The 144,017-nt window shown below is 38.8% G+C and overlaps 2 protein-coding genes across 4 annotated transcripts; one reads left to right on the forward strand and one right to left on the reverse strand.

Moving 5' to 3' along the window:
* Positions 1-17,520: 17,520 nt before the first annotated feature.
* On the reverse strand, positions 17,521-19,748 carry TPBG (trophoblast glycoprotein). Its single transcript, XM_019613571.3, has one exon. It carries the CDS (start codon positions 19,365-19,367, stop codon positions 18,228-18,230), a length of 1,140 nt encoding a protein of 379 aa, XP_019469116.2. The 5' UTR covers positions 19,368-19,748; the 3' UTR covers positions 17,521-18,227.
* A 23,710-nt stretch (positions 19,749-43,458) lies between these two features.
* IBTK (inhibitor of Bruton tyrosine kinase) lies at positions 43,459-101,219 on the forward strand. Of its 3 annotated transcripts, XM_010707695.4 has the most exons (30): positions 43,460-43,669; positions 50,542-50,614; positions 50,864-51,212; positions 55,212-55,308; positions 56,684-56,808; positions 57,484-57,594; positions 58,481-58,651; positions 59,899-60,016; positions 61,559-61,739; positions 62,851-62,974; positions 64,748-64,925; positions 66,021-66,198; positions 67,015-67,611; positions 68,448-68,534; positions 69,463-69,545; positions 69,644-69,681; positions 71,416-71,512; positions 71,905-72,006; positions 72,852-72,969; positions 74,477-74,537; positions 75,365-75,492; positions 77,808-77,920; positions 78,510-78,658; positions 79,126-79,301; positions 81,541-81,633; positions 82,902-83,060; positions 87,330-87,482; positions 95,473-95,541; positions 95,639-95,771; positions 98,311-101,219. In XM_010707695.4, exons 3-30 carry the CDS (start codon positions 50,889-50,891, stop codon positions 98,434-98,436), a joined length of 4,089 nt encoding a protein of 1,362 aa, XP_010705997.2. In that variant the 5' UTR covers positions 43,460-43,669; positions 50,542-50,614; positions 50,864-50,888; the 3' UTR covers positions 98,437-101,219. The 3 variants fall into 3 exon arrangements, with proteins under 3 accessions (XP_085073858.1, XP_003204435.2, XP_010705997.2); XM_085217732.1 differs by having other exon boundaries at positions 43,459-43,669; positions 50,542-51,212; positions 82,905-83,060; XM_003204387.5 differs by having other exon boundaries at positions 43,459-43,669; positions 50,542-51,212; positions 66,024-66,198.
* Positions 101,220-144,017: the final 42,798 nt, after the last annotated feature.

Here is a 144,017-nt window from a genome sequence, read left to right on the forward strand (position 1 = left end):
GGTGCGTATGCTCTTTTGATGAATAATTCAGCAGTTACATTCATTACAGAGCACTGGGCTCCCAGGAGTGTTCAGATGTTCTCTCAAATTCCCTGAGCAACCTAAAGAATCCCTTGTGTCTACCCTCCTTTAACTTTACTACTCCAAAATTTAATATATGAATGACTTAAAGACTGCAAAAAGTAATAGCAGACACAATATTTTCAAGCTTAGAAGGATCAAGCTTTTTTAATCCCTACTATTGGAATCCCTAGCAAGGTATTTATTTTACTTTTGCATTTTCCAACTTGTATCAGCTCTATTGGACTTTTTACCCTATGGGTGCTTTGTCTTTCCTTTTGTATCACTTTTGAAGTGGTTGCTCTTTGAATCAACAGTCTGTTCATAAAGCCATAGGAAAAGGGTGGCTAGACCATGATCTTCAGACTCAGTGAGGAGCTGAGACTGCATGCGGGATTCATACATTTCTCATTATTAACCTGAGTTTGTGATTTCTCTCTCCAGCATCAAATAAGTCTAGTTCATTGTCCTTCTGAGGAAGAGAATACCTGATATAAAACAAATTAATAGTGAAGTACATTCAAAATAACTCATGGAAGAGAACACTTCACCCAGCAAAACATGGTGCAATAACTGAGGATCAGGGCTGCCCTAAGCAGCTCTGAATTTTCTCAGCTGACAGACCACTTTTTATTGAAAGGGACTGCAGTATTACATCCAAATTTAGAGACCGGAGAAAAGACATAACATCTCCAAACTCCATTTCTCTAGTCAGAAGCATGGATAAAATCGTGCTTGTTCTTTTCTTTGTGAGATTTGCCCACAGATTTGTCAAGTCTGAGATGGAGCGGAAGCACTGCCTATAATCAAGGTGGCTTAATTGTTTTGTGTACCACATCCTGCTCGGTAACTCCACAGTAAATCTCTTCTTGGGCATTTCTGACACTGCTGGGAAATGAACTTTTCCATCAGGAAAAGTGTCTATCTTATTTTTGAAGACTGTTTTGTTGGCTTGACTGTAAGAGATTATAATAAAACACACATTATGTCCTGGAAATGATAAATTCACTTTTTTTCCCCATTTCTTTTCCTGATAAACGCAAAATTTGGACCTCGTGCTCCAGCAGCAGGCTCATCTCGCCCCTGAAAAGAGTACAGAAAAGTACCAGAGAATGTAAAAGGACACAAGGCTAATTCACTACCGGAAGAGCAAGAGCAATATGGAGCAGGGGCACCAGTTAGCATCATCTGTAGGACAGGTTGTAGGATTCTCGTACACTGGGAAATAAAAGCTGGATTTCTGGGTCTAAAAGGATGCAGAAGAAAGGGATGAATTGTGGGTCTTCAGCCTACATTACAGGGAAAGCAGAATTAAATCTTTGGAACTTCTAGTTGAGATTTTTCTGACTTAAATTGCCTGTGGTACCTACTATTATAATTTGTATTTATGAGTATAAGAAATATACTCTGTGTTATTTTCCACCCCGGAGCAGTTTGCATGCAGCTCACCAGGCAGTGCTGCAGCCTTGTTAGAAATGTGTACGGGGACAGTGACAGGTCACAGTAAATAAAGCCTGGCAGGATTTTGTACCCAGAGTTTGATATGCTCTTAGTTCCCATCATAATCTGCATTAGGAAATGCACAAGTTGCTTCTTTTGTGCAAATTCAAACTAGCCATAATTTTTTGCAGCTGAGTTTACTGGTCTTTCACTTACAAGTAATGCAAACAGCATAACAAAGAGCACAGGTTCCTGTTCCAGAGGTGACTCACGCTCGCTAGCAATTTATCATGGGATCTTCTACAGACCTATTTTTGGTCTGCTCTCCACATACAGCCTTACTGAGGGCTCCCAGGTGTTCTTGCTCAGAGCAATGTGATATTGTGGGGATTGCCCTGAAACAAGGGAACGTGCTCATTAAAAATGATTTCTGGTATGAAACCGAGACAACTGGTGGTGAGAACATCTTGTTGTGACCCCTCTCCTCTTCGTGGAGGTAGGATGCACAAATATGCTGCAGAGTAAGGATAACTTGTTCTAATGAATGCAGGCGGGAGGGAAAGGGAGAATTCTCGGTGTGTTTTGTTCAAGATCTGCATCTACCTATTTGCATAACCAAAATTGCCAGTAAAACTATTTTACTCCTGAGAAATTTGCATTTGTGATTTCACAAGAGTAATAGCCATCGAGTAATCAAATCAATAAAATGCAACATCTCTGTGGGTGGATTAAAATGTAATTAAAATGAGATTTCTCTTTTAAAACTATTCCTTTTAAATATGCATCTCCAGATGGTAAAATTCGGCATAAATTGGGATGGGATATAAAATTCTCTCCTTAGGATACCAGATTAAGAGGTGGACTTAAATGAAAGAATTCCTTTTTCCATTAGGTTTCATTTTGCTTCTGCATTACGTCAAATCAATAGATTTGATTAACTTTTCCTAGAAAAAATCAACAAAGTAGGTGTTCTATCATGTGTCACAGATTTCAGCACTAAATGAGGAAATTCATGTGCTATATATGTTATTTAACCAATAAAACACTAGCCAGATACTACTGCCAAATAAATGAAATCATTTCATAGATACAAAAGTATAATAGATATTCCAGCTGCTTGATTACATGCCATTGGGCCCTGCCTTTGAAACATGAGGCCTGGTTGGTCTGTTCTGTGGCTGGACTACTCAGAGAAAGGTTCTGAGGATGAACTTTTAAAACATTTTCAGCGGTGTGTCTTCCATTCATGTTTTAACTGTGAATTACTGTTTTGTTACGTTTTATTGCTTCAAAATATTTTTGTGTGTACTAAGGAAGTTGCTAACAAACAAAAAAACCCTAATGCAAGCTGTTAGCTGCTATGTCTGCTTTTTCCTTTCTTCATGGAGTATTTTTCCCAGTGAAAAAAGAAAAAAAAAGAAAAGAAAAGAAAAGAAAAGAAAAGAAAAGAAAAGAAAAGAAAAGAAAAGAAAAGAAAAGAAAAGAAAAGAAAAGAAAAGAAAAGAAAAGAAAAGAAAAGAAAAGAAAAGAAAAAGAAAAGAAAAGAAAAGAAAAGGGGAGGGGAGGAGGGGAGGGGAGGGGAGGGGAGGGGAGGGGAGGGGAGGGGAGGGGAGGGGAGGGGAGGGGAGGGGAGGGGAGGGGAGGGGAGGGGAGGGGAGGGGAGGGGAGGGGAGGGGAGGGGAGGGGAGGGGAGGGGAGGGAGGGAAGGGAAGGGAAGGGAAGGGAAGGGAAGGGAAGGGAAGGGAAGGGAAGGGGAAAGGAAGGGAAGGGAAGGGAAGGGAAGGGAAGGGAAGGGAAGGGAAGGGAAGGGAAGGGAAGGGAAGGGAAGGGAAGGGAAGGGAAGGGAAGGGAAGGGAAGGGAAGGGAAGGGAAGGGAAGGGAAGGGAAGGGAAGGGAAGGGAAGGGAAGGGAAGGGAAGGGAAGGGAAGGAAAGGAAGGAAGGAAAGGAAAGGAAAGGAAAGGAAAGGAAAGGAAAGGAAAGGAAAGGAAAGGAAAGGAAAGGAAAGGAAAGGAAAGGAAAGGAAAGGAAGGAAAGGAAAGGAAAGGAAAGGAAAGGAAAGGAAAAGGAGAGAGAGAAAAAGAGAGAAAGGAAGGAAGGAAGGAAGGAAGGAAGGAAGGAAGGAAGGAAGGAAGGAAGGAAGGAAGGAAGGAAGGAAGGAAGGAAGGAAGGAAGGAAGGAAGGAGGAGGGAGGAAGGAAGGAGAGGAGGGAGGGAGGGAGGAGGAGGGAGGGAGGAGGGAGGGAGGGAGGGAGGAGGAAGGAAGGAAGGAAGGAAGGAAGGAAGGAAGGAAGGAAGGAAGGAAGGAAGGAAGGAAGGAAAGAAATGACCTCCCTCTTCCTCCCCAAAAAAACACCAAAAAAAGGAAAAACTGAAACTTCCTTTCTGGAAGTCTTTTAAAAGGGAGGTTATAAATGTTTTATATTGCATCTCAGGGTATTGTGCAGTTTCCCCAGGAGGCCTAACTCAACGCATAACTTTCAGAGTGCTGTAAGTTAGCTGCCTGCTTCCTCGCTTGCTCTCTCTGTGATCATAATGTCCCTACGCTAAGCATGAAGTAATGAGTAGTAAGGAGAGTAATGTCTTCTGCTGTAAGAGCATCTCCCTCAGAGACTATTGTATTTGCAAATGAAATGATCTTTCTGTCACTAGTATTTTTTTTTAAATCTTGTTGCTACTGATCTGCATGAAAAGTCTTTACAGAGAACTCTCATTTTCATCGTAAGGGTTTTCTCGCTGTAGTTACTGTATTTAAAAAGGAAAGAATTTTATTAACTAGTGAACCTCTTCTTGCTCCCTGAAGTTTTGTCGTTCACTCTCTCTCTTTACATATACAAAAATTATAGTGGTTTTACGGCAAAATGGATGGGCACATTATGCGTTGGTCAGAAATATACAGAATTATTTTCTCCACATTTTTTTTTCTTTTTAGCTTTCTGCATTAGGCTACGCTGAGTCTGGCACCACAGTTCTTTATTGAACAAAAGAACTGAACTCTAAGCTTACAGGTGCTGCCCACCTCAGCTCCCAACTCCTCCCCTTGGCAAACAATGGTGGGTGCCCTGGCCTGACTCCATGCAACCCCAACAGTCAGTGCTCTGCACCATGTGGGACCTCACTGTGCAGAACAACCCCTAGATCCCATTCCTTCCCACCTCTGCTGCTTTAGTCTGATATTAACAAAACAGATTATATTGTAGAGAGCTGCCACAGATTTTGGCCATATTTCCTACCTGCATCAGCAGAAAAGCATAAGAACAGAATTATTTTAAATACAATCTGAATACATGTGCTATCACAGAGCAGGCATGGCAAGGAAAGGTGAAAGTTCAAATGTCTGGTGATACTGTTCTGAAGGTGATAGGTAAAAAGTAATTTGATATTCCTGTTCAAATGTTAATAGTCTTTGTTACGCTTCAGAGTTAACATCCTATTAATGAGGACTGCTCCCATCTCTTAGAATTACTGCTAGGAAACTCCAGGCCACCCTGCTGCCTCTACTTGCACTTGAATATGATCTCCGTAACTGTAGAGGAAAGGTATTAATGAAAGCTAATTCATTAACTAATCAATGTAAGCTAATTATGCAGGAGCTTAAAAGGAGTCAAAGGAGTCATGGAGATGCATACTGTGGTAGTATTACTGCACTGAGCATTGAGATCTAACTTGTGCTAATAGTGCTCTAGACAGCTCTGAAGAAGAGGGAAGGAGGAATTTATCCCATTTCACTATTAGATTTTCTTTAATGATAAAGTTTAGCTTATGAAAAAAAGAAATGTATGAAAATACATGTAAATCAGTAATAACAGTCCAGAATGTATATAAATAACAACTCGGCCTTCACAGTTTAATTGAGTAAATACTTCAGAAATGTTACCTGTGAAAAATGCAATGAATATACACTAATGAGACATGAACTGTCCATTGCATGTTTCATCACTTAGGAAAGGTTTTCATATAGTATTTTGGAACTGAAGGTGAAAATTGTTAGAGATTTCTTCTCTGACAGTGCTCCAAGATAACAGTGTATAGCAGTAAAGTATTCATATGGGCCATAGGAATCTGGAAAAACCCACACTGAAGAATTCCCATTTCCCAAACCCATATAGTGTATGATGTGGCAGTCTTGTGGAGCTTTTGAACTAACCCAGATGCTCCCTGCTGTGCATGAGGATGAGGAAGAGGACAAGTTGCAGAAGGACCAAGCCTTGCCTTTCCAAGCCTCGGAGACCACATGGAGCCAGTCTGGGAACAATCACCATCCCATTCCAACCACTTTATGGTTTTAACTGACAGGTCTGCTTACAGACCAAGCAAGGTTGTTTGGCTTCTGGCACTTTGGCAGTTGATATCCTCATGACCTCAACAAACTGTAAGTGGTCCCTCCTCCACCTCTACTCTACATGATCCCAGAGCACTGTCCTTCTGCTTAAGTGTTTAGCCCATTCTTCCTAAAGATTGTCAAAAAGCTGTGTTTGTAGGACTGGGCATGGGCAAGACTCAAGTTCCAGGACTGAATATTCCAGAGAACTTCAAAAGCAGGGGTGTGCAATTGCTTGAATTATGGTTTGCTTATGTCCTGAGCCCACAGGCAAAAATTCCACAAATGGGATTAGATGTTCCTATAAGTCACAACATCCTGAAGTTATTTCAGTCTTTCCTGAAGGTGTAATTTTGTGTGTATACAATTATCTATATATTATATATAAGTTTAAAACATGCATATGGAAAGCAAATCTATGTCATAATTCAGTGAGCAAATCATCCACCTCAGTGATGAAACTTTTAAGGATATTTTGCTGTAGTGCAAGAAGATGCATGTTAGGATTCACTGAGACTCTTGTGTGATATAAATGCATAAAAAATGACAGAAATGGCACCATTAGAGGAGCATACTCTTCTCACTTTACTAAGAAGCTATGAGCAATTGGGCCTAGCGGCTCATTGTATTAAACATTTTCTAGTGATGAGTCAGAAGAATTATGAGACAAATGAAGTTCTGCTCTCACAGAACAGAAAATTACGTGAGTCACCTGTTCTCACCAAGTCTTCCCCACTCCCGAATTAAAAAGGCCCATTGATGTGATGTGATCATGAACAGATCTTACTGAGCTACAGTATCCAAAGAGAGTGTGCCTACCTGTTTTCCTTTGGAACAGATTCAAAATTTACCGAGCATGATTATGAAAAACTTGGGAAAACTAAACTGTCTCCTGATGCTGTAAAGCTTGTTTACGTGTAAGAACAATGCAATGATTGGTGCCTGTGTTGTTCTGATGTCTGGGACAAGCCCTCCTTGCCAGGAGCAAGAATTTTCTCTGGGAAAACTCCTGCTTTAGGAATTGGAGGTGCCTTCCTGAGCTCTGCCTTCATGCCCAACTCCCACTAGAGCTTATTACAGCTCCATAGCAAGAAACGGACCTTGGGAATTTCAGCTCCTTTGAGGAGGGTAATGCGAGGTAGCTGGCTGGAAAAAAGGATGATGAGGAGCAGGTATATAACTGCCTCACTCCAAAGCCTGCTTGCAAGTGCCACTGCATGCTCCAAAGTGCTCAGCTCCTGTACAGAATAAATATCTGCTACAGCTAACAGATGTCTTTTCATAAAATTAGCACATTTGGAAGCATATGAAAGAAAATTAATGAAAGATAAGCAGTTCGCTGTTCGTATTTTTGTTACTTTGATACAAATACATTACAGCAAACTACCTACAGCCCTTGAGATGTACTGCATCATAGCATCCTTCAGAGGTTTCTGCAAGGTCTTCTTGTCTTGATATTTTAATCTATTTATTTATTTTAAAAAAGCTCATTACCCCCTTCACTGCTATCTTCCTCAATGGGGACTTAGGTCTGAGCAGAAGGTAAATTAAGAGACAGCAGAGGGGCTGGGCACATCTGCTCAGGGGTGCAGTCTCTCCTTCCAGAGTGGAGTCTTCTTGGAGATCTTCAGAAGCCACCTGGACACAGGCCTGGGTATCCTGCCCTTGGCGTTCCTGCTTGAGCAGCGACTGGGCCAGCTGGACCTAGAGGTCCATGCCAGCCGCAGCCCTGTTGGGATTCTGGGATTCAGTCTCCAGGAAAGATGGCATGGCTTTCTTGGTCCTTAACAAGAAGCCCTCAACTGAGTACTATTCTCCACCTCCCAGCACCAGGGTAATGCAAGGTAAGAGCAACGCGTCTCGAAATCACATTTGGAGATAGGTACCTTGCTCCTCTGTCACACTTGAAAACTGAAACTCACCTTTTCCAGTTACAAAATGCTATGCCCAAATAAAGCAGTAACCATGCTGATACTTGTCCTCCGAGCATAAATACTCATATCAGGCATACCTGCTCTCCTACTGGCAAATTATATTGTTTCCTGGTAATTATCCTGTCTTTGTTTTGACAAGAAAATGCTAGAATATCCCAATCCCTTGCTCTTTTTCTCTGAAGGCACACAGTCACACAGAGCTACACAGATTTTTAGAAGGAAAAAAATGTCAAAATATTGGCAGCATCTCGGTGCTGAAGAAGCAATAAAAACCAAGAGGAGGCAAGGGAGTGTTTTGTGCTAAACTAGTCACCCAGGATAGGCTTCTCTCTGACTGTTTTACAAGTTACAAATTCTAAAGCTACTCACAAGATATAATGGATGCTAAAAATTGCCATGTGAACCTGCACTACCATTCCCGTTCTCAGAAATGGTTATTACAAAACTTTACTGCAATTATGAGCTCTAAGGCTTAAGATTTATTATTTCTTTTTCCAAAAAAAAAAAAAAAGATCAAAACAAAACAAAAAAAACCACAAAAGCCTGAACGTAAAACTGAAATATTAATTTCTCCCAAGAACTGCATGTCCAGCCTCACCTGAGGACAGGGAGCATGTGTTTTCATTCATATATAAAACCAGTAAAAATTAATACGTTTTAAAATGTGTAATGTAAATGTGTGTGTATATATGTACAATGCATATATACACACACAAGTGTGTTGATACTCTCAGGAACAGTGGTGAGGTAGTGGCACAGGCTGCCTGGGGAGGTGGTGGAGTCACTATCCTGGAGGTATTCAAGAACTGTGTGGATGTGGCACTGAGGGACACAGTTAGTGGGCATGGTAGGTGTTGTGGTTGGATTAGGTGATCTTAGAGATCTTTTCCAATGTTAATGATTCTGTGTAGAATTTGAAAATGTGTAAAATGAGTTTTATTTACTTGTATCTTTACGAGATGAAGATATGAAGAACAAAAGGGTGTGGGATGTGGATATTTTCCCCTTTTATTTTAAAGAAAGTGAAAGAGATGAAACTTGTGTGGCTGGGATACCAACTGGCTCACAGGGTAGGCTCGGGCAGCATGAGCTGCTCTGATAAGCCGCAACCACAGCTGGGAATAAGCCTTCTGTGTGCAATGGCTCTCTGCAGCACCAACACAAGGGGAGAAGCGGCTGGTTGGCAGCTTTGAGTTAGAGACTTCCTGTCTCCTCCAACCTGAGATAAAGGTTTGGCAGGTATGAAGAGTGGTTTTGGTGGGAGGAGAGAGGGACACAGCCAGTAGGAGATGGCAGCTCTAGGTATGGCCCTGCACAATACAAAGCTTAGCGTTCCATATTTTATCACTGTTTCTAAACAACTATTTTCCTATGGGCCTCACCAAATTTATGAGCAACTTATGTTCTATTTTGCAATGCGAAAGAAAACTATATTCCTTTGGAAAGATGAACACATAGGACTAAATTAAAGAGGAGAAGAATGTGTCTCACTGAACTTTTTCTCCTGATAGAGACAAAAGGCTTTTTGCACAGGAGACAAAACATTCTCCAAAAAAGCAGCAGACTTTCCAAAGGAACTTATTCCTCCAGGAATTAGGTAATATTACACAGCTAATCAGCCTTCTGTGATAGGTACAAGGTGCTTGAACTTGCTTACGGCTTCCTTCCAGAACATGCAGCAGAGGCTGTCCCTTGGACAGCACACATTCCTCTTGGGAGGGAAGGAGAGAACAACTACTGCTTGAGGTATGCCTGAGAGGCATGGAGTGCAGCATAATTGTAATGGAAAGAGAATGTATAGCACATCTTGGTACTGATATTTGCCACTGAGCTAGGTTATATGCTGATGTGTGAGCTGGCTACAGCTCCAACAAAATAAAACTCTGAATAAACCTAAATAACTTGAAACTTCTGAAAGAAGGAGTGTCTTCCTCTGCATCAGTATCCTTACTGTTGCCACATCATTTCTCTGTGAGTGTAGAAACAGCTGACATTACATGAGGCTTCTGGCCTTCTGTCTTATGCAATTTGTTCTGTCGAACACCCTCTCTTGCCTGCTGTATCAGCTGCTAGAAGATAGGGTCAGTCTGTAGCAACTAATACTCCCTTTGAAGTCTTTTCTTAGTGCTTAAAAAGACAATTCTAGCTGTTGGATACATCATTTGCTGTAAGTTTGCACACTGCAGCATCATATGTGCTTGTTTGAAATAGGTTAAATCACATTACTCGGTTTCGTTTATCAAATCTATCTGGTATCTGTGTGATTTTGATCAGAAAATTTCTAAAACCACAAAATCTACAGTCTTTATTAAGAACAACAGTAACCCCTACTGGATTGTAACTGTCTCCCTGGAAACCTGCAGTGTGCAACACCTTGTGCTGTTCTGTACAGTGTGCACTCCACAGCCTGCAGAGCTACAGGAGAAACAAGTCATTCCTTTGTTTACAGTACATTTCTGTGTCATTATATCCTGGATTAAATTGGAAATCCTGCTGAATTTACACTCAAGCTTGCAGAAAGACATCTGCTCCTTGTAAATTCAAATTTAGAGCATTTTTTGTTTTTACAGATAAGTTATGAAACCAGGCTTATAATAGCTAGTTTGCTTCTGTGTTAAGACTTACAAGCACTGGAATTTCTTTGTTAATGTGCCTGAAAAATCACCTTTGCACCAATACGGATCACTATGGCCTGCTTATGCCTATTCCAAACCCACCTGAGCCCTTCTTGAGGTTCTTGAGGTGTGTGAAGGCTGTGAGGAGGAGAGCCTGGAGCCACACTTCAGTGAGCTGTTGTGCCAGGTCTCCTCATCCACTTATATAGCACATACATCTGTACTGCAAATTCAGCACTCCTTCTCTTTCTGCATATGTAGGATTTCTGACAAATGAAGGCTACGTTAGCAGAGCTATTTTCAGTGCCATTTTACTATCCTGGGTGTCAGAAAAGTTTGAGCACTGTTTCTGCAAGTTTTTTTTTTCTTCTTTTTTTCTAGATTGTCTTCTCAAACTAAAATGTTCTTTTTCAGTAGGGGAAATTAGAATCAGAGTGCGCCTCTGGGCTGCCATGGGAGCTTCTGGTGTGTTGGAAAACTGAATGGAAAAGGGCAAATAGGACAAGAGAAATCCTGCGTGAAAGCATAACAGACATCACCTATGTTAATTTGATTAGTGAGAAACCTTCAAGATTTGATTTTATTTAACTTCATTCACAGGAATTTTGTCTTTGCTTACCAAGGTGATCAAGTTTGGCACAACACAGATGTGACTGAAAAAACAGTATTTAGCTTACAGATGATTAAGATCTCATGGCGGCCGCAGTTCCTCGCAGGGAGCGGAGGGGCAGTGCTGAGGTCTGCTCTCTGTGACAGCGACGGGGCCCGGGAGAACGGCATGGAGCTGTGTCAGGGGAGGGGCAGCTGGGGGTTCGGGACAGGGTCTGCACCAAAGGGCGATGGGCACAGGCACTGTGTTTGGACAGTGCTCTCAGACACGGATGAATTTTGTGTGGTGCTGTGTGGAGCCAGGTGTTGGACCCAATTCTCTGATCATCAGCTGGATGAGGGGATATTCTGCACAGAAGCATTAAGGAGATCTCACTGAATCAAAAAAACATCAGAGGGCAAAGACTAGGGAATCTTAAAAGCTCTTAGAAGTATTTTCAGTGTCACTCAAGTATATACCAAACACTTGCCTTTAATCCCCTTAAAGTACTTTGAAAGCAGACCCTACTCCTTTTGAAAATGTCAGTCTTTAGAAAGCCTGGTCTGCTCAGCACCAATCTGCACAGCCATCAACACCAGCATGAGATGCACAGCAAGGTGAGGTACGAGACCCAGAGTTCCTCCAAGGCTTCATGTGGGTGCCTGACACCCCTGTGCAGCATGTGGGAAAAGTCAGGCACCTATAACCAGCCAACAGAAAGTGGTCGGTGGCACTCAGACCTTCCTACTCTTCAGTCTCCTACATTTACATTATGTATATGTTTATATACAAAATGAGGTGGATAGAGAGCTGGAACACCTCTCATACAAAGAAAGGCTGAGAGAGTTGGGCTTGTTTAGCTTGGGGAAGAGAAGGCCCTGAGGAGACCTCACTGCAGTATTCCAGTATTGAAGGGAGCGCTTTTTTACAGTCTAGTAGTGATAGGATAAGGGGGAACGACTTTAAACTGAAAGTGGGAAAAATCAGTTTAGATGTGAGAAAGAAGGTCTTTACTCGAGGGCAGTGAGGTGCTGGCACAGCTGCCCAGAGCTGTGGGTGTCCCATCATCCCTGGAGGTACTAAAGGCCAGGTTGGGTGGGCCCTGCACAGCCTAAGCTGATGGAGGACAGCCTTGACCATGGCAGGGGGCTGGGACTGGGTGACCTTTACAGTCTGACCCGAGCCATTCTGTGATTCTGTGAAAACATCTGTGTGATATTTGATAATGCCAATTTGACAAATAGATTCTTTATTATATAAATGCCCATGATTGCAGGCAGATACCATATAATCACATGCAAAGGTACAGGCTACGCCACAGACAAAATTTACACTGGAACAAATGGTGTAGCTAAAGTAGGCTGTGGACTGATACTGAGGCAGATCAGCCATACGAAGATAAAATCTGGGATAGATCAGCCAATTCCCTGTCAAGCTAAACATCCAACCCTGTTAGGTGTCTCTGTCAACATGAAAAAGTAACAGCAAACAGCTTAGATTACAGGCAACCAAGTCACCAGGTATGCTCTTGGGACATCCCCATAAAGTTGCTCTATCCTATTAGAATTTCACAGGTCCGCAATAGCTATCTAAGATAAAAAGAAGCATTCATTCTTTTAAATTTCCATATAGTAACAATCTAAATACTTGCATTAAAAGAAGTTGAAGAAGATAGTTTGCCTCCATACTGCTGTTTTTTATCCTTCAGTTTGTTTCAGCAACGCTTTCCTTTAATAGTTCCATCACACTCATAAAATTCATGCCGTCAATAAGACTGCCTCTGTATTTCACTACATAAATACATATTTGAAGACTTTAAAATACATTTTGATTCAGACATCAAGAAAAATAAAAGTCCATCACTGTTAAATTTAGAATCTGCACCCATCTTGCAAGTCAATATGGCATATTTTAACAAAAAATGCTATTATATTATGTCCAAAATATTAAGTGATTAAACCACAATCCCTTAAATTAGTTGATTAAATTTCTTTCTAAGAAAATAATTGTGCTATCTAGATGGAAGTTGCTTTTCCACTATTGTGTCATGCAAATTCACAGTACAATAATTAGTTTGAGCTATAAAGAAAATGACAGAAAGGATCTCAATATCTACAAGGATTTACAAGAATTAAATTAGCACACTGAACACATATCATTTATAAGTTATCTGGTATACATTTTACTTTTACTGAAGTATCATTTTAATTATGAAATACCGCTTCAATTTGAGAAATTCACTGCAGTATCTTGCATGTCTAAAATTTCGAGAGTAGTGCAATATTCTAGAATGCTAGATAGATTTCTAACATTTTCATCACTCTACACACTGAAACATTTGCTAATTTATTTGGATGCTTTCATGCATAATTACTAGGAAACAAATATGTTCTGTTATTTTGTTATTCTGTCATCAGGAAGGAAAAGCTGTCTAATGAACATTTTGAAAAATGTAAGTAATTGCAAGTAGTAGATTACTGAAATACAAATAGTGCCTAGAGCACCATTTAAATTATTTTAATAGTTCCCTACTTCTACTTAGGATAAGATTGGGAACGCAAGCCTGATTTCAAGCTTTTCCTACTCTACAGATGACTTCTGGCATAGCAAGATTTTCCAAGGATGTAACAACGTGGAAAATTGTAACACTGTTGAGAAAGCAAAATTATTTTTTAAAGATGCACATATACTGCAAACCTGTGTTTGTACTTTGATAAGCCCTATGTTATTGTTTTTTTTTTTTCCAAGCTGGGAGAGGAGTGCTGCTATGTACTGGTAGAAGGCACCACTTTCCTGCTGCTGCTCGATTATCTCAAGAAGTCACCGTAACACACTTACTTCTGCATCAGCAAAGGACCCTTGGCTCCTGCAAGGTTTACGTCTGTTCTCTGAGCATGTATGGAATATCTAATAAATGTCATACTCCCTAAGCAGACTGCCTTCCCCTCTGCCTTGGTGGGCTTTCGCTGTTTGATTTCAAGTCAAGGGCTTTGCAACTAGTAGACAGACGTTTACAAAACCAGAGCATTATGTAGTGGGCCTGATCTAGCCATTATTAAATCAGCAGACACCAAATTGAATTCCACCGTCGATTATATCCCACAAAAAAATGCACACTAGAAATACTTGCATTACAAATATTATAGGATGTGACTTTGCCTGATAGCAAAATTTCTATTTATAGCAACAAGGGAAATTAGAGCCATATCCATAAAATATGACCTCAACATAAAAGACAAAATCAGTCAGTGATTTTGCCTGGCAATGGTGTTGAGATTTTCAGTGCTGTTAACTTTTCGCCTTATAAGCTTCTCCCTTCAACTTTCTCTTAAAAATATAAATGCCATTTGGAAGCTTGAAACTGAAATGTTTTTTTTACCAAATGCTTTTTTCCTTCATCACATGCTCAGAATGAATGGTTCTTCAACATTCAGCTGCTAAAGTTCATATCAGATTTTACTCTATCCACCTTGAAAAAGGCTCTTTTTCATGCTAAGATAAAGGGAAATGAAGATGCTAAATCACAGATACAGATGCAGTCAGAATGATTTCTCTACCCATGCAGATTTATCATGCTCCTTTTAATGGACTTCTTGGGAAAATGAGGCAAAGAAGAAATTACGTAGATGCATAAAGAGCAGAGTATACCATGGGGAAAAATGCAGGTAGAATAATGAGTTGGGATCTTAGTGCAGTTGTACTGTGAATATTTTGTCATGCCTGTCTTTAGCAACATCTCAGTCAACAACCGAACACGAGTCTGAGCAAGCTGCTTCACCAGACAGCGTGTCGCTGGGGAATGCCACCAGTTCCTGAAAGGTAAATCACCCAGAACAAAAAGATTTAAAGTACTTACATATAGCTTCAAATTAATTTTTGCATGTAAAAAAATATTCGGAATATTTTGGCTTGCTGAGAGTAAAATACATCAGGTGAGCTAACATTGAGCTTAAAGGAAGACTTAGAAAATTTTCTTGTGTAATTGGCAACAGTGCTTAGTGAAAATATTTAAACAAAATGCATTAGATCTACTTCAAACCCTTGCACTATTCCTCTGAGGAAGTTTTGGGCTCATTACAACTACAACTAGTTTTAAGAGGGCAGCTGACCCTTGGATAATCCCTCATTTTTGCTTCTTACTTGTGTTGCCTTCCCTGCAGATTTGCGTTATGTTTTCCATGAAACATCAATGACAACTGCACCACGGAGAACTCTGGGGTTTCATGTATACAAAACACATTTTAGAGGCATTTAGTACTGCACGTGTTTTATTGAAGAATGTATGAATAAAACAGCCTGGCTAATTAAGCTGCTCTAGAAATAGTAATCAATTGATGTTTTAAGTGTCAAAGCAGAATAGGATTATAAAATGTGCTTCAGAAGAATCCTTAAATTGATGTTATTTTAAATATATACTTTTAAACCAAGCTCTGAAGCACTTTGGAAGCTATTTTTTAAATGTCTTCCGAGTACCACCATACCTATTTTGTAATAGGAAGGGATAACAGATTTCAAGCACTGTTTATAGAAGGGGTTTAAGAACAAATGCATTGTACAGAACACCAAGGCATTCACTGTCAGCCAAACACTGCAGGAGAATGTTATCCAACACAATATTGACACATGCTTACTGTTACATCTTAATTAAATGTACATGTAAGCAAGCGGGAAAGGAGTATTTTAAAGTAGCCATCACCAAGTCTCTAATAAAACTCTATCACAAAGACATTCTATGATACAAAAATAATAATTATCTTTAGAATAAGAAGTGTGGTACAACAGTTACACTTGCTCACTATACAAATACTCAGTCCATTGGTGACAGACTGCGATTCAAGTCATTGCCTAACCTTACACAGTTCCATAAATGCATGTTTATTACATTAACACACTATAAATAATAGGTTTCTACTGCAGTTACTTGAAAGCATGTTACCAAAACCAGGACACTGCCCAAGAAATGGCATGGTTGTACACATTTTGTCCACAATACTACAGGAGCAAGGATGTCGCTTTTCTCCTCTTGGTACTGTACAGATGAGTGTAAGCTGATAATCTCCAAAATACACGACACACTGCACAGCTACTGTAACCTCTACCTTGTTGCATGGACTATTGTATGTATGCTAAGTATGAACAGTATGCATAGTTGCACAGTAATAATTAACCACACTGGGCTTTTTACACTATCCTTAAATTATGTGCAGCTAACATTCAGGCCAGCAATTTAAGAATCCACAAACTTAAGTTCAGATGCTGTTATTCAGGTATTGCTCATACATTTAAATTACACCAGCAGAAACAGGCTATCGCTAACTCACATCAGTTGTAGAATACATAGATTTATCAAAATATTAATTGTACTTAATATTCTTTATTACTTTTGAGGGCAAGTGTATAAAAGCACATTAAAAAAATAGCTGGTATTGAATAAAGCCTATTTAAAGCAATAGAAAATTAGTCTGAACCAACTTGTGCTACTTGCTCTGACAGTGTCTGAAGCTACAAGGAGAGAAAAACACATTTGAATAATAGTGATGCCCAGATTACATTTCTTCTGATACCTTGAGGACTGTTTTATATTTATGAGCTCTTACCAAAAGGTGAGTATCTATGAGAAATACTGTAACTTTTGAAAATGAAGGAAATTAGCAGCTAACTCGTAATATTTTAGAGATTCTTGAGAGCTTCCAGTAACAGTGACCACGAGAAAAGCTCCACCACTGTACTGAAATGTACCAACTTACATTACACTTTCACACTCGGTGTACATTTTTCGTCAAGAACTTATGAATGTATTAGAAAAAGTGCATTAATTATTGGTGGTGTTTGAAAGGTTCTTGTTAACCTTTTGATAAGCCACCAGAATTACTTATTGATGCATTTTTCAAGTTTTTCTTTGCATGCTTCATATATTTACATGACAAAACATTCCCAAGCAAGTAATAAGCATGAGAAATAATACAATTCTTGAATGTACCTGCTAGAAGTTTAAAGATAAATGTAAGCTCCATCAAGTTACTCAATGTAATCACTAAAGGACTGCATTGAGAGTTTTAAATGAAACAGTAAGCACTTAATTTACCAAGTGCTGCACTGATTTACAAGTCTGAAGCTCACCGACTGAGCTGCGTCCAATTTCAATCAGAATCTGCAAGTGTGTCTTTTATAAAAAAACAATTCCATTCAGGTACAATTTTCTTTAGCTTACCAAACTCCACAATTTAATCTGCATGTTTTTCAATATGGTTGAGAAAACCTAATGTAAATTCAGCTTGTACCTTCCCAGCTAGACAGAACCCTCGCATCCATCCTGACGTTTTGCAGTTGTCTCAAGAGAGCAGACCAGGGCTTTTGTGCCAAGTGGAACCACTCTCGTCGTAATCAGTGTAATTCTTAAAGTGTACATCACAAAACCATCATCAACATTTATATCTCAAAGCTACACATGTACAATATTTTATTCGGAGTACTGCCGAAGGGCTATTACTCCAGAGCCCATAAAGTTATTAACATTCTTAGATGTCCATACATTTCTCATTAAACAGGAAACTTCCACACAAGTTCTTGCAAGAGTGTTTATTGAATTGAACAGTTCAAATGGAGTTTAGATGCAGTTTATGTATAGAAAAAAAATCCATTGTCAGGTAAACTGCAATCAAAAATTACAGTACAAAATAGTAAGTGATTTACTGAGACTATAATGTCCTAACACGTTAAACTATGAAGTATTTGTGCATGCCCACTATTTGATTTCCTTCTTTGTAACAGAGGACTTGTTAAAAGGATTTTTTTTTGTTTTTCTAAATCCCAAGCTAAGTCTATGAAATGGAAACATTGTCATCACAATTCAGATATACAAGGTTTAAAACTGGCACAGAGGATTATAACGTTTTTCTCAAAAAGTTGAGGCAGATTTTGTTGAATGATAATTGTGTGTGTATAGGTATTTGTTATAAACTCCGGTGGCTTTGTAGCACAGTATCCTTTTCTTTTTTTGAGATCTTGAAAAAATTTCCCACCATGAGAACTGGTAAGGAAGAGGAGAAGTAGCAGCTTGTTTCTTGCGTACAGTGCAACACCATGCGCAGCTGCCCGGCGTCTCGGAATAAAGGGAGGATGGCAATGAGCAACGCACAGAGGCATATCCCCCCCCTTCATGCTGCAAGCACGTCCAAGATTTCTCTGGGGAGAGGGAAGCGAGCATGAGGGCGAAGCATCAGTCTATATGTCATGCATAGCTATGGTGCACGGCCACTGCCGCGGCGCTGTCAGACGTCTGAGTTGGAGCTGAGGTTTGTTAACCTGGGGTCGGCGTTGATCTCGTACCTGTAGTGATATCCCTCCATGTGATCCCTGCAGGCATCTCTGATGTTGTGCATCCACTTTTTGATTCCTTTTCGGTTCAAGTACAAAACCAGGAGGAAAATTGCCCCGATGAGAGCCAAGACTATCCCTAAGAAGACGTAGGAAGTCTGTAGCTGGGAGGGCACGTCCACGGGCGTGGAGCAGTTGAGCTCTGACACGTTGAGCTTCAGCAGGGCTCTGCCCGCCATCTTCTCGGGGAAGGCGCAGCTCAGGGCCTCCTTGCTCTCCACCTGGTCGCTCTCCTTCAGCCAGGCCACCATGTCCTCGATGGCACAGTCGCACACCCAGGTGTTGCGGCTGAGGCTGATGCGCCGCAGGGCGGGCAGCTCGCGCCACTGGGCCAGGGTGCCGTTCCGCAGCACTCCCAGCGAGTTGTCACTGAGGTTGAGGCTCTGCAGACGAACCAGCCCCTGGAAGGAGACGTTCCGCAGCCCCACCAGCGAGTTGTTGCTGAGGTCTAGGTGCCGCAGGGCGGGCAGCGCGCCCAGCATGCCGGCGGGCAGCAGCAGCAGCCCGTTGTCGGCCAGCTCCAGGCGGCTGAGGTTGCGCAGGGCCCCGGCCTGCAGCAGGGCGGCCAGGCCAAGGAGTGCGTCCTGCTTCCGCAGGGCCCCGCGCAGGGCCAACTCCTCCAGCGGGCCGGCCCGCCCGAAGGCCAGCGGGCTGAGCTCCGCCAGCGGGTTGCCGCCGAGGTCCAGCTGTCGCAGGGCGGGCAGGGCGGCAAGGGCGCCGGCCTCCACGGCCCGCAGGTGGTTGCCGCTCAGGTTGAGGCTTCCCAGCTCGGCCAGGCGCGGGGCGGACAGCGCGCCGGCGGGCAGGCGGTCCAGGCGGTTGCCGGTGATGAAGAGGTTGCGCACGTAGGGCGGCAGGTCGGGCGGCACCTCCGTCAGGTTCTTGTTCACGCACTTCACCGTCTTAGCCGCCTCCGAACACTCGCAGGGGGCCGGGCAGGCGGCGGGCGGCTGCGCCGAGCCGCAGCCCAGCAGGGCTTGCAAGAGCAGCCCCAGGCACAGCGCGCCGCGCCGCTCGGCCTCGCGCCCCGGCATCGCGCCCGCCCCGCGGGCAGGCGGCGCTTCGGCCCGGGACCAAACTTTCCCCGCCGAGCGCACGCGGCCGCGCTCCGCTTCCCGCGGGGAGAGAGAGCCGCGGCACGGGGGCAAATCGAGAAGGCAGCGCGGCTCCGCGCCTCGCCCCCCGCCCGCCACACGTGGCCCCTCCGACAGAGTTCCTCCCCGATCGCGGCGCGCGGAGCACAAAGAGGAGCGAAAGGCGCCAGCCGCCCACCGCCTCTCCCGTCCCGGGCTGCCCGCTCTGCTCCGCGGAGTGCCGCCCGAGGAGCCGTCCCGCGGCCCCGTCCCGCAGCTCCAGCGCTCACCTCCTGCCGCCGCTCCCGCCCCGCGCCCGCAGCCAACTCCGCGCCGCCGCCGCTAACTCCGCGCCCACCTCCCCGCGCCTGGCCCTGCCTCCGCTGCCAGGAGAAACCAACCGCCGCCACGCCCGGGGGGAGCCGAACCCGCCGCCGTCCGCCCCGCTGCCGCCCGCGTCCCGCCCGCCGTGCCCGCGCCCCGGTGCCGCTGCCGTCACGGGACGGCCGTGCTCGGGAGGTCGGCGGGAGGGCGGGTCTCGCCCGGCGCTGCGCAGCGCTGCTCCCCCCGGGTGCGTTGGTGCGGCCGGAGGTTTACCTTGCCGCCGAGCTGGGCTGCTCCATGCGGGGCTGCCTCGGCTCTTTTGTCGACGGGGCGGCTCCGCGCGGCTTCGATCGGCTCCCGTCCGCTCTCCGAGAGGAGATCCGGCGGCGAAGCCCCCCGGCAGAGCCTTTCCCGCCTCGGACGATTATTTTTTTCTATTGTTTTCAGTGATTTGCCCTGCTGAAGGCACTGCGCACAGCATGGAGTGTTAGAGCAGAGTGGGGAAGGGGAAGCTGAGCGTCTCTCTCAGTCCCATCCCGTCAAGGCAAAACATCCCAGAGGATCTCCTGAACAAAAAGAGAATAAACCTGCCAGGACCTCTAGAGGTCCTAAAACCAGCTAACAGGAGCAGTACCTTGGCGGCTTAATTTTGAGTTTTAAACTTCGCTACGGTGAGGCAAAAACTGAGATGTCTGCTTTCGTAGGTCGCTCCGAGAATTATACCTTCTATTTATTTCCATGGAAACTACAACAGATACAAAGAACATAATAACACTTTTTGGTAGAGCAATTTCTCAGCTACAGAATGCTATGTTTCAATACAGTCACCTTCATTAGCCATGCATTTTCACCAGTGATGAACAAGAGCCTGCATGCCGCACTCGTAAACATCTGCACCAGTGGAGGTGACCCACTGTCACCTGAAACATGCCACATGCTGCCTCTCTGTGCTCGCTCCACTGTTTGGCCTCCAGAAATACTCAGTAAGTGTTGATCTGTGGCACAGCAACAAAATGTAAAGAAATATTGGTGGGAAGGTTCAGCCTCTGCTGCCATACTACCAGCATCTGCCTCTGATGCTGTGGGCCAACTTAGTAAAATAGGAGCTTGCTGAGTGATTCAGGCTGTGTAAATGCTGTAGTGTGGGAGAGTGACTTGCTTTGTGCAGGTTTGCTCCCCACCAGATGAGGCTGGCCAGGACCCCATCCAACCTAGCCTTGAATGCTTCCAGGGATGGGGCATCCACAACTTCTCCAGGCAGCCTGTGCCAGTGCTGTACTACCCTCTGAGTAAAGAATTTCTTCCTAACACCTAACCTCAATCTCCCCTCTTTTTGTTTAAAACCATCCCCCCTTGTCTTATCACTATCAGACTGTGTAAAAAGTCCATTTTGCTTCTGCTTGTAAGGTCCCTTCGTGTACTGAAAGGCCACAGTGAAGTCTCCCTGGAACCTTCTCTTCTCCAAACTAAACAAACCCAACTCCCTCAGTCTGTCTCATAGGAGAGGTGCTTCAGCTCACTGACCATCTTTGTTTCCTCCTCCGGACCCACTCCAACATCTTCACGTTCTTCCTGTGCATGGGGTTCCAGGCCTGGACACTGTACTCCATGTAGGGCCTTACAATCCAAATGCACCCTTACAATCAGCTATAATCAATAGTATAATCTAAGCTGCAATACTGTTGTCTGTAGGGTTTCTCTCCCTGCCCAACATGACAGTGGTGGTACAAACCTAGGGCAACAGACTACTTTTTAGGAGGAGATTATAGGGAAAATAAAATTAAAATATCGAATGGCAGAAGTTACAGTAATACAAGTGAGATCTCAGGGCTGTGAGCAGTTGCAGAGGTTTGGAAAATTACTGCCTCGATGTAGAATTATAAAAGCAGTGGCACTGTGTTGCAGGAGTGTTTGCTTTGTTAAAGAGAATCTGAGTTCCAGATCCAAATGGCTGTTATAATGCTTAGAAAAGGATGTAGGTGAAGATAGCCCACATTTTGTAAGTGAGATACTGCTTTCCAAGTTTATTAGAATTCTTTGGAAGTGTTGAAGAAAGAAATAAAGTTGGCCTGTTAGACAGTGGTGAAATTGAGTGATCAGTAAGAGGGAGCTTCCAAAAGAAGATAGGCTTATAAAATAGGTAACTGAAAATTCTAACAAAAAATCTGAGATCAAGCCTAGAAAACATACTGAATGTACCCACGTCTGTGTTTTGTTTGTTTACTTGTTTCTTAAAATGTTTAGATAGAATTTTAGTAGAATTAAGAACAAAAATGCTGATCTTACTATGCTGACCAAAATTGTCCTCTTGGCACTTAGTGACTCTGTCTATATACATACGCATCTCTTGTCCTATATAGATGGCTGGCTCCCTGTGCAGGGAACTCCTTGCTCCGTATTTGGATGTGCTATAGTAATTCAAATAATAAATGACAAGTATTTTCCTATTTGCCAGGACTGAATTGCACCTGCTAAGCTTGCAAGAAGAAAAACAGTCATTAATCTGCTCTGTTATCTTCCCATTTAAATAAAACAGCTTTTCTCAGATGTGCACTCCAAAATGGAACCACTGCTGTCTGATGAATAAACTGTATTGGGTGGATTTCCTGGACACGTTTGTAATCTGCTAGGAAAGAGAAAAAGCAAGAAAGAATTATGTATTTTCAGGTCAGTTTGGGCTATTATTATTACTGATATGGGAATTTGTATTGGCCAGCCCATAGAATGTCATCTCCTAGCTTTTGAATAAAATTTATGCAAAACTTAATTCTGAGTTAAAATACAATATTTGAAAAGAAATGACGTTGGCTAGAGAACTCAAAGTAGAAGAAAATTTACCATAAGGAAATTATTGCTGTGTCTGACAGCATTCTGGGTTGGCTGAGAAGCTTCTTGAAGGAGGCTTGGGGTTGTCCCCCAGTAGTTCTGGTGCTCCTGGCTATGGCTGGATATTGTATTGGCCATCAGGAGTTATAAAGGAGACCTCTGACCTTTCTACAGAAATCTACAGTTTGCTTTGTGTGACACTGATGAGAACGGCTTGCTTTTAAAAGTTACTACTCCAACATTTCAGCTCCCTCAGTCCAAAAATGCAGTTCCTGACTAAAGGAACAGTTGTAGGGAGAACCAGTGATGACTGATGGGGAAATTTATGTTTCCTCTTTGAAATGTTTCTACATTGCCTCAGTATTGCATGAGGATACTTAGCACCTCATAGGAAGTGGCCTTGGAGAGGTATTTATGATGCACTGAAGACTGTACACCAAGTGAGCAATAGCACAGGGACCAGAACTCTTCTCTTTTACCAAAAATATCTTCCCACAAAAATGGAAGAACAAGCTGCGATTCCATCTGCTTCCTCACATGGAGTGATCCAGCAGGTCCTCCAAAGGACACCTTCTGTTTCCCGCAGGACTCGGCTACATTTGAAGAAACATCATCAGAAAACTTAGAGTGGTGCCATAAAAATACTTAAGCTACCAACTGCTACACTGAATTCTGGTGTGAATGCTTTATTCAATATTCACATGCTCACACACATAAACATTTATGTTCTGTTTGTCTTCTTTTAGGTACACCTACATTTTTTATGGAAGTTATTGATTTTTATATAAATTGAAACAATACAGAATTCAGTCTTCAAATACTTTTTTATTTGGCACTTTGATTCCAGACACAAAACCACCTTGCCCTAATGACCCACTGACCTATTCTGGCTTTTGCTGTCTGTATAATAAATGCAGGATAAATCTTGTGATTATCTATGCATCCTTTTGGAAATCATTCAGCCATTAATTGCTGTGTAACATAAAGCCGTATTCGTATTTTATTACATATTGTTAAGCATTACTCCATCTTTAATCCCAGCAGTGGATTGCTATTAAAACCCTTTTCTCAAATGAGAAGGAATCTAAGGAGACTTGCTGACAGTGAAGCTGGAGCTGGGGTCAGGAATACTCTAGGAAAAGCCTGGCAAGAGAGCTTGCTGAGCTCCAGCTGCTGCTGCTGTGTGTGCATCCCTCTGCCTTTGCTTCAGCTAAGCATGCTCTGATGTGAGGGATGTGAGCGGCCGCTTCCAAGTTCATCCAAATACAGCTGAGAATTCAACATGCTGGAACAGGTCAGGGTGAATTTTCAGTCCCGCTTTATTCTTGCTCAGGAATGCATGTCTTTTACTTTCAAGCTTCCTTTGATAGATTTCTATACGTATGTGAAAATGGTAATTTTTTTTTTCACTAGGTCCTTTTTTTTTTTTTTTTTTTTTCAATTTAAGGTTTTAAGGTCTAGGTGACCTAGACTAAGTTCCTTATAAACTCTATGTAGATCAGACTAAACCATTAGAGTTATCTTTGTGCAAAATAAGCCTTCCTATCTTAGTCCTTTTTGTAAGACTGGAAGGACTGTCTTCTGTTTTCCTCTGGATCTCACTGCAGGAGAGCTTATACAGGCAGGCTTCAGCTGGGAATTTGGTGTATTGGTTATGTCCACTTGGGATGTCCTCTAAAGAAGCAGCAAACAAGCAGTCTGGTTGCAGCCCTGAGAAATCATCAGAGCATACTGTCAGTCTTAGTATGGCTTGGGTTCTAAGGGATCTTAAAGATCATCTAGTTCCAGCTATCTGCTGGATTAGTGCCCCACAGTGACTGCCTTGCTGCACACAATTGCTCCTAACATTCACTGAGATCTAAATCCTATTTCTTGGGCCAATTTGCATTTTTGTTGTAGTCAAAATGTGTGAGGGAGGCACCTGGTTCAGTCAAAATGCTGGACTCCAGCTTTCATCTGCTGCTGATTTCTAGGGGACTAGAAGATGGCATACCTTAGTGAATTTGCAGTCAGAAATGGGAAAGCAGAACTGAATCACAGTCCCTCCCACCTGCAACAAGCAGAGCCCCAGATCTGCTCACAATCAGGGCTGAGGTGTTCCTCACACATCAGGACACAGCTAAGCTGGCTGTGCAGTCCATGTTTTTGCACACTTTGCTCTGCTTCCCTGACAGGAATAAAAATGGCATAGGAAAGGCTCAGCAGGTTTGGGAGCAGATGAAGTTTGATGCTCCGCTGTCTTCTATGTCATATTGCTGCCAGTTTTTTTCAGTCAGTATTTGTGAGGGTAGCACAGTCAGTCAAAAAAGGAGCAAGATGACATTTCCCATTCACTCTAGCACCAGTAATTCCCCCTGAAATACTGTGCTCCATTCTGGCATCCTCCAACTAGAAAAATGTTGAGAAAGAATGAAGAAAGAAAAGAAAGAGCAGTAAAAGTGATTCAGAGGCTAGATCTGTACTAACTTATGTGGAAAGACGAAATTATCTTTAAAAAGGTTTAAAAATCTTGCCCAAGCCAAAGGCCAAGGAAGATGCTGTCTGAAAGCAGACTGTAAACCTGAGTGAAGAAAGGAATTACTTGTAATAATTCATGCTGGTAGAGATAGTGGGATAAAATTCAGGAAAGAGAACTGCATGTTTGTTGTAAAATAAGCTTGCTTACACTAAGGAGCTGTGCTATTTTACCTTAACTAATTAAAGAAAGTAATTGAGAATTAGTAATATGATCTCTGTTGAATAAACCGGTGAAGACATGACTCTAGCACACAAGCGTGCTCCTGCTAATGCTGGAAAAATGTCTTAAAGAGTCTCAAAAACCACATCAGTAGGCAGACGCCTGTCAATCTGGATGTATGAAAGGCAAATTCTGGATTTTTCCTGACCACTTGTTGATCATATCTTTCTGTTAGTTCATGGTTGTCAGCACAAGATTCTGTGCATTTTTTTTTCACTATTTCTTTAAGCCAAGAACCTTTTACTTAGGTCCAATCTTTTTATCCCTTGGAAGTTGACCAACTGTCTTTAAGTCCAATATGGTGAGAGACGGAAAGGCGAAGGTAGTGGAAGTTAATGCAAGAATTGAGTGTTTTGAGAGGAATGAATATCTTTGACTTTCCCTTTGCTGCTGTGAAACTGTGGCCAAGAATCAGAATGTCCTCTGCAATCACACAGATGAAGAGTTTGCTTGGGCATTCTCTGTCTAATAAAATGATTATCAAAATCAAAAAGCATCAGCTTTCTCTGTCCAAATTTGCATGCTTAAAAATACACTATCAGTATTTAATGTTATAATGAAGCATGATGTGTGTCATCACTATCTAGACAGTGAAAATCAATTTTACTGTGCTTACTGAACAATTTTAATATCTTTTATGGGTATCATGTGCATTTTACATTAGAAATTCAGTTATAATTATGAGCCTGCTTTCCTAAATGGTTTGAAGTCTGCTCCATTAAGTTTGTTACTCTTGAATATAGAATGCAAAAAAACCCCAACCAATCAAAAAAAAATCAGTCCTGAATAAAGAGCCAAAATCTTACAGATTTGGAGCAAGAATTCACCTTGTCTAGCATTTTGCCACTTACGGTAGCCAGCACATATTGCTGAGGAAAGACTATAAGTTGCTTGCAAACATGAACTCTTCTCTGGGTGCAGATTACCTCCATAGAAACACAGTATGGACATGGAACACACTGAAGGGTTGTACTAGCATTAGGATGAACCATGTATATGTGCAATTCATTTTGTGGGGATGGAGGAGAGAGGAAATAACTGTGACTACTTTGACCCACATTTGGGGTAGAACAGTCACGGCCTACAGCACAGACTAAACATCATTCTCCATGTTGTTAATCCTACTATTCATACTGGAGAGAGGTAAAAGAGCTGAGAAAACAGCTTCCATCTGCAGCTAATCTCAAGGCAACATTATCATACAAGGAGTCCCCGTAAATGGGAGAAATGTGCTTCTACAAGTCACACCCTTCTCTGAAGTACAGATTTAAAAATATTGTTGTTATGTGATGTTGGAAAGGAAAAAAAGGGTGCATCACTTAAAAGCCAGCAGAGTTGGCATTAAAACAGTGTTGGCTGGGTGAGCCTCATAAGGTGGTGGTGCAAGCAATGTAGCAAAAGAATTCCTGCTTCAGCTTTCCTGACTGGGGAGAATTAATGGCACAAGATTAGATCCACGCTGGCAAAAGTTGTTTCTTTTACAACTAGGTAAAATATTCTAAAGTTCAGAGTGATGATACCAAGTAAATAAAAGGGCCGTTTTAAAATTAATGTGGTGCAAGTTGTTAACATGGTTAAATCTCCTTTAGATCATACTGAGAAAAAGATCACATTGGAGCTTTCAGTGCTGGAAATGTTTTATTGCTTTTAATATAAATAGGCAGATTATAGTTATTACCAGAACTGGGAACTGATCACACTGGGTACGGAGGACTTGGATTTGTTTAAAATGGGGTTGGATACTAGGCTGCCAGTGTTGTCTTGAATGGCAGTTTCAGTATTTGATATTAACTTTTCTGTGAAAAAGCCAATTCTTAGCAAAAATACACGGAGAGAGCTTGTTACATTTATCATAGAAGAGCAGTCTGCTCACTTTTTCACACTTTCAGTATTTCTTCAAACAACTGCTACAAGCCAGGAAACAGAACCAGATGAGGCAGGAAAAAAGGACCAGGTTTGTTCTTCTCTGCGTTTCCAACTGAAACAAGAAAAAAAAATAATAAAAAAAATATTGTCATCTATTGCTTCTACATAAAATAAAGGTAGCTTTTGTATATTCTATGACAGCTGAATCTCCACTAAGTTGGCATTTTCTCCAGCATCCAGTATCAGTGTGGATAATGCCTTTGCTTTGCTAATCTCAAGTTGCCAGGTCACAATTCAGAGTTGCAGGAGAACAAAGGTAAATTAAATTGCTGGAAAAATACAGGGGAAGAAAGACTAGCCTTGGACAAGATTTTATTTAATGCTGCTAGGAGCTCTGGTGTTGTCTAGACCTGTTTCAAAAACCTGTATTCTTTTGCTTTTCCTTCAGGAAATAATACCTTACCCACCTTCAACTGAGTGGAGCCACCCAATGGAAAACTATATAATGCACATACCGCCAGTTGCTGATAAATTTGAGGCTGTGGATAGAGCTACAGTTATCTCAGTTGACCTATTTTGAACTGGTTCAAGTCTCTAGCCTTACCCTGAATTATGCAGTAAAGATACAGGCTGCTTCATTTATGCTTCCAACTTTTGTTTTCAGAAGTGACTGACACCGAGAGACTGACACTGAGATTCTGTTTTCCTCTTTCCAAGTCACAGAATCACAAAACATTCTGAGCTAGAAGGGACCTACAAGAATCATCAAGTCCAACTCCTGTCTCCACACAGCACCTCCCAAAATTCAAACCAAGTGTACCCATACTCTAGCAAAACTACCAAAACCATGCCTGTTAATTGATTTGCCGTCTATACAGAGGGTATTTTGGTAAGTTGAAGAGTAATGCACATTAGTGAACATCCTCAGATGCTCTCTTTACATTTTGAGAGCAGTATGATTGAATGTTAATGGAGAAAATGGTTTTGGAAAATAAAAAGAAGGTGCTTTTTAACTGATCTTTAAGAATATACACAATATGCATGCTTTGGAAAATATTTAAGACACAATCACATGCTGCATTTCCTAAGCAAATCTATCATTATCATGAGACTCATCTTTTCAAAACTGTCTGTACAAACACCTGTATGATTTTGCAGATACTTGCCATCGTTCTGAAATTCCTTTCTCCTAACAAAAGTTAATAAACGCATCAGAAGTAGACAGAGTCCAACTTGGGTCTTCTGGAATCAATAAAAATCTTTAACCTTTGTTAACGTCATTCACAATCAGCTGAGCCAAAAATCTTCCTTTGTTACAGCAAAGAGAAAAAATGTTGGTGATATCATTCTCAGCCTTTCAGGACAAGTCTCATCTATTTTAGTGCATTTGTGATAGTGAACAAATTCAGCCTGCAATCTTTTGTCAGCTTCATTGATCAACAATGAGGTTTCACAGACAGCCTGAGAAGCATGCAGCTCCTTAAGCAATTTGACAGCTATAAGGTGGCATCTATCGCTCATGCCCCCAATACTGCTTGGCTTTGGATGATGTAGCAGTAGCTGCAAGAACCCACTCCAAGAAGGTAACTGTGACTCTTCCATCCACAGTCTGATAAGGGTGATTTCACAGAGGCCATACTTCAGGCTTTCTACTATCTGGCTACATGAGAAGCAGCACATCAGGATTGCTCTGTTAGTACTGTTACTCCTTGAGTTCAAGGCCTTTGGGGCCTGGTAGAAGGAGTTACTGGCCATCAGAGCTTAGTAAGTCTTGAGTGCAATATCTTATTTCCTTCAGGCTCTGGAAGTTCTCTTTGAAATTAAAGACTGTGAGTCCAGCTGTTGGGTTGAATGGGAGTCTCAAGTGCATGTCAGCTTCCTATTAGGATGTTCAATTGTACATTTAGCTCCTTCATGTACAGGGATGTGCATGGCTGACTGCTTAGCTTGTATATTTGCAGGCTGTCCCAGGAGAATATTTCAGATCACAGCTCGACAGTTCCACCTTTTACCCACACATAGATGTGTCTTAATTACTTTTATCTTGTATCTTTTATCTATAGTCTGAACAAAGGGTCTAGCATTTTCAGGGATGCTCTGAAAATCCTACTCCCTTAGAGAGACAGCATGTTGCCACCTTCCAGGAGCACAGTGTGACTGCCAAAATTGTTGGCCACGGTTTCAAGAGCCAAAGACTTCTGTGCATTGGTAAGCAGTAACAGTTCCTAGTAACTGAAGTTTTTGTGCTTTGCCTTAACTCTCAGCATTTCACCTGGGGCTCTTAAATCTCTCTGAAAGACAAATAACCCTGGCTGTGTGGAGCCGAGCAATGAGACATTACTGACTTACGTATTTGTCTAGGATAGGGAGTGATTATTTTTAAAAGGTTTTTGACCAATGTAGAAAATGAGTCTGCATAAGCAGAGAAGGAAGGCATATGTTGAAAATCTTTCAAGGAAGACTTGAAACTAGCATCTTAACCAAATGTGCATAAGACAGACAACACAGAAGTCATGAATGCCACAAGTAATGTGACACTGCAGATGTTTTTAATAGGAGCAGAAGCTCCATGTAAATGTTTTCATCTGATTACACAATTACTTTGCACACTTGGAATTAAATAGTTTTTCAGTTCAGACAAGAAAAAGTAATTCCCACGTTTTATAGTTGCCATTTACACTGGTAAAGATATGGAACATGAAATCTAGGACAATCATGATGTTATTTCCCATTTTTCTGCTTTCTGAAGAAAGGATTTACTCTTCTCATGTTGTATGGTAATTGTTGAGTCACGTCCTGAACAACTGATTGAGCACATGGGGAAAGGACCTGGTCAGCCCTGGGAGCACAGATGAAGGCAATTCAGCTGCGTGACCAGAAGGGGTGGAGCCTGGCTGCATCTCTCTTAGGCCTCACTTAAGGACTGACTGTCACTGGGGAAGGATTTCTGGTTGGAGATTTCTTCCTTGTCGTGTTTTCCCTGTGATCCTAGATCTTTGGAGACAGGTGAGCTCTTTTTCTTTGTTTCTTTGTAGCACTTTTCCATCATGTAAGTCCCTTTCTCATTATGCCTCCTTGTATAACCATTCCACTGTTTTGATCTTTCTGATTGTTACACGTACTTTCTTCTTTAGTTAAGGCCCATTGTTTGCTTCCCTCAGGATAACTGATAATATGCTAATAATTAAGCCCTCATAACATGAATTCAGATAGTTGTTTTGTATGAATATGAATTCACATAGAAAATGGGGGGGGGGGAACCCACCACTTTAATAAACGTTAACTTTGTGGTTCCAGAAGTTTGATTTAACTTTCAAACAAGCATCTAAATTTTTGAATTGGGATACTTTTTAGGACTTCTGACTACTTAGTTACGGAGGTACTTTCATCCCCAGTACTCAGAGTCAGTGCCTCTCTTAGGCAGATACATACTGGCTAGTATAGCTCTACTTAAGAATTGAATATGCTACCTATAATATTAAAATATCTCCCTTGGGAATAGGAAAAAAATGCAATTAGCATTTCTTGTTACTCCCTGAATTTTACTATTCAGCCTTTAATGAAGAAAGAAATAGTTAAGATTGGGCTGCACTTAATAAATCTCATGTGTTACCTTGTGAATGTAGTCTTTAAGAAGGTTTATTTGTTATTCAGGCAATGCTTTTCTTAATGAAACATGAATGGGGAAAATGCATCCTGGAATTACTTTTTAGTAGCAGTTTCATCTTTGGGATGGGAAAAAGAGTGCTTGAATTATTTAATCTGAAAATAAAATGATCTGTAGGGAGTAATGCTGAGTGTGCTAAAAGGTCAAATGTTGTGTTTCAGAATGAAGTGGAGCTAGTTATGTCTAGGTAAATCTTAATAGTGTATGGTATAGGTCTTCAGGTGGGTGGAGAAGACACTTCATCCATATATTTGAAAAAATATAACATTATCTCAAAGTTGTAGATTTGAACAAGCCTTTTTTTGTGTTTGCATTATGTTTGCTAAAGCTAAACTTCTTAAGCAAAGATGTCAGATGGATTTTGAGAGGAATAGTTTTAGTTTAAGTCTACAATTGACTTTCTGTATCTGTTTTAGTTTCAGTTGGGATGGAATAGTTTTCTTCAGAGTATCTAGTATGATGCTATATTTTTTTAATTGGAGAAAACCAATGTTGATAGAACAACCACGTTTACAGTTGCTGCTAAGGAGTATTGTACAGAGCAAAGGCCATTTGCAGTGAAGGGTCCAAGGAGCTGGGAGTGAACAGAATTAGGATTGGCCAAAGGGATACTTCATACCATGTGACATCATGCAGATGGAGTTTTGAGGGGGGTGGGAGCTCATCTGGCTCTCTGCTGCTGCACAGGGGCTAGCTGGGCTTTGGTCAGGGGTGGTGCACAGTTGCTTGTGCATCACTTGTTTTGTACATATATATGTGTGTGTATACATATGGATATGTATAGTAATAAACATCTTCTTTTTCTGTCTTAGTAAATCATTTTATCTCAACCCATGAGTTCTGAATGACCGTGGTGCTCAGCCACCTGCTGGGTAAAACCACAACTGTATCTGAGTGGTTGGCTTTTTTTACCTGCAGTAATAAAACACTTCTGGTTTAGGGAAACTAACCTGTCTTATACTTAGGCTCACTCATATTTTTCGATTGCAACAAAGCTTCTTTCTCATGAATCTATTCCTCCTCTCTTTAAAGGAGAGTGGAATCCATAGGTACATACATCCTGCATGGAAGAAAGGAGATCTGTAACAGAAAGCTTTAGCTTGTGGGTATCTTAACCCATAGCCTTGGCCACTACACAAGTGCCTCTCTGCAGTAAATATTTCCTCACTAATATTCCATAGGTGTATTATGTGGAGCAAAATGGGGAGGGGGCGGGGCGGCGGAAGTATTGTTGCAATGGGAGGAAATTACTTCAGGTACAATGTTAAATGCAAATGATAGAGTATATATTTTGCTTACAAATGTTCTTTGTATAAGCACAACATTTTTGAAAACAAGGAACAGATTTATTTTGAGAGCTTAATGTCTTATTCACCTGCTTCTTATTGAAGTGTTGATACCTTTTCAATACTTTTCACTTCTGATGAGGTGGTTTTTATGTTCTTTTTAGCTACAGTATCATTCCAGTATCAGACTTAGCCCCTATTACAGTTATGATAGACTTAATTACAGAAATGGAAAAACTCTACTAAGTCAAAATGAATTTAAAATTACAAAAGCTGCTTGATTTAGATTTCAAGTATCTCCATATGTTATGTTTCAGTTTCTAGCTATATTCCATGAATGGAAGTGCACACCATACTGGACACTGTCTACACAGAGACAGAAAGTTCAGACCTTTATCTCAACTGAAATGTCTAACTTGTCTGTTACTCAGTGTAAGAGAAACAGATGTCCAAGTCCTTGGGGGAAAGCAGTGCTTACTTCTCACCTCCCAAGAGCAACCTTACTTTAGGAGAAGGGGCAATGAGTAAGAAAGGACTATAGGTGCTGCTTCGAAACTATGCCTTGCATGTTCCTTTGGGAGGTGGGATGCTGATTTCCACACAAGCAGAGCCAGACTGATGCTGAGCTCTTTTAACCATCTGTTTCTTACAAACTTCTCCCTTCCACTTCTGCATTTGGGAGCCTGATTAAAACGGTTCACCAGATAGTACTACTTAGTTCTGAGTATGTCTACAACTTCCATGGCTCTCTGATATATGCCACGCATTTATGAAGAAGCTCTTCAGCTGTTAAAAAGCACTCACAGAATCACAGAATTGTAGGGGTTGGAAGGGACTTGTAGAGATCATCGAGACCAACCCCCCTGCCAAAGCAGGTTCCCTACACCAGGTCGCACAGGTAGGCGTCCAGGCGAGACTTGAATATCTCCAGAGAAGGAGACTCCACAACCTCCCTGGGCAGCCTGTTCCAGTGCTCCGTCACCCTCACCGTGAAGAAGTTCTTACGCACATTCGTGCAAAACTTCCTATGCTGCAGCTTATGTCCGTTTCCCCTCGTCCTGTCTCTACGTACCACTGAAAAGAGACTGGCCTCACCACTATGGCTGCCACACCTCAGATATTTATAAACCTGGATCAGGTCCCCTCTCAGTCGTCTTTTCTCCAGGCTAAACAGACCCAGTTCGCTTAGCCTATATAAGTATTGTGAGGGGAAGGAGCAGACTGAGGGCTCACTGTATCAGGAGCACAGTCTGTCTGTCGATTCCTCTCTGTCACCTGTTTGCAAGGTGACTGGGGGCCACATGCCCCATAGGGAGCCTCAGTTGCATGCTGGGACCTCGGGGCCGATAGGGCCTGGCACCACCAGTCAATTTCCTTTTCACAGTCCTTGATGGTCCTCAGCCTCTCCACCTCTTCCCTCAGGCAGGCCACCAGACTGAGAAGGTCATTTACCTGGTCGCACCTTACACAGGCGTTGCCTCCATCGCCTGGCGCTTCAAGGGCCAGACTCTGGCACTCATTGCAGCCAGCAACCTGAACGCTAGTGTGCTGTTTTGGGACCTCAGTCTGGGTCGCCACACTCTTCTTGGCTACAGCCTTCCTCTTACGTGTGCAGGGGACCTCTGTCTGGATCTCCACATGTTTCCTGGCAGTAGCCTTCTGCCGGGACGCAGCCATGGCAATCCAGACCCACTAGCACCAGCACAATCAGACTAGCGTTACCAAGTGTGACTAACAGCTCTGCCCTGTTACTGAAAGTGCTGGCAACTCACAGCAACGCAGAGAGCATCCTGGAGATGTCCAATGTTTTCTTTCTCTTACCATAAAGAGCAGCCCCTAGACAATATAAGATACGTGAAGTATTAATGTTTCACACCAATCAGTGGATTTGTAAATGCAGTTGATCTTACATTTTGATGTAAGATGAGAGTTAATAAGCTTGTGCAAAAGACCAGTTAGGCTTGCGAGAGAGTCTCAGACCAGAGCTTTTCCCAGCAGCTGCTCTGGTGTCCCTTTTCCTCTCTTTCTGTGCAAGCCCTGTGGGCAGCTGCCTGCAATCCAGCTCCTTGCTCAGAAGCACAAACCTTTTCGGCACTCTTCTTGCAGTGTGAAAGGTGCACTGGGACTGTTCTTTCTTCTGCTTAGAGAAGTATTTAGCTCTTTAGCAGTTTTTCAGGTGTATTAGGTGGATGCCTAATGTTTCAGCTGTATTAGAATAGGCATTGCTGTGCTTCCTGGCCATACATAGAGATTTAGTAATACCATGTGAGCTTGTATGGGATGAATCACTGCTGTCTGTCAAAGTGACCTAGCACTCTGAAGGTAGCAGGATCACAGTGGTTCATAAGCTTTCAGAAAGAAAACTCCTCAGAAGAGTTGAGTGGATTTTCCTTTGTGAAGTACATGTGTTTGGGGATCTTTGAGAACCACTCATAATTGAAGTGTCTGGGTGCATGACAGATTGCTTTTATTTCTGCTTCCTTGACTGATGAAAGAATAATAGTTTTGTTTATCTGCCACACTATTTTAGTTGGCTGGCAATTCCTATTCTCCTTTTCTCTCTAGATTGTTTTCCTCTTTCTTGTACAGGACAGATTGGAATGAAAGATCTAATTTTCTCATACTTCGTTTCTCATGCAGCCACTTATATGGGTGTGTGTATAGTGTCACCTTACCCAAATGGCAATGTTTTACAGAGGTATAAATTAGAAGGTACAAGCAGTACAAGCAATATAAAGAGCAAGAGAGGACATAATCAAATCCCACAGTGGGAGAGGAAACTAAGTCTAAGTCTTATACCATCTGGACATGACTTTTTGTGAATTTAAAATATCAGTAGGTGCTGAGGCATCTGAAGGTTCAGCAGCATATGCCATTTTTATGTGAGGAGCAGCTGAGTCCCAGATCAGAGATTTACTAGCCGCTAAGGGAAGAACTCTGTAAGAGAGTGGAGTGTCTGCTTCGTACTCTTCAGAAGAAGCAACCTTTATAATTTGTTATTTTCCTCTCCTTCAGGCTGTCCTTGCATAAAGTCATGCCTGCTTTGGTATTGGGCTATGTGTGATGACAAAGAAGAATGCAGTTGTGTGAGGATATTGCCTGCGCTGACAATACAGGGCCCTTTGTTGGGAGGAGCTGCAAAAAAAGTTGTCAGTAATCCTCCCAGGCTGGAAAGTCTGAGCACAAAGCTCATGGAAAGTCATGGAAAAGAAAGAAGAGGACCCTGAGGAGAGCTTGTAACAGCAGTATCCTACAAAGTAGCCAGTGAATCATCACACGCTATCTTATTATGAAGCCCCATCTATTTGAGCCTATTTATTACAAAAATCTCATATTATGTCTCATCCATTTCACAGCTCTGCAACACGAGTTACTTGAAAACTTGTTAGTGCAACTCTGAGCTCCAAGTACATCGTTTGTGGATATCTTTTGCCCCAGTCTTATTTCTATGTGCTTTGGTGGAAGGGTAGCATAATGCCACTTAGTATAAAATGTGCATGCACTGGTAAGAGCATAATAAAGGTTTTGTTGTGCTGCTGTGTAGCTGAGCCAGGACATAAGACAATGCTGAGATGAGACATTGCTGGGAACACTTCACTAAAGTAGACAAAAATAATTTCTCACAGGTCAGCTCATTAAGGTGCTACTGAAGTGTGGGGAAAAACTGACTCCCAAGTTACACTTTTCCTTTCCTTTTCTACTTTTTTTTTTTTTTTTTTTTTTTTTTCCTGTGGGGGGGGAGATGAAATGAACCAAATTTACTTAATGAGGTTTGGCATGAAAAATGATACTTATTTCTTCCTTCATATTATTCTCTACAAAAATAGAGCTGAGAGAGCAAGGAAGACTGCCTGGCAAACAAATGAGAATGCTCAGAGAATTGAAAATTAGGAGAGAAAAGAAGGGGCTAAAATAACACTTCCCACTGTCCACAGCCCAGTCCTTGAGATAAAGCAATCATTAGGACACAGTGCGAGCTCCTGCTCCCTGAGGTTTTCTTAACACCATGTGGGTGAATGGACTGATACCCAGCAGTTACAGCTGGGTGTTGCTTCTGGTCTTTTGTTTTAGAAACAAACTTTCATCTGGGAACCTTTCTTTACTAATCATTTCCTATGCTCTTTTGCAGGCTCTTTTGCCTGTATTCTTGGTGGTTTCTATCCTATTGGTACTCTCACTATGCAGACAGGCCAAAATGGAATTAGTATGGGGATTTGACTTGGAGCTCCCTGGCCACCATGGTGACTTTGAAGTATTTTCTCCTGAGGTTACATACCTCTGCTAGAACATCCATTTGTGGTCTGGCTGGCATTACGTTAGTATTCCAGTGTCACTGGCGATAGGAAGAGTGCCAAAAGGTGCTGTGAGCTGTGTAGCAGTCTGCTTTAGCTTACCTTTTCTTTGTTGTCAGAGCTGTCCTACAAAATCCCTGCCTTTCCATCCTATTTTGTGCCCCAGATGGTCATTTCTATGGCCGTGCTGTAGTTTGTGCTGTTGTGCTAATTAAGTTCGAGAGATTTGGTCTGATTGAGGTTAAAATAGGAGAGTTTTTCTGATATTCACATTACTTTGGGATGTAGTGTAAGCACACTACACTCTAGTGAGCAAGTACTTGCTGGTTTGTAAAAATCTGAATTTATCCTGCATGTAATCCCATTCTTAAGGTTTTTAAAAAAGCAGCAAGCTGGCTAAACTGTTTTCCAAGATGTAACAGTCACTTGTTCTGGAAGCAATTTACTGCTGGCCACAGACTTAAGCAGCAACAGTTGGGGAAGGATGCAGTTAGGGAATACACAGATGTATTTAAAAGTCTTCTGAAAAAGCAGGCTTTTAAAAATGATGCTAAAAATGCAGACATTGATTTGTTCTTCTTTTTTTGAAATAACTCACTTTCTATTTCAGTTTTTGAAGTACCGTACATTCACTAAATTGCCACTGAGAGATTCGGAGTACAAGTCCTTTAACTTCTATTCCAAGTGATGCCAAATGAAAACAGGACTATGTTTGCATAGAATGGCATCAGAATTGCAGCACACTGTCCCTGTTTTTTCAACCTGCACTTCAGGTCAGCCTCCCTGCTCTGCCGGACATCCCAAGGCTGGAAATGGTCCTGCTGTCTGCAGTGTACCTCTGCAGGTACCTTGTCGATAGCTGAGTAATAGCACAAGGATAGCTTTTCAGACAACCACTAGACCAAACGAAAGTGGGACTGTGACACATTCTGATTCAGAAGGAAATCTCTGCATGACTAAGGGACATTTTCAATTTCCAGGACCTAGAAATAGAATTGCAAATTTGCTCTAGTCTCCATAAAGTATCTGGATGGCGTTGGTCCTCCTACTCCGCGTGACACCAGCAGGATAATGAGAGAATTATATTTTCTCCTATGTTAGGAAAAGAAGGGGGAAGAATTGTCCACCTGTTGGGCTCCTTTCTTTTTATCCAGGCTGTCAGGTATCAGATCTCCATCATATGAGAAGGCATGGGAGTTTCTCACAAGTGAGAAAAGCATACTTTCCCCAGCAAGTGGACTTTAGCAAAACTGGGGAAGAACTAATATGATGAACATCTTCCTGGCCCATTAAATAGAAATCTTATGTTACTTTCTCTCCCTATCTTTGAATCTGTAATATTTGAATTGGTTGAAACAGGTATAAATAGATGAAACATATTCACTTTGGCTCTAGTTACCACAGCTATTTAAAACAGCTAAATACAAAGTGAACTTGCAGTAGTCAGAAGATAATTTTCCCTGGTTCTGCTTCATGAAACTATACCACGTTCACCAGAAAATTTAGTATACACAATTGCATTTTGAATTATGCCTTAAGAATAAGGCTTTTCAAAAAGGTATTAGTAAAAATATCTTTTTTTTTTTTTTAATTTGGTTTTCCTGAGTAACCAGAGGACGAAAGGAAAGCAAACATATTTCGACAGTGGCATCTAGTGGTCAAACACTTCCTGTGTACTGAAACTATAAAGGGGGACTGCCATTTTTCAAGAAAGAAATTTTCCTTAAGATAGTCTGCTGTGGGAAGTGTAAAAAAATAATTAAAAAAAAAGCATTTGTGTTTTGTTGGAAACTGGTATTTTGCTGGAGAATGTCGTCTGCATTACAGTTGTTGGTAGCAGGGTATTTCAAAAATTGTAAGAAAAAACATCACAAAAAGGGCATTTTTTCTGGTTTCTGTGTAGCCTCACCCTGTTTATGTTTATGCTACCATGTTCTAGTGCATCCACCAGATTGCAAAAATCCATCCTACCAAACATGAATGTATTTATCAACGATGTTTATTCATCATCACAGCATAACTATCCCTTGGTCAGAAGAAAAGTGTTCCTGTAGAGACTACACACATTGGCTGCCCAGCAGCACTGCACAGTTCAGAGTGAATATGACTATAGGAGCTGGCTTGATTCTCAAGGGGAATATATTTATGAAAATGTGATACAACTTGAGTACAGTGAGATATGCAGCAATTGTACTCTTTGGGCTCCCTTTTTTTTTTTATAGGTATTAATCTGAGGCTCAAGAACAATGTTGCTATATTCAAAGAATCATAGAAGGGTTTGGGTTGGAAAGGACCTTTATGATCATCTCGTTCCAAGCCCTTCCTATAAGCAGGGACACCCCCACTCTAGACCAGGTTGCTCAAAGTCACATCCAGCCTGGCCTTGAATGCCTCCATGGAGGCAACTACAACCTCACAGAGAAATCTGTTCCAGTGCCTCAGCTCCTTCACAGTAAAGAATTTCTTCCTAATATCTGGTCTAAGTCTACCCTCTTCCAGTTTAAAACCATTAGGGTTATTCAATCCACGTTTCACAAACATTTACAGTCTTTAGGCTTATAGTTCTACTAAAACACCCTTCCACTGATAGTATGATAACTAGGCATTTACACTGCACCAACCAACGCTAGCAAAGGAGACAGAAATCCAGTCTTTGTACTTGGAAGCAAAATAAATAAATAAATAAATGATCAAAAACAAGTTCATTGACTTGGAATAACTTTATCAAAGCTTACAAATCAGCACAGTATATGAAATTGATCAAAAATTATGCATTGCATTTGTAAACCAGAATAAATTAAGCAAATGATCATTTCCATAATGACTACTAATCAACCACCTGATTTTATTTCCAATGGACTCTAAGTGGTATGTGAAAAAATATACATTTTTTTTAATGGAAAAATACTCATAAACTGTCAGTAACTATGGCTGTGATTCTGTGATCATGCACAGCAACATGGCAGTTCAAAGATAGGCTGCTGCTTGAGTTTTGCAGCTAGAATCCTCAACAGAAAGTCAGACAGATGATTCAAAACTGCTAGAATCAAAGTTAAAGTCCTTAATCAAAACTGCATACAATTTTTTTAATGTTTTATGTATTTCCTGATTATTGTCAAGAATATAATTTAAATATGCACAATCTTTTTGAAGTGGGTTTAGATGATAGCTGTGTATTTTTTTCCTCTTAATTACTTGAGAGGAAAACCAAACCTTTAAATTTTTAAGGTCCCCCTACTGCTTTGGCATAGCTTTGTTTTAAAATTTCTAGAAAAAGTAATTCCACATGTGCCTTTTGTAGTTTCACTTGCATCTTAATTTGTAATTTTATCATTTTTATTTAGGTTTCAACACAATTTAGACAACCAAAATCATAATCCACCCTATTCTGCAGTGAGGTCAATGGTCAGACACAGGCTCATACAAGGGACAATTTAAAGTAGGTAACAAAATCCTGTTTTGAACAGGTCCTATCTGAGGAGGCTACTATCTCTGATTCTGCATGGAGACAGACCGTGCTGGGAGTGACTCACAGCACTTAGTGAGTCACTGGCACGGCTGAAATTAGCTCAAGAAAACTGTCTGAAATCTTTAGACACTCAACAAGCTCTTGAGTTTTTATTGCAAAATTACTCCGCTAATGCTGTGAGCTACTAAGCAAACAGTATCTGTGATGTAATCTGAGTGCCAGAAGAGTTTTCAGACTGTAGATGGCACTGCAAGGTAAGTACGAAGATGCATGCTAGCTGTGGAGATTTTATTGTCTGCACAATCACTGCAATTCTGTACAAAGCTATGGGCAGTGCTCTGTTGTTGCATACAGCTTGTATGGCTTGTAACTAACTCTTATTTCTGGATCTGTTGATTAGCATAGTAAGAGAAAATAGGCTTTGAATATCAGGAATGCTCTCCAAGTTTAATTAGACAAACTGGAGATCTTAACGATGTCAGAGTATCTGATGTGCGATGGCTACATAGAAGTTCCCAGCCTTGCCAGATGAAGAATCTGTTGAGTGAAAGCTCTTGGGTGCTCACTGCATCTTCATTTTCTGCTCTGCTTTCATGGGAACTCTGGAGTAGTCAGACTAGACCTCAGGGAGTGGTCCATATGTTACCATCCTCCTTTCAATTCTATTTTATCCTCAGACTTCTCCACACTTTTCTCAGGTGGAATTATGGAATTTAGTATACCTGTCTCTCAAAGTTTCTTGATAAGGTTTCTTAATGCAAGATATATATATACTTTATAAATTTAGAGATACATTAGTGGTATATTAAAAAAAAAAAAATCTTAAGTGTGTGGCTACCTGATAAATAAGTAGTTTGTTTTTTCGCTTAGCAAAGCAAAAATCTTCCTGCTAAGAGGTCTTATTTTCTACTGTTATCTCTCTCATACAAATTCTCAAATATTTTATACTCTTCTGCTCTTTTTAAGTTCATAAAATGGAAAGATCATGAGGAATTTATTTAGTACAAGAAGAAGATAAGCCTGGAGTTGATTCATTTTTTCTTCAGCAGAGAGTATTACTGCTGCCAATAAGAATTATTGCTAAAGACTCCAGAGGACACTGGTGATAATTAGGCCAGCTGAGGCATAAAAATAGAAACGTGAATGCAGAAATCCATCACTAGCCACTTAACTGTAGCTGAAAAGGAAAAAGAGAAATTATTTCCTTTTTGATATAGACTGAACTTCTAGATTGTTGGCTGATAAAAGTAATTGTCATCTTTTTTCAACATTCAGAATCAATTTTAATAATCTGTTATGAGATTGTTACAATGATAACCCAAAGTACAGGACACATTTTTTCCTTAGAATGACTTATACATTCTCTCTTAACTATTCCATCAGCCTTAAGCTTGGACAGTAGACAAACAACATAAACTTTATGCCAGTATTTCTGACTTCTCTGGAAGAGTGGAAAGGATTTGTAGCTTGCTATAATGATGCTTAATGGGATAATGTCCACCTTGCAGTCTAATCTTCCCTAGCCTTAAGCAAAAAAACTGCTATGAAAAGTCACAGTGATGGTCAAAGACACGTTTTTTCCTATGACAATTACATGTTGATTTGTGGTAATTCAGACCTTTCTGCCACAGACTGGCGAAAAACAAAATAGTTTTGAACAGTCAGGCACATACTACATGCTTCAAGTACTCACAAATCTGGCTGTTGGACCATCCATTTAGAAAAGACACTCTAGTGTCTTGATAAACAAGAAAACCATTAAACAGGTTCTATTTAAGCTGTTTTTTGTTTTATAACTAGTTACCTTATCACCTCAGTATATCTCTGCAAATCAAACTATATCATCCTCAGTCTGTGAACAGCATTCACTAGTTGGCTGCTTTTGAAGAACTGACACAAAATAGCAGAATTTCCATTACTGGCCTATGCACTGGAAACAATGAGAAAAATCTCAACAATAAACAATAAATAAAGTAGTTAACTTACTGTTTTTCTTAAAACAAACAAACAAACTTGCTAAAAGACTGTTGTTTATTGTCAAAGTTTCGTCTGATCCAGCAGATTGTATCAGGTCTTATTCTTGTATTCTTCACAGTTGTACTCTGAGCAGTATGAAAGAAAAAGTGCCCAAAGGGCACTCCAGCGTGTTAAAAATTATTTTTGTCATATAGAATCTATTATTGTTGTCTTGGACCTTGTTCTCCTTTAAGGCTCTTGATCTCTCCACTGTTCTGTTTACCTCTCCAAAGGATGCCTGCCTCAGCTATTAGCTTGGATTCATTATTGTACAACAAAGCACTGTTTATGGCTGACTTCAGCTGTATTTGGACCTCCTTATCTCCCCAGATAGTGATTACTGTTCACAGGCCAGCTGACAGCATACTTGTAGCAAGGCCACCTCTGAAACATGCTCATGATTGAAGCACAAAAAAGCTATCAGTAGGAAAATAACACATCAATAAATTTCACACAGCATGCAAGGTTAGTTACCAAGGGGACTGACTGCTGGAAAAACCGAACCTTTGGTACAGTGAAATACAGAAAACAGACTGCAGAGTTCACATTAACTTGATTAGATGACATGGATAAAAATGCCCGTGATTCACCAACACAAAACTGCTTTTTTTATTTTCCCCAAATTAAATTGCTGCTGCTGATTATGCACATATCTTTTTCAATGTCAAATGTTTTGAGATTAAAAAATAGCTAGGTTGTTTTAAACTCCTTAATGCTTGCACCACTTCTGGGATAAAATTGTGGCTTTGAATAAACACATAAACTGGCAAAAGTATTAATAAAGCCTGTCTTCCCTTTCTATTTTGCAAGTGATCCGTGATTTTTTCTTCTCTTTTTTTACTTTGTGTTTTGCTTTAGATATCGCCTATTTTGGTTCCAAGCTTCCCACCCTAAAATGCTAACCTTGAATTCCGTTTCATAGTAATCTGTAACATGTCCTTCTTATTACATCATCCAATACATGAATTAAACCGTAGTACTGAGTTGAGCCCTTGTGGAGCTTACTTGAGGCACCCGAGGTATGGATAATCTCTTTGGATGAGAATTTTTCAAGCCCTGGTGCACAAACCAAGCTTGTGAGGTGACCTCACAAAAGGCAAACTGTACCACATAGACCACTTGCTGTGTCAGGTCGAAAGTTACACTGACTTAAGGCAATCTGTCTCAATCAAACCCTTTGGTGCTTTCTCCTACTTCGTTGCTTTTTGAAGGTCTGAGGGCTGATTACTGAGTGACTGCTGTTTGAGTCTTGCAGCGAGGTGCTGCCCTGACACTGCAGCCAGCGCTCCCAGCTCTGTGGCCACAGTTTTCCTTTCCTTGCGAAGCCTGACTGGAACTCTGTAGTTTTCCCTCCCACCTGCCCCTTCTCGGCACACCATCTCCTCGCTCACACCCACCCAACGCCAATGGCCGCCATTTTGATTCAACTCCCCCTTCGCCCAGGAGGCCCCGCCCCCTCCCACTCCTCCCGCCCCCCTCCTTGGCGTGTCATTCAATCCCAGCTCCGCCGTGAGGGGCGGAGCCTGGCCGGCGGTCGCAACCAATCAGCACCGGACGTGCGGCGACGCTGCGGCCAATCGGCTGTTCGCTTCTTGGGGGGTGCGGTGTCCCTGTGCCCTGCTCTGCTGGCACAGGCTTGTCGTCGCTGCCGCTGCTTGAGGTGCAGCGGTAGCTGTTGCGGCCTGGCCTCGCTCTTGTTCTGTTTTCACTGAGGATGAGCCCTTGCGGTGCCCAGCGCGCGTCCCGCCCTGTCCGTCCGAGCCCATTCATCTAGCGACTGGTGAGGGGCGGGCCGCGACCTGCTGATGTGTCCGGAGGGAGCCGGGCTGGGGGCAGGGCGGCGCTGAAGGGATAGAGCATAGGGTAACGGGTTGGCAGCCCCGGGCGCCGGCAGCAGCTTCTGGTTTCCCTAGCTGGAGGTTCCCGGGCCGCCTGCTTGCTGCCAGCCCACCCGTGGCGGTGCCGGCAGCGGTTCTGCCTCCGAGCAGCAGCACCGGGGTGCTGGCATCGCGTCGTTGACTAGGCAGGATATTTCCGTGCCGCCCTGCTAGGGCCAGCTGCCCCAGCTTTGGCACCCGGCCCTCCCTTTGCTGACGTGGTCAGTGGAGCTGTCGGTCTGCATGGAGGCTGACAGCAACTTGTGGTTTACAGAAATAAATGCAAAGGCACCCGGATGGGTGCTCTTTAACAACGCTTTACCCAAGGTCTTAAGTTCTTTCAGTAAAGTCAGCTCTTCCGAAGATTTGATGTATTTATCTGACGTAGCTTTAAGTATAGAAAATTCTAGGAAATGTTTTCTCTCCACTGCTCTTTTGTTTTGGGACAGATAAGCTGCACTTCCAGAGCAGGATCCCAGTATGTTGTGGAAATGTCCATAACTGCATGCGCTGTACTTGTCTGTTACTGCTTCCTGTATGTTTTCATTTTTTGATAGTGTTACTAAACATAGGCAGTTTTCAGTATTTGCAGAAAGCCTTTCCACAGCAGGGGGTTGCAGCTGGATGATCTTTAGCGTCACTTCCAGCATAAGCTAGTCTATGACTAGTATTTCAGAGTTTGTTCTATATGTGCTGTTAAGATAGATACCTTGTTCTTTCTGACAAATAAACTTGCTCTGAAGTGTTGTAGCTGTGTTTAGCTACCAGTGATGCCTTGGTGTTTGTTTGACAAATGTGTTTGCCTTCAATTAGTGCTGTAAGGGTTATGCTGTCATCACTCTGAAGATGGAAGTTGCAGAGTCTGAGAACCTCTAAAGGCCACTTGTTGCAGGGCTTCTGGGTGGCGGCACAGAGGCCCCAGCCTGGTAAAGGAAGCACTTTGGGTCTGTCATGGCAGAGGGAACGTAGCAGGTGTAGTGGAACCCATTGCTTTTAAATCAAGGTGGATTTTGTCCGTCATTTTACTTGTAGGCAGGTTGTATCTAAAACTTGCTGTGTTGCTTGTCTAGTCAATTTTGAGAATATCTGTGGGTAGCATTATTTGCATTCAGCTTATCATTTGAAAGTACTTCCTGATGAATAATCTTTCATGAAACTTGAAGGAATGACTGCTTATCCTGCTGTCAGGGGTAATGGATTTTTCTTTATGCAATAACCTTGTTTGAAGACTCCATGTGATCTGTGGAAAACGTGGCTAAGATATAAAATAGATGCAGTTTGCTCAGTCTCTACTCACAGATTGTTTTGTAAACCTTTTGAGTCTTGGTTCCTCTTTTCACAGTTCTCTTCTGTTTCTTTGCTTCTCTGAAAACTTGATATCTGAACTAGAAGCACAATTCTATCTGATGCTTTGTGTATTGAGAACAGAAGATCTCTTAGTTTCTATGACTTGTAAACAGGCATGCAATACCCCTGTAATGTAGTTAAGAAAGTGCAATGTTTTTAGGATTCCAGATCACTCTTTTTTTGCTTGTATTCTCTATCACATTTTCCCCTGTAAAATATATTTGTATTTAGATAATATTGTTCAAGAGTTATAAAATGTGCAGAGGGTTGCTGAATAGGTTAAACACTCTATGAATATGTAATCTCATGAATAGGAATTAATGAAATTGTTATTCTTTAAAGGCTTGGTCATTGTGCTGCTTGTAGCTGAAAGGAGTGTTTGGTGGTATTTGACTAGGAGTTTATCTGTGTTCAGTGGCTTCTCACAATGCATCCTTGAGGCTACGCTGTTTAGTGTCAGTGCTACCACTATTGTATTACCATTTAGCTCCAGTTTGCTAGTCTAAACTACTTTAGCATTTATTAGTGGAAGCTGTCTTCAGTCAACAGAAAACCCTGAAAAGTCAGCAACATGCTAGCAAACAAAATCTATGGCTTATGGAACTAAAGCGATGTTATTTTTAATCTTCATTAGCTTAATAATTAAGTAGTCTGCTTGTAAAGTTTGGTTTGGGTACAAATATTTTCAGGATTACCATGTTGTTATGGTTACACATTTTTTGTGATGTTATGAAACGAGTCTGAATGGACCAACTTGGAGAACATTGTTGAATGTCAGCATGCTTGTTCAAAAATGAAAACAAAAAAAATTCCACAAACACCCAGGATATCTTTAAGAATTCGCAATGCCCTTATAAGGCTGGATTTGCCTCATTGTAGTGTATGACGTTGCTAATCTTCATGTAAGCTTCTAGCAACTTACTGTCAAATGGAAAAGTAAATCGTTTTTGTGTCTTTAAAGCCACATTATTTACACTATTTAAAAAAAAAGATTATTAGGGTTGATGAGAAAACTTTGGGCTTTTTTTTTTTTTAAATGCAAAATAGAAACTCCTACTTTGCCCATAACATGATGTTATGATGTGGAATACTGATAACCAAAAATCATAAAACCATGACAATATTAAAACAGCCAGAAGTGGGGTTTCAAATCAGTGTCGCTAACTTATCAATTGAGTTACTGTAATGCATTGTGCATGGAAGATGCTAAACCAGCAATCTGTCCAAAAAGTAGCAGTGAATTCTCATCACTGCTGCTAGTTTTCTCTTTCATTTCTGTGCCAGGATTGTTGTCTTCTGTGCTCTTAGGACCAGAAAAACACAACTGCAATTACTGTCCGCTGCCTTAGTGTGATGTTCACATCCATATTAGTCAGATTTTGATTGGTACAATACTGGGGGCAGGCTTTTCTCAGGAAGAATCTAAAAGACTATGTGAATTCTAATATTAAATATGTGCCTCCCAAGTTGGCAGCCTCAGTGTCTGTTTCTGGCATTCAGCATATTATAGGATGTTACCCTTCTATCAGCACCCCTGTACTTTTAAGGCAGGAGCAAAGAAACTGTGAAAAAAGAAAGAAATTCAGGAATGTGTTGGTTGAGAATGTGGTCTGGCAGAAGTGGAAGTGAGCAGTCTGGCATTTTCCTTTATCCCTTAGCCTTTATCCATTAGCTTGTGATCTCTCTGTGTTCACTGATGGTGTTCTAGGCATCGCAAATACTTTGCTCTGTATGCTGTGCCATTGATGCATTTGGCATCTGAAAGACAGCAACTGAGAAACACTTGCTCTCTTTACTAGCATTTCTGCTGTTTTTACGTAATTGTTATGAGATTTCTTGTTGCAAGAATGTAATTGATCATATATACTTGTTTATTCTGGGAAGCATCTTGGATAACAAAAGAGCTAAACAGAACCTTTGGACTAAAAGACTGCTGACCTACCAGAAGACCCCTGTAAGCAGCTTTGATACACTGCAAGATTTCTAGATCTCCCAAATGGGAGATTGTTTCTCTCTGCTTTGTTTGTTATTCCTAAAGATTGAACAGAATCTCAAGATTTCATCTAACTGCCCTCTGATGTGTATGATCTTTATTTCATTCTCAAGAGAGGTGACTATGTCTAAGACTATGGTCTTAGACTTCTTAATAAAGTGGCATGTTTTTGGCAATTTGTAGAGATCACATTAAAGAAACAATTTTGAGACGAGCACAGGTGACTGCTACTTTTCCAGCTGTAGTTCTGATTCCTTAAGGTCTGATGGCTCCTCCCTGGCCGGAGACCTTGTATGTAGTGGGAGGTCAGGTAACTGTGTGTCCTTGTTCACTGGGAGGGTAGATAATCTGTTTGAGAGTTCTTCCAGCAATGTGTAAGGATGAACAAGGCTTTCTGAAAATGAGCTGCTAGTGCTTTGGTGTAGAGAAGGAGTTGTAGCAGTAGGTCGTCTCTTTTGAGACCTGTGCTGGAGAAGCTCTGAAGTGGTTGGGTGAAAGTACTGTCCAGGAGGAGGTTTGACAGCTGTGGTGTGGTGCTGCTTAGCCCTCTCTGGGGAAGAGCTGAGTGGGAGAGTTCTACCTACTCACTTCTAGGAGTCCATAAATCGCAAAGACTTTGTTTATTGCTTAGAAACAGCCTCCAGCTTGGTTGTAATCTCTTAAATTTCCTTGGACTATAAGCGTGTACGTTAATTTGAACTCCAACCCATTCCATAACAAAAATGTTTAAAGGCTGATAATGTTATTTACCTTTTTGTCTTTCAGTAATTACAGCATTAGGAAAAGACCAGTGTTATAACATGAGTATAGTTAGTGATGAGAACTCTACAGAAATAGCTGCAAATAAAAAGCAAACACATAACCAAAGGCAACATATATTCTAGCCACTGAAGTTCCAAGTTTAAAAAAATGCTTTGAGCTTCCTTTAGGTGCTGCTGATTCAACTGGGACTTCATGTACTAGAATTAAGCATTTTTAACACCACTTACAGGGTTTTCACATAAATGTGAACATCACAATTTTAAAGTTTTAAGATTTCACTTAAGGACCTACTTCGTATATAAAAATAGTCAGATATGATTATTAACTCGTTTCAGATGTTGTAATAGCGTGACTGTGTTATTGATGTCTCAGTCTTTGTTGAAGAGGGTTGTAAACTTGAACAACAGCTTTCTGTCTCGAAACTTAAGGTGTACATGTCAGTGTCTCAATGTAGTATCTGTTGTTGTATGTTATAGTAAGGAGGGCTGGGTTAGGGTGACGTACAAAGAAATAATTCACATAGTTGCAGTATCATCATAATGGAATTACTGTGTGGTAGTCAGGACTGTATTTTGGTGTTTGGTCTCTTAGGCTAGAGCTCAGGTGCTTTAATGAGGCAGTTTTTCTTATTTGTGTGCTCATTTCTTGTAGTGTTTCTCATGGTGTAGTTTCTTTTTTTTTTTTTTTTTTTTTTTTACAAGTTTGTTCTTCCTTCTGAATCATTTACCCATGCAATTCAGTGTTGTAAACAGATGAGTATCAGCCCAAGGGATGGATGGTATGCCATGGGGCATGGCAGGACTGCTGCCTCGAATGGCAGTGCCACTTCCTGTCAGTTCACATGAGAAATTAGTCCATTTTATTTATGACATCTCTGCATATTTTTCTCTTGCTGTGCTTGTTGATTTTGCTTTTCTTTTTTGTTAGCACTAATAGCAGTGTCTTAAAAATTAATGCTATTAAAGATGTGCTTCACAAAGCATAAAGTAAAATTCATACTACTCCACAATGTGGTTTTATCACTTAGTGGAGTACTGATAGTTTTTCCTATAGATAGCCCAATATATTTTAGAATAGTTACCATTTAGAAGAGTTTGATGCCCTGGGTATCTGGGCTGCCAATAGCAGCTACCTGTCACACCTTGATTCCTTGGAGCAGCGTCAGTCCGTGTACTTAAAACTAAAGCTTCCTTTCAAGTCTGTGACATTGGCTCCCTTCTTAGTATAAGGTTTTAAAGAACGTAGGAGAAGTCCAAAAAGGTATGGGTTAAACTTTGTGTTATTGCAGGGGTTTGTATGCTGGTTGAAAGGCATAAACTCACTATGGCAAATGTAAGCTAAATGGTTGTGATTGTGTTTGGACATATTGCTAATGTTACTCATGGACAGGGATGAGGGACTCAATTCTAGTGAAGAAAAACTATTTTTTCCCTAATCTTTGAAATTGATTTGAAAGTACATAATGAATAATTGTAGTCTGTAGATTTCCATTCCAAGTATTTAATCTTTTCTGAATGAGGGAGAATAACAACTGTCAGAGGTTTTGTCGTAATATGTTTCAATTAATATCTTTGGATTAGAGTTGTGTGTTTGTTTTCTTCCTCTTGAAAGTTTAGATTCCATTACTAGTGTTTGCTCTAAACCTTGAGGCAATTGTTGATAATTCTTGAAATAGGTGGAATGGGATTTCTGTTTTCTTTTCCTACCAAAGTAATTTTGCAGATTGTGACATAGTAAAATATGGTTGTGTATTGGGTACCTGAAAAACGATGGCTGCATGCTTTTAAAAGGGAGAGCAAGGAATTTGGTGTGAGTATGGTTAGGTTTATATTGATTGCTGAACTGGGAAGAGAACAGATTATTTTTTTTGAGAGTTAAGTTTTGTTTATCCATCTTTCATGGTATTGTTGCCTGATTTCTTTTGACATATTTTACTCTGGGTTTGAACAATTATCAACTTCATTTCTTCCTGCTGGTTCCAGGAGCTTTACACCTTTGCCTTGCAGGCAGCCAGCAATCTGAATTCACTTGTGTGTACAGGTTGCTTTTCTTGCCTGTATTGCTGTCCTCCTTCTCACATTTGTCAGCAGCTCTGGAAGTGGTAGAAGAGAACCTTGCTGTTCATTGTGCAGAAGAGACTTAGTAGGGAGATGGTGGGCATTGGGGACAGCAAGAAAACCTGGAGCTTAATCCTTTATTGCAGTGGCAAAGGGAAACTGTGGTGGTCCTCCTCCTCCTGGGCAAGACTGACAGAGCCAAAATGTATTCAACACCTGCTTGGGTTTCTTTTGTTTTGGTTATTTGTTTTCTCAGCAGTCATTCAGGTCAATCCTTGTTTCCTGATAATTAATAAACTGTTGAGGTCCAGGGGTGGCTGGGAAAAGAAGTTGTTCTTTAGATTACTTTTTTTTTCTGGTTCATCATGTAGCCTCAAAGATTTATGTCAAAGAAGGGGAGGCGTTACCTTCCAAGGCTGGGGTGGGGAAGGGATTCATGGCTTTTTAGACTGGTTAAATGCCTGACTGTAAGCTCAAATGGCATTAGACAAGTCAGTTAACCCTTCCTGCTTTGCTCATGCACTTGTAAGTTCTAGTATGATTTAACTTTGTGTAGCTGATGGGAAAAGTTTTTTTTTTTTATTGACTAATCTGTTCTGTTTTCTGCTTTTTTCAGGTCTCCCTTGCAATTATGGAGTTTTAGAAGAATAAAGGAGTGTGGAGGGGGAATCCCCCTCTCCACACATAAGGTAGTCAGTTCACTTCAGAATTTTCTATGGACAGCAGTATTTGTTATATATGATGGTGAAGTAAGACTTCTTAAAATATATATTTTTAAGTATTTATTTGGATCAAGTGCCAAACATAACATTACAAAGATTTCTGATGGCAGCTCAATAAAACTGGATTTGCATCTTCGGAATTACAAATTTTTGAAGGCACTGTGTTGTGTACTGAGTTGGAGTGCCTTGATATTCTTAATGGTTGTTCCCCTTAAGGAGAGAAGCAGCTTCCGAAGTGAAGATGAATTCTCCCATGCCAGACTGCACTTCTAAGTGTCGATCTCTACAGCATGCTTTGGATGTTATTTCTGTAGTAACCAGAGGAAGTGAAGGCCAGATCAAAGCCTTTCTTTCTTCTTACTGCTACAATGCTGCAACTATAAAGGATGCCTTTGGTAGAAATGTTCTACATCTTGCTTCATCCTGTGGCAAAAAAGGTGTGCTGGACTGGTTGGCTGAGACCAAAGGAGTGGATCTCTTGGCAAAAGACAAAGAGTCTGGATGGACAGCTTTGCACAGAAGTATATTTTATGGATACATTGATTGTGTTTTGTCGCTACTGAAGGTGAGTGTTTCCAACTGCAGTTTTTCTTGGTATCTGTAAGTTTTAGTGTTGTATCAGTCACTGGAAAGTGAGTGGTTTTTAAACTTGACTGAAAGCCTCTTGGAGGTTATCTTAGTACTACATTTAGATCATAGAGCACTGATTTACTTGAAATTTGTCTTTGTATTTATAAAAGAAGTCTGTCTTTGCCCACTAAGAAGTCAGCACTGAGTAAGGATCCCCAGTCAGTTGTGGATTTCCCTGAAAGACTGGTTTGTGTGAACGGTATCAGGCTCAGGATCTTAAAAGTACAGAATGAACATGATGTTAGAGAAAAGATACTGCAAAAATAGACTCTTCAGTCTATTATACCAATTAGTACTTTTTAGAGAACACAGAATATAAGATTATGTTTGAGAGAGAAGCAATTCAAGATAATGCAGTGTTTTATTAAACATATTGTCATTTCATTTATATTTTAACCAGGGCTTCCACTCAGTTCCCTTTGTTCCTTCCGTGTTATTGCTGTTTCTTCCCCACCTCTTAGCGAGTTGTTTTTTATTTTTACTTCCTTCTCCCTCTGTCCCTTCAGTCCAAAGTAGAGCAACAGGAAGATCTACATTTGATTGAGATGTTCAGATTCCCTTTAGCCATGTAAGAAAATAAATATTTGTGGTTCAGGGTGACTTAAAGACAGAGACTTTTCCGTTTTGAGTTCAGTCTTCTAATATTGCAGTGACTAGCAATTTGTAGGCATTAAACTCCCTGCTTTCAAGAAGCAGTTTAAACAAAATGGTTGTAGGTCCAGTAGTTCTTAATTTTTGAAAATGTGATAACTGATAAATATATGTTTCACGTGTTGTACCCCTATGTAGTGAGGAGGTTTTCTTTAAGCTTTCTGAAAGTAAATGTTTTTATGGGAACTGTTTTCTATAAAACTGGCAGCTGTATATGTGATGTTTGAAAAGGTATTGAATCCTCTGTATGTATGTCTCTCTGTATCTTTGATATTTGCTTGCAGGAGGCCTTTAGTGTTTTTCCCAAAGGTATTTTGCTTTTTTATCAGTTGCACGACTATGTGAGGTTTTTATGATAGGTGGCTCTGTTGATATGCCTCTTAAAAGAAAAATGAGTCACGGAGAGTGCTCTAACTTCTAGTTTCTTAACTGAAGTCTCTCTGCTATGCAGTGTTATTAAAAGCATGTGTTCTTAAGGTATTACAGCAGTGACAGGAAGGGATTATAGAACATAGTTATGAAATAGCTGAGCTAGAAAGGAACCTTGGAGCAATTGTCTAGTCCAAACATCTGTGTTGCAATGTTTTAACACCAGTTCAAATAAAAATGTTTATATGTTCAAATGGAATTTCTTTTGTTTAAATTTATACCCACTGCTGCTATGCCTGTCACTGGATAACTCCTATTCCACTGCCTCCAACTGTGTATTTTTTTTATACAAGTTGATAAGACCTGCCCCCTGAACTTCCTCTAAGTTGAGCATCCTAGATCTCTTGGCTACTCCTTCTATATGATATCCCAGTCATCATCCACACCTCTCCTAAGTTACTTTCAGGGCTGGGGACTGCACCACTTCCCTGGGCTGCCTGTTTTAATGTTTGACCACCCTCTCAGTGAAGGTACTCTTCTTGATACATGATCTAAGCCTTCTATGACTCAAGTTGAGAGTCTCTCTTTGTGTCTTACCACTTGTCACCTTTCTGCAGCCTTCTTTCAGGTAATTGTAGAAAGCAATGAGGTCTCCCCTCAGATTCCTTCCTCTTCTTCAGACTCTGCAGTGATAGCGGTAGCTTGTTATGCTTATAAATGACTTATGAGGCAGCCAGAAGGAAAAATATTGTGTTATTCTGTTATCATGTCATGACGTTAGGAGTAGGCTCTTTGCCAAGGGAGTGGTCGGACACTGGAGAAGACTCCCCAGGACAGTGATCACAGCCCCAAGCTACTGGAGTTCAAGGAGAGTTCAAACAGTGCTCTCGGATATGGGATTTGAATTTTAGGTGGTCCTGTGCAGAACCAGGGGTTTGACTCAGTGGTTTTTATGGGTCCCCTCTAACTCAGGATGTAAACAGTAATAACTGAACTTCCTTAAAACAAATGTCAGTAGCACCTTTTTTTAATTTTAATTAAGAACACTGTATATATACATGTACATGTATAGAATACACTCATCTACAAGGAAGGTTGGAAGGAAGATTTGGGGAACTACAGGTCTGTCAGCCTAACCTCAGTATTGGGGAAGGTCATGAAGTAGATTGTCTTGACTGTGATTATGTGGCATGTTCAAAACAGCCAGGAAATCAGGCCCAGCCAGTGTGGATTTGTGAAAGGCAGGTCCTGCTTGATCAACTTGATCTCCTATGAGCAGATGATCTGCATAGTGGATGGAGGAAAGGCTGTGAATGTAATCTACCTAGGATTTAGTAAAGTCTTTGACTCTGTCTCCACAGTATTCTCCTGGGGAAACTGGCTGCCCATGGCTTGGACAGATACTCTTCTTGCTGAGTAAAGAACTGGCTGGATGGGCAGGCCCAGAGAATGGTGGTGAATGGAGCTAAATCCAGCTGGTGACTGGTCATGAGTAATTTGGTACTGGGCCCTGTCCTGTTCAATATCTTTATTGATGATCTGGACTAGGAGATTGAGTGCGCTCTTGGTAAATTTGCAGATGACAACTAGCTGAGAGGAAGTATCAATCTGCCTAGGGATCGGATGGCCCTTCAGAGGGATCTGAATAGTCTGGATTGGTAAGCTAAGGCCAGTTGTATGAACTTGAGCAAGACCAAGTGCTGGGTCAAAACAACCCCAAGCATTGCTACGGATTTGGGTTAGAGGGTCCAGCAAGCTGTGTGGAGGAAAAGGGTCTGGGGGTGTTAGTTGCCAGCTGGCTGAACGTGAGCCAGTAGCGTGTCCAGATGGCTGAGAAGGCCAACAGCATCCTTGCATTATCAGAAATAGCGTAGTCAGCAGGAGCAGGGAGGTGATCATCCAACTGTACTAGGCACTGGTGGGGCTGCACCTCAAGTACTTGGTTTGCTTTTGGCCCTCTCGCTACTGGAAAGACATCAGGGCTCTGGAGCATGCCTAAAGAAGAGCCATGAAGCTGGTGAGGGGTCTGGAGCACAAATCTTATGAGGAGCGGCTGAGGGAACTGGGATTGTTTAGACTGGAGAAGAGAAGGCTCAAAAGAGACCTTATCACTCTCTGCAAGGAAGGTTGTGACAAGGTGGGGGGATCTGCCTTCCTCTTCTGTTGTGTAATTAGTGATAGGACAAGAGGTAATTGCATTTGATTGCGCTGGGAAGATTCAGGCGGGATATTAGGAAAAATTTCTTCTCAGAAGTGGTGAGGCATTGGAACAGTCTGCCCAGGGAGGTGGTGGAGTCACTGTCCCTAGAAGTTTTTGAGAAGATGGAAATCGTGACCTATTAATGTTTTTTGCTTTTGAAACTTCCTCAGTACTATTTTGTCTGGCTATTTGTGCCCGCTTGTCTTTTTTTTCCTCAGCATTTGTGATCTACTGTTCCCTGCTTGTTTTCAAAGCCATAGTAGGTGGGTTTTTATTTTTAATCCTACTTCTATAGCTTGTCCAAACTTTTTTTTTTTTTTGAAGATGATGTATTCTTCAAAGCTGGAAAATGCCTTTTTTTTTTTGTTAATACTCACTCTTCCTAGATGACAGTGCTTTACCTTGAAGTAAGTTTAAGTTTCCTCTGCATTTCTGATTACATCTTACTACTCAAACAGAACAATAAAATTCCAGTTAATGAGTTAACTTGAGATATATGTAGTTGAACAAAATTACACTATTAAAGTGATATTCTTTTTTTTCCCCAGATCTATTTCCAACTGACTGGAAAGATTTGGAAGATTTTCTTTTCTCAATTTTAAAGATCAGTTATAGTTGTATGTAGCTTCTTAAATGATTACATGGCTTTTTCAAACAACGGAGCTATTTTTAATTTTTCTTTCCTTCTTTTACCTTTTTTTCCTTCTCTTTCAGCATGGTGTTAGTCTGTACATTCAGGATAAAGAAGGCCTATCAGCCTTGGATCTTGTGATGAAAGACAGACCAGTCCACGTGGTGTTCAAGAAAACTGGTAGGAAATAAATTTAATTGTATTCTACAAGGAGATCTATTTCACCATCTTAATGTATGTAGCAGTGTAGACAGTGTTTTCTGTTTCCAATTAGAAATGTGTAGATTATCAGATTTCTTAGGATGTTGAGTCACTAATGTCCATAAAATAGCAGGTGCAGAATATTGGCAGTAGACACAGGATTTGTGTATGTACCAGAAACGAACAAATAATGACTGGCTTAGCGGTTTGAAGGAAAGAACTAACTAACAAAAAAACATTAAACAAAGGCAAGTGATTTAATAGGTTGCCCAGAGATCTCCAAGGACAGTCTCCACTAAATATTTGAAACCTGAAAAGGACATGGACTCGGGCAACAAGCTCTAACTGATCATTCTTGAGCAGGAGGACTTCAAGTAGGTAGCTTCCAGTGTTCCCTTCCAAATGTTCTGGGATCTTTTTATGAGTTCAAGCTGTCAGAGACACTGTCAAGTTACCAAAGACAATGTCTTTGAATTCAGTAGAGTGATTTATATCATTTCTGTACCTTCTGTGAAAAGTAGGGGAGTATATTCTTTGATTTATACTTTTAAAGTTAGCTACAGTCTCTTTAAATACATTTCCAAATGGGAGACAAGCATGTAGATAAAAAAAGCATGAATAACTGAGCACACAATGTTTTCTTCGACAGAAACAGTTTTTCCAACTTTTTTTTTGTTGTTTTTAATGCTGTTTTATACTTTTCATACTCTTCTTGTCTCCAGAGTTGCACAGTGAAAGTTGTTATTTTCATCTTGTTTCCAGTCAATTTAAGTGGTTTTGGTCATGCAAATCCTGAGGTTCATGTATGAATTTTACATTTTAATACGGTAAACTCCTTTAATCCTTATAATAGTTGGACCAGATGCTCAAATTTACATTTATTGTAGTTTCCTACTCATCAGAAAACAGGTTCAAATATCAGTGTAACTAAAAGGTTAATTAAAAAAAACATGTAAATAAAGAATAGTGAAAGTGCTTATGGCTTCCCTGCATAAGCATATAACTTTTTTTGGGAAAGACTTTTTACTAAATTGAGAACTAAAAACATATAACCTAAAGTAGTAGTAATGTTCTTATGAAAACTGCATTAACTCTGCTGTAAAGTGTTTACATCTTATGCAAAGGGAATGTAAATGTGAGTAATGTTGCTTATCTTGCATACATAGTTGTCAGAGCTTTTTTTATATCATCATACCTTCTCATAGAACGTATGTTTTTCAAGTTCAGTTCAAGGTGGAAAAAAACAACTTCCCCCTTCAAATTTTTAATAGAAACTGTAGGAGTTCCCAAATTTGGTGTGTATGAAACTGCTGTATTTACAAGCTGCAGAGAGAATATTCTTTTTTCATTGCAGATCTCACAGAAGTCTACACGTGGGGAAACAACATAAATTTTACTTTGGGTCATGGAGGTCAACAGAGTAAACATCATCCTGAATTGGTGGACCTCTTTCCTCGTAACAGCGTGTATATCAAACAGGTATTTTGAGAATATTGCATAGGCACCTTTCTTAGTAAATGTGGAAGGATTTGTGGAGGAAAAGACCGGTCAACAGTGTAATCAAGTTTTGCAAATTGACATGGAGAAAAATATTGAGTTTGATTTGTATATTTCTATTTTTTCTTTCCAGTTATTTCTCAGCAAACTGTTTCCACTGATCTGTCAAGCAGCTTAGAATAGCTGAGGAATATTAGACAAGGCCTGCTGTATTATTTTCTTGCTGCTTTACCTCCCAATCACCTGCAATGAAACCACAATTCTGTTTCAGTGGGGAGAACGTTTTTTGATTGCTATTAATGATTAACATTGGTTAAATGACTTGAAGATAATTAAAGAATTCAGAAACATGGTGCCCCTCTAACTGTTATGAGTTTCTAACCTCTTGTGAAACTCCCACAGTGAATGGAAGTAGGACAATGACTTTTTATGATGTTTGTTTCAAATTCTTGCGTTGAAAGCAGCATGTGCTGTTAGAGCACACCTCCCATAAATGGTAAAATTCTGTGTTGCAGCACACACGTTCACAAATTCTGACTGTATTGTAATAAGTTATGTTTACTAAAGCTAAACCACTAGGTGGTTTTAGTAGACATTCTTAGATTATCCAAGAAAATGAAATTGTCCTGTATTCTCTTCCCACCCTCATTCTTTCAGGTGGTACTCTGCAAATTCCACTCGGTGTTCCTTTCCCACAAAGGTCAAATTTATACATGTGGACATGGACAAGGAGGGCGCCTAGGACATGGTGATGAGCAAACATGCCTGGTAACTTAATTATATTTCTTTAATATCAAACAAAATCTGAAAACTGAATTAGAGTTCCTGTGAGTACTCTTAAAACTTATTCAGTCACTTTGGTGTTTATTTTACATAAACGACCTCCCCTTTCCTTGCTAAATAACATCATGAAAGGTGATGGAAGGATTATTGTGTTAGACTTGCACAGCTGTTAAGTGAGTTCATTTGAACAGAACGTTGTTGCAATATACAAAAATGAAATTTGAAAAGACAATGCCATACAGTTCAGACTTAAATATCTTACCTTATGTACTTGGTAGCGTGTACTAAATTTTCAACACAGTATTCAGTTTTGTTAAATATTCGTAGTATTGAGTATCTGGTAGAACTTGATACTGTGTTCTGAATGCTATTATGAAGACCAAAGCTCACTTTTAAGCACTTCTTTTTTTTTTTTGTTTTGTTTTGTTTTTTTAAGATAACACATTTCTAGGAAGTCAGATTTCTCTTGCAAAGGGTATGGAACCTCGTATTTTGAAGTGGGGATGATACTCATATAAAGGAGAATTCCCATAGGGCATAAAGAGTCAAAGATACAAAACTCCTTCCTTATTCTCTGTAACTTTCTTTAGGTTATCCTGTATTTGGATGGATGGGAGTAACTATTATAATTTTAAAAGAAAAACAAAACAGGTAACAGTTAATAGTTGTTTAGTTGTCTTCAAGATACATTTTCCACCCTGATTTTAGAGCAGGTCTGCACCGATAGCAGAGGATGTGTTTTTAATTTCTAGTTGGATTGGATATGGTAAATTTGTTCGTATACATTTTCATCTGTAGTTTCAATATTTTGTTACGAATTTCTGTTATATGTATGGCTGTTGGTTAATACAACACTTTTATTCTTACTTAGGTTCCAAGACTTGTGGAAGGCTTAAGTAGTCACCAGAGCTCCCAGATAGCAGCAGCTAAAGATCATACAGTTGTTTTAACGGAAGATGGGTGTGTTTACACGTTTGGTCTAAATACTTTCCACCAGTTAGGTATTCTTCCGCCTCCTGCTAACTGCAGCGTTCCTAGACAGGTAAGAATAATATCAACTAAAAGCTTGGCTGTGTTTGTTATTTTCATTTTAATTTTTCTTTAAACAGAAAGTGAAATGTGAAGATTGTACAAGTACATTTTAAACTTTTTTGGACATTGAAATGAAATTTGAATTCACATAAGATCTTGACTCGGTGTTATCGTACATCTCAATCTTAAATTCTTATTTGTGTTCTGATTTACATCTCAGTTTGTAACCTGCATTACACAAAAGATTGTAGCAGTAAGTATGATACGAGCTGCAGTTTCCAAAAACTTTTTCCTCCAAACTGTTCTGTAACTGAAATGAAGTAATAATAATAGGAATGTATTACTTGAGACTAATGACCTTGACACATTTTGGTTCATTGGATGATGGATTTAAGAGTGTGATGATTGTATCCTTTGTTGGAAGTGCTATTGCTTTTGGAGTTGTAATGCTTTGGGAAGAATAGAAACGGGGATAAGAAATAATCAGCAAGAACTAGTGAGGCTTCAGGAGAGGGTGTTGGCATCAGCAACTTGAGTGTTTTTCTATGTTCAATTGATAATTTATTCTGAATTTTTTAAAAAGGAAATAAGAACTATTTTATCATTGGAAACAAGTCTGTCATCTGGAGTAAAAAAGAAAAAGAATAAAATTGGTAGAACAAAATTGTACTACCAATGTTATTAAAGTAGGAAAGAATCATTTGCCGAAGTGCAATAGGATAGTGCTTTGAGAAACAACAGGATGCCCTTCATGATAATTGTATATCCAGAGTATTTATTTTTATTTTCTAGATAGTTATTGATGGTCAAGATCAAGTTAAATGTGAAGTCTGGAATTAGTAGTATATTGTTCTACAGAGTGTCTGGATCATTAGAGCATACCAATTGAAACACTTTGAATGACACCTTTGCAGCACTCTAGTCTTCTTTGCATGTATTCACAGGAGCTTTGCAATCCTTGCATCTTACACATGAAGACCATCTAAGGAGATTTGATTCTAGTTCTGATTAAATAGTGCAACAACAACAACAACAACAACAACAAAAAAGACAACCAAAAAAACTTTTTTTATCATAAATGCACAAGTGTCCACTTGACAAACTTCTGAAATAATCCTGATTTAATAGACTGTACGTGGATTGATACCAATACTGTACTCTTAATGACTTTAGAAGTTAAATGTTGTCAGAAGTTTGTACATGTGAAATTCACCCTTTGCTGCTTGATATTAAGATGTACTTTGGATTTGTGCTTAGGTTCAGGCAAAAAACCTGAAAGGTAGAATGGTGATTGGAGTGGCTGCAGGCAGATTCCATACAGTGCTATGGACTAAGGAAGCAGTGTATACCATGGGGCTGAATGGAGGCCAACTAGGTAAGGTAGAAGTGTTCTAAAAGTAAAACACAGCCATTAGAAGGTGTTACACGTACTAAAGGTATCATCTGCTTCCTACAGCAGAAGCCTGGTTAAAACTTTTTCTTTTCTCTTTTTTTGCCAATCTGATGATTTCGTCCCTCCCCACTTTTTTTTTTAAAGAATATTTTTCATAACGTTTACACTTTGAGATGATGGGAGCTAATCTGACTTAATTTCTGTGTTTCTTGTGTGGTTCTGCTATTGAAAACGTTAAGGATACAGAATGTTACTGTTTGTTTTGCAAATTACCCGAAGTCTTGCTTGATAGTGTCTTTAATAAATTATAAACTATCTCGTTTGTCCACTGTAAACAAACTACTGATATTTTTTTTTACTTACTAACTTTTTGAAGTGAAATTCTTTCCTGTAAGTAGATTTTTTTAAAATTACCAGTCTTTACTTAATTCAGTATTATTCTGATGTGAGAGCCTAATAAAAACGTATTACCAATTAATAATCCTAATTAATTATGTGAATGGGATACTTTAGTGGCATTTGTCTTTTTTAATAACCGTATATTGCAGCTGTGATTTGGATTTGTAATTCGGCGGTTCTATATCTTTATGCAGACAAAATATATCTAGCTCTGATACTTACTTACAGTTAGTCTGCATCAGTTCTGAAGTTTGGTTCATACACTTTTGTGTTCTTGTTTAGGAGTGTAAAGGTATGTGAAAAAAATATCTCTGTCAGAGAAGCATCTTACTAATGAATATTTATTGTGTGTATACATCTATCTTACACATTTTTTGTGGTTACTTGTGCTGTTGAGATTCTTCTGATATGCACAAGACCCGATGCAGTACCATATGGAGACAGTAGCTTGGTTTATAAGGTGTTGTTGTGTCAGCTGGGAACTGTGAAAATAAACCTTGTGCCTCTGTAGGAAGTTTGGGCATAGTACTGTGCTGTTAGGACAGCACTGCAGGACTTTGTGTTGCAGATATAAGTGTGCACAAAGCAAGGTTATGCTGTGTACATTTTTACAAATTCTCAGTGCAGCAGAGCAGTTAAGTTTGCTTAGCCCTTACATCTACAACTCCAACTTTCATTTCACCTTAGCTCCCTGCCTTAGTGCTTATGTGCACTTAGAGTGATTTCTATGATTAGCTTGTTTAGTACCTTCCAGTGACTGAAATAGTTGATGCAAGTGTGATAGTACTTCTAGTGTTATGAACTGCAGTCAGATAGAAGTTCTTTCTTTGAGATGAAAGGCAATGCTACTGCATAGTCTAACACTATTAACTAGTTGGCCCTTTAGAATGTGCCTTTTTTCTTATTTTTATGTCAGATCTTGAATATTTTCAGGAGTTCATGGTAAACTAACAAGTATGCGTGGTGCATCTGTTACCTGTCTTAAAGTTTTGAAGTGAATTATCTAACTACCTAAAAAATCTTAAAGAATTTAAAGGTTCTTCAAAGTAGGTTAGCAGTATGTTCTTCAATTGAGTTGTGTGGAATGTTAAATAATACTTGTTTGGGGTGGGTTGTATTTTCTAGGTTATCTGCTGGATCCTAATGGAGAAAAATGTATAACTGCGCCTCGACAAGTTTCTGCTCTGCACCATAAAGACATTTCTGTGTCGCTGGTGTCTGCAAGTGATGGTGCTACAGTATGTGTTACTGAAAGAGGGGATATCTATTTACTTGCAGACTATCAGTGCAAAAAGATTGCTTCAAAGTATGTGTTACTTTTCTAATTTGTTTGAGGTGATGATTTCACTATTGTCTTCTACTTGCAGTATTATTATTATTATACACGGTCTTCTGTATTAGCATTAGTATAGCACTCCTCTGAGTTTTCTTCACTTGCAGTTCCCTTGTATGAACTGCAGCAACCTTTTTGTGTGTTTTTTTTGTTATTAGATGGGACTAAACACCATTCATCATTTACTAAGGATGTTTAAAAAACATATATATTTCATGTAGCAGGCTTAAAAATTTTGAAACTGGTATTTTTTGTTCATTTTCTGATTTCAGTTTGTTTAAACGCATCTTGGTAAAGATGTTGAAGACGTTCTGCTTTGTTCTGTTTTTGAGTCAGTCATTGTGGCTCTGAATTTCATAAAGAACATGTGAATATAGCATGCTGCATGGAGTAATTTAGGTTGGAATAGGGACCTCGTGATACCTCCTGGTCTATGTGCTAAAACCTGAGTGTAAAACTTGTTGAAGAGACTGGGCCTATGGCTCATAAATAATTATTAAATTCATTAATCTCATTCTCTCTGATAGTCTTCATGAACACTTCAGAAGAGGTAATGAACGTTTTTTAACAGCTTCCAGTTAGCTTTTCAGCTACACTTCAAATACTACCAATGTTAATTATCTTAGGGATTATTATTTATACTTCTATTTTCTATCATTAAATAACCTTTCTCACACTAAGAAACTGAAAAGTGTTATCTTGCATGGCTTTAAACAGTTAGATTGGAGGGAGATTGAGAGCCTCCTGGAATAAATGGTCTTTTGCTACAAACTCCTAAACAAAACTGAAACAAAAATTTATGTAATTCTGAAGATTAAAGCAACTTTTTTAATCATGGAAAGGAAATATGAATATGCTGCAACTTTCTAAGAAACAAAATAGATCTATGCGGTCTACTAATCAAATCTGATTAGCAGTTGTGTTAGTTATACCAGCAGAGGATAACTAAATTTAAGTAGCTTTTCAGAGTCACTACTTCAACTATGCTTTCTTTTACTACTGCTTCTAAGATCAAATTATCGTTTAGAGAAATGTTTGTTCATGATGGGAAAAAATGCTACTATAACCTTTTGTGTTCTTTCAGACAGCTGAACCTTAAAAAAGTTTTAGTTAATGGGGGCTATTTGGAATACAAGGTAGACACCCAGAATCTTAAAGAAAATGGCGGTCAGAAGATCTGCATTTTAGCACTGGATGAAGCTGGAAGAGTAAGTTATGTTTCTAAAATCCCAATCTGATAGCAAACTGCTTACTGAATAATAAGAATGAAACCACTTATGCTCTCTTGGCCAACCTCTGGTTAAAGAAATCAAAGTAGGACTTACCTTGGAAAGGAAGGTAAAATGCGTGCTGCAATAATAAATAATTCTATTTTACTGTGAACATAAGTTGGCAGTACAAAATCAGGCCTAGAGAATACAAATTCATTTGCATAGTGCTGCTAGTGATGTGTTCTTTTAAAATAAGTAAAAAAGCTATGGGAAAACTAACAAAGTAATCTACGGTAGTTGATTTTTAAATCTGGGAACATCTAATAGCTTTTCATTGGAGATTGAAACTGCTTTACTTTAGCATACAGAAGTGATTAGAGCATATGTGGTTCTTGTCTTCTATCTTCTCTTACCTCACCTCCCTCGTCACTTTTATGCCCTCCAGAAACAGTCTCAGAAAAGTTGCAGCAAAACTTGGTGAATAACTTAGGATTTGTAGCTGTCTGTAAACAGTGTTGTCTTAGATCTGCAACATTATGGAGAATTTATTAGTTTCTTCCTTTATTCTCTCCTCCTCCTTTCACAGTGGAGCAGTTCACAGGCTCCTGGAGAATACTGTGCCAGCCTTTCGTAGCCTTGGTCTGTTCACTGGGAGACCTTAGCCTTCAGTGCCACCTAGTGGTGCTTACAAAAAGGTTTTGCTATTGAAACGCCATCTTAAAGAATGTTTATAACTGTCTGTGTATCAAAATAGGGATCAGTGTGGGTATTTCCCTTTCTTTCCTTGCATTTGATTGAGAAAATCTTATCTATTTGTTAGGTCATTAGCTGCCTCAAAGGTCATGAACATCCACTTCAATGTTTGTTCATATGAGGTGTATCCTCTAGTGTATGTGGTATTGGTAGTGTCTCTTCAGCATCTTTGGGGTACTACTTTAGCACTAAAAAAACCTACTTATCTTCCTACATTAGTGGAATTCTGTCAATCTACACTGCATATCTTTCCATGCTGGATGCTGGCAAATACTGGGATTTGTGCTTTAGACTCTGTAAATTACTGAGTAAGGAGAGAGATGAGATCTCTGAGAGATGAGATCTGCAACTCCTGGTCTAGCTTGATGGTAGTTTTTTCAGCCAAGAGAACAAAGTACTTAGAGGGAATCTTACTAATGTGTACCATGTATTATGTGTGTGCGTGTATATGTATCTGAAGGCATTGATGATCTGTATGCTTGGGTATATATGTTCACATTTATGTTGTATGTTCTCGTGTTTGTTTGGTCATGGCCTGTATCTACAGAACCTTGGGTGGTACAAAGAAACTGAGTATTTTTGTCGGGTGATCAGCAAGATATAGTTTACGGTTTTTGGTGTGCTAGTTTTGAATTTGACCTAGCTCATAAACCAGGCAGTTGTACAGATTTGTAAATCAACTGGATTAGGCTTGTTGCTTGACTTGTCTTTATCTTTTGCTGTCCTTATTGAAATGTAAGTAAAAACTGCCCTGTAGATGACAGTTACAAAGATATTTGAATATTCAGAGAAGGTTTTCAAATGCTCATCATGGGCGAATGGAATTCAGTATCATGATTTCCCCCACTTTGCACGTGGGTTCTTTTAATAGATGCTTATAATGTTTTAGGATAAGATTTAGAAGAATGTCCTTCTCCTTTTATATGTGACTTTGAAATGGCACGTTCCTGCATTTAAAAATATTATAGTACTGCTTTTATATGATTGCTCTGAAAAATACTTCTACTGATATTACAGATTTTTTGCTGGAAGTCATCTAATAATTCCATGAAGCAGTGTCGTTGGGTGTATGGCCGACAAGTCTTCATGTCAGATGTTGCTTTGAATAGAAACGAAATGATGTTTGTCACACAGGATGGTGAAGCCTTTACTGGCAAGTGGCTAGAAGAAGGAAGAAAAGTGCTAGAGAAGAGAGGTTGGTAGTGACTTCGTAATTTTTTAAGTACTTGAATATAAAAGATTAATTAAACCTGTACAACTTTATTTTTTTTCTGCTTGATCTAACAGTATTATGTAGTAAGTTTTCTCTGTGACTAATGGTTGGTTCGCTGACCAGCAGTGTTTTCTTTCCTTTTCGGTTAACCATCAGAGATTTCCAGGAAGAAAACTACTTCTGAAGAACAATAGTAGCACAAATGTTCAGTATAGCAATTTTGTCACATATTAAATGACTAATCCTAGAAAACTGGTGTTGAACAAAAAGAGAAGTATGTACTCGCTCGTACTGCTTAGTTAGGGGAATCTTACTTTGTTTCCCAGACCTGGGCATAATATGGTTTCCAGACAATTTCTTCCTTATTAACTTGGCTCACATTGCTGATGGATTGTTTTTTGGTGAAGAAAATGCCTCTCTACTATAGGACGGGATTTTAATTTAATGTGTTGGCTCTGTTTATAGAAGTGCCATAAAAATCTATAGACAGAAGTGGATTTGCTACCAATCTGGGCTGTGTTTGTGCTTTACAACTTTATGTTGCAGTTCTGCTTTTGATACCTGTATTACATCTTAATTTTTATGCTGAAACGGACTTAATCTTTGACAGCGAAAAACTTTCCTCTTGATCATTGCAGAATTGCATAGTAGTTTTGCTCTGTCACTACGTGCTTTTATTCTATGTATCGTACAGTAGCTCCTGAGTGCATCTCATTTTCTTGTTCTTTGTCCTGGTGCTGGTATGTATCTATAGGCACAATGTTCTTCCCCCTCATTGTTGTTCTTTTTGCAGCTTTAGTATCTTTTAGGAAACTTCAGAATCCAGATTTGCTGATATGTTGACTAGGTGAATGTTTAATCGACATTCATGAGTGTTTTGGAATGAATGAGAGCTTCTGTGTGTTTTTTTTTTTTCTTTTGAAAGTTTGAGTGGTGCTGAGTGAGCTGAAATCTTCAGCATAATCTAAACTTTATTAGTGACTGCATCAGTGGACTTGAAGTCATAAATCTTTCCATTTTTTTTAATCAGTTGTATTTCAGTTAGCTTGACCTTCTTGTTTTCTTGTCTGTTTTTAGCAGAGCTAGTATCAAGCCTTCCAAATGCTTCCACTGAAATGTCTTGTTCATATGATACAAACAATGTGTATGAAAGAATTCGACTTCAGAAACTTGCTTTTGTTCACCGAGCTGTTAGTATTTCCACAGATCCTAATGGGTGCAATTTTGCTGTTTTACAATCAGACCCTAAAACAAGGTATATCAGTAGCTGTTATTTTTCTTGTGTGTTTGTGCATGTGATAATAAATTATTCTGCTTTCAGAAAAGCTTATTTTTCAACACATATGGAAGTCATAATATATATAGTTATCCATACTGCCAGACAGTAGCACTTGCGTAGAACAGCTAATTACTAACAAATTAATAAGCAGAGGTGTCTTTGAGTAATTAGGATAGGTAGCATTGATATTTTAGATGAAGAGTTTAGGGCAAGCATTTGCAATCCATTTTGTAATATAGTGTGATTGTAAACGCTGTAGAAACTTATTCCCTCAGTAGTCATCAGTAATCAACTTTTAAATGACAGTGTAAAGTGGATCTTTGGGGGAAAAAAATGTTGAGGATAAAATAGAAGACCACTGAACGATATTCTCTTAATAGTTTCCAGTATATCTGATATAGGACTAAGTATCACCTTTTGTTCTTATTGCTTTTAATGGTGATATGAAATATTGCAAACGTTTGTGGTTTTTTTTTTTCTTTTGAAAAATGAGATGAAGATAAGATCTTCATAAAAAAATACATGTTGTGGGCTTAATTATAAAGACAAAAGTGCTGTATTTGATATTCCAATATGTATTTGATATGACAGATCTTACAGATGTGGTTTAATTGTCTAAGTAGCACAATATTAGCTCTTTCTGTAAAAAACAGAACACAAAATTTCGAGTAGTTAAGCAATGAGAAAGTAAAAAGGAGACTGCCTTACCCTTGCCACTAAGCATACTGTTTAAATTTTCATGGAGTTTGTAAATAGAGGATTTTTTTTTTATGGGTGTAATTTTTTTTCTAGTCTCTATGAAATTCCGAGTGTGTCACTATCAAGTTTTGGAGAGGATTTTGGCAAGCTCTTAGATGAAACAGATGAAATGGACAGCATCCATGATGTGACTCTTCAGATTGGCACCAGAACTTACGCTGTGCACAAATACATCTTGGCTGTACGCTCTGACTTCTTCAAGAAGCTGTTTGTTTCCAGTGACAGTCAGCTAGAAACTCCAGATGTCTACCGTAAAGATGAAGATGCTGTTGGATGTGATCTGTATGTAATAGAGAAAGTTCATCCAGATCTGTTTGCATACCTTCTGCAGTTCATATACACTGATACTTGTGATCTTCTGACTCATGGTTACAAACCAAAAATCCTACATAAAGAAAAATCAGAAGAGTATCAAGATACTTTAATTTCTAACCTGAACAAAATGAGTTTTGATGAAGATGTTAATAGGAAGTCTGCATTTGAAATTTACAGAAATAATCAAGTGCAAGTTTTAAATGAAAAACAGAAGCACAAATCTAAAAAAGGCAAAATTATAAGTGAAGAAGCTAATCTCATAAAAATGTTACAGAGTGCTGCAAAAAAATTTGGACTCAGCAATTTAAGTGGAAGGTAGGTGAAAGTAAATGAATTTGTTCTGGCAAGTTCTTCACAGAGTTTTTGTTTGTGCTGTTAGCTTTTTATTAAAAGGGAAGAAAGATCAATTCGGTTTGCTAAATCTGCTTTTTCAAGTATAAATGCTTTAAAAACTTTGTGTTGCTTTATATTGAAGTTTAAATTCCTGTTAAACTGATATGCTCTTAATGTTACGTAGTAAAACTAATGGAAATCAACAAATACTTAGAATATGTAGAATTGTATTAGTCATTTTTTCCCACATTTATCTTTTTGTTTCAGTGAAGATGAACTACTTCAGGGCAGGTGTCTTCAGTGTATTTTTCACAAATACTAAAATTAATCAGAAAAATGTGAATCTACTGCTAAAAATAAACATTCGTGGTAAAGTTGCCATAATAAAGCACTTCCCTGTTGGAAGTACATTGCTCATAATCTGTGAGCAGTGCTCCTATATCTTTACTATTTCAATTCACAAGTCTTCATAACTTAAAAAGCTGAAACGTGCATCTCTTCCACAGCACTGTCTTTGCTCAGATAACTAACTGACTGGTAGTAGAATGTGTAGCTTCTAGATTTTTGATTGTTATGATGGACTTCAGTCTTCAGTACAGCAGTACAACTTTCATAAAAATAAAAATATATGAAAGATGTAGAATTAATTTCAGGCATATTTTGCAACTGGCCTTTTGTAGTTTTCCATGACAGATGGAATTATTTTTCAGTTTTATAGGGTGAATGGACTGAAGTGCTATTACTTATTGAAACTTATTCTTACTGGTTTGAACTTTATACTGATTGTACTATTTATTACTGATGTTAATGATTTGCAGATTGGATGGAGTCAGGTTAGAAAATGGAAAAATTAATGTTGTCAACAAGAAGAATGGGAACAAACTGAAGTTTAATCAGAAAAAATGGTAAACTTTTTCAATTAAGCTTTCCTCACATTTGCTATCTTGTTCTTTCTTTTCTACATCTCATTGTCTGTTAAGTGTCGGCTAAGTTTTATCAGCTGTATTTTAGCTTCTGGTGTATGCTTATTCCTTTCACAGTAACTGATGTTTATTTTCTTTGTAGGCCTTCATGTAGTTATCTATGTATTAGTAGTCTGAGATGTGTTATATATAGTATGTAGTTACTTCTTTTTACTGTACATGAATTTGTTCTGCAGATTAACTTGAATGCTAATGCCAGGGGAAATTCTGAGGGTAGTTCAGTCAAAAGCAGTTAAACCTCTTGCAAGTAGGCTTGCTGTTACATTAGGACTACATTGATTTGAAATAAAATGTGTAATTTTTTTCTAATGGAAAAAAAAATCAGAAATATCTTTCAGTGGAAGAAATTCTTTACACTTTCATCAGAGGCTGTCCTTCCTTTGATCTGATTGGGATTTCTATACGCAAAGGCTTGAATAGTCTGCCTATGTAATCAAAGCTATGATGCATAAAAGTAAATTTTTCACAGGTTTTGAATTTGTTTGCTTAAAATGCTTTGTTGAAGCTTGTAGTAACTATTAATTTAATGGAAATAACGAATAACACAGGTGCCTGTGTTATTGATTGACTAAAATTAGCCATAATTTGGTCACAGCTGTTTGAAACAGCAATTGACGACTTTTTGAAAGAAAAATCTGAGAGTGCCTGCCTTTTGAGAAACTGTACTTTGGACTTCTCTTGAAATTTTCTTGCCTTTTCTATTAGGTTTTTGTTTGTTTGTTTTACATTAAAGTTCAAGTGTGCATATTATGTAAGTCCTCACTTACTGAAGTAAGCATCTATTTGTAGAGTCTACAACTTACAGGTCTGATGAACAGTCACAGTTTTGATCCTATTAAATATCTTCTAGTTCATACCTCTGCGATGTGACGTTGAAGTCTTCAGATGGAAAGGAATTCCCTTGTCATAAGTGTGTACTTTGTGCAAGACTTGGTATGTGTGTGTATATACATTTATATATAATATGTAATATTTGTCTTTTGTTAACTGGATTTTTATTGGATCTTGAACTGAAATGCCTTTCTTTACAGATTATTTTCACAGCATGTTAAGCAGCTCGTGGATTGAGGTAAGCTTACCAATAATCAAAAATGTGTATGGTACATTTTTATGGCAGCAAGTAAGGGACAGCTTTTTAGTTTTTCCTGGTATAACGTACCCTAAATACTGGACAAGAGAGAAAGTTGAATTCATGGATCCTGTTTGTTAGAAAAGAAATATTTTTAGTTATTCTGTAATTGTACTACTGAGATTCTGTATTGTATGAGAATAATAAATCTAAGATTGAATATCAAAGGAGATAAAATTATTATTTCAGCAATTTGTTTTGAGTTAGTTCATGGATTGATGCTGGCCTGTTCTTGGAGGATACTGATGCCTTTGGATGTACTACCATTCATTTTCTATAAAATATCGTAAAATTTAAATAAAATGCTGTACTCATAGGTACTGAGTGAAAAGTACAGTGGAATCAAAAGTTAATGTGTAGTATCTCTATTTGACTTTCACTGTCAAGGCTATTTCAATTAGTCTTCAGCTGCTATTCCAAAAGGCATTGATCTTCAGTTTATCTCGGTTCCTATTTTCTGGCTGTGCACCAACATCTTAATAGTTAGATGATCTGGGAGATCTTTTTCAAGCTTGATGTTTCTATGATTCTATTATTCCATGTTTTTTGACATTGAGAATTCATTTTAGATGCCTCTGTTTCAGTATCTGAATACAATTAATAATGATTATTGAACAAGGGGAAAGGTGTAAATGGCTGAGTATTATTAGGGACTGAAAGCTGAAACGTTGTTTGGGAGTTTTCTCAACTTCACGTAGCTTTTTTTTTTTTTTGGCAAGATGTAAATTGAAGGACTTGGCAAAATACTGGTAGCACTTGTTGCTAAGTAACAAAACTTTTCCAATCCTCTAAGTTACTCTACTGCTTTTTCCTCAGTCATCCACAGGAAAATGTATCTGAAACACAAAGCTGAGTAATTAAAAAAATAAAAATCAAAAATTAAATTGTTGAGTGTTCGATTCATATTAATCATAGCTATATTTGTTATGTGTAGATTGTCAGTCTATTATTTTGTAAGTCAATCCCAATTGTACAATACTCATAAGTAAAACATTCATAAGTAAATATTTTCTGAATCAAGGGCTCAAGATATTATATGAAAATGTCAATTTTCATAAGAAATTTTAAAGCTAAATTGGGTGATACACCAGTACACAGATCAATCTTTTACTATCAAGCTTTGCTGCAGTACCGGCTGAAATAAATAGAAGTTAAGCAGTGACACTGTGTACATTTGACTGATGACAGTTACTTTAGTGGTTGATGCCTGCTTAATGGTTAGGATGATTCTTCAAATATAGGGATTGCTGATGACCCTGTTTTCTGTGGGATTAACAGTAAAGGCTAAATTAACTGTTCAGTTTTATTCTTAAATGGGAATAGACCTAAATTTCACTAGACCTTCTGTACTGAGAGGAAAGGAGTTTAGTGCTCTGCTTTTAAATAATTCTGGGTAAATACTACTTTTAAGGACAGTTTTTAGGGAAGATCATCAAATTGAAGAAATACTGAACTGTTTCATGACTATTTATTCAGAAGTTGGGCAAGACTTTAATTGTTTTGCTGCAGTCATTTCTTAAAATTTGAATGGCTGTTGTCCAAATGCTCAAATAATTTTTTAATGCTAAAAATGTGAACCTCAGCTTGAACGATTTGCTAAATGCAATCACTGTATTAATTATTTATTTTATTCTAAATAGTCAACTTCTTTTTTCCCTTCCTTTTGCGTTTTAGGCTTCCTCCTGTTCTGCTCTGGAAATGCCAATGCATTCTGACATACTGCAGATAATAGTAGATTACCTGTATACAGATGAAGCACTTGCAATAAAAGGTACCAGTAATGTATTTTCAGCTCATTTGTATTTTCAGTAGTTCCTGCAAGTTTTATATATTTTTTAAAAGTAATTCCATAGTTAGCATGCTTGTGTTACGTCTTCATCTAGAAAATCCAAATTGGCGTGACTTCAGATTCTGAGGCTGTTTGCCCCATGCTTTTTTGTACCTCTTTTCTGCTTGTCGAATTCAGTTTTCCTTCTCCTTCTCCTTCTTAAAAATAAATACACAAAATAACTTTCTGTACTCTTCTGTAAGCTATGCCTTGTGCTGTGAAATTCCATCAGAATTTCCAGTACGTTTGTCCCCTGTAAAAATCTTGCTGAAGATCAATTGTAACAATTGCTTATATGTCTTGCCCATGGTGCTTATGTGATGCTTTGTTTCCAGATTCTCAAAATGTGGAATTCATATGCAATGTTCTTGTGGTAGCAGATCAACTTCTTATATCCAGGCTCAAAGAGATATGTGAAGTAGCCATTGCAGAAAAACGTGAGTTCTGCGATTTCTATTACAGTGTTTCAGATATTAAAATATACTTTTTTTTAGATGTTAATGTTATTGCATTTTCTTCTATATCTCTGCACACAGTTACTTGTTTATTCCTTTGCACTGGTTACCTTCTGCTGTTAATTGTACAGCTGTTTACAATTGCTTTTTTTAGTCAGGGTGAGGTTCTAGATTAGCATAATCTTTCTTTCATTATGCTTCCTTTTCTTCATTACCTCCTCTTTAATAAAAAAATAAAAATAAACCAAAATTTCATCAAACCTTTATTTCTACCAATTTTTGTTTTCTGTTGATTAAATTCAAACTTCCTGCCATTAAAATAGGACAAAGTAATTTCCATTTCTGTCCTGAGTACTGAGTTCTACTAGTAATTCTGTTGTTTGTTTGACGTGCTGTTTCTTACATGGATACAAAGGTCTACCTCTTCTAGAAAACACTATATACTGTTGCTCAGCTTCATATGCAAAATCAGCATACACATTCTACTTGTCATTTCTTGATTATTATTACTTTTTTTTCCCCCCCACACTTTTTTTCTTTCTTCTGGCTATAGAAAGATTTGAAGATTTAAGAAGACTTATATGCTGTTTATGAAACTTTCAATTATTAACTTTATTTTTCCTCTTTGTTTTGATCTGCTGAATTTCAGTAAACTGAAATTGAAGTATCTGTAGGTAGGACCTTTCTATTTTTGTGATGGAGCACTTGTGTTCATGCTGTTGTGTAGTTATGTGGAGCTTGCTGTAGTTAATACTATGCAGTAAGTCTTAAAAATTGCTACATGGGATTGCACTGTGTTACTAGTTTGTTGTGTTGTCTCTCCGCAGTTACTTTAAAGAATGCTGCTGAGTTGCTGGAGTTCTCAGCAATGTATAATGCTGATCAGTTAAAACTGTCCTGCATGCAGTTCATAGGACTCAATATGGCAGCTTTGCTTGAAACAAGGTAAGGAGGGATGCAGATGAGCTTAGGTACATGTAAATATTCCAGGAAGGCAAATTTATTGGAAGTAATAGGAGCAGCTAAAGTGCAACTGTGTGCTGCTATCTTAAAGGGAGGATCATTTTTGCCAAACATGGAGAGAGAATGTAGTTGCATATGTGTACGTACTATACAAGTTCCAAGAAACTGTTTTCCAGTCTGGCATGAAAAGCTTGAATTAAGGGTTAAACTTCTCTTGAATTTAATGGGCTTTGACATCAGGCCTGAACTTGTTCAGTGTTTTACATTGTCTTTAAAGATGCATAAAATTGTGTGCGTATTTTTCTGAATTTTTTTTGTTGTTTTGTTTTTTGTATGTGTGATATTTACTGTGCTGTCTGAATTTATGTTGAGTAGGTTAATTATAGCTGGTGTGTCTTACAAGAATGAGTCATAGGATGGCTTGAGTTGGAAAGGACTTCAAAGATTGTCTGTTTCCAACTTCCCTGGCACTCACTAGATCATGTTGGAAAGGATGGGCCTGCCTTCTAGTAGTGTATATGCTTTAATTGTCTGCAGTGAAGGCTGAGCAAATGATTTACTCTCGCTTTCCAGAAAAATTCGGCTAAATTCCTGTGAGGTTAAAGGTGTTCTCTGTCACTGCTTTCATACAGGGCTTTGGGTTACTTCCAGAGTAGGTAACATGTTTTCAGAGCAAGCTCACTGATCTTCTTTCCTAGCAAAGACTTATAAATAAATTAATTTTTATCACCACTCTTACCTGTTTTCCTAGCCTTTTATCAATAGGAGTTTTTGGAGATCTTTGTTAACCAGTTCAGAATGCCAGCACTTCAGTTCTGTGTCAAAAAGATGTATCACAGATACAAGAATTTGTCAATAGTGTCAATTTTCTTCTTCACATCTTCATATCTACATACATTTTAACTTTTTATTTTGCAGAGGAGAGTAAAAATGTATTAATGTTGTGTTCAGCGTTGTTCTTAATTAAGATTTGTTGGATTTTAAGCCCAGAAAGGACATGCAGCATTCTTACTTAGAAATCTCTGTTTTAATGAAAATACTGTCAGTGGGTGGCAAGTCTTCTGATTTGAAAGGCTTGAGACAGATGAAAATGAGCCGTGACAGCATTGTGCAAGGAAAGCTGTTCATGCAGATAAGGCAGAATTTAGTTGGGTAAAATCTTGTATTATTTTTTGGCATAAGTGTCAGAGGTTATCATGGCTGATTTTTACAGAAGAATTTACATGGACTTGGAGTTTAAGTACCTGTCAAGAAAACTTGGAAGTATGCAGAAATAGAGAAGATAAAGCCACAGTCAAGAACTGATTATTAAGTAAAAGTGGTCTATTTAGAAAGTTTATATTTTTAATTCTGCCTTACAATGAATGCATTAACTCAAGTTCATTTTCTTCCTTCTATTTCTGAGACTATATATGCCTCAAAGTGAGATTTGTTTGGAACATTCATTTGGTTTTTTCATTAACATGACTTATATTTTATTTATTTTTAGGACTCTGGATGTCTTAAGTGAAGAAGTTGTAAAGGATCTTTCTGTTTATTACAGGAAAATGGTGAGTCATACAATCTCAGTGTAAGGTTAGGTTTAAAATGAGATCAAGCGAGTAAGATGTATATACCTGCAGGGATTTTAGATGACATGCTGAAAGGAGAACATCTGACTCAAAAAAAACCTATTTCCTGTTATTATGACTTCCATGGAGCTCATATTTTCTTACTTCACTAGCTAATAGTATATTTCTTTAAAGTAGTTAAATTGCACATTTATATATTAAATGTACTTGCTAATTAACAGTTTTTTGTGTGTGGAAAAAATAAAAAACAAGCAAAATATGTGGAAAATATGCACCTGTTACGTAGAAGGAAAAGAAAGCAAAGGAGACTTGCCAGTGAAAAATGAAGTGTTCTCAAGAAATGTTAAAATCAATGAGAAAAATAGTGCAAAAGTTGAAATTCCATGCATAAAGGGAAAACCAAGAAACATTACACTGTTATGTAGTTAAAGAATAAAGGATGTAAGTTTGCGTAACCCTGAAGTATTTTCTGTCAGGAGTTATAAGCAGCTGGGAACATATGTAGGTCACTCTAAAACTAATGCCTCTTTTTTTTTTTTTTGTGGAAACTTTAACAGCCACAATGAATACAATAACACTAGTTGGTAGAGTAGATTCTCAGCTACAAAACACTCTTCTTCAACATAGTTGCCAACATTAGCCTTAGCCTACTTAGAAATGTAACTGAAGTTTATAAGCTGTTTAAATAATTAATTACTTAATCTGTAAAAGTATTTTAAATAACTATCATTTTGACCCTTTCACAAGAGATCAAATATTTGCTAGCAAATGTAAGAGTAATGGTGTAATAACTTTTGCAACTACAGATTCCTGCTATGGTCAGGAGAGTAATTACGCCGTATCCAGATGGACCTGACTTAAGTTGTTTTGAGCCTGAAGAGGGAGAGAACTTTGTTTTTATAAGGGAAGAAATGAATACAGAACAGAATTCTCAGTAAGTATCTGTTTTTCATCAACATTTTTAAGTGAGCTATATGTGGTGTTTATTTGCCTTTGGACGGTACCTGGTTCCCTTCAAGATCAAAATTGAAATATTAGAAAATAAGATAAATGATGATTTCAAGGACTGTTCTCACTTCCCTGAAGTATTGTACACTGCAGTGAAAAACGCCTCCCCTTACCTCCAACTTACTGACAGAGTAATGCTGGATGCACAGAGACAGACTGGAGAGCAGCTCAGCACAGAGGGACTGGGAGGAGTGGTGGTGACAGCAGCTCCTCAGCATGAGCCAGCAGTGTCACCTGGCTGCCAGGGTGGCAAACTGCAATTTAGGGTGCATTAAACGCAGCGCAGTCAGCCAGTCAGAAGAGGTGATTCTCCTGCTACCTTTAGTGTTGATGTAGCCTCAACTTGAATAAGTGCGTGGTTCTGGATTCTACACTATCAAAAAAAAAAAAAAAAAAGGTGAAGGTTCTTGAAAGCACCCGGAGGAAGGCAACAAAGCTGGTAGATTGGGCAGAAAGCATGTGCTATGAGAAGAGGCTAAGGACATTGGGTTGTCCAATATAGAGAAGAAAAGGCTGAGAAACAACCTCACTGTTCTCTGCAGCTATGTGAGGAGGGGAAGCAGGAGGAATGTGCTGGGCTCTGCTCCTGGGAACTGATAACAGAATGAAAACAGCAAAGTGCTATGCCAGAAGAGGGTTAGACCAGGAATCAGGAAGCATTACTTTACCATGTGGGTGATCAAGCACTGAAACAGGGCTCCTAGGGAGGTAATTGATGTCCCACGCTCCTCAGTCTCCATGAGGCATTTGGATAATGCCCTCATTAATGTGTTTTAACTTTGGGTTAGCCCTGAAGAAATCGGACGGTTGGAATGAATATTTATAGGTCTCTTTCAACTATGAACGGAACTATCCCATCCTATTCCTATAAGAATGTGAGCAAAGGTAGCAAAAAGGGCATTGAAAATAACATTTAGGTGTTGTGCATATGTGACAGCACCTCTGTATTTATGCAACCAACTGTGAAGTTCATTGAACTTCATTGAATTAGAAATTGGGAGATAAACTTGCTGTTTTTACTGTACTATAGATCTGTCTGAAAAATACTTTTTATCTGCATTTTTTTAAATCTTATTAGTATGTCATGAGAAACAACAGTCTTTGTAGTGCAGAGAATTTAATCTGTCATGTTATAGTGGACGCTTTCTGGCTGGGGAATAACAAAGCAAATTTCCTATGGTTAAGAACTGTTAGAAAATGTAATCCAAGCAACTGTTGTTCAGGTAATTTGACCTTGGTGGTTTACTGGAGTTCTGTTATTCTTTTTTACAACATTTATCTAATAGGGAAGTGACACCAATAGGGTTTGAGGAGACTTGTCAGGCTAACAACATGCTGCTTTTCTGATGAGGAAGTTTATAACTACTTTGTTTTTTTTCATAGTACAGCTTTTTAACTGGGGAAATTGACTGTAAAATCTGCACAACTGGAAAAAATTAATTTGATATGATGACTTAGTAATATAAAGTTGTATTACTCTCAACTACTTTAGTTAAGAAATAGTAGGCCAAGGGAACTGTGAGACTGTCTTGTATTAGACCTCATGCCATTCAGTGTTCCAGTCTTTGTGTGGACTATGTGATAGGAATGCAAAGCTTTAAAGAAATATATATTTAAGGTTACAATATTGATGCAAGATTGAAGTTGGAGATGTTATTAATTTGATTCTGAATTTCTAATAGTTGTGTTGAAATAAAGATACCTTTTGATTCCATTGTCCCTGTTATCATTGGTAGTAGGAACAAGCGAAGTTCTAGTAACATGACCATATGCCTGCTCTATTGAAGCAGTGATGTTACTTTGGTGTCAGTATCTGTGTGTGGGGAAGAGTTACTTTACTTTCAGACACTTTCTGACTGATACATACTGGAATGTATACATACTGGAATGCAAGTTTAATCTGACCTAGGTGGCAGTGCCAGTCTATGCAGCAACTGTCTTCCACTGTCTAAGCACAAGTGTTTGTGCCATGGAACAGATCAGAAACAAAATCTATGTGAGAATTTTTTTTCCTTTCTCTCTTAATTTCCGCCTCTCCTCCTCCCAGTAATTTAATAAGTATTTTAGGTAAGCAGGGAAGTGTCAGAGAAGAAACAAACAAGCTATTGACAGTTGGTGGGAGTAGTTATTGCTCTTTAAAGTGTAACTACAGCTGCTGGCTGAAAAACTTGACATTGATAGTTCTGAGACTCAATTTTCTTGATGCTTTAGTCTATCTTGTACTGTTTTTGCTTTTAATAGGGAAGCTCTTTTCAAAAGGGCAAAAACTAAAGCAAAAAAGAAGCCACGGAAACGCTCTGACAGCTCTGGTGGATATAATCTTTCAGACATTATTCAGAGTCCAGCCTCTACAGGTCAGTGGGAAAGATGTTCCTTTCAGTTATAAAGACAGAACATAAAAGTTAATTTGAAATACAGTGCAATTTTTATACTTCACTAATTCAAACTTGAAAAGTTTTGCAAGTTGAATTGCTACTGAATTTGAACATTGAATTCTGAAGACTGAGTTGTTTGAAAGAGTGGTTATCACCTTAAGCTTGTGCCCAAAGCTTTCAGTAGAAGCATGTTTTTTTGTAAAAGGCACTTCCCCATATAGTGGAACGTTTCTACTCACATACCTTTCTCTGGAATATCAAATAGTTTACTCACTGTTTGTTGAAAATATTAAGGAAGACTTTTTTTTTTTAACAGAAAATTGTCTATTTTATTTTTCCTGAAAATGTATGTCACAAGACAGAGCGAGAGAACTAGAAGCAATACCAATCCTATTTTTTTAAAGAAAGTCTGCTTGAAGTTATTCTTGTCTAATATACTGGGATAGGTAATCTGGTTATTTTATACCTATAATATGAGGTTAATAATTTTTGCTTTGCTTTTTTTAAAAAAAAAATATTTAGTCCTGCTTTGATGATATAATAGTTTTACTCTGTGCTTATTTTGTAGGCTCCATAAAACTGGATAAAACCAACTCGATAGAATCGCTTCCAGAACTCCTAACATCTGACTCAGAAGGTAGTTACGCAGGAGTGAGTAGCCCTAGAGACTTGCAGTCCCCTGACTTCACAAAAGTTTTTCATCCAGAGAGGACTGAGGTTGGATCTCTTTGTTTCTAGCAACTTTTTTTTGTTATTTATCTAATCCATCAAATGACAGTTTGTATTTTTGGGGTGTTTCTGAGAAACTATTGTCCTTAAAATTGAGAGACTTTGGCATAAGAGGCAAAGAAACGATTTTGAAATAATTCTGCCTGTCTGCCTGTTCATTTCTGCTTTAGAAATGAACATCTTGGAGTAAATTTTCTATTATCAAGTTACATATTTGGACTTAGATCTTTCAGGGTGAAATATGAATTAAAAGAAAAGATAAAAACTGAGCAGAGATTCACTAATATTTTGCCTGTTCTTATGGTATTTTTTAAAAGATTTTTTTCTCATATGCATGTCATCCAAGATGCTTATAGCATTGTATTTTTTTTTTCTGTGGGGAAGAATGTAAGAATATTTATACAGAGTTTTCTGGCTTTGTGTTTTATTTTTATGTATGTATTTATTATTTCCAGGTGAAAGATAAAGCATGCAGTCTGGTTATGAAAGCCTCTCAACAGAACAAGGAGATGAAGTCATACAAGGGATCATCAGCACTGACGCAGTCTGTTCCACAGTCTGTTCCACAGTCCATTCCCAGTACCAAAAACAGCTCTGCAGCCTCTCCCAATTGGGTAGCAAGCAGTTTCAGGTGGAGTAAATATTGTGGTGCCTTACCTAGCTTACAGTCATTATTTCTTCCTCATGTGGTAATGAGTGCTAGTAACATTCTGTTCAGACTACAGAGTTCACTGCTTTTCACATTTGATTCATTAATTAAAAATTTTGTTAGTTTTATTGGTTCTTTTAAAAATTATTCTTTGAGACACTGTTGATAAATGCTTTTTTTTATTTTAAGTGCTATCAGTTTGGACTTCTGCTGCCTTTTTTAGAGGCCTGCTTTTATTGTCCTTTTGTAAAATACTTAGCAGTTTTCTGTGGAATCAGGTGATGCTTGAGGCCATTGGAAACACCATTGTGCGTTGACATTTTTAAGCCGTTCTTTTAGACTACAGTGTATTGTGAAAAATCAGCACTGCAGCTTTAACTGATGCAGTAATAAAATAATTGCCTATTAGTTTTTATCTGTAGCAGTATCTGCATGCGAAAGTGGAACTATAGTTACCGTAATAACCTGAAGATTCGTCTTGACTCATTGCTAGTAAAAGCTGAATAGAGAAGAGATTAAGTACTTAAGGAATCACACAGTGATAATTTTCCAGAGTTGTCTTATCCTCTATGGCTTTGTGGCTGATGTCCTTTGTGAATACAGTTAATCTATAGAAGTCCAACTCTGAAATGTGTAGTTTAGACAGCAGAATCCATTAAGAATGTTTTGTCTTGCCACATATTTATGCAAGCATAGTTTGTGCAGAGACTATTTGGTCTTTAGACGTGGTTGAAGGAAGTTCCACCTTCATCTTACAGAACATTTTTTAGAAGATTACAGTGAAAAGGAACAAACGAAACCATAGGTGTTTATTGTAATATCCCTGTACCTCTATGGATTTTCCTTATACTTTTTCTTTGCTTTTTCTAGTAATGCTGACACGTGATGTCAAAAAACAAAAAAAAGCAGGCAGCACTGTTGTATAGTTTTTTAAGGATTAATGGTACATTTGGTTGAAGTGCTATTGGAAAGCAGTGATGACACGTACTGGTGTGAATTCACACTGATTAATTCACAGAATCACAGAATTGTAGGGGTTGGAAGGGACCTCTAGAGATCATCGAGACCAACCCCCCTGCCAAAGCAGGTTCCCTACACCAGGTCGCACAGGTAGGCGTCCAGGCGAGACTTGAATATCTCCAGAGAAGGAGACTCCACAACCTCCCTGGGCAGCCTGTTCCAGTGCTCCGTCACCCTCACCGTGAAGAAGTTCTTACACACATTCGTGCAAAACTTCCTGTGCTGCAGCTTATGTCCGTTTCCCCTCGTCCTGTCTCCACGTACCACTGAAAAGAGACTGGCCTCACCACTATGGCCGCCACTCCTCAGATATTTATAAACCTGAATCAGGTCCCCTCTCAGTCGTCTTTTCTCCAGGCTAAACAGACCCAGTTCACTTAGCCTTTCTTCATAGGGGAGATGCTCCAGGCTCTTCACCATCTTTGTGGCCCTCCGCTGGACTCTTTCCAAGAGATCCCTGTCTTTTTTGTAGTGGGGAGCCCAGAACTGGACACAGTACTTAGTCTATTACAGTTGGTTTTCTGTAGGGAAAGACAAAGTACTGGTTACGTCTGATTTCAGAGTTTGTCTTTGTAACCTAGTTGTAACACAGCTTTGTTTATATATGTCTTCAAATGCCCAGGTTTTCGTTTATAGCTTTATGTAAATCCAGACATTTCTAAAATTTAATTTGCATTCTTTTCTATGGAAGTTTAAAAAAAGATCATTTACAAAAAGGAAACTGATTTCTACTGTTTGAGAATGTAGCTGGTGTTTGGAGAGAGCTTTCAAATTTCACTGCTGTGTGAACTAGTGTTAAACAGGCTCTTGAAAGAAAGATCAGTTCAGTCTTCATGAAAGAGCTGTGAGCAGTACCTTTCTAATACTTAAAATGGATAGTTGACTACTAAATAAGAATCCTGGATTTAGGTATCTGATTTTTTTTAAAGCAATGGTAGTTCACATTTTTTTCATAGCATTTTGAGTGTTTTTATAGCATGTTCTTAAATAGATATATTCATATATTCAATAGATATTCATAAATATATATTTTTGTCGTAAACATTGTATTTGTTGTTTGCCATAATGGAGCAAACAGACATAAATTATACATCCCATTACTGATCTTACGTATGATCTAGAGAGTTTCAGAGAAGGGTGGAGGTATGGAATGTAAGTGAAAATGAGTGCCTTGGAAGGTAACTTGTTATTTTTTATTTAGCCCTGCTAGCCCCCCTGCTATGGATCTAAGAACTATCATGGAAATAGAAGAAAATATGCAGAAATGTGGAACAATGCCAAAGACAAATTCAAGGTTAGTAAAAACAAACAAACAAACAAAAACAAACAAACAAAAAAACAGCCAAACAAACAAAAAACCAGCAAAAATTCAACAAAACTTATAAAAGAAAAGTGTGATCAGGCCATTATGAATTTATTCAGTGATTCTGGCATTTCATACTTGAAAAGGAACAGGAGAAAAGATGTCATGTTTGTTCTTGAGCAACTTTGTTTACTTCATTATAGTGCTTTTTCTTTAGGAATTCAAAATTTATCCCTTTATTTTACTGTCTTCTTTAGTCAACTACTGCAAAAGCATGTCTAGCACACTAGAAACTAGTGTGTTAAATAATTGGTCTGCTTTCTGAACTGCATTATTTTCAACCAAAAAGAATTAACTCTTTCTTGTCCATAGCTTAAGAAATTACTTCTTGACCATAGTATATTCAATTCTGAAGTTCCTGTCTTATGTTCTCTGACCTCCCCTGTCACCTGATGTGTTGATATTCATAGTTCTTGCTCAGTCAGAAGCAAGGGTGGTTCTTGCTTTGAAAATTACCTCTAAAATATAGTGAAAGAAATAGACATTAAACCAGATGCTTATTAAGTGGTGACATACGGAAGAGAACTGGAGATAAGTTCAGCATAACTTCAGCATCTTTAAAGTGTAATGTTCTTGTAAAATAGAGCCAGGAAAATAGTCCTGGAATGCTTTGATCAATTTCTGTATTTCATAAGAGAGAAATCTAGTCAGTAACAAATGCTTAGGGTAAATTTGAAGAAAAAATTTGGTTTGTTTGTTTTATTTTCCTTGTAAAGGGTTGTTCTCTAGGTAGATTGTAAACCAAATAGCTGAGAATGAAGAATCAAAACAGCTTAAAAAACCAAATCACTAAATAGAAAATGACTATATTCTGTTGTATACATCTTTAGGCAAGAATATTTTTGGCTTCAGGAAGCAAGTTTCAGACAGTCCCTTTAAAAAAAAAAAAAAAAAAGTCAAAACTAAAAAGTAGTCTTCATCTGGTGGTAGAGCTCTCTTAGAGACTTTTTTCTACTCTGCGTATTTTCATTCATAGGAATCAGTAAGGGATAGTTTCATGGTTTCTTTCTGTCACTTGATTCTTTTTGATACTTCTTTTTGCTCCCCAGCCATCCAGCCCACCCCTGGTCCATAGTCACTTCATTTAAAACAGTATTTTAGTCCAGGAAAGGAATATTTCTGAGTAGTGTGCAGGGTTAAAGGCAAGTCATCTGAAAGGGCTCTGATCTCACATGTCTCTTTGCAATATCAATTCACAGCAGAATGGCTTCTCATGGAATTAAGCTTTCTCAGAAGCAAAGGAAAATGATTGCACTGGCAGCAAAAGATAATGGGGCAGTAACTACCAGCACAGAGCCTACTCCACTAATAACCATACCACCCATACCTACAAAAGTTGCGAAGCTAGGAAATGCATGGTATGTTACATTTTAAAAATCACTTCTCAGTTTTGGATGTTTTTTCCTTAAATAATTTCTTAGAAGCAATTTCTTCCATAAGTGACCAGCTTCTGTTCATTAAAAAGAATAAGGATGTTTGTATGTATATTTGGTAGTAAGCCCAAAAGGGGTGGGGGCATGCAGTGGTTGCAGTTTAGCTGTTGTTTAAAGTTCTACTACAGGTAAGTCAGTAGGTACTGTCCCATCTGGCTTTTGCCTGTGTGTGATGTGGTATTTGCAGGTGGTAGCCAAGTGATATATAGAAAAAGAAGGTAGAACACAAGCTTTGGAACAGTCAGAGGAGATTATTGGCAACCTTTAGGAATGCTGCTTTTCTTTGTCAAAAAATTAAAAAAAAAAAAAAAAAAAAAAGTCCTTCCTGGAGGGAAGGGCTAAAATGGTTTTGTTATAGAGTGAGTGATGAATACTAGTGTTAAGGATTCTTTTGGAGTGTAATGTGTTTGAAATGATTTTTAGTGCAGATTTCACACAATTAGAATGTTTAAATAAATATCGCTGTATCAAACAAAACAATTATTTATAATCTGGGTTTACAGCAGTGAAAGATTGCAGCTTGACTCATTTAAATTTCTTTTTCACAATTTGAGTTGGTATGGGATGAAATCTTAGAAGCATAACTGAACAAATAGCAATGAGCCATGTGAATTTAATATATTTATTTACTTAAAGAATAAATATCTATGATGGCTAGGATTCCACCAAGGATTTATGAAAGCAGGAGCAAGAAATCTTTGTAGGCATATGTTTATCATGAGTTGTTATTAGAAAAAAATTATACTCTGTGTACTTCTGGGATCCAACTTGCAGTTACAGGGGTATGTTGCTATAGCAGTATGTTAGCCACAGTTTTAATCTTACTGCTAACATTATAATTATGAGTAAACAATGTATAACCTAACATCTACAGTGACAGTGTACACAGGTCACTCATGCTCATTTACATGCCAGTTCACGTGTCCTTACAAACCCTCTGCCTTTATACCCATCAGTGGTTGGTATGGAAGGAAAGTCTTCCACTTGTGCACCACCTGATGGATGGCACTGGGGACATCCATGCTGATGTATGAGATCAGTGTGGCTGTTAATTATATGGACTGAGATCTGCATGAGTCAGTTCTCCTCCTCATGCATCCAGCAAGGGCAGGGACCTTTCCTCTGTATCAGTGGCTCTTGCCTGAAGTCCTCAAAGGAACTTCACCGAACATCCCTTACCATGGCTTGCTCTAATGTTAGTGATGGCTGCTGTAAGTGTTTCAAGGGCAGTTTCAACGAGGTATCTTAAATGTCATCAGTCACTTTCAATTTTTGTTACATAAACAAAATGAAGCATAAAGCTTTACAATATTTTGGGTGCCAAGGAAAGGGGCTGTGAGATAACACAGGATGGCATCTATTTGGTCGTCTGTATTTCTCTTCTCTCTTTTGTACACAGCTGATAGATAAAACCTGAAGTAGGTTTTGGAGGACATTTTGAGGAGTTTATCTAGTTATCTGAATATCTTCAGAAGTGTTTTTTGTTCCTTGAGTCCTAATTTGTGGTGTAAGGTAGATGACTCATTAGGTGTACTTATCAACTTAATCATGTCTATAGATGCCTCTAGATTATTTTCGTCTGAATACAGAAAATAAGATAGTAAGAGAAACTGATAAAAATATGTAGAAAACTATGGAGTGTAATTTCCTTAGTTGGACATCTTGTTAGCCTGTGCTGACTATTCAGATTATAGATCTATTCTCTTATGGTGGCTAATTTGGCTAATTCTTTACCTACTGGGTGTTGTTTACTTTTAAGCTACCAAATGCCTGTGAACTTTTCCTTACAGTTAAAAAGCAAATATAGACTGATTTTTTTTTTTTTTTTTTGAGTATACTTGGATAGGTCTGTCCAGAAAATATATTATATTCTTGAGCTTTTCATTAAACAGTTCTTGAAAGTGGCTGAGCTTTACTGTGTTACACAATCTTAAGTGGACGTGCCAGAGATTCCATCAGGAGGATGGAATCCAGGCTGTTGCTTGTGTGGTCACCATGCACGATTCTGTATGTTCCTCAGCAATGTTCTGGCTGCTGATCTGGAAACTGCCAGTAGCTCCAGAATTCTAGAAAAGTGGGAGGTAAATAAATATTTTAAATTGTTCCTAGCTTCTGTAAAAGAGCATTTGTTGAAGAGACTTTAAGCTTTAGGAGGCAAGCCATCAGTTGTTAAAAGCAGTTTTTCTATGTAAAATGTAGAAGAGTGTTACTCCTCTAATATCATATTTGCAAAGATCTGGTCTGTACATTCACAAAAGACTGTTAGAGGGCTTCTGGCAATAGATGGAGGTTTCCATGCATGCAATACAGTCAAAGCCATAGAACTTGCGTTCCAATGAAATAAGATATTCATCTTGGATGTGCAGTGAGACCACTCGCCAGAAGGGTGTGGGACCTTTTGACTCTTTCTTGGTTGACTAATGCACAGTATATTGTACACCATGCCCAACTTTTCCACCAAAAGCAACCTCCAGTTTCATAGCTAGGGAGTGGTCTAAAGCTATGCTACCTCCTGTGAAGAATGGTGGAAATAAGGGAGGAAAAAAAACATAAAAATGAGACAAGCAAACAAAAAATAATACTTGGAGAACATGAAATACGAGAAGCTAGCTATTTGGTATGTATTGACTTTATTAGTTCTCCAGACTTTGATCATGAATGGTAGGGCTTTTTGTTTTTGTTGTGTTTTGTTTATTAAACTCCAGAGAGCCTGGCTTTTCAAGAATGGAAGTATAAATTTAAAGCCTTTCTTGAGAATTCATATATATGATGTGTTGGTTTTTTTTTAATGTTTAGGTATTCAGTTTATTTTAGCTCATTGTGATCAACAGCTGTTTTGGAACTTGACACTTGGATATTTGCAGTTACAGATTAGAAAAACTTCCTCCTTTTTCATTTTTTTAATGTATAGTGTTTAAATTATACTTAAATGTTACATATTAAATAGGTATGACTGTATCAGGCAAGCTTAGAGTTGTTACTCTTAGGAAAACTTGTAATGGTTTAAGCTAAACCATTTTATGCTATCCCTGTTGTTTTGAATAGGATCAGAGTCTTTAAGAATGGCACAATTGCATTGTTTTTTTTTTCTTGTTGGTAGTATGCGTTTGTTTTTGTTTTGGTTCTGGGTTGCTGGTGAATCTGATTTCAGTACAGAATTTTCATGAAGACAGGTTATTCAAACTGTTAGCAGCAGGAGGCTTCTGTCATGGCAGATCCCAGAAGAGCTATATTCCTGCTTGGTGTAATAAGCTTGGGGAAGTTCTGGTAAAACACTTTCCATGGTTCTTTTAAGTCAGCTGACAAGTTGGAATGGAGGATGTGTAGAATGACTCCAAGTTCCATCTAGTGGTTTCCATTCTACTTCATATGCCTACAGCGCTGCTCAAGCAGTAAGAAAAACATAAAAAATAAAAAAATAAAAAAAATCCTTAATGCTGGGTATTCTAGTGTATGATTCAGATTATATAGCATTCAGATACTTCTGTAATGTTTTTTTTCCCTGATACTTGTTAATTTTTATACTGCATTGATGCAGTTTGAACATCTTTGACTTCAAATGTACCTCTCCTTGTGGTAGCTGTGCAGTTAGTAAACATTGTATAGGTAGCTTGTTCTACTTCAGTAGTATTTATAATTGATCTGTTACCTTCTGAGTGCATGATGAACAGAACTGTTATTCTAGTACGTATTTCTAGTATTTGGCATAGTGTAAATAGATGGTTAGTAAAGTTAAATGTAGGTAAATTTATGGAGAATTAAATCTGAAGTCATGATGGGCAGGAACATGAGGGGCAATTCCTTTATTTCTGTAAATAAAGGTTTTTGTATCGGAAAATGTTCATACCATTTATTATTCTAAATTGATGTATTTTCATTCTGTTTTGTTTTTGAAAGTTAATATGCAGACTCTAGTTCAGTACCAGTGTACATTATACTTAAGCAAGTAAAAGAAAACTAAGCAGTTTTGTGAATTTCACCGTGATTAGGGGATTATTAGAACCTCAAGTAGCTACAAGTGACTCATTCACTGTTTTGGTTCTGGTTAGCTGCTGTCTGCTAATTTTTGTCAAAGTCTAAAATGTATCTGGTGTTTACCTTTTTGTCCCAAAGTGATGTATTTGAAGGGATGAGGTGTAAAGGGGATTTATATGTGTATATATGTATGTTTTTAATTGCTTATTTATTCAAAAGGTCATCTTCATTGCATTCTACTTTGCCGAAATCATTCCGTGATCTTGTAATGGAGGAAGAAAAATACATGAGTGCAAATAATTTGCCTGGTACTGCTATCAAGAGAGCTGGATGTAAAGGAGCTGAGGATTCACCAGTCCAAAGCACCACAAGGTAGGAGAGCAGTCTTTTCCTAATTGTGAATAACAACTCATATGGCAGAACCTGAAAGGATGAAATTGCCTTTTTTTCCTTTTTAAATCCTTAAAGTATTCTTCTAGTGATGTTTTAATGTTAATAGGATTTCATGAGTGGAATACTGTTGCAAGTAGGAAGTGAAGTAGACTTAAGGAATATAATGCCACTGCTAATATTATGTTTATAGCTTGAAGTATTTGTATATGTGGGCATATATATATATAATATATATTTACACGCACATGAACACACACACTTCTGAGTACTAACAAAATGCTTGTGTATCTATGTGTACATATGTGTGTATAAACATAGAAAACATCTTATTTCTGTGTAAGTTAGAAAAATATATTCTAGGATTCAGATATGGCATACATGAGTTTTGCTTAAGAGTTTTTTTTCTGTAACCAGTGGGTGAATGAAATCCATTTATTCAAACAGAGCAGTCCCTAATCTGAATTGTCTTACAAGCTGATTCGTTCCATGAAAAACTGCACCTAAACAATCTAAAAGGCTTAATGAAATATTGATGAGTCATTTATGTTGTATATTATACAGGTACTATAATTCTAGGGACAAAAATGGCCTGTTTTGAGATCTATGTAAAATGCTGTATAATAACTAGACATACATTGTTCTTCTGTTGAATTATTTTGTCTCTGCATTCTGCTATCTCCAATAAAATCTATGTGTTGGGATTAGAATTACTATCTAAGCTGAGAGGAAATAAATCTCAGCCTAATTTCTGAAAGTATTTATGACCAAGTTGTCATCTATCTTTTTGCTCTATCATCAGGAATTTTAAACACTAGGCATTTAAAATATATTTAAGAGACAGAGGGCTTGAAATTCTTACTGACTTTCTACCTGCCATCTAGAAGCCACAAAGTCTGAATGCTCTATCATACTGGTGGGGTCAGGTGGCAGCAAGGCTGGCAGGGCACACTCCCACTGTGCCAGAGTGAGGCGAGCATAGCAGGCTCTCTGTTGGTGACCAGCATGAGCCACAGTCAGTGACTGCAGACAAATCTGTAAGGGTGAGAGAATGATGAGCTCAGATGCAGCTCAGAAGGCTGACTGTGTTCAGGGCTGCTGTTTAAAAAAAAAAAAAAAAAAAAAAAAAAGGGGTGGCCAGCAGGAGAGGAAGGCGATTGTCCCCCTCTACTTGGGTTTTGTGAGGCCCCATCTGCAGTACTGTGTCCAGGCCTGGGGCCTCCAGTACAGGAAGGACAGGAAGCTCTTGGAGCAGGTCAAGAGGAGTGCCAACTAAGGTGATCAGAGGGCTGGAGCACCTCTCCTATGAAGAAAGGTTGAGGGAACTGGGCTTGTTTAGCTTGGAAAAGAGAAGGCTTTGGGGAGACCTCACTACTGTGGCCTTCCAGTACTTGAAGGGAGCGTATAAACAGGGAAGGAGGGACAGCTGTTTACGAGGTGGATAGTGATAGGACAAGGGGGAATGGTTTTAAACTGAGACAGGGGAGGTTTAGGTTAGGTATTAGGAGGAAGTTTTTCACATAGAGAGAACAAGTTGCCCAAGGAGGTTGTGAATGTCCCATCCCTGGAGGCATTCAAGGCCAAGCTGGATGTGGCTCTGGGCAGCCTGGTCCAGTGGTTGGCAACCCTGCACATAGCAGGGGTATGAAACTAGATGATCATTGTGGTCCTTGTCAACCCAGGCCATTCTATGATTCTATGATCTAAAAGTTAAGATTAGAATCAGTGAGGAGGAGCAGTCCCCCAGCGGTTTCTCATGGCTCTTTCTTACAAATTAACTGTGTCACCAACAACTTGACTAAAGGGAGAAGAGTTTTCAGAGCCTTTTGATGCATGATGATCCCAGATACACATTATAACTCTTTCGTTTTTTTACTTTTTAAATAACCTCTGTTCTGTCCCACTCCAAAAATTGGCTGTGCAAGAAGCAAAAGACAGTTCTGCTGGGCGTCCCTCTTGGTTGCTCAATTGTATAGAAAGTGATGATTCTCTATAATGGAAGTAGTATGTGCCATATTGGTAGTTAAAGAGCAAAAAAGAATGGAGAATTAAAGAAGTATGTGTGGGAAATGATGTTAGAGGAGAGAAGAGGGATTTGGCGAGTGTAACAGAAGGATCCTTCAGCAACAGAAATAAAGCTGAGGAAGCTGTGGTGAGTGGAGATGCACTTACACAAATGTGCAGAAATAATAGGTATTATTAATCTAGTTTCTAGCAAAATAGCAAAACTTTTGATCACATGAGAGAGAGTATGGGCTGGTGATAGAGGAACATGCACTGGATGCTTTTACTAGTTTTGTCACGTGGTCTCTGATCTCCATAAAATCACTTAATTTCCTTTTGCTTTGCTCTGTCTAGTCTGTTCAGTCTGGCCTGTCTGCAGGCTCTAAACTGGATTCTTTGAGCTGATTCCAGGCGTAATATGTTAGCTGCCTGAAAATGATATATTAAACTAGTGGGAGACTACATGACTAGATTGTCTATCATCAGTCAGAAAAAAAGGGCACTTCCAGAGCTATTTCAGGTTGTTTTGAACTGTCTCTAAAGATGCTTATTTCTTTCTGTTAGATATAAAGAATCGAGGTTCATCTATCTGGAGTTAGGATTAAGGTTTCTACTTCGAGATAGTTTTATTCTTTGACTGACAGCTTTTGTCACAGCAAGCTCTGACTTTTGCCAGCGGCCATCAAGAGCTGTTTCAGTGAAGATTCATTATCCACACTCTTTTCTCTTCCTTTTTAAGGAAAGGAAATTGAATGTTTGTAAAGCATAAGCAATCCTTGTCTCTGAATGTCAGCCTACTGATGGGTCACTGACGAAACTTGCACAACTACTGTGTCAGCTTTCTTTTTTTTTCCTTTTGGATAAAATGTGAAATAATTAAACTTTATTTTTTTACATTGGAAGGAGTGTATAAACATGCTTCCATACATTGTCATCTTCCAGTTTCTGCAGATGAAAAATGTTATGAATGTGGAGATGTGAACTGGATTGGATCCAGAGGCACATCAGCTCAAAAACTGGGCCAAGTGGATGTGGCTGCATTGTTTCCAGGGACAACTTAGTCTTGGGAGCTACGCTGCACAGCTGTGTGTGCACAGCTCACAGTTTAAGCTAAAAACATAGGCCTGATGTGACTTGACTCTTTTTGTGGCTGCCCAGATTGTCTTTATTGCATTACTCTAGGGAGCAGTAAAGAGTCTTAGTGGAAACGCATCTCTCTGGCTTTGCATGGGAATGGCCTGGTTTTGGCATGGCTAATATTGAGCTAATAGCTAGTACATGAGTCAAATGGCACAGCAAAACCCAAGAGGTTCTGCAGGAGACTAGCATTTTTTTTGTTAGAGCAGTTATTAGATCTTTGAGGCAGTAGACCTGAACTGACTTCAAGTGAAGAAATTCTCAAGAAACACTGGGAAGTTAAGTGCTAGGACATCAGTGTCTGGGCAGGAGTCATGGCAAGTTCAGCCAACTTTGTTAACCAGGCTAGTTCAGTACTGATTATATTTGGCTTGTTTGTTTCCACGCATTTACTTCTCGGCATCAGTCTTTAATTTTCTAGACTTTTATCTTTCCAAGTTCTGTGTTTTTAGGCTTTTTTTTCCCCCACTTTTCTGTATATCTTTGTTTCTCACTTCCCTTCTGTTCTATTTCTCCTATTTATTTTGATGCCAGCTGAGGAATTAATCTAGCATGTTGAAATATCTGCAATTGATTTAGCATCTGGAATAAATATCTTGCTAGCAAGAAACACAAATGTACATATGCACAAACAGCTTCAAAATATGTGTTGTTTCCTACATTTTAAAGCCTCACTTAAATTGAGGTAGATGACACAGGTACTTAAACTTGTCTTTTAATTGAACGCTAGAGTGTGCTGTGACACTGGAACTGTTCACTGCAGTTAGGGAAAGTCTGTGAGTGTATTGGTTTTTTGTTTTTCCTTCTTGCTCTGGAAAACAATCTTTTTGTCTATACTCAAACAGGTTGATTAAATGCAACAATCTGTTTGTATTAGTTTCTAGTAGTGCTGTGAATTCTTTGGATTATGAGGAGGAGAGAGTTTCTTTCAAATGGCTGGAGGGGTGCAGGTTACTGTCAAATGTTAGGTTTGCAGTTAGGTGAGCATTGCAAGAGGAGATGGAGAAAAAGTAGAGAAGTGACATCAGAATAAAGGCATTCACTAAGATGTACAGACATGCTCTTAGTTAAATGAACAAGCAAGCAGAAAACTGATGCTTTTTCCTATTGTCTGTCCTTCCGTTTCTGATTCTTTGCTGTTTTTTATTCTATTACGGTCTTTACTATCTGAAATAAAAACTGGAAGCTGGTTTATCTAGACTTCAGACATAAGTGATGCCATTGTTGAAACTAGAATAATTTAGATGCTGTCAGCTGGCCTCCTGTTCAACATAGCTCTAGCTAGATTGTGTTGCTCAAGGCCTGGCCCAATTGACTTGTGATATTTCCAGGGGTGTAGATACAGCCTTTCTAGGCAACACGTTCAAGGGTGTGATCATCTTTACGGTAGATTTTTTTTCTATACCTAACTGGGATTTCCCATTTAGCAGTTTGTGCCTATCACTTCTTACTCCATATGCACCACTAAGCAAATGGTTGCCGCATCTTTTTTCAAACTTCCAGTTATAAAGTTGAAGGCAGCAATGAGACTTCCTCTTTGCAAGCATACAGTTGTTTTCAGCTCTTTCTGTCACGTGTCCCTAATTTTGGTGGCCCTATAAAGGATGTTTTCCAGCATGCCAGCATCTTTCTTGTATTGAGGAGCACAAATACGATACTATGTATGTAGTCTCATAAATACAACACAGAAGGGAAGAGTAATTTCTTTTGACTGTATGGCTATGCTTTTGCTAGTACAGACTAGCATGCTTTTGGCTTTTGCTGCAAGGACACATCCTGATTCATCTTAGACTTGCTGCCTACAGGACTACATGAGTTCTTTTCTGCAAGGCTGCCTTCTAGCCAGTTATCCTCTGTGCTTTACTGCTGTCTGGGGATACTCTCTTTCAAATACGTGACTTCACATTTGCCTTCTCCCATTTTTCCAGCTTCTTGAGGTCCTTCTGAATGGCAACCCAGCATCCAGCATGTGCACCCCCAGCCTGTCCCCGTCTATTTGTGACCTTGCTGAGACTACACTCTATCTGACCACCAAATAATTGGTGAAGACATTAAATATTATATCAATTCTTAAGGACCATCACCAGTAGTTGGTTTGCAGTTGAGCTTTATACAGTTCATCCAGAACTATCCATCTTGTAGTCCATATACCTTGTCCATGCTTTTCAGACTGATTATAAGGATACACTGTATGTGCAGGCTGAGTATAAAGACTTGGCTAGCGAAAGGCAAATAAAGTGATTTTCTTTGCTCTCTGTTTGCCTGCAGAGCCAGTCATCTTATTGTAGAAGGTAGTTACGTTGTTCAGACAAAATTTGCCAGTAGTTGATAAATCCAGAAATTAGAGAAGGATTTGTTCCACAACCTTTATAAGGTTTGAAGTGACACTGATCAGACTAGTTCCCCATGTTCTTCCTGAAGATGGGTATAATGTTTAGCTTTCTCTAGTTCTCATGAGAAATTGTTCTTCTCTGCATGCATGATAATTCAGATTCATCTTTCTTGAATTTAAAAGATGAAAATGAAAGGTCTTCCAAATAAGCTTCATCCAGTGTGGTATATGGTGACAGAATTGGTTGTTCCAAATTGAACCAAGTTGCTCAACATTTTTTTTTTTTTCCCAGTGATGTACTTCTGATTCATTGTCATGATCAGTACACCTTGGATTCTACTTTTTCTTTTCAAGCTGAAAAATAATTAGCTTAACTAGTTGCCCTTCAGCCTTTTTCTTTGTACTGAATTTTCTTTCCCTTTGCTTTGTACGACAGTCATGTTGTTTATTCTTTGAGAAGTAAATAGAATTTCCTAATTTTGTTTGTTAGTTTAAATATCACTGCTTACTACATCCGTTAACTTATGATGATATTTCTTTTAGCTAACTTACTCTCTAAAATTGTGAATAACGTGGCTGCAATATGAGTAAGCTAGTAATGAGAGGTATGGGAAATGCATTAAAAAAAAAAAGTTTTGTGGCACTTAACTCCTTACAGAATTTGTATATTTATCATACTTATCTATTATGACCTGATACTTTTGTTCAGTAAAACATGAATTTCTAAGCTGCCATTTGTTGTTTTTTTTTCTGACCAAAGATTAAAAACAAAAAAACAACTTTTTTTTTTTTATCCTTTTTCCCCAAGTATTCTTTGATCCTCATGGAAAAAGCATTGCAAATTAGTAATGTCAAATGAAAGGAAACTGGCAGCTCTATGAATGGATGATCAATGTGGAGAATGGTAAAGCAGATTTGATCACTCTTCTCATGGAGCTATTGATTCATGGGTCAGTTCTGGAATAATAGTTACCCAGAAACAGCCAATTTGGAAAGAACCATACCTCCTTGGCTTTTTCTCCATACGTTGTTGCACTGACTTTCTTGTTAGTGTTTGATATGATCACCATTACTTAAAATGGAGGCAAAGTCTCATCTTGACTCATATGAACTGTATTTTTCCAGTGGAAACAGAAAAGCAATATGAGCTGGCAGAAGGTGGATCTGCTGGGCTTGATTCATGGGAGTGACACTGCAGAGAGCTTATTTTGAAAGTCCACTGTTATGCTTTGGCAGATGTTAACATTTGTTTGTTCTACTCTTTAAGTAGATGGCTGTTTGGTGGACAAGATTATGTTTTGTGACAAAAAGCTGGGCATGGCTCGCTGAAATGTTGTTTTTGGTAATGTGTTCCTTTTCAGGTTTTTTGAGATCTTGCCTTCATTACTTAGCAGTACGAATCATGGTTCTTGTTGTCCTTGGAGTTGCGTAGTGGGGAAAAAATTCCAGGCAGAGAACTTAGTAGTTACTGGAATTCTCTTATTAGATAGCTTTCTGTACATGTTTCCCCCTTTCCAAGAGTTTGTGGCCACTTACAGAGGAATACCAAAGCCATAAAGAAAATTGAGACTGATTTATTGAAATACCAACACCATTAGAATTTTTTCAATGCCATAGAATAATTCAAAAAAGTCTGTTAGCATTTCATAGTATGTTATAAAACTTTTTTAGAGTTATGGAAATTGCAAAAGTTGCCAAAGAGAGAGATTAAATAACAAAAGTAGGTCTCTCTCATCTTATTGATGTAGGATTATTTGTCAAATACACTGTGTCTTATATATACCTATAAGAATATACCTATTCTGACTTATTTCTGTGGACAGGTTAACATCTTAGAATGGAATAAAATCTCTTCCTTCTTGGCAATTCTTTATTGTTATTTCAGGGTTTTTTTCCGATCTGGTTAATTCTAGTTACATGCTGCTTGTATGAAAATGAGGTGGTTGCAGAACGTACACTGGAAGTCCATATTTTCTGGGCTTATACTTGAGGAAAGAATTTGCTAGTGCTATTGTAGTACTGGCTCTTTTACATGAAATATTTAATTGAATGCAAGATTTTTCTGTCTTGAAGCCATGTTCTTTCCATGTGAATTCCAAACAGATTTACAGTGCATGCTGTCAGTGCATAACTTGATTGACTATTTTACAGGTTTAAATATATCTATATCTATCTATATCTATCTATCTATATATGTCATTTTTTAAGTGCTGTTGTTCAAATGCTCAGATGTTAGGAAATGCTGGAGTTAGTGTTCAAACTGAAAATCCAGCAAGTTCTGTCATTCAGAAGGGAGTATCAGTGTCTCCTCATGTCACAGTATCACATTTTAAAGACAAACTCAGCATTACTTTATAATGCCTATCTTCGGAGGGGAGGGGGAAGAAAAAAAAAAAAAGAGTACAAATTTGTAATTAGCTACTTTGAATTTGTAATCAATTATGATTAAGGAAAATCCATTGTAAGTGACTTCCACCCTCCTTTCCTTCCTTTTTCCAGATGTGTGGCTCGAAGTAGCCCAGGTCCAGAAGGTCACGTTTTGGATTCTCCTCAGCCAGAGAGCCATAAGTAAGTTTGACTTATTTAAATTCCAGAATTTATTTTCTCTCTGTCATGCTGACCTTATTTTCGATGTTGCCTCATAATGTCTTCTGCTTTCTTGCAGTCCTTGGTTGGCAACATCACCAAATAACTCTCCTGTCATGGCACCTGTCATGTTTGCATCTATTGTAGAAGAAGAGCGCCAGCAAGAAGCTGCTCTTATTAGGAGCAGAGAAAAACCCTTGGCTTTGATCCAGGTAAAGTGCTAAGTTTCTGTAGCTGGGGCTTAACACCAGGAGTTTCCACTGGCTGTTTTAGAGATCAGTTTTTAGTATTAATTATGTATCATTATACTTAGCATCACTTGTAAAATGGTGTTAAATTTCATTTAATAATAACAACATCTTGCAATTTGATAAGGTAGATCTATATTAGATTGAGTATTGAATCCATGTCTAATAGATTTTCAGAATCACAAAATAGTTGAGGTCGGAGTCTGTAAATAGTCTAGACTAATGGAGGCCTTTTGGAAAGTCTTTTTCAGTGTCCAACCACCCACAGTGAAAAAAAGGTTTTTATGTTGAAATGAAATTTTCTGTATTTCAGTCTCTGTTCATTGCCTCTTGTCCTTTTGCTGGACATCACTCAGACATCTAGCTCAATTTTCTTTACTTTCTCTGATCATGTTTATACACATTGATAAGATATCCCTGAATCTTTTCCTTGCTAAGCAACTGCAGCTCTCTTAGCTTCTCCTTGCACATCAGAGACTCCAGGCTTTTAATCCTTTTTGTGTCTTTTTACTGGACCATCTCTCTTGTAATACTGGGGAGTCCATAACTGGGCCCAAAACTCTAAATGTTTCTCACCAGTAGAGGGGAAGAATCATCTCTCTCAATCTTCTGACAGTGCTGTCCCTAATAGAGGGACTCTTCTTTGATGCAAGAGCACATTGATGACTTAGAGTCAACTTGCCTACCAGGACCCCAAGTCCTTTTCTGCCAAGCTACTTTCCATTCAGTTGGCTGGTGTACGTACTTTTGCTTCACTCTTCTCATAAGCAGGACTTTAAATTTTCCTTTCTTGAACTTGAAGAGATTCCTCTCAGTTAGTGCCCCAGGCATGCTGGGTACCTTCAGAATGGCGGCACAACTCACTAGTAAGCCCAAACACTCACCCTGATTTTGTCATCTACAGCCTTGCCGAGGGTGTGTTATGTCACATTACACAGGTCATTAATGTAGATGCTAAGCAGTACTGACCTTAGTCTTGATCTTGGTATTAATACTAGCAGCTAGTTCGTGGTATTAATACTAGCAGCTGTACACTAACATAGTCTTTGGGGCATAGTTCATAATCCTCTAAGACTACCAATTCAGGTAGTTTTCAGTCCATCTTACTTGAATTCATCAAGTCCATGCTTCAACTTGTCTGTGAGGATGTGGGAGACAATGTTGAAAGGCTTGAAGAAGTAAACAATGTCCACCACTTTCTCTTCATCTATCAAACCACCCTTCTATGATGAGGATGCTGTTGGGTTCATTAGGCATGATTTCCCCTTTGTAATGTGTACGCTACCAGATAGCCTTCCTGTCCTGCATGCATTTAGAAGTAACTTCCAGGAGGATTTGTTTTATCGTGTTTCCAGGAATAAAGGTGAAGGTGACTGGCAATTAGTTTCCAGTTGCTCCTCCTGGCTCCTCTTGAAGATGACATTTTGCTTCCTTCTAGTCCTCAGGAACCTCCTTCTACCACCACGATCTTTCAAAGTAATTTTTACAGTGGCCTTGACTGGCCAGCTGCCATAACACTCTCTTAACAATATGAGTTCATTCCATCGGTGTCATAGGTATATGGATGTCTGCTTTATTAAAATATTTCTTAACTTTGTTATCCTCTGCTGAGAGTAAATCTTTTTTTTTTCTCCCCAGACTTTCCCTCTGGTCTCAGGGGCCAGGGATTACTGAAAGCTGGTCTTACTACTGCAGATCCTTTCAGCTGTGAACTTAACGTTTTCTCTAGTATTCTTTTTGCAACTTTTTTACTGCCTTTCATGTCACTTTCAGGATTCAACTCTGGCTGAGCTCTGACTTTACTGATTCAGTTCCTGCATGCTTAGACAACGGTTATATTTTTCTTCTGGGTCATCTGTCTTGGCTTCCACCTTGTACGCACTTCCTTCTTGTGTTAGAGTTTTGTAAGGAGCTTTTTGTTATCCATGCAGGCCTCCTGCTATATTTGTTAGACTTCCTGGTCATTGGATCGTTATTGAGCTTGGAAACACTGATCTTAGAATCAAGCAAGTCTTCTGGACCCCTTTTCTTTCAAGGACCACGTTCTCTGAGATTTCCAAGCAGATCCCTAAATAAATCATAATCTGTTCTTCTGAAGGTCTAGGGTTGTGATTCTGATATGTCTTGTTCCCCTCTCATGAGATGGTGCAAGATCTCAAGGTCAGAGTAGCCAAGGCTGCCCTTGTCCGTATCATCCTTGACATCTGACTGTGTCTCCCTTTGTCAGTTTCTTGATCACCTGTGTGAGGAAGTCACCAGAGCAAAACTTCTGGAGCACTTGTGCCCTTCTGTGTTGCCTTTCCAGCAGATATCAGGGTCTCTGATGAGGGCCAGAGTCTGCAAGCATAAGGCTTCTTTCAGTGGTTTGAAGGAGACCTCAGGTACTACTACTTCCTGATGAGGTCTATAGCAGACCTACTCAGGGCCACCACAGCCTGTTCATAACTATTAGTGGTATATATGCCAATCTAATACTGAAATACATGTTCTTTTTTTGTTCCAGATTGAGGAGTGTGCTATTCAAGATTTGTTAATCCACTATGAAGCTTTTGACAACCCTGATGAATTTGTGACTGTTGAAAGGGCTCCACAGAGACCTATGGCCACACCTATGTGGAACAAGCACTAATTCGTACTGTTAACAGCGCATATTATACATGCACTTCTGAAATCCTTATTACAAGCAGAATGAGACTGGTAAAACATAAATCATGTAACTTTTAACATCAGCATTAAAAATTGCACATAATCAGTAGGTATTTGGTAGAGATAATGGAAGTAATTTGTTCACTGTGTCTTTCACCCACAACATATATTGTATGTATGGTTTGAGAGAATTTCTTTAACAAGCCCTGTTTAATTAGTAGTGTCACGTGAAGCTGTAGATTGGAAACACATTTGCTAATTTAAATTGTAAAGTTTTTTTGTTGAACTTACAGGTGGCTGAAAAGCGAGTGCTTATTTTGTGATTTAATGTGGGATTGATTGTGCAGAATTATACATCTTTAAAGTTTATTTGGGGGGTTACGTTCTTCAGAGCCTTCTGGCAAATTGGGAGTATAGCAAAAAGTTTGTGCTTGAACTTGATGTAAAAGTACAGTTTGATAATGCAGTTTTCCTTAACTAATGTAAGCATGTGCTGGTTTTCTGACTGCTGTGACCAGTACGTTTTACTGTCATGCTCCACAATGAACCTCTGTGCTGTACCTAAGTGCCCAAACATTGCCTGCTCTCAGTTTGGTTATGCATGTTCTTTTCACTGTTGTGAGACTGGCCTTTGAGCAGTCAGTTCCATTATGAAGTGAAGTACACAGTTGAATACAACGTGGTGGCACTTAATTAGCTCATCTGTATTCTTATTCTGGTAAATATGGTACAGTTTTAGAACCACTGTGTTTAAGGTACGATTCACTTGAAGTGCTGAGGAAATGCAAGATCTGTACGTTCATTGTTAAAGCTGGAGCTACAGGGATGAATGCTTGATTGTGGAATTTGTAAATGCCTAACCTTGCAAAGATTATCATAGGTGGCTTTCAGTATTGTGTTTTCTGAAGTTCTCTGTGCCTGGTTTAAAAAAATTTATATATGTATGTAAAAGAAAAGAAAAAAGGATAGTAGCCTTATCTACAATATTCTGTTTAGTTTGTCTGTTTGCATAGGTGTGTTTGAACTTCTACTTTTTCAATAGTGTCAATACTCACAAACTCTGGAAAACTGGAATTGAGAGAGCTGCAGATGATGAATGTAGAGAACTGATCACTGTGTGATAAGAGTTGAGTCTTGAAAAAACGCTATGTAGATATGTCTAATGGTTTCAGGTTAAGCTATACCAAAAAATCCTCCACAAAAGTTCTAAACAAATGCAATAAACCATAAAACCTTGATTTACCCAAAGTTAGTATACTTCTACATGCTGTTTATATACAATTAATACTTTAGGTAAGTATAGAGTAATACGAAAGTACTCGTCCTATGTATAAAAAAAAAACTGTAGCCATTTTGGAGCTACACAGAAAAAGGAAGATGTGGATTTTAATTATATTTTAAATTCTACTGGTGATTCTTTCAATATACTGATAATTTCATTAAGTGAAATTATCTTTGGAGAAGGCTCCAGGGAGACCTCACTACTGTGGCCTTCCAGTATTTGAAAGGAATGTATAAATAGGAGGAGGAATGACTGTTTACAAGGGTGGAATGGTTTTAAACTGAGACAGGGGAGGTTTAGGTTAGATATTAGGAGGAAGTTTTTCACAGAAGGTGGTGACGCACTGGAACAGGTTGCCCAAGGAGGCTGTGGATGCCCCATCTCTGGAGGTGTTTAAGGCCAGGTTGGATGTGGCTCTGGGCAGCCTGGTCTGGTGGTTGGTGACCCTGCACATAGCAGAGGAGTTGAAACTAGATGATCATTGTGGTCCTTTTCAACCCAGGCCATTCTGTGATTCTGCAAAGTGCTTTGCATGATCCACTGCACAGGGCCTTAGTGTCTGCTGAATCAATCCTTTGAGATTGAAGGAAAGCTTATGTATTTTGATAAACAGCTTTAAAAGCGCTAGGCTTTTCCAAGCCTGAACCCCATTTGTTAAATCATTTGGAAGTTGCTTATATGCACTTCAATTCTTTTTTTCAAAATTGTTTAGGATATGTTGTTTTAAATGTCATTCTTAAGTTGTTATCAGAGAATTCCTGTTCCCATGGCACTGATGAGCTTGACTGCTTTTAAAGTTTGGGTTTATTGCAGTAGTTTGTTTATTCTTTGTCACTGATTCTAAGCTGAGTAAGCTTAGTTTCTATTTTTATTTCCTCAAAACTTTGAATTGAAGAGTGTAAAATGCCTGGAATGTAGTTAAATCTGTCAAAATCTAGTGGAAACAAACGGTATTTTGTAACTCGCTGTATGTGCTTTTGCACACACGAAAGCCCAAACAAAAATCCAGAAGAAGACAGTTGCGTCAACAGATGTAAATATCTTTTCTATGGAAGTGGTAGGACTTGAAATTTTCATCAGTTACATACTTTGCTTTGATCTAAAACAGTATAACTTCCTGAGATTAATGTCATGTCAGTCTTAACTGCGTCATCATTGAGACTGAAATAAACCTCTGAAGATTACCTCGTCCAACCTGTCCAGCCCAAACCGGCTCAACTGAGAAGTATGTCTCTATTCTCTTCCCCTTTGCCACTTTGACTATTTGTACGCTTTATTAACCCTGAACATTCTTTGCTCCTGACTGAACAATCCCCACTCTTTTAATCTTTCCTCATACTGAAATATATTTCAAAATCAAAACTTCACAACAGCTTTTTTGCACATAAACACTTTTTCTTTTCTCCTCCATCATTTATCTCCTAAACATCAGACACTTTTGGAAGACTTGAAAGATAAATAAAACGTCAAAATTTATTTACAAAGGCTTCAGCAAAGTTTTTTTTTGCTACAGGGAAGTTATGTTATGCCTCTAAAGTTCTGAAGTTTAATGGCTGTTTTTTCTCCCTCATTTTAAATAGTTGGAATAGAGAAACTTCATGTTCTCTCGACAGTGCTCAACTGGAAAAGTACACTGTCTGTTCCAGTATTGGAGTAGTGTTCTTCAGCTACTTAACAATCTGAATTTCTTTGTTGCTGAAAGAGATATGCACAATTTAAGTCAGAACAGGTTACTGGATTATTAGATCATCTTCAGAATACGAAGGTAAAAGATTGATTTTAAAATGAAGCAATGTTACCTCTAAGCATTTAACTTTTATGATAACATCAGAGAATGAGCAAGCTTGACGTTCTAGCATTATGATGACCTTTGCGGTATCAGGAAACTGGTTTACAAAGGTATCAAATTGTCTCAGATTGGATACCATGCGTTGTACTCCACCACAAGTCTGTAGAACTCCTTAAAGAGCCTGTTAATTGAATTATTTCATCTACAAAGTACAGCGCCCTTCACCCTGGTGACGTGGATGAAGTACCAAAAGGTGAGTGTCTCCTGTTGAGGTTCTAGCTGTGACAAACCTCAGAAATGCTCAGAGGGAAGGAACCCGGCAGAGCTTGCTTGAATACAGAAATCTTCGTGACCACTGACTAGTACTATGAAACCTGAAACTTCATTAAGATTAGTCATCTCTCTGCTAATTTCTAAACCCAATGAGAGCAATATAGTATTTCTATGAATGTTCTTGAAGGAACATTATGTGCAGGATCTGAAGATACATTCAAGTTTTTAGACTCAAAACTTTTTGTTGTTTTTTTTTTTTCTTTTTTTCTTACTAATTACCTGCTTTCTAGGTTAACGTAGCCTGGAATACTTACACTCCTGGTTTTATTCTTGGAATGTCATTTTAGGTATTTAACTTCGAGAAAGTGCTTAATTGTAGAAGACCAACAAATTTGCATGACCATAATATATGTTCTGTATGAAAATGTTTTTAGTAATAATACAGCAAAGCAGTCCTCTGAGTTCAGGGAGCACCTCAGATGGCTTGTGTGAGATTTTTCTTGTGTAGGAGATAAGCATCAGACAAGCTAACTGAAAAGCTCTTGCTTTCCAAGCAATGGTTTTCTGCACTGTTCTGTATTCTAAGACAAACGCACAAATACAAAAAACAGCTCTTGGATACCTTCAGGAATTTTGTGTTGCTCTACTGTTTCAGCTCCAGGAGCTTCAAAGACCTTGTTTTGGGGTAGGGAGTTAGGTGTGAAAAAGCAAGAATCTCCTGAAGATTAAGCTGTTTCTCAGGTTCACTATCTTCATTCTTCCAGCAAAGACTCCTGATTTTTCTTGTCCTCTCCATCTAGAAGCACATACTGAATGCTATTTTGTTAACATTGCTTGTCTTTTATTTTTTCCTTCTTGTCAGTTGAAAAAAATGAGGAAAGAATTGGAGCAAAATGTTCTGAAGACTTCAGATAAGGGTTAGCTGGAGCTAAAACTTTTGACAGATTGAATGTGGTCATTTGGTCTCCTTTCAAAAATTTACCTAACTTTATTAAGATGTTGCTTACAATGTGTTTTGTTTCCTCTTTGTGTGATAGAAATGCAAACATCTCTGTTTTGTTATAATGTACAAATATCTCTGACCCAGGCCCCAGGGAGGCAGCACACCTCCCTAAGGATAGAGGCAGGCTGACATATTGGGCCCTCAGTTCCTTTTAGAAGGGAATCATGTACGTAGGTTTCAGCTGGAAACTGAAATTAGGGCTTGGAGTAGGTGCTTGTTGGCTGAGCTACTGTTACAGTCAGTGAAGATTAAACAGTGGAGCTAAAGGAGTGTGAAGGTCCTGAAGCAGGTTCCTGATGAGAAGTCAGTTGAATTCTGTCCAGGCTGTGGTGCTGCCGTAGCTGGATCTCCACAGCCCTGGTTGGTTAGAGCTCAGACTCTTTGTATCATAGAATTGTTGAGTTGGAAGGGACCTTTAAAGGTCCTTTAGTCCAACTTCCCCTAAAATGAACAGGGACTAGAGCTAAACCAGGTTGTTCAGAGCCCTGTCCATTCTGACCTTGGATATCTTCAGAGATAGAGCAACTACCACCTCTTGGAGCACCCTGTTCCAGTCCTTTTGTCCCCCAGCTTGCACTGATAGGAATTTGGCATGTGAAGGTGATTTGTTATTTGTGGGTGGTTTTTTATTTTTTTGTTTTTGTTTTTTGTGTCTCAGCCTCAAGAAAGTACGATGAGAATTTCTTGGTTAATGTTTTCATGGTGATACCATCAGATTGTCGAAAGTCTAAGTTTTGTCCCAGAGCATCTCCTTCAGGCAGCTTTGTTAGGAGGACACTGGGGTACCACGACACCCAGGTCCTTCTCTGCAGAGCTCGTTTCCAAGAGGTCAGTCCCTGACCTGCACTGATGTTTGTGGTTATTCTTCCCCAGGGACAGGACTCTACATTTACCCTTGCTGAACCTCATACTCTCCACCCAACTTTCTATGCTTGTTTAATTTTGTTTGCATAAGTTATATTCTATGTATCAAAACCAGATAAACAGGCAAGCAAAAAGAGCTCACTTCAGCAAGTGCACTGAGTTTTCTCTGCAATAATAACATACAAGCAACTGGAGTGCCAAGAGTCAGCTACCTTAGGAGAAAAAAATAACATTTTTTTCATTCTCAAATAATAAAGTAGACAAGAAAAATTGACCCCAAAAGCTTATTTTATGTTTTTCTATACTTCCTGCTGTTTTTTTTTTTTCCCTCTTATTTCTCAAAAGTTTATTCCAGGAAGACATGGAGAATGCAACAATCCAAATGCTCTGGATTCCCAACTAACTTAAATCAATGGTAAATCACTTAAATATCTACATTTCCTCATACTAAAGTGGCTTTAAAGAAATTGAGTCTTAATCTAATTGTTTCACCATCCCATAAGTCTGCAGGAGTATGTCAGTAAACCCTAACTGCAAGGAAAGAGCTGCCTATTTCACAGGTTATGCTCTTGTAGGTGGGAGAATGCCAGGCACCCTTTGTTTCAAGCACAGGAGCTACATCTGCTCCATGAATCTGTCCATAATCTCCGTACACTGAGTGAAGAGGTCGTGAGAATCACCAATGACATGCTCCAGCTTAGCTCTCTCCAGACATAATGATTCATCAGCTATTACTGCCTTGCAAAGTGACCAAGCTTTCAAGATTATTTTCTGTTTGTCAGTTCGTTCTGATGCAGACCCCAACTTAATGGCACCGGTGGCGGCATAGCACTTGAGTATGAGAACTACGCTCATGCCATGTCGTGTCACAATGCTCGGAACAGCAGGTAATAACCTAGCAAAAAAGAAAATGCGAAGACTGCGTTAAGTAAAAAGTGTCTTGTGTTTTGCTTGTTCAAATTCATACATCTGTTCAGCCTGCATTTCAGTGCTGTCTTTATTTCAAAGGAAGGGAAAATATACAGAATCCCAGTCCTTTTCCTAGTGTGTATATTTTAAGATGTTTACAAGACACGCTGCCCACATATAAGCATGCTGTGAAGACAAAAATTAAGCCATCAAGCTGTGACACAGTGGGGCTTCCAGAATCCCATCTTTGTAAATGCATTGTACAAGTGGCTGACAGCATCAGGGCTGATGGAGAATGTGTATGTATGCATGTGTGCATAACCATAACTCTGATTTGTTTACACTTGTAGGATTTAATTATATTGTACCACTTCAGCAAGCAGAGTTGGGATGTTATCTGTCATCTCCATCTTTATGTACTGTGCAATCTCTTTATTTTATAGCATGGATACTATAATAGCGTGCTTTCTTTAATATACATAAATTGGTAGTGAACCTTTTCATCTGAACATTATCCCCATACTCTGCAAATATAATGAGTAAGCCTCACTGTATCTGTGAGGTACAGTAACAGGGAGTTGTTACTCACCTTCCAGAAGGAGGTCATCAATGTGTGAGTTACAAACTGGTGACTCAGATTCAGCACTAAATGTCAGGCTGTGTCCTGAGGGAAAATCTGGGAGTCTCTTCTTCCAACTGTCCATCCCAGTCACACACACAGCTTGTAGCTTTTCTGAGCTCAGCTATACACAAATCATAAAGCCATAGAATCACAGAATGGCTTAGGCTGGAAGGGAACCAACCCCCTGCCATGGACAGGGCTGCCACTTACCAGATGAGGTTGCCTGGGGTCCCATCCAACCTGGCCTTGAGTGCCTCCTGGGATGGGGCATCCACTGCCAATCTAGGCAAATTTCACTGAAGCAGGGCTTGTTCCTCCCTTTCTTGGGCTTTCTGAGGCATGCAGCCTTGTGACCAGAGCTGCCAGTTGGGGGTAAGTTCTGCTGTTTCCTGCCCTGACGGATCTGTGTGCTCTCCACAAGGTGGTTGAGCTGCATCTCTCTTTCAGTTTCATTCTATGTTCACAGGCAATTACTAGTCTTGTAAAATAATATTTCCATCAAATTAGTGCTTGGTTCCAGGAAGTTCTAGTGTGATGTTTGCATCTTAAGCAGGGTGGCTTAACCAAATGCAGTGGCAATGGTTTCCTGGGAGGTAGGCCCAGCAACATCAGGCACGTGCCTGCAGCTTGGAGGAGTGACAGTGGCCTCTGAGATGGCTGAGGGAGAGGTGTAAACTGTGGGCAGTTTCTTGGTGACTGTGTGGAAGTATCTGGTGCAGAAATGTCTTCCAATTCTCTCAGCTTCTGGAAAATCTTCAGGTCTGACCTGAGTTTCCTGGGTTTTGCAGCACCAAATCAAAATGATCCCAAAAATGAAGCTCGGCCTAGGGGTGGGGCACTGTCAGAGAGAAAAAAATGGCAAAACGATGCAAATGAAAAATCAGAAGTTTAATTTTTTAAAAAGATAATAGTATTTTGTTATATTTTGAGGCATGTGATGTCACTGTATCTGTGCAAAGTTTCAGAAGAGCTATGAGGGCTGGGCAGTGGTACAAATGGGCAGAGGTGGGAACTGTACTGCTAGGGCTCTCTTCTTGATGACAACAGAAAGGAAATTCTAGCTGAATTTCTGAAAACTCAATGGAAATTGCAAGCTGTAATTGTCTATGCGTCCCACATTCATTCTCATCTCTCAAATTCCAATCTCCGCATTCCTAGAAGCACCATTTCGAGGATTTATTTGGTGCTTTTCTTCCTCTTCCTTTGCAACTCCATAAGGAGCAGCGATAAATAAAAGCACAATATTGATAAATCATCACAGATTTTTTTCCTCTGAAGCTTTAAGTAACGCTTTGCAGTGCAGACTTTATTCTGTGGGGGCTGCTAGTCATGTTATAAGTGTACCAACTGCTGAAAAGGTTGCAAGGATTTCACTGTAAGCGGCAAAGACAAAACATGTATGTGATTTTATTGTTATGTACTTACTTTCTCTACCTGAAGAGTGGACATAAACAGCACCCAGAAATTCCTAAAGTTTCAGCGTGGAAATCTTACCTGCATACTGTCATTAAACTGCACCTTTTACATTGTTCAGAAACTGAAATTACCACTTTAGTTAGAATCATATCCAAGTGCTTGCAGTTCTGAAGCTGGATTTACTCTTGTGATTGTGCCTTCAGCAGCAAAAACCTGCTGTGTCACAGGCACTGGGAACTACCTTTCAAAGGTGCCTTTCTGCCTGTCATTCCAGAGCTGATAGTCTTGGCACAGTGTCTGCAGTGTTGAGTATTTCGAATTAGCTCTGTCAGTTTGTGACTGTTAATGTTCTTCTGAAAGCTCTGATGCTTTCTATCTGAAATACAGGAGGTGCTTGCTGATTCCTGCTGGACTGAGGCAGGGAAATCAAAAGGCATACTGGTCTATTGAGAGACTCCTATCATGGGTGCAATGGAGTCTGTCTCCATATTGTGTTCCTCTATCTCAGTTGCATTATTTTTGTGTACACAGTACTACATGCAGTAGTGTGCACATAGAAATCTACAATAAAATTTCTAGTTGAAATCTCTGCCTGCTGTAAGTTGAGCAACAACTGGAAATGCCATTGGTATGTAATGAGCATCCTTAGAGCCACTACAGGTAGCTTGCGTTATTTGTGACACACTGCTAGCTGCTAGTTGTCCTCTCACTATAAATGAAATTACTGATGAGAAATGATAGAGAGACACATCCTCTCTGGCTAAGGATTGTGTGCTGCCTAGAAAAAGTCTCTTTCCACTTCAAATGAAGGAAGAATTTGACTATTTTAAGTAGGAGCACAGTTGAGTTATGCTTTGCTTTATTATTTGTATTCATATTTTCAGGAAAGGTGTGAATGGATGTGGCTCTGGGCAGCCTGTGGTTGGTGACCCTGCCTGTAGCACTGGGGGGGTTAAAACTAGATGATCTTTGAGGTCCTTTTCAACTCAGGCCATTCTGTGATTCTTTGATGGAAAGAGGTATAAACCATTGATGATGCCACTATTTCATCAATTGTCAGTTCTGACATCTGGAGCAGAAAGGAACTATTCCATCTTTCTCATTCTGCAAACGTTACCATTAGCTCATAGCAACTAGAGCGGATGCAGCGGGTAGCATGAGGGATTGCAAACTCATTGCAGCTTGAAGATTTATCAAGGATTTATTAAGAGCTAATTAATTGAAGCTCATTCTGGAATGAATGAATAGGTAATTAATATTTCTTTAACTCATTAAAAGCGCTATCAGTGCTAAGTCAGGGTTGGATGTCTGTCTGAAGCAGCATGCTGACATCGAGGAGACTGTAGAATTGGCTTTTTAACTCCTACTTTTGTCTAAATATTTCTAATTTTCAGTAATACCTTTTTAGATTCTATTGCTGGCAGTGTAACAGTGATTAATTTCAGTTGCTGAAATTCCAGCTTTTCAGGAATAGACTTCTTTCTCACCGTGGCTCTTTTCACAATACTTCTGTTCTCAGTGATGCACTCTACCTTTTACATAATGCTTTCAAGTTGGCTCTGTTTGTCTCCATGTTTTGAGGCTTTATGAGGACAGACAATGCTTCCTTCCACCGCCGGGTCAGCCTGTCACAAGTATAAATGCGAATGCGTGGATATGCCTGTTTTATTTTCCTGTTTCCTTCTGGTGCCAGCCTAAAACTTTCATCTAAGTGGAATGGCTGGCACTTTCTGTTTAAGAGTTTAACATTCTTGTTCAGTTGGCCCATTTTCATACAGTCTGAACACTTCATTTCACCAATTAGCTGCCCCTCAGTTCCCTTAGTGAAGTACCTTTACCTTTTATATATATATTTTAAAAAACAGCTGTAAAAGCAGGCATTTCTCCTCATGTGTTCTTTTCAAGTATTCCTGGATCATCTGTTGGTGATGAAGCTGAGGTGCAAGCCAGCAGCTCACTGCCTTTTGCTGGAGTGGTACACCTGCTCTGCCTGCCTGACTTCATATTGAATGCTGTTTGCCTTTTCATTCACCACTTTATTTTTCAGGATGTGGTAGCTGGCTTCCGTCTCCTTTTGACATACAATTTCCAGGGAGCTGAGTTAGTATCCTGTAGAAGCTTAGTCCATTTGTTGTCTCAGGTGGCGAATCCTTAGAGGTCTTTGAGGATGTAATAGCCCCAAACCCTCATATGATTCTGCATTGATAGTGCTCAGGATGAGAACCTGCAGTACTTCAGTACAGGGCTGATGATCAACAAATATTTCATTTCTGAATTAGTGACTGACTCAACACCATCTTGATTTTATCTTATTGTTTTGTGCTAGTTAATTAATATATGCACTTTGTTTTAGTTGGAAGCTGTGACTTCTCCACCCTTTGTGTAATTTCAACCTTTTTTTTACCTTTTCCTGTATCTCATAGTTGTTTATAATGAAGATCCCTTTACCATCTTTTACAATTTTAATTTACACTATTACAAATTTCATTTTTCTCTCTTTGTCTTTTAATTTATTTGCTGCTATCTTCTTTTTTTGTGGGGATGGCTGATGTTTACTTTTTGTTTTTGTATTTCTGAAATATCTTGATGAGAAATCTCTAAGTCACTGATTTTTATTTTTATTTTTATTTTTATTTTTATTTTTATTTTTATTTTTATTTTTATTTTTATTTTTATTTTTATTTTTTTCCTGAAACACTTTACAGAATGACTGTGTAAGACTTATTTCATTGAGGTTTCTACACAACATCACTGGATTTTTCCTTGTGTTCTCTTTGTCTCTTGTACAATTGGTACTGAGTGAGTGCCAATTTATTTTTCCATGCCTGTTTTTTTTTTTTTTTTTTTGCTTGCCACCTCCTCTCCCATGTATTGTCTCTGCCCATTTAATTTGTGACTTGTGTTTGCATGTAAGCTCATTTATCGCATTGGCTTGGGTCTACAGTGTTTGGAAGAGTTTGCATAAACTTCTGTGCTTTCATTTCAGCTACTGCATTTTCCATTTCTGTTACTAATGCCATCTGTTTATCTCTGAAAACTAGGACATTACATGAGTCAGCCATTTTGTGTAGCTTGATGGAATATTACAGTGCGATTTCTTCAACTTCTTGATTAAAATGTTCAAAAAAGTCTTTTATACACGGGATGTTTCTGTGGATTTAAACGGCTTTTGGAGAATTCCCAAGATTTCACTCCCTCGCCCCCTGCTACTTCGTGGTTGATTTAAATACTGCTGTTACACAGCAGCATGTTTAAGATGTTTTTCCTCCTTCCACTGCTACCTCCCTCTCACTTTATCTCCTCTTCTGGCAATTTCATAGTGTCTATATTAGCTGTAGAAAATTCACTTATTAAACATTTCCTCTGTAAAGTTCATCTGCTTGTAAACAGCAACCTGATCTGTTACCAGGTTCTCATTGATTATGTTTTATTTACGTATGCTTTGTAATATTCATGATGCCTGATTTCATGTCTGTCTTTGGGACTTCTGTAGCGTTGCATCTAATGTGTTTCCAGCTTGGAGTCATTGTGAAGCCAGCATCACCGTTCAGTTCTCTTTTTGTAGCATCTTTATGAAATCTCAATGCAAGCAGTTGTTTTTTTCTTTTTTCTTCTCCTCATATTAAGTGTTTGTTTTTACACAATTGCTTCTGCAGAGGTCTGTAAAAATGCAGTTGCACTCATCCTGGGAAGCAATTTGCTTTTCTAACAGTATTGTGCTAATTTCAGAAGTCATTTCAGAAGAAGCCATTTCAGAAGTACACCCACCTGGCATCCCTTTTGCTGGTAGCTTTTACTACACTATCTCACATACACGTTTTCAGCAACTAGTGGTTTAAATAACTTAATTAAATATATGTGAAATCAAATTAAGAGATGTAAATAGCATTTGAATGAGATAATGTGAATCAATAGAGAAATCCTGCAAGCTCAGGGAAATAATCTATCAGCTATCTCTAATAGCAAACCATCAACAGAATGTCTGATTCCTGCATCTTGACTCTTGAGTGAACTGACATAATTTTGGAGAAAGGACATCCAGGTTTTTATGAGCTGATACTAGAGAAGCATATGTCAATATTGTTGTGGGAAGCACAACAGCATATTTCTGTCTTGGAAATGGTGTCTGGCCATGCTTTATGCAGAAAGGAGTAGTTCAGGGGGAGGTCTGTGCTGGATTATATTTTCTTGTGGGCCTGACTGAAAGACTGTTGTACAGGGAGGGGCTTTCTCACATACTGTGGAATACTTCACAGGAGGTCAGAGATGCTGCTGTGAGTGGCACATAGTTCTGGTCCAATAAGAAATTGAGCACAGAAATTTGCAGTGAGGGAATGAAAGGAGCGCAAGTGAAGTTTTATTTGCTGCCAGCAAAGCTCATGTTTAAGTTTTATTTGTGATTTAGATGAAGGTTGGAGTTGGATCCTATTATTCTTTTGTCCATGTTTTATTAATTACTCTCTATCTGTTCAGTGTATTTGCATGTGAAATAGAGACATAGAATATCCATTGTTGGATGAGACCCATAAGGATCACTGAGTCTGACTCCTGGATCCATACTGCTCCAGCCAAATGCAAGCCCTGTGTTTGAGAGTGGTGCCCAATTTCTCCTTGAACTCCAGCAGCTCAAAGGTGTGCCCACTGACCTGGGCAGCCTGTTCTACGCTCTTCACCCTCTGGCGCAGAACCTGTCCCTAACTCCAGCTGCCCCTCCCCTGACAGCTCCATGCCATTCCCTAGGGCCTTGTTACTGTCACAGAGAGCAAAGCTCAGCGCTCTCCTTGAGAGGAGCTGCAGGCCGCCATGAGGCCTCCCGTCAGCTCCTCTGCTCTGGGCTGAGCAAACCCAGTTTGCAAAGTGTCAGCTGCACCTCTTACACTTCATCCTCAGACTCTTCACAATTTTTGTAGCCCTCGTTTGGACACTGTATAATAGTTTTATGTGCTTTTTGTTCTGTGACATCCAGATCTGCACCCAGTGCTCAAAATGAGGCCGCACAGAACAGATCAGGACAGCCCCTGCCCTCACCTGGTGCACCCCAGGGCATGGTTGTCACTTTGGCTGCCAGGGCACATTGCTGGCTCATGTTCAATTTGCTGTCAGCAGAACACCAAATCCCTTTCAGAGGGGCTTCTCTCTCAGCCTCTCATTGCTCAGGGACATGATTTAGCAGAGGGTTGTTAGGGTAGTATGATTAGGTTGTGGTTGGACTCGATGATCTTTAAAGTCTTTTCCAACCTGAGCATTTCTATAATTCTATGATAACTCAGTCTGTACATATATACTTCCCCATTCCAGGTGCATCCTCTTCCACTTTCCTTAAGACTGACAAAGAATCAAATTGACCTTCCAGCTTGGCAGTATGAGTGATTCCTCCAATCTAAGACTTCATTTTATTTTGTCTTTCTTTTTTCTATCTGGATAAACAAAACGCTGTATCTAAAAGCTACAGATCGACAACAACCCAATGAATTAAGAACTTAAAAACACAGCAAGTTTGAAAATTGTCACAATAACTTAATCAAGTCTTGATATAAGTGCAGCTCTTTGACACTTGCTGCTCAAAGTCTATTTTCCGAAAGTCAACTGAATATCTGTGAGTTCTGTGAAATAATCTGAGAAGTCTTGTCTCCTACATTAGTGAATTGAATAGACTTTAAATCTTATTTGCTTAGTTTTAGCTTCCATCATTTGTCTCAATATTGCTTTTTCTGCAAAATTTGAATTTGTTTGGAATCCCAAAGAATAACTGAGTAACTTTCTAAACTAAATATGCTGGATTCCTTTAATTCTTCTCTTTGGGGCCATTTCTTCTTGTTTTAGTTATTTTAGCAGTTCGTTCAAAATACTGCAGGTTTTATTTTTAGTTATCTTTGAAATATGTATATTTGGGTACAGTAGATTGATGCAGCACCCCACTGGGAGTCATAGAACCAAGTGACTGGGGGTGTGCAATGTTTCCTCACTCTTCTTAGCTGACTTGTTGGCATGGACAGAATCTCAGTAACTCTTTAACATGTTTGTATACTAATTCCTAGTGTGCAGCTTGTTATCACTGTTTTTCTTGAGTGAACTCTCCTATTGAAAATATGGCTTCCATTCTTAATTTTGTATGTATGATTTTTCATGAACATACGATGTCTTGCATTATGTGCTTGCACAAGGAATGCCTGTTGCATTCAGAGAGCACATTGGGCTTTTGGAGCACCTCCTGCTATGCCTTTACAGTAAAACGATACCTGTAAAAGTTGTCTGGACTTGCTTTCCTGCACGGTTTCTCTCGCTGAGATGGACAAGTTTGCTGTCAGGAATTGTTTCAAGTGTAGAAGATTTCACAACTGAAGAAAGATAGGAAATATTAAAATAGTTTAACATCAAGAAAAGGAAGGTGAAGGGTACAGGAATAGAAAAGGATGTTCTAAGGCAACAGGAATATACTGAACTGTGTGAAAAGAAACACTTCTTGTTGATGTCTGTGGTGAAAAAGGAAGAGAACTGGAGCATGGGGGACTGAGGTTAAATGGTAAGAAAACCACTATAACAGAAATGATGAAGTCTTAGCATGACTTTGCTTGGCAGTTTTAATCACCAAAGTCTTTAGAAATGTGCTGAATTAAGGCAGGCATAGTTAAGCCCACTTAAAAATTAGCTGGGTACCAGTCCAAATTGTTTCTTCCTTTTTTCATGCAAATATCCGCCTGCTTAGTGGTTTGCCTGAAATCATAACCAGCATGCTAAAAAGGAAGAAATTTCTGCCAGTGCAGACATACGTATGAAACAGACACCTTTGTATAAAGATAGCTATTAAGAAAAAAGCTTCTGCATTAAATGCTGTTATTACTGCAATGAACTTTTAGTACTTTTCTGTAGGAGCTTTAATAAAAGTTGATGTGCATGAATCATGCAGTTAAGCATTTAGACTCACCACTTATCAAGAACAATGAAAAATTTGCAAGGACAGATCATTTTAGAGTAATTGATAACAACCCTAGAGATCTATCAAATCTCCATAAATCAATGCTTGAGGGAAAAACGATTAGAGAACTAATAGGCATCAAAACATAAATCTAATGTGTCATGCTTGAGTAACAAGATTTGACTTGTTACTACCAATTTCTACTACTCTGAAATTGCTTTTCTTTAAGCATAATCAGGAATTAATTTGATTGTTTCAATTCATTTCTACGAGTGCTTTTAATATGCAGCTATGCACTTGAAGTGCCATTCAAAGCAGCTAGATTTTGGTGTTATCTCAATGAAAATAATCTACTAACAGTACTATGCCTGTGTGAATTTATGTAATACACTCACTTTAAAAGCCTATTATGTTCTTAAAAAAGAGCAACTGTGATTTGGAAAATCTGGTGGGTGTAGAGAGAGTCAGGTGCTTTTATCTTGGAAATCTGATGCATGAGTATAGAATGTAAGTACCTGGCTTTTAGTGGAAATGTACAAAAGCAGTATGAATGTGCAAGTGCATATGGAAAAGTAAAGCAGTTTGACGCAAATAGTGTAATGCATCTGCTCTATTTTACGTAGTTAATAGTAACTGCAATCTCTTTAGCCCTGACCTTCTTCATGTGCTGCTCCCAGCTCCCTCAGTTACAGAAAATTAATTGCAGAATATTGATTGCTAGACACTTCCTTAACACCTTGTTGTGTGTCAAATCATCTGCAGAAGTAGAAAATGAGCAATGCTATAAAAGAGCTCTGAACTGCCAAAAACTCTTAATTTGGATTTGTAACTGTATTTCAGATTAAATGTATCTCCCCCAAGAAAAGCAAATGTATAATACTGTTTTGGTAAGAAATTTTGTAGTCTTTCATTGCAGGATATAATAGTTGACTTTCTGGTGACCTTCTCACAAAAACAATGAAAAAGAAAACTTTTTTTTTTTTTTAAACACATTGATTTAGTCCCAATCAAGCTTTATTGTAATGTTTTTATTCTAGCTTCCTTTCTTGTGGTGATGGTTTCCTGAAGTTTTTGTTCTTGCTAGCAGTTATGGTTAGCTTAGTCAATGTCACTATAGCCTGCTTCACTTTCTCCTTTTAAATATCATGAAGAAGATGGAAAAACAATAAGAATCTAAACAAGGGAAATAAATTAATATATATATATCATTTTAGAAAAGCGAGGAGATATCTGAGCAGATAGGGAGAAACATGCTTCATTTTGAGACTGCTCTGGTTAGAGCCTATGGCAAGTACCAGCCAGTGTGCAGTATTTCTGTATTTCTGTATTTCTTGCCATAGTCTTGGTTTTTACCATCAGTATACTATATTAGCCTCACATTATGCAATCAGCTTGTACTTGATCTCAAAGTGGATCAGAAAATAGTCGTGATGCAGCAAAGAGAGGACATTTAGATCAATCACTTACTGTACAGCTGCATGTTACCTTGACCCATGAACAAGACAAGCTTTTGAGTAATAGGAGCAGCTTAACAACATGCACAGAACATAATAATTTTGATTAAAATGCGAAAGGAACTTCTCCACCTCGAACTGAAGAAAATTTCCTTTCTGCTTTCAGATACCTTGCCCTCTCATACCAGGTATCCAGGTATCTCATTCCAGTATGTTTGAACTTGCATCTTTCCATTAAGAGCATCTCCTGTCTCTGTACTTTTCATCCTTGCTCTTTTTTCCTCCATTATGATAGTAATATTTATATTTAGTATTTATTATATTTATTATTTATATTTTAACTATAATTATCTGTTTATAATTTTATTGTTTATATTTGTTAATTATAATATTTTATTAATATTTATTTGTTGCCTGATTTATCCAGTCAAGATGTCTGTGAGGAGTAGTTACAAGACATAGTTCCCCTTTGTGCCAAATCATATCATTTGTACTCTATTCTTGTGAGGAGATTTGGTAGACACGTGATTCAACAGCACCTACCAAGACTTGGCTGTGAACTTGAAGGTAAGCCACTGTATATGGTGAGGGAGAATCTGGAGATGGAGCATGAATGGATCCTGTGAAGAGGCTGAGTCCCTCTCTGCCAGCAGTACTGATGCGTACCAACAAGACTGAGAAATCAGAATTTTCTTTCAGAGACCCCAAGGTTGCCTCCAAGGCATAATGTTTCAGCTGGGATTTTATCATGCCAGCAGGTGGATCACATTTGCCCCTTGCCTTCCCAGTTCACAGTGCTGTAAGACTTTTTCTCTGCTAATCATTACTATACGAGATGTTTTTTAAGATGCCACTTGCTGACACATGGAAGTGATGTGAAAAACAAGAAGGCTAAGGATAATCACTTATGAAATGCCACAAGCAAAAATCCTTGCCATCACGTAACTACTTTATAAGGAGATTAGCAAGTGGAAATTAGGAAGAGAGCCAAAAAGCTTTAAACAGTCAGCTGTCCACAGACCACCAAGAAGCAGTGTATTCTTGGTCTGCTTGGTTCAGCCAAGGCAGCCCAGAGCAAGGGCTTCTTGCTGTGTTAATGCCTAACCATTGGTACTGTTTAATTCTTACAGATGTTTTTCATAACTGTATAAATCAGCAGAGGATAGATGTATATTGTCTAGTGGTCAAGATGTGGGTAAATATTTGAGACTTGCGTAGCAGTAAGACTCTGTTTACTGGTGTTAATAACTACAGGAAAAAAGCTAGCATAATTTTGATCACTGTGGATGAACAGAATGTGAATACATTTTACATCTATTTTTGTTTTAACCTGACAATGAACATCACCTCTGGAATCTCATCTCCTTGCAGGTCTTTGCAAAATGAGTTCTGCTGCGTTCCTTCTTCCTGCCTCATTTTTCCTGTTTCCTGTGCAATGTCTTTTCTCTTACAGTTTCTTGTCATGTTGTTTCATTACATGCTTCTTCCTTTTTCCTTGCTGCTTTTCTGTGTGCTGCATCTCACATCTCTTACCTCTGGTCTCTTAGCAGGAGTGCTGAAGATCCTTGTGTTCATTCAATATAACCAAAATATAACCAAAACATTTTTTATGAAGTCTGAAGCAGTCATGTAGAGTAGGGATTAAAGTGTTTTTTGTGGTATGTGCAGAGACTGATGGTAATTGCTTTTGAAAACAGCCTCACTCTCCGTGTGGTGCCTGGAATTACTATTTCGTAAAATGTGTACCTACTATAGAAGCATCAGGGCATAGAGTAGCAGCTCTAGAGTAGCAGTTGGAAGCTGTAGTGTGTCATAGCTATTTCCCTGCTCTCTGACTGGGAAAGAGGTGGGGGTCTGCAGCCACTTACCTTGAAGAGCATATGAAGCAGTTTGAATGTCTGCTGGAAGAATGTTCCTTCTAAGCTTTTATTGCTGGATGGATTGATATCATCTTTTGATTGTGTTTGTTCATCCCCAACTGCGATCTCAAGCGAACAGCATTCTCTATTGGCTGTGTTTCTAAGAAAAGTGGAATGGACAGGAACAGTTCCAGAAAAGGACTATAGAGCATACCCATGGAATAATGAACCTAGCACTTTCATCAGTTGCTCTTGGCATGAATTTGGATCTGGCAGTAAAACCAAACTTTTGGAGCTATTCTATTTCTATAAAGAATGTAATATCCTGACTGTCATCTGTATGATAGAAGTTTGCATTTCTGAAAAAGTGAAAATACTGTCATGCCCACCTACAATGTTTATTTTCATAAACTACATTTTTGTATTTACTAACCATAGCTTTTTTTCAGTGTCATGTCAGTTGACTGATGAAAGAACGATGTTCAATGAAGCAATGCAACGTAACTTTCTTTTCTTGCTACTATATTCTATCTAAGTAAGTACAGAAACAACATTGCTTGGATTGGGGTCAGATTAATTTTGAGGAAGCTCATACAGTACCAAGCCATCAAAATCTCTATGTGAAATCACTGTAGGATTTCTTCTGCTTGAAGAAAAAAGCTCTAAGAACAACTTCATAATTTATGGGAGAGAATTTGTCCTCCCACATGGAAAGACCTGATTAATGTGGTTGGTTTTCTTTGAGAACATTTCTTCCTTATGGATATTACCTTTCATGTTAAAGTAAGACTAAGAAAACTTCAGGCCATGTACATATAATCATTATCTCAGTTAATTACCCATCCAAAATTCAAACATTTAAGGATAATCGCCATTTTGCAGTTGGAGATGTTAATCTGTTCTTACAATTTTCCTGCATAGCATTTAGTTCTTAGATTACTTTAAACTTTCTTCCTTTATTCTGTTACATAATTTGAGAATCTTTTTTTTTTTTAATATCGGATTTGGCACTATGTAGGAAAGTCTATGTGTACATAGAACATGTGCTCTGCAGGGGGGTGAATGCATGCAACGATAAATTATTTTGCAGGTCATCATTACTGTTGACAATAATCATGAAACTTGTGCTGAAGGAAAAATAATATTCCCATATAAAAAAAAATAGTAGAGCCTGGGGAAAGCTATGTGATTGGCAGATGTATAGATAACGTCTTGTCCTAAGTGAATAGATTTAAATTATATATTCAGAATGAGTTCTTTCCTCTAAAGGCACTGGGGCCGATTGCCAAAGGAAGTTGTAGATGCCTCATCCCTTAGATTGTTCAGGGCCAAGACTGTATGGGGCTTTGAGCAAGCTGGTCTAGTGGGAGGTACCCTTGCCTATAACAGGAGAGTTAGAACTAGATATTGAAGATTCTTTGAACTCAAGCCTTTCTGTGGTCTTCTAATGACATTTCCAGATAGACGAGTGTTCAAGAGCTGGTAATGTTGCGTGGAACTGGTGATATTATGTTCTTTTTTCCTCATCAACAATATCTCAGTCTTAGTAGCATTGTTCACAAGCAATGGCTGTGAACTAGAACCCTAGCTCTCTGCGTGCTCACCAGCAAGAGCAGCTTGCGAGGGTTTGTCTTGGGGACAGCAGCCTGCTTCAGTGGTGTCCCTGGTGATGGAATGTCTGGTGATCCCAGGGACACTGGAGATCTGGTGTCCGCAGGAGAGCCCTGGGGATCTACCTCTCCATGGATGGTTAGTGAATGGAACTTCTCTCCCTTTCCCTCTCAGCTGCAAGACTGGGCTTCTCTAATGCCTCATGTCTAGATGGCACCACATCACAGTTATTTTTATTGGGTTTAAAAGGCCCTTTTTGCTGTCAGTATTATTAAATAAAACATACTGTGGAATGAGTCTCATGCTTTACACTCAGTAATGACCTTACTGATATTTTGATGTTTTGTCATTATCTGCAGAAGTGCTCGCTCTATACTGCATTATTCACAAGCTCATACCAGCAGTGACTGATTGAACATGATGAGCTGACAGCCAATGCTTAGCTCCCACCAGCCAGATTTACTGCTCATGAATGTTAATAGCAGCATTGTGAAGTGACGTGTGGAAGAACAGGCTTGTGTACAGCCTGCATTGCTGCAGGCATCTCTAAACTTATCATTTTTATTAGCTTGCTTAGGAAATGATGAATTTCAGATGTTTACAGGACATTGCTACTAAAGTGTACTATGAGATATTTGTGACACTTTTGATTGCTGTAGGGCTACATCTAATATTGTGAGTCACTAACTCAAGTATAGAATGTTCCAACTGTACATTAACATTAATAAAAAGAGTTCTGGGAAATTTTCAAACTACTTGAGCATACCAGTAATTCCTCTGCTCATAATTTTGATGAAGTAATGGTTAACTGAGCATTGGAAGAGTTAGTGCCAATAAGACTGAAAAATTCTCATTCAAGCAGTAAACGATTTGATTTATTGGACTCTCTCTATCACTTGAATTATTTTTTTCAATCAGTAGATCCTATTTATTCACTCCTATTATTTTGAATTTGTTCCCATGTAGATTTGAGTAACTCTGTATTCTTGTACCATGCTCAGAAAGTCTTTGCAGCGAAATCTAGATCTGATTCTATTTTAAAATATCTGTCATAAATGACAAGTTTGCTAAGATCTTTTCAGGAGTGTTGATAGACTTCCTTCAACCATGTAATTTTTCCAGCAGCGTCCAAGACATAAAACCTGTCTGCATAATTGGTGAATGTCCCTTTAGTCCCTTTATCCGGAGATACAGTAGCACAGACAGGCAGCAGCACGCTGCATCAAGAATGAGAAGGAAATCCATTTTTAGAGGCGGAGCTGGTCTGAAACTTGTGGCTTCTTGGTCTGTAGACATTTGGCAAATCGAACTTGTCAGACAGGACAAACATACTCAGAAATGGATATGTGTTTGCAGAACATCTTTTGCCTGTTTTGAAAAACTACTACATTCCTGAAATTAACAAAATAACAGTATGTGACTTGGCTCATATTCTCAGCACTACTCATGTGGCCTGTCTTTCTAGATTGAATGCTTATCTCAGACTATAACGTCTGAGGAAACCTTAGTGTGCTTGGAACTGTGTGTTATAATAACTGGTAAGTGGGATCTGTGTAAGTAATTTCTGAAAGAATACAGAAGGGCTATTACTTAACCTAAGACCATGATTTTTGAGAAGCTCTGTCTATGTTGTTTAATAATTCTTTTTCCCGATATAAACCACTATGCTTCAGGACTCCTTGATAAAGAAACAAAGGTAGATAAGGTATTTATATGGGGCAGGACACTTGCCAAAGCAGCCTGATCTTACTTAACTGAGCTGAATGAGCCCCAAAAGACAGACTCCTAGTTAACAACGCACCTTGAAGTTACAGAGTTACTGTAAGGTAAGGAATTGTTCTTTTATCTTTCTCCTCTCTCTTTCCCCTTTGGCCACTTTTCTCCTTTCTCATGCAAAGTTTTAAACTCTTAAATGGTGCCATGGTGAGAAAAGAGCAGCTGAGTTGCTTAGGAAAATGCTCAGGGCTGATTGTGCAGTGAATCTATGAAATGTAGGTGAGATTCTGTCAGGGCCATGATTCCACTCTATGGCAACTGTATATAGCTACAGTACCATGTTGTGTACCATGTGGAGATCCATTTCAGCAAAAATTCAGCACCAGTTTCTCCAAAGGCTTGCAGAAGCCAAAGTGATGATACTTGGAGAATTTTACCCGTTCTCTCAAAAAGCCTGGAGGTAACAAGAAGAACATCAGGAGTCATTGCAAATCCTGCAAGGGCTAAGACTTGGTTTGTCACCATGATTACTGACTGACTTAACATAACTGAGTCTCATAGAGACCATGATCATAACTGGGTAATCAGAATATTTCTGGATGTTTCAAAAGCTTGTCATTTCAGAGGTGCTTGTGGGTGTTTATTTAGGTAGAATTGTTTGCGTTGTTGTGGCAATCGATGTATTTTTAAAACAGGCCAAACAACTCAGAGGTTAGAAATTCAGGTCAGAGTTGGCATCTATGTAGAAGGCATCATTTTTCCTGTGGAAGATCACACACTGTTTTGGTTCAATCTTCTGTTCTTATTGTGATGCACAAGCTGTGCTTGTCCTGCTTTTTCTGGTTCCACTGGCATCTGTGATTTGGTGGCTGTGAAGTCTGGGGCATCAGGCAATTGTGTTAAAAAGACAATTGAGATTCATTTGTTTATTTATTTATTTTTTCTAAGGAATAGTAGTAACTGTATGTTAAGTATCAACGACTGTAACTAGTGATGGGGGTCAAGGGTCAGAGCTGAGCCTGGACCATTCAAAATCTTCATCAATTACCTCAGTGAAGGGATAGAGTCCACCCTCAGCAAGTTTGCTAATGTTACAAAGCTGGGAGGAGTGACTGATACACTGGAACGCTGTGCTGCCATTCAACAAGATGTGGACAGGCCAGAGTTGGGTGAAGAGGAACCTAGTAATGTTTAACAAGAACAAGTGAAGAATCTTGTACCTAAGAAGGAATAATCACCTGCCTTAATACAGGCTAAGTGATGACCTGCAGGAAAGCAGCTCTGTGAAGAAAGATGTGGATGTTCTGGTGGACAGAAAAGTTGGCCATGAGCAAGAAGTATGCCCTCATGGCCAAGAAGGACAATGGTATCCTGAGGTGCATTAAAAAGAGCATGGGCAGCAGGTTAAGAGAAGTTTTCCTCCCCGTCTACACTGTGCCATTAAGGCCACATTTAGAATACTGTATTTGGTTCTGGTCTTTTCAGTTCAAAAAAGACAGGGATCTCCTAGAGGGAGTCCAGTGGAGGATAACAAAGATGATAGAGGGCCTAGAGGACCTCTCATCTGAGGAAAGGTCAAATAGCCTGGCCCTGTTCAGCCTGGGGAAAAGAAGACTAAGGGGGGGATCTGATTAATGTTTATAAATATCTTACAGGGAGGCAAATGGATGAGGCCAGGCTCTTCATGGTGATGGGTATTGATAGGAGAAGGAGCAATGGCCTAAAACCTGAACATAGGAAGTTCCATACAAACACATGGAAGAACTTATTTATAGTAAGAGTGACAGAACACTTGAAACATGTTGCCCAGAGAGGTTTTGGAGTCTCCTTCTATGGAGATATTATTCAAGACCTGTCTGGATGCCTGTGACCTACTTACTGTAGGGAACCTGCTGTAGCAGGGGAGTTGGACTTGATGATCTCTTGAGGTCCCTTCCAACCCTTGCAATTCTATTATTCTGTGATAACTTTCTTTGCCTTCCAATCAAGAAAGGTAACATTCATCCAGTGAACCTTTGTGTTGGTCCTTACTATTGCAAGAAACTCCCTATTACTTTGCTTGTTTCTTAGTACTTTTTACTTTGAATAACATAACCTCATGTGCCTTTATTTGTAAAGCTGCACAAAATGTACAAAATATATTTGGTATTTTTCCCTTGTTAGGATGAAATATTTACTCTTACAATATGAGAAAGCGAACTGTGAAGAACTTATTAGAACAGAAATTTCTGTTTAAAAGCAGTGCAGCTGTTCACTTGTAAGAAAAAATATAATAGCTTTGTAGTCTCATTAGATCAGCTGTCTGTAACTAAAATGCTGAACGTGTCTAATGTAAACACAGTTTATGTTGACAGCAGAACAATTTGCTAGAACTTCACAGCAATAAAAGTAATAAAATAAAGTAAAATAAAAAAATAAAAACTAAGCAATGCATAACTGAATAACTTTCCATCTCATGATATAATTGAAAAGTCGTTACTATTTTGTTGCTTAAAAAAAGAAATAGATCATCCAACACCCTGCAGTATGAAGTGGTTAAAATAACAATAATAATGCAATCCTGGGATGATACAGTTAAAGGAAAACAGAATAGGGGCAGATATACAGGTAATAGAAATATTCCTATCACTTTATGAGTTGCAAAGAACTCTTTAACAATTTTTGAAATGTACTTGCCAGAAAATGGGAATCTTATGCATTATTTAATTTATGTGTTTATTAATCTTAGCTACATTTAAGCTAATTTTAGCTGTAGCTGACTCTTTGAAAGGACTGGCAAGGATGGGAGTATTCTAATTTAGTTATATTTGAAACAAATCATAAACTGCCAGATATATAGGCTGGTCAAAGACCCTGGAAGTTAAGTCTGAGATGAGAAACACTGTTATGTATGAGCCATGTAGAGTTTCTCAGTGATTTTCTTCCAAAAGATTAGAAATAACCTAGCAAACCTAATTTGTTTTTTTTTTTCTCTTGTGTGTGTGTGTGTGTGTGTGTGTGTGTGTGTGTGTGTGGAGCATCCTCTCTGCACTGCATGAGTATCTGAAAACAGTGGCCAGAAGTTATGTATGCTTTAGAACTCCTGAAATACAGAGGTAGCAGCATGAGGCTTCTCCAGGGTAGATACTTAAGAAGCTTTGTTTGTGTTGTAGGGAGGTCTGCTGTAGTTCTGGCTTAGAATTCTACATTGCTGGGAGTATTGTGGCCTCCTCCTGAGAGAGCTGAAATTGAGGTAAAAGTACCAAGCTCCTGCAGGGTAGATACCTGAGAATTTTTGTCTATTTTGGAGACGATTTCTACTCTTACATCCTCCAGGGAATGATTTGTAGGCTTCTGTCTTCCTCCAGAGAGATTTTAAATTCTCTATAGCAACCCCAGACTGTTTCTGGGACTGTAGGTGCCAAATGAATTTCCTCTCCTGCCAAGGAAGCTCCATGCCCAGTAACTAACCTTACCTATTCCTGGACATCATTTGTAAGCTTTTGGCTTCCTGTGGGGAGAATACTAATTTTGGATAGCATCCTCTGGAAACTAGAGGGTGAGTACCCTACAGTTATTCTCTGTTTTAAAAATAAATCATTGCCTACCCCTGCTTGCACCCAGGCAATCTTGTAAGTCTTATAGCCTCTGCAATAGAGGGGCCAACTTGAAGATAGCAGCCCCAGAAAAGTACCGGGTGTATTTTTGTGAATTCTTCTCTCTTTTGGAGGTAGGTGCATGCCTTGTAGCTAGGGTTAGTGAGCTTGAGATGCTTTTCAGTGTGTAGGCTTTAAACAAGGTCAAACTGAGATCATTGAGGAATCTTTATGTTACCCACAAACTAAAGCATAGTGATAGCCTATCTGTGTATTTATATACCAGTGTTGTATGATTAAAAGAAAGGTGTAATAGCATTTTCTCTAGTCTAAGGGGAAGTTTTGTTTTCTACCATTGGAAAATCCTCATTGGTACAGGAAGCAAGATTTGGACTTTGCTTTGTTAGAAAAACATGTTTTAATGCATTCTGAGTAATTTCCATTGGTAAAAATGATGCTATTAAAAGAAGGGCAAATAATGTTTTGTGGAGCTCCATTACCTCTTGGGGAAATTTCTCTCTTTCCATTAACTTAAGAAAACATAAAAGTAGAAAATGTTGCAGTTGTTTGTGGTGAATTGTTGGATTACTGTGAGTTCAGAGGCTGGCTGTACCTCTTAATAACTACTGTCTAGTCTCTGCTGATTTGTTGATATATCACCATGCTGTGGTGACTCTAAAGTACAGAGATGTGGTCTGAAGAGAATCAACAAATGAAATCTGGAGAACAGAAATGGATCGAGCAGTGCAGTCATACCTTGGAGTGGCTGTGTGCTCCCTGAGCTCCCAGTCCCATTGGAGAGAAATGGAAGTAGATAGGACAACTCAGCGCATTGTGGGACATTTTCACAAAAATTACAGGTGCTTTGCTTAATGTGTCTGTCACTGGTATATTCATTTTTAGAATCCTGTGTTATTGCATACATCTCGTAATGCTACTGAAGCATGAGTTTGCCTGTACTTCTTCAGGGACCACCATTGCTTTCCGGAAGGGAACGTATTAGAGATCAAATGATTGCAAAAAGTTTAACCAAGCTATGTGGCAGGAACATGTGTGAGATGAACGTATCCGGGACTTGATGCTATAGGTACCCTGCAGGCTATGAAAAATACTTTTTTTTTTTTTAATTACTATCCCAAAGTTGGAATTGATGGAAAGTTACAAGCACTAGAAAACAGAATTTTAGATTTTAGATTGGCTAGTTTATTTTTTAAGCATTAGTTGCTGATGATTATTCTCATGTCTTTCAAGGAAAATGAGTGAATCTCATGATGGTAAGTACATTCTTTCTAATAAGAAAAAAGGACTAATATTAGGAGATTATTATTTATGCAGCGTTGTGCTGTTTGGAATAGTATCTGTTTTTGACCATTTTGAGTGGATCCGTTGCTCATGTAGATATAATGAGTATTGCTACACTGGACAAATTTAATGTGATACTTAAATCTATGTATTCAACAAAGTAGGGATCTTTTTTTTTGCTTGACTGCAGATGAACAGGTATGTGGCTGGAACTATCTATCATCTGCTGATTTTTGGATGTATGTATTTGTTTTAAAATAATTTCATAATGTTCATAAGGCTGTGGACAAGCCAGCTGCATGCTGTTTGCATACTAATGGATAGCTGGCTTGGAGAATTGTGGTTAATTACCAAATACATAATTACTTGTTTTTTAGTTGTTTTTTTTTTTGGGGGGGGGGTGGTTGTTGTTGTTGTTAGTTTGTTTTTTTTTCCACCTTGCCCAGCAGACAGAAATTTTGGAGCCTCACTGGATACTGAAAGTGGATTTGTGACACTAACGATTAACTGCAGAGAATAAGAAAAGAATACAAATGGTCACTGAGGAGTGACATGCTGAAGAGTCTGTATGGGACTTGATGTGCTCCCTGGCGGTTCCTGTCATTCTGAGTGACACTTCTTTAAAAAATTCTCTACTCTCTGCCTGTAAAATGAAGGTAACACCTAATATATTTGTCGGTTATCAGCAGGTAGGTGACTGACAGGGTGACAGGTGGTACCATTACATACACTGTGGGAGATCTACCCTCTGCCAGAGCACTGGCATCAAAAGCTGGCAGTGAGCATCTGAGCTACTGAGACTGTTCGTGTGCATACTGCAAGACTGTGGCAAACCAGGAAATGCAGCATACCTTATAGAAGAGGTTTTTATACAACTGATACTATTTGCTGCAGGGCTACAAAAAACCCTGGACAGTTCCTTCACCTCAGCTACAAGCAATAACTTAAATTACAAAGTTGTTGAAACACCCTTAATTGAAAAAGAATTGAAATTTCATCTGCAGCTAAAACAAGCTATTACTGTCAGTAATATGACAGATTTGAGTTTATTGGGATGGACTCTGAAGATACTCCTTTGCTTTTGAAGGAGTTATCCTAGTTAAAATCAATTGAGAAAGTTGATTTAGTCAAATGTATACCATCTCCTGTGTGGATACTGAAAACAAAATGGAGGGATCTCATAGTAGATTTTTTAGTACAAATAAACCAGCTTTTAAACTCAAGGAAACAGGAAAGTTTGATGGCTATAGAATTTTTCTATGCACTGAATTTAATTCTCTGTTCTACCCTCAGGCTTTAGAGATGATGTCTGGATGAGGATCTATGAGATATGGTTTAGTAGCTTGTGGTAGCAATGGGAATGGGAGGACGGTTGGATTAGATGTTCTTGTAGGTCCTTTCCAACCTTATGATTCTATCATTCTATGACCATTTAATTTTTGCCAAGTCTATGATGCTATGGTACGCTGGAACTAGGAACAAACTCCATTCATTGTCAATGGTGCTTGTGCCATTTTATTTTATTTTATTTTGTTTTATTTTATTTTTTTATTAATAGCATGGGGATAATAGCATTGCCTAATTCATAGGTTTCAAGCAAAGAGATATACAGAGTGCATAGCTCAGGTATTATTTCAGAAGAAACTATCATGTTAGTTTTGAAGAGATTTAAATTGATGTATTTTTCTCCAGTGGACCAAGCTACAATGTAACAATAAGAACTATGAAATCTGTAGTTATAATGAAGGCCTAATGAACTATGTTCAGCATTGCTCTTCCTCCCAGATATCTCTTTCAGGGAAAAAACTGCCCAGTATTTTTCTCTGAGCAGCTGCATTTCACCTCTTATCCTTGTGTGCTCTCACAGTCAAAGTCTTTTCTCTATGCACAAGTCAGGCCATGAGGGATGAATTACTCAGATATAATGGTGGGATGTAGAAAATCTGAGTCTGTGCCCAAAGTTCAAGGAAGTTTTTGTTTGGAAACTTGTGTATCTTTCTTTAAGAAGAGCAGAATATCTATGAACCTGTTATTGCTGATGATTTGTGTAAAATCTGAAATAGAATAGAAAATTTGAAGAATAAATAACAGGGAAATGTGTGGGAAGAGTTAAAGCAGTCATTATTTTGGTTGTTTTTGTGAGGGCTGGAATTTATTTCCAGCCAGCTTATGAGAATTTTTGTGATGTTGTTCTCTTGTGCAATCAATATTTTCTAAAAACTAAATGATGAGGGGCTCAACAAGTCTCAGACATGGGCCTGGCTACTCTTATTTTTTTTTTTTTGCTTCAGAGAAAGAAGTATTTCATGCATTGTTTAATTAAAAAAAAAAAATCTTATCTGTATTACTTCATGTTATCTGACTGTCTGTACATACTGGCAATAGGAAAGCAGAACACTTTAAGTCCAGAATAAAATGATGATGTGTATGTTGGCAAAGGGAATTCCTAATTATCCTCTCTATTCTGCTGGAGGATTCTCTTTCTGAGGCAAAACTCTAGTGAGACATCTTTGGAATGTTATGGTCTCTTTCACTGGAGAAAACTGATGGCTTCCGATTTTCAGCCCACCACTTGGACAAGAACCTACAGGTCTGCATGTAAAGCAAACAACCTTTCTCTTATCTATTATGCTGGAGAGTTGTTATTGTCTTGCAGAAATGAATTGCTCTCAATCCAAGACTCTTGCAATAGCGGCATTTCTAAGCTTGTTTTTTTTTGGCACCAGCCAAATTAATGCCAGGAAATTTGTAATGTTCTTAGCAGCATATGGTTTTTACATTCATTTTCCTGTAGTATTAAAACAAAACAAACAACAACAACAAAAAAAGAACAACAAACCAAATAAGTTATTAAAGTTTTACTCTTTCTTAGGTAGAGTTATTTTTTTAGTATTCACATTAAACTCCTATATAACTACAAATACTGGATAAAGTGACTAATTTGACATCTTTCCAGCTCTCTTCTTTACTCAGAAATATGGTTCTCCTTTAAAAATTTGAAGGCTTACATCCAAGCTGCGAAAATATGATTTTTCATAAATGGTATCTATTATTGCTCTATATTCTGTGCTACCATCAAGTCAATAAGAGAACTTAAAATTTTGGAATGGGATATGGCCAACTATGTGGTCCCAACCTGTAAAATAAATTGCAGTTCTTTTGTATAATCAGAAATTTCATATAAACATCTCCCAGTCTCTCAGCATACAAAACTTTGTGCTTCTCAGAAGATTACGTTTGTCAAAATAATCAAGAAATATCTATAGTATAATGTTGGAGTGATTACGCTATTTTTTTTTAAAGATGGACTTTTTCTTTTTTTTTAAAGGCAAAACACTCATTCTAAAGAGGCTTTTAGCACTTAATCTTACCGATGTTACTTAGTCTTTCCTCTAGCTTCTGGGATGCTGACAGGAAAAAGCCTAGATCATGAACTGCATTTTCATTTCCCGCATTTCATTTTTTAGTGGTTATAGTTCTGGAAGCACTTTATAGGTGCATTTAATTTTGAGTATCTGTGTAACCTCATATTGTTGTGTTGTAATATGCTCAACTATCTTGCTGAATTACATTCAGAACACTCAGAAATTAAATGCTCGAATAATTTACTCCTGCAACTTGTCTCCCCTACCTCCAAACTTGGTCCATTTCTCTCTGCATATTTTTGTACCTATTTTTGAGTACTCTGCAAGACTGATAGCATGAGGATGTGAATTCCATTCTTAGCACAAATTTCTGTTGTGATCATGAGCAAATTTTGGAAACTGTAAGAAATGTGGAATGACAGTGACTTGTGATCTCCCAGTCATCAGTGCAGTCATTGAAAATGCACAAGTTCATTATCCGTCTAATATTCAGAGAAATTCTTAAATAGCAAGACCAGCTTACTGTCAATATGGTCGCTAGAAACAATATATATATACCTATATAGATAAATAGATAGGTAGATAGATAGATTATTGCTTAGATTCAGTGGTCCCTCTGCTGCAGTCGCTAAAATTACACTTCCTTAATGCTGGTATGCAGTAATTTTCTTCTCCTAATTTGGTAGCTGGATGTCACTGGAAAAATGGAGTCAAGGAGAAAGTACAAACTGTGATATTTGCATTTTAGTTTTCTGCAGAAGAAGACTGCACAGATGTATATGACAATGTCTTGCCAGCTATGAATTGGAACAAAATATCCTCCATGTCTCTTCCTAACCCTGGACTGCTGGCAGGGCTTCCTTGTGTGACTGCAGATAGCCCCTTTGCCCATGGACTGGGCTGGTGGTAAAAAGTTCTGGTGACAAAGATGCTGCTATTTCCTCAGCCTGCCTCTACAAGTGTGTAGCAAGTCTTGGACTTCCCAATGGAAAGTGACTGGAATCTGCATCTTGTTCCTCACATGAGTGGTCCTGTGTCACTTGGGTAGGTTAACAGGGACTCTTCAATATGGTTGTTCTGATGGCAGAGGCTACTACGAGTCAGAGCAATTTCTGCTTTTGAAATCAAGGGGGATGTTTAACCTCTAACATCTGTTTCTTAATTAACGGTGGCCTGGTTGCAAAATAGGAATGTGCACATGTGTGTGTTCTCTGGTGCTTATGCCAAAATTCCTGGTGTGGTTTATGAGCTGCTGGCTTGTGGCTAGACTAGCCATTGACTCACCATAGAAGCCTTCTACACCAAAGAATCTGGTACTGGCAGGACTCTACTGACCTGCTTTAATCACCTCTTAAGAAGAACAAAACTGGAAATGCCATAGCATGTTCAGCACGCTGACTTGACTTTTGATTCTAGCGATTGGTAAGGCTCAGAGTAGCAACTGCTGTGTTTTGCATTATTATTTTTTTTTTTTTTTTTGAGCAGGCTACTACTCCTTCCGCTCTCCCCAAGAAAGATATGAATGCTTTCATTGATCGCACTGTTGTACTGAGGTGAATTTTCAGGTTTAATTAAAAGAGCAGAGCTGATTTAAGCTTGATGAGTTAAAAAAACAAAAACAAAAACAAACAGCACAGTTCTGAAGGCATCAGCTGTGAGCTGCCCTGCAGTCACTAGGGAGGAATGAGCTTCCTTGGCAGGCAGAAAGGGAAGAGAGAGCCAGTATGAGGAGAAGGAAGAGGGACATGTTCCCAGCAGCACTGCAATCCAAATTCCTCTTCCTTCATCCTATCAAGCTGTTGCTAATGAATCATCTGGTCAGACGTTCTCATAAGCCTTGTGTCAATATCATCCTTATCATATCAGTCATTGCTTGCCTCTCAGTTTCAAAGACAAAAAAATTGCAGTCTGAACATCTAATGACCGGTACTTTGTGGAACATTGTCTCACCCTTGATGAAGCTGGCAAAATGTAGGCTATAGGGAGAACTGCAGAGGTAAGTTTCTACCAGTGCCCACATCACTGTGGCTGGTCAGGGAATCATTATACTGGGGCTGCTCAGACAATGCTAAGGGATGAGATGTGCTAGACTGGAAGCCCAGATCTCTTTCCAGTATGTTTCTGTAGAAAATCCATCTTCAACGCTACCTACTCTGGAGAACGTTCTGAGTGTGGAAACAAGCCCTTTTAGTAAACACATAAACAGGATGAACCTTAAAGTCTCCAGAATCAGTAACTGGCACTTATTCTGCTCTTCAACACTGAGGTGGAAAGATGTTCATTCCTTCCTCCCCCATAAATACACACATAGGCATTCAGGTAATGAGCTAAAACATTATAAGATGAACTTGCTTTGTAATTGTTAGTACAGGTCTGCAAAATTGTTGAGTTCAGGCCTTTTGAATTTCCTGCTCAACTTGGAAAAACTAAGAGAGGTTCAGATTTGCAGGTCTGTTTAAGTATAGGAACTGCCTAGCTTTATCCCAGCTATATGCAAAATATTTGCTTTCCATGGACAGGAACTAAAAACCTAAATAGTACATTTAATCTTATTAAAAAACAACCAGGAAAAAAAACACATACACACAGACACAAAACAAAAACAAAACAGAACAACCAAAATATAAGGTATTGAACTACTTTTTAAATTTTTTTTTTTTTGCATCTGATAGAGATCTGGGATATAGTGAGTGTGCTGGTGAATTCCACCCACAGAATCTGGAGAGGCTTGGGAGAAGCAGAAGGGAAAAAAGTTGTAACTCTGCCTGAAGTGGAGCTCTGCTTCATCCCAATGAGCTGTGTCATCTGCTCTACTGCTCTCCAAGCAATGCCATAATTTTATGAATGACCCCTCACATTCCCACCAGTTTGGGTAGAGGAAAGCTAGAGATAATGGGTAAAGGGTATGCTTCATTTCCTCCTGCCTTGGCTGTTGTGTAGAGTCAGCAAGTAGAAAATTAGGAAATTGAAAGTCTCATTTGCAGAATAAGAAATTAATCCTCATAGTGCTAGTATAACAACAGGAGTCTTTCATGTTGCTGTCACCACTACTGATACGCACCACCCACCACCTCAGTGTGCTCACATCCACTGTTTGGTCTTCATAAATGTTCAGAAAGTGTCAGTAAATGTCAGTGGGTGCCATTTTTTTTTTTTTTTCTGCGTGGAGGAAGTCACTTCCATACTTTTTCTTCATAAACACTTCCATGTCACATGCCATTTTTTTCAGACTGCCCTTCTACTGCTATCTATCACATGGCAAGAAAATGTAACAGAATATAGGCGGGAAGGTTCAGCCTCTACTGCCATACCACCAATATCCACCTCTGACATTGTGGGCCAACACAATAAGGTAGGAAGTATTACTTTTGGAGAAGCTCTCATAATTTGTCATCCTCAGGGAAGTTCAGCCCAGCCCCATGCGTTCTTGAGGGTTTTGGGAGGAAGTCATATTTCAAGTGAAAGGTCAAGAAGGAGCAGCTGTAGCGGGCTGATAGCCAGTGTGATAAGAGATCACACACAGCTGAGCTAATGCAAACATCAAAACAGTGCCAAAGCAGCAGGTCATGGTAAATTATGTACAGTAGCAGAGAGTCCATCTGTCCCAAAAATCTACTCAATCTTGACAAAAGGCTTTAATTCTTTTTTCAAAATTGTCAAGTCTAATGTCTGTCATTTTCTGTAACAGTCAAGCTTTTTAAAGCCTCCTTTTTCAAAGGAATAGAAAAGTAATATTACTGTGTCAAGAGAGAGCTTTGGAATCACATGAAGGGTAAAATCAAGTCAACAACCAAAAATCTCAAAATAATTCTGTTTAAATTAAAAAAAAAAAAAAGCAAAAAAGAAAACATAAAAAAAGCTACGAGTTGTGCCAAAGTTTAGTGTAGAGCTGTAAACCTAAAATACACCTTGAAAACTTCTTGCTTACTCTATTTAGAACATGACCACTGCATTTGTTTTAAAAGCTTTCCTTTCAAAGCAGTTTATAAAAAGTCGCTGTATGGAACAGCAGCGTTTACAAAGTGCCATAGAAATGAAAATTCCATTTCTGTTTTGTTGAAGATGCTCACCTGTAAGCTGAGCTCTGTGGATGTAATTATGCTGGTGGTTCCTGGCTATGCAGTTTGGTAGAAACAGGAGACTATGCTTCATCTTTGTCCCTTATGGATCTTTCAGCCAAGGGCACCTTTTTGACACTTTTTTTTCTTCATGGTGTATGTGTTGAGTAGAATTTTATTTATTATTGAAATATTGAAGGTGTGAAGATGTCATTTAATTTTACTACTCTTATTTCACTTTAACATAGCTTCTGAATGAATGGACTGGAGGCTCCTGAGGAGCAGACAGCAGTACACTTTGTCATTTAACAATGAGAAGTGAGGAATACCATGCCTAGTCTTCTCAAGGATATTATTCTTTTTGTCCTGCTTTTATCCATATGAGCATATGAGGGGAGGACTGGGGCAGGGCACAGGTTAGGGCATTGTCCTGTGAGCATTCAATTGCTAGCATGCTCTCAGGCAGAGTTTTGGTCAGTGGCAACTAGTGTGTCCACGTAGTGAATTGATGTGGTTCATGCACAGTATGGCCACGGAGTATTCCTAATAATCAGTTTGGACTGAGACAGTCTTTTGTGGGTGTAAAGTAAATAAGAATGATGTGAGACATCGTAAAACATTTAGTTTCAGAACCAGACAATGCTGTGCAATTGTCGCCTTTTATCAGTAGGTTTATTTGTATCTTGTTAGTTTTTGTGAGAGATGGGTCAGACTCTTAGCTGCATTTTTGCTTAAAAAGGCTTCATGAAGCAATGCTTTATAACCACTTCCTTTTTTTTTTTTTTTTTTTTTTTTTTGTTCTAAGCTTTCTGCACTTTCTTTCCATTACCTCCTGTTCTTGAATTACTGTGCAGCAGTTGCCTTCTTTTCCCTGATTGGTGGTGCATCACTAAATAGCAGTAAGTTTCTAAGATTTTATAAGTAAGTTTATAAGATTTGCAAGGACCTTCTTTCAAAGAGACACTGGACTTCATGTACAGGTCATTCTCCTCCTCAGGCAGCCATGGCAAACTGCTCAGTGGCAGAGTGCAGGCCTGGAGCCACGAGAAAGGGAACTGGACTGTTAACAATTATAGCCACAAAGACCAAGAAATTTCACCATCTCTGCCTTAGGGTATGATGGTTAACTTCTGTTGACATCAGCAGAAAAATTCTTCCTTTTGGAAGAACCGCTGAACAGAGCCATTACTCAGAAAGAAAAGTCATGCATTGACTCACCAACACCTCTTCTTACGTTTTCCCTGGAGATTTGAACTATTAGACCTTCTGAAAGAAGATCACATATTGAAATGATGGAAGAAGATAGTGTTACCTAGTGATTGGTGGTTTCGTGTATCTGTCATTGGCTTATTGCTGTTGCTTAATTCTAGAGTATAGTGACCAATCCATGGGAGAGTACTAGCAGTGCACTTGCACAATTTTTATATGGCAAGCCCAGTGCAGTTTACATTTTGGGCATTATGCAGATGTAATTTTTGGGACAAAAATCCTCTTCCAAATATGAAACTAAGGTGGTAACTCTGATCTGCTGCCCACTTACATATCATTTTCAAGTGCTAATCTGTTTTGCTGCATCCCACCCAGTATGACAGCTGTGGTGAGAACTGAGTCAGATTCTTTGGTGACTCTGAAATTTGTCATCACATGTAGCAGAGCTCCGCCACAGTATTCCTTTCAGAATAGGCTTCTGATGGTCTCCCAAGGGGTTACATTCCTGTTTGAAGCCCAGTGGTCAGGCTTCCACACCACATATCTGTAACTTTATATCTCTTGCTGGATTCCCATTATTTTCCCACGTATAACCTATGAGTAAGTAATGATATGCTAAGCACAGTGTTGTTGGAATGCTTTCTACTTTAGTTCTGTGAACTTCCAGCAGTTTTACTGAGGGTTGCAGAGGCAATTGCCCAGTTGGTAAAAACTGTTAAAATGAAACGATAAGGACAAGATATAACTCTCCCAAGCACTGGATGGCTCTGCTTTTCCAGGCAGATTAATTAAAATACATAAACTACCATGGCTCACTCACTTCATCCCAAAGCCTGTGCTATAAAATCAGACAGATAAGTCTTCCCAGGAGCAGCATTTTCCCCTTTGCCAGCGCTAAGCTCAATAAAAGACCATAACTAAGCTGATTATACTGATGGAGGAAGAAAGCAGAAAAACTATAGTATGGTTTGGGAAGTCTGAAGAACATTAAAAAAAAAATATATATATCTTTCTCCTCACCTAGAGTGTACTGGCTAACCTATCCTCGGGCTTTGGGGCCCTGCTGGAGTAGTCATTTGTTTCTGCACAGATGAACCATACTTGGAGTCTGTTTGCCACCTCAGAATATTATTACAGGTGAGAAAGGATGAGGCTTGCTGGAGCCTTTACACTTCCCTCCAGACAGAAATAATCATTGCTCTCCACTGTGGGATGAAGGTCCCCACGAGGTACTGTTGAGCTGTAGATGAATGGGAGATGTTGCTCTTACTTCCATGGCTCTGTTTCCTAAGCATTATAGCTAACTGGGGCTGTTTCTGATCTGTACCGGGCCTCAGCTTGCAGAGCTCATCAGTAGCCTTCAGCTCCTTTGAATGATGTGGAATAACAAATGGGATCTGCAGAACTTGTCACAAAAAATAGGTTGCTTCCTAAATCTTCTCTTTGAAAAAAGAAGTCAGGCTTGAGGATCCTCCTTTGCTCAAGGGTTCTTTATCACCACACTGGCCAAAGTGGCAACTACCCTTTGGGGCACTGAATGAGTGGGGAGTTCCAGTGGTTGTCTGTGTATTTTTATCAACTTCTGTCATTAGTTAAAATGTAGCTGATTTTAACAGAAAATGATGCCAAGCAGAGATATAAAGCGATAAGATTTAGTCTGGCCTTTACCAATCTGCTTTCCTTGTTTTTAATAGTGCTTTTTCACTGCTGGGATTCTGTATTTCTGGAACTTCATTGTTCCCTTCAGGCAACTAGGCTGTTGTACTAAACTAGTGGCTGCAGCATGCGGTTTTCAAGCTTAAAAGAGCAAAATCTGTAGGTCAAGTATCTGTGATGAATCACAGTGTACTTTAGAAAATGAGACATCAGTCAGAGCTTGGACTAGATGATCTCCAAAGGTCCCTTCCAAATCCTATTTGTGATTCTCTTTTGTCTTGTTTGTAAAATTAGGTGTATTTTCATCAGTAACACAGATGTTACTCATAACCTAACTGCTCCAGGATGTTCTGTAAAGCAGTCCCTGCTATCTGAAAACCAAGGTCTGAGTATTTATAGATGAAACTCTTCCAAGGGCCTATGTCATGAGATAATTATGCAGTTGCAATTGAAAATAGTGTAATAGCAGACTTTCATGGAGAATGCTTTACATTGGGTCTCTGTGTTTTCTTATTTCAATTTTCCAAAGGCAAACAAAGTCAGATAGATTTCTTTGTTTTAAAATATGCATTTTAATTTGTTTATTATGTGCTCCTCTATTTTAGTAGTAAATTCAGTAGCTTTTAAAATTAGATGAGCATTTCTGTAAGATGACAATTTACGGCAATGTATTAATCATTTAAGATCTTAAAGCTCCTATAATTTTCACAACACTAAGAAGGAGATGGTGAGGTATCCTATGGAGATTGTTACTGACTTGTTTTTGTAATCAGGTGTTATTCATTTCATTTCAAGCCTCTGGTTAGCAGTAGTGGGTAAAACCAAAAGAATATAAATGGATGTGGCTGCAGAATGTGTTTCAGTCGAAGATGGTGGTGTTGAGGTAGTTGATCCATGAAACTGAAAAAGGGAAAATCTACTAAACAACTAATCTGAACTAGGTCTGAGTAGGATTTCTTTTTTTACTACACTGCGGCAGTATTCATGATAATGACAATAAGCTAAACATTCCTTGTTCTTAGTATTGTAAGATAATAAGAGGAAATAATTATATGTAGGGCATATACACATTAGAGAATTTGTGTGATGCTCATATATATACACACAGATGGAGCTGATAAATCAGTAAATTGAAGGATAAATTAGGCCACTGTCCAGAGCATGAGTCTTTTTGAGGAAATATTCTGTTCTGAATATGCCTTTTGCTGCAAAGTCCTTTCCTTCAGCAGGGTTTGTTAGCTCCCTCAGTTGATATTCCACCCCAGGTCTTTATCATCTGCTTGTGGTAACAGGCCGGAAGTCCCAGAGAGAGCAGATGAACTTCTAAGAAGCAAACTTTCAGTTTCTGCATAAATATCCTTAGCAATAAAGTAAAAGGAAGAGAAAATGCAGCAAATATTTGTTATAGAGTATCAGCAAAAGTTACTAAATAGAACATTTTTAAGAGCAGTCAGCAGTTTGCTGAGGCTAGCCTAATGACCTTATAACAAACTGCAGTTGCGAGTTGAGACATGGTTCAGTTTCACCATCTTGTGCTCATTTTAAAGGTAAATAAAGACCCTCTGTTAGTTTTTCCTCACTTTTTTTTTTTTTTTTTTCCTCTCTTCTGATTTATTAGTTTGATTTTTGCCTTCTCTCCATACACATAAGTCCCATAAATCTCTTTGCTGGTTTTGTATTTTGACTCCTTCAGGACAACAGCTTAGTAAGCACACACTGGAGCTAACATAATTTTACTGTAAATACCCCTTCAGGAACTTGTTCTTTCCTATCCAGTGTATTCTTAAAGAGCTCTAGAAATTTATATGTGAGGTATGTGTGTGCAAAAGTCTTGGCTAGTCAATTAGAAAAGTGATTGTTAGGCCTGAGGTCCAGTGATGTTTCTACTGTCCAATTCCTGTTCTAGCAAATTGAAAAATTTCCATGGGGCCTAATAGAACTGAATCAGGCTCTGTATGTTTTGTTAAACATACAGATCTTATGGTTTACAAGGCAGGGTATAAAGTTATAGTTTGCATTTGCTTACCAAGGAGGAAAGAAAAAGTATGCTCTCAGGAGCTACTAAGTGGAGCTGATTGCTTGAATTGTTTCTAGTTCAGGACCGTCAAGAGAGAACACAGTGCACTGGCTACAGGTGGTTCCGTTCATTTTCTTTGATAAACAAGATAGAGAGGATTTCACCCTTTGAGACAATCAAGTTTCTCTCCAGATAGCTAAAGGAGGGGACAAAAAGGATTGGGAAAAGAGATGTTTTTCATCATCTTTGCATTACCCTTTATTCTTTGTAGCTCTTCCTGATAAAGGATCTATGCACCAGTGCTATCAGCTAAGAGATGCTCATGTTTAGCAGAGCTTTTACTGTGCCAAAGCTTTTCTTCTATTTTAAAATGTTTTGGTCTAATGATACCTGTGGCAAACTAATGCAAGACGCGGAGTTCTTCCTGTGGTTACTAAGAAGAAGATGTCTCAGAACCATGGGGTTCTGAGATGTCTCATGTATTTATTGCATACCATACCCATATATACAATGCTTATAGACACAGATAGATATAATGCTGTAGATACGGTGCTAATACAATATTTCTGAACATGATAAAAATGGTTAACATTTAAGTTTTTGGCTTCAGCTTGCTATTTTCACTTAGAAGACACTTCTAAATGTAAAAGAGTTTTTCACAGTCATGATTTAGAAGTCCAGAAAAAGATGTGCAGTAGACTGTGTACAGACTGTGGCTTTTTTTATTGTGATTCCCACAGTTTGGTTACGTGTCAAAAAACACTGGCATTTGAACACTTGGAGAACATCCATCTTCACTTGCAAGACTGAAATTCATCTATGGACATCTGGTGTAAATAAATTCCTTCTAGATGCTGAATTCTTGGTCTTTTGAAATACTTTGCAAATTGTCCAAGCTTGAATTATTTTCCTTGCCCAGTCATGACTTATGTTTGACTGCACTTAATGAGAATTGTGGATTTGGAGTAGAAACACACTCCCGTTTTACCTGAATTGAAATGGTTGCTGTATGTGTATGCCTTCTCAGCATGAAGTACTTCAAACAGCACATTTCCTCAAAGTGTCCTTCTGACACTTTTCCTGTTTTCCTTTTAATAAAAGCCCCAGTGAACACATACAAATGTATTTAAATGGCTCTCAGCATTTAGATTAGTGGATGAGGGCTGACTGCAGGGTTACTGGAACCCAGATATGGTGTCTTTTTTTAAGCCACTGCAACACAGGTCAAATTGTTTTGGAAACCGGGCTTGGTTCCTGCAAAGGCAAGAGTGTGTTTAAATTTATTTTTCAGCACAAGTTGGAAAAACCATAGCTTCTGCTGGTGCAGCCTTCTCACTCAAGAGATCTACTATATTTTACAGTTGAGGCATTACTGCCTGGATTGTGAGGCCTGAAGAAGTTGCATTGTCTGTGGGAGCCATTTGATGAGAGCTTTTTATCATCTCAGTGTCTGCTCCAGCTTCCTCCTGAGAAACCTGCAGTTGATAGTTCTGTGACTTTGGAGCCCACTCTTTAGGCTTTATATGTCCAGCGGCCACTAGGTTTGGTGAAAAAGGGATAAATTTTTCAGGCACGTCTGAAGAAGTGCTCTTGTGCTTGAAAACTCACCTATTATCTAGTTACCGCTGTGAGGCCAAAAAAAGGCATGACATCACTTTTAGAGAATTCTCTTGCTTTTTACATGCTGTCTAAAGCAAATAAGAACTGTTTGCTCTGTAAAAATTGCATCTGGCATGAAAGATGAACAATTGCTTTTGCATTTCCTCCTTCCATTTTGGATGTGGGAACAAACTCCCAGGTAATATTATACCTAAATTAAAAGAAATGTAAATTGACAAGTGCAAATCAAAACTGTATAATTTGATGCTCATTGAAGACTGCTTTTCACATGAATTTGTATGGAAACAGGTCTGGGAGCCTCACTTCAGATTTATAATCAAGAATGAATTTCAAGTAATACTTGCTCAGTTAGACAGAAATCATATTTGTGGATATCTGGCAATGGCTCTTTGGCTTCGCTAATTGAAGTGCATAGAGTAAATTAGCTGGATGCATAGTTACTACTTTCAATAATTATCATGATTACTAAATCAAATTACCTCCCATGGTGGTTTGGCCCCAGATAGGAGCCAAATACTTGCAAGCAAAGTTTGATTAGGTTTGAACACAGGCAATTTCTTGAGCAGGTGACACAAGCCAACCTCTTGGAAGTGCTTTGCAAGTTAGCATCTGGTCCTTGAACTGAAATTGGATTCCTGGTGTGGAGAAAAGAGCCCCAGGAAAATGCTTCAGTATTGGCCTGAACTTTCTAATGACCCAGCTCACTTCTTTAAATCTTTCAAAGGCTGTTTCTCTATTAAGATAGCAAAGGAGGTATTCTGAACTAAAACTTAATCCAGACTAATATAAGCAAACAAATGGTGCCTCCTCTGTATTTGAAATTCTGCATAACATTCTTAATGACTTCAGCTTGATATCTGAGAATGTGCTGGGAGGTTTTTGTTTCCTCACTGTCATGTGATGGATTGCAGGTGAGCTCTTGGTGTAGCATATATTACCTGGGAGCAAACACTGTATTTAAAGACAGTGGCTCAGTAGGAAAAATGAGATATTTCTGATGTTTCCTTACTGAAAAATCAGGTGCATCACTCTACTTTTTAAATTTTATTTATAAACAGTACTTTCTACATGCTGTAGAAACCATCCTCATACTCCGGACACTGTTTGTTCTTCCTATATCCCACAGTGAAAGTTATCTTTTTAGGAAGGCTTAGAAAAACAATATTTTCTTTCTTTATTTGGTTTCTATTTGGTAACTTCTCCTGTCTTTTTTTTTTTTTTTTTTTTTTTTTTTTCTTTTCTGCAAGAGTGGCTGAAAAAACCATCCTCCTCTTCCTTCACCTACCCTACCAAAAAATAACCACCCAAGTTCGCATGAACTCCCCATGTGTCCTTAGCTTAGTCCTTCAAATACAGTTGTGTACAGTTTGGCTAGTAAGGTCTCTAAATGTATTTGGCACCATCATAACTTCTTGTTTTTTTAATACTGTCACAGCTTTTTGACTGCTCTGGAAAACTGCAAATGAATGCAATTTCCAGGCCTGCTCTATCAGTTTAATATCCTTTTGAAAGGATAGCTTTTATCTTCGTGTATATGTATGCACCTAAAAGAGCATCACCTTTATTTTTTTTCTTGTGCAACAAGTCAGCATGTGCTACAACTTATGAGCAGGCAGTTTAATCTGAAGCTGTCCCAGCTGGATGCATATGCAACATTGGAGCCAAATTTTCCACTTACAGGAATGGATAATGTTCATTTAAATCAGTAGAAAAGTATCGACTTTCACTCTTTGTTTCCAAGGGTCTGTCAGAATCAGCATCTCACTTTTGCTAAACACTAGTTGTGTCACTTAGTCAAAATCTGTCCTCCCTTCCCCTTGATACTTTTCCATTTTTCTTTTTCATTAGAAACAAATGAAGGTAATTTATTTCAGAAATTTTATTTTATCAAATTTTTTTACAGTACAAGTTCAAGCAAAATATGTAAGAGATGTTTATAAGAGAGTTGTTCAAAAACTGGTATTGCATCAACAAAATTAAGTGCATGAGACAATCCAAAGTCCATAATTTACCTTTCAGTGATGTCTCATAGAAAGAAGCTGAATTATAGTACTTGATAAGTCTAAGTTTTGGTCAGCAATTGTTCTAGAAATAATAAATAATGTAAAAATGAAATAGAATGAAAGGTTAGCAACATTTCTCATGACATTTAGGAAAAAAAAAATCCTTACAGAATCTGGAGAAATAACATGTCTAGCCTCGAAAAGGGGAATATGAGACTGGCCAAACATAGGCACTTTTCAATAAACTGTGGCATTACTACTTATCTGAAAGGGATAATCCAATAATTTCTCTTTTGACATGTGTTTTTGATGACATGCTGTGTATTGGTATCAGAATTTTTCATAGATCTACATGTGGGCAAAGCCTTCACCATAGGATGCTGTTCCTTCTAGAGCAGAACATTAAAATCCTTAAAGAGAAAGGACTAGCAGTGGTTGACACTCTAACAAGGTCAATTTGTTTTTCATGAAGATATTATTGCCTTTTAAGTATAGTGCTGTGATCACCTCCTTATTAAAGGTTTGATGTTATTTAATTTACTTGCAGCTGAAGTACAACAAAATATTTTTTCTCTCTTTTTTTTTTAATAATAATCTTCACTAATGCCTTACCACTGCAGTAGCTGAACATGGTAGAAACCATAATCAATTAATCTTGAAAAACATTCTGAAGTAGGCAATCTGAATACTCAGTATGGGGCAGGGGAGCAAAAACATTGGAAATTTAAGTGTCGTGTCCGGAATCGTAAACACTGGTGCAATCTGAGATCAAGCCCCAAATTGCATTGACAGACTCCACTATACTCTCTTAGAGAATAGATGCATAAAAGGTTTGCTGGGTTTTCAAAGTAGCCCCAAGCTGCTAAGTGCACATCCCCAGAATATCCAGGTTTGATTCTTCTGCCTTGTAATCTGACAGAAAGAACGAAGAGGGTTCATCAGTTCATAAACATGAACTGATGAAAATGTATCTGTTGCTCTACTGGATTGTAAATGGCAATTACTTTTCTATGATCAGTGTTTCCGTTTCCTGCTGACATAGAAGCGTACACATGTTGTGAAGGTTGTTGAGAGCACTGCTGAACAACTACAGAGAAATTACGCATTACATCCCACAGCAGCTCAGTCACAGAGTTAATTCATTTCAGATGCTGAAAGAAGGTTTTGAATTTTCTTCCAAAGAGGCTAGCAACTACTGACACAGGGAATAACTTGTCTCTGTGGTAGTGAACATTGCTTGAATAAAAATCTAAGTTCAGACTGATTATTTTGCCATTTTTCATCCAATTCATTAGCAAAGTAGCTAGATGAGGGGCATCCGTGTGCCTAGGGACATGCCACAGTCACTTTGCTTGTATCTTTTAGCTATCAAAACTTGAAAGAGAGAAGAGACTTTGTCTGGTATTATGTGATGCTATTAATCCTAATGAGCTTCTATGGTACTGACATTTTGGGTTAAAGTCTTCATGACAAGATAGTATAAGTTATTACTGCAATGTCCATGGGCTTTGAAATACTAAAAAAATCTGTAATGGAAATGTATTGATATCGAAGCTTCTTTAAAGTCTAATTCCTACACGAATCTAGTGCAGCCGTATGATATAAGGATAATAGAATACCATTTTGTTGCCAAAAGCAACAAAAGCTGTACAGATTTTTGGATTTTTCTTATGCTCACACATTACCAAATTAACTTGTAAAATTAATATTAAGGTAATATCCCAAAGAGAATTCTTATGGGATGATAAGTGCAGCAGAGTGAGATAAATGGAAATTGAGAAAATGATATGGTAGAAATCAGACTTGAAAGCTTTTGCAGTATTTCTGTGAAATCCCCAGGCAGGGATGGAGCTTTTATTATATTTTCAAATTGACTTTCTTTGGACTTCTTGAATCTGCTTTAGGTCAAAGTTTAACAGTGCTGAGAACAAACTTCAGCATGTTGCCTAGGAAAAGCCCTCAGAGGTGGAAAAAAAAATCTTACGTTTGTTGATAGTTTGAAGGAGCTGTCTCTTGGCAATTTTCTTTGCAAATGACCTTTAGAGATATTTCTATGACAGGGACCTCTGGATTAGAGGTCAGGATACTGTGCAGGATACATATAGAATAGCTGTCTTCGGAAGGAGCTTTGGATAGAGGCTTACTGTTGTGCTACAGAGGAAAACTGTTCCAAGCATAAAGATTGGTTTGGTATTGTAAGAAGAGAAGTCATTCCCTGGACTTGGGAAAAAGAGGGTTCACCATATCCTGAAATGACATAAGGTGTTTTGGAGAATGGAAGAGTTCATTCTGTAAGTTCAGGGGCAGAGCTTTTGTGAGAGGAGAGAAATGGAGAAATTGTAGCTCTGCAACAAATGCTCTCCTGGCAGAGCCAGGATTTCATCTGGCACATCCAGAACCTGTTTCATACAGAAGAACCATGGGAGGCTTCTCTCTTGATGACAAGTGAAATTGCTGTCTAGATTATGTCCCCTATTTCTGTAGTGGCCTCTGAGATATCCCATATTGCAGACTGCATTCCATGCATGACTGCACCTTATAAAACCTCTTCCAGATTTATGTACATATTTACTGTGTGCAAACTATGTTTCCATGAAGTAGAAACAGAACAGGTGTAGCTTTTGAGGAGTATGAGCACTTAAAGTAGCTAATAGAAAAGTGGCAGGAGCTAGCAGTCAGAAAAAAAGAAAACAAAATTAAGCCAAGACATCAGGCAAGGCAGAAAATGACTTCAGAAGAAATCAAGAGGGATAGATTCATTTATCAGAAAGAAACTTATTCTCCTCCATTACAAATAAAAGTGCTCTGAAGTAAAGCTATGAGCCAGCGACGCTTTTTATTCTTTCCAGAATATATGATAATCCCATGTAATGTTACCTATGAGAAAGAGCAGCCATTTTTCTTTTCTACAAATAAGATGCAAGAGACACAATGATCTCTTGCAGAGATGCTATCTAATGCTATGCTGACTAGATTCTAAACAAGCCATCCAAGCTTAAAGAAGAGGCTGTTTATCACTAGAAAATGTAAGTAGGCAAGTATGTG

The sequence above is a fragment of the Meleagris gallopavo genome, chromosome 2 (assembly GCF_905368555.1).
Source record: "Meleagris gallopavo chromosome 2, MGAL_WU_HG_1.1, whole genome shotgun sequence".
Classification (NCBI taxonomy): domain Eukaryota; kingdom Metazoa; phylum Chordata; class Aves; order Galliformes; family Phasianidae; genus Meleagris; species Meleagris gallopavo.

What these genes read in the sequence shown, in the direction of transcription:
- TPBG (XM_019613571.3), bottom strand. Translation starts at nt 19,367, where the DNA reads ATGCCGGGGCGCGAGGCCGAGCGGCGCGGCGCGCTGTGCCTGGGGCTG.
- IBTK (XM_010707695.4), top strand. Translation starts at nt 50,889, where the DNA reads ATGAATTCTCCCATGCCAGACTGCACTTCTAAGTGTCGATCTCTACAG. An exon ending in GCTGAATGGAGGCCAACTAG is followed by an intron (nt 60,017 to 61,558) that starts GTAAGGTAGAAG and finishes TGTATTTTCTAG; the next exon opens with GTTATCTGCTGGATCCTAAT. An exon ending in CCTCAGCCAGAGAGCCATAA is followed by an intron (nt 95,542 to 95,638) that starts GTAAGTTTGACT and finishes GCTTTCTTGCAG; the next exon opens with TCCTTGGTTGGCAACATCAC.